Source organism: Sardina pilchardus, chromosome 1, assembly GCF_963854185.1.
Source record: "Sardina pilchardus chromosome 1, fSarPil1.1, whole genome shotgun sequence".
NCBI lineage: Eukaryota > Metazoa > Chordata > Actinopteri > Clupeiformes > Clupeidae > Sardina > Sardina pilchardus.
The window spans coordinates 31,985,802-32,125,696 of NC_084994.1; the positions used below are offsets into that span (position 1 = coordinate 31,985,802).

Sequence of the window (139,895 nt, forward strand, 5' to 3'; positions counted from 1 at the left end):
CTGTGTGCTCACACTGTCTGCACCCACAGACTGTGACGGAGCGCAGCGGAGCGTGCACTCTGATGACCTCACCAACAGGCCCTGGCTCTTGGACGTTGTGGTCAGGCTACAGTTTTGGTTCCCCAGAGACCCGGATTGGAGGCTATAGTTGAGATGACCTTTCTCACCTTTGCTACACATACAATGGCAATTTGTTTCATGCAACCATTTCAATAAAATGCTCAATGTTTTGCAGTCATTGTAAATCACTGTATGTAGTTACACAAGAGACACGGGGTAGGGACAATACAGTATGAGTTGTTTACTTTTTATTATTATCTGTTACACAATATGCGTTGAAAATAACATAATTTGCATTGATTTTTAGTACATCTCTGTGTAGGGACAACACATTTGTTTTAAGAGTGCAGAGCAACACATTCCCTCTACGTGTGCCAGAGTTACTAAAGCGTTCGCCGCTAAAAATACCCTCTGGGGACTCATTCCCAAAATGGGTGGTCAGACAGGGTTTGGCCGCGCATACAGCCAACAAGCCAATAAATAAACAAACAAACAAACAAACAAACAAACAGAAACCGTCTCTCCTTAAGGTATACTGATTACACCGAGTAGTACCACCAAAACCTTCAGCCTCCACTCCCCAGCCCCCCCTCCCTCATGAGTCAACAGTACTGATTATTACACTGAGTACCACCAATGCTTCAGCCTCAGCCTTCAGCCTCCCCTCCCTCATATCTCTCCCATTCCTTTCATGGGTGGACCAAATAAACACATGTCTCCAACAGCACTTCCTGCAATGCGTTCTCATTCATAACCCTACTAATGTGACTCACTCGGAGACTCATTGTCAGCAGCCTCTGGTCCCAACAATTACACAACGTGGTAGCCATGACGACACCACCTTCAAAACATTTCCTGGTATTGTGCCCCTGGGAATGACTCTAATCGGCTTGTTCCCTATTGAAAAATCCCTGCCCTCCAGAAGAGCTCTTTGACAGACATATAGGGCAACAGTGAGGATATCTGAAAGTCCAGTCCAGTCGTATTTGGGCTAGTCATTGTCTTTTAACAAGAGGGTCACACAGATAGCCCTGGATATGCAGACGACAGCACAAAAGACACAAAAGACACTGACGGACACACTGAAGTCTGAAGGACAGGTCACAGCACAGGCCAGCCTCGGGTCACTGCAGTGGTAGCGCGTAGCGGACACAATGGGTGCCTCTCATTTGGGCTTTTATACAACCTCCCTTCCCTCCTCGGGCCTCGATCCTCACTGATCTACATAAAGAACGAATGGGGCGGCACCAATGGCATAGTCTATCCAGTTTTAGTTATAGATCAGTGGGATCGCCCCTCGAGGATCGAGGAGAGATGTTGAGAGGCACCCATTGTGTCAGTGCAGGCAAACCTCTGCCCGAAGGACTAAGTACAGTAGAGTATCTACTGTATATCATAATATATAATACAATATGGAGAAAACAGTGTGATTTTTGAATGTTAAAAGTTGCAGTTGATAGCCAAACTTTTTTGAGAGGTGGATAAACACTATTTCTGTAGGCTAAGTTCAGAAGTGGATAAGCTGTGTTTACTTGCATGTAGCCTCCACCACATCCCCGCATGCAGGGGAGAGAGAGAGTGGAAGAGAGAGAGAAATAAAGAGTCAGAGAGAGAGAGAGAAAATGGAAAGTACAGAGAAATTGACAGTGGTGTAGTCTACTCTACATGATACGGAGGAATACACAGTATACCCACTTTAAAAGCATCGCCTTCTCAGTAGACCCACATGAGATAAGCAAGGATACGTACTAACATTTTAATCACAGTATAACCACTACAGCAAACTGAACTACATCACAGTATACCCACCACAGCTAACTAGACTACACCGCTGGAAATCGGCACAAGAAAAAAGACAACATCCAGTTTAAGTTATTGTCACTGATAGAATAGTCTCTCACCTGCCTCTGTCATCACCAGAAGAGCTAACAGCTGGGCAGTCAGGAAGAGTCCTCCAGAAAGAGTAATGTATCCCATCATCCCGATTTAGTCCACAAAGAGAGAGAGAGAGAGCAAGAGACCACAAAAAGAGACCGCAGAGTGTGAGCGACTGCCTGATCCGACTGTTGCGCTGAGAGTGAGTGAAACTGAGGGAGGCTACTGGTCCAGTTAACATATGAGAGTTTTCAAAACTGAAAGTCCAGAAGGCGGAATCCCCCAATCCGCCCACCATGGGAGTCACTATGGGCTATTACACGTAGCAACCGTTATCAGCACACTTTCTCTCTCTCTCTCTCTCTCTCTCTCTCTCTCTCTCTCTCTCTCTCTTCTCTCTCTCTCTCTCTCTCTCTCTCTCTCTCTCTCTCTCTCTCTCTCACACACACAGACACAGCCACCCCCCTATCTCTCTTTCTCTCACACACACACAGCCACCCCCTATCTCTCTTTCTCTCACACACACAAAGCCCCCTCCCTCCCTTTCTCTCTCTCTCTTTCTCTCTCTCCCTTTCTCTCTCTCTCTCTCACTCTCGAGATTTTTCCTTTGCTCGCCCCCTCTTCCTGTGCTCTCTTCCTCTTCCCTTCCTCTCTCTGCATATCTCTCTCCTTGCCAATGTCAATGTTTGCCAGCACTCACACACATACTCGCATACTTTTAGTGTGAGCTCCTGCTACTTCAGCTAACACACACACACACACACACACACACACACACACACACACACACACACACACACACACACACACACATACAGAGAGAGAAAGAGAGGGACACTTGCCCCTACATACCATCCTAGTATTATTTCTACTACGGTTTATTTTGTGTATTTTGTGCTCACACATGTTTATTCATTGTATGCTGTATCTCTTTTTTTCTTTCCCTTGTGATATTGTATCTGTTGTATTGTCATATGTCCGCTTTGGCAACACTTCATGTCTGAGTCATGCCAATAAAGCTCCTTTGAATTTGAATTTGAATGTCAGAGGGAGGGAGGGCCTCTCTCTACTCAGAGGTGGTCTGGGAAATGTCTGTAAGAGGGGACATTTACAGGAAACGCCCTTATGCAGAGCGGCCAGGACAGTGAAAGTGGAAGGAACAGCAACAGAAAAGGAGTCCACGTGTGAAGAAGCTGTGTGGATACAGTACGTGCTCTCATGCAGACCAACAGCAGCACCCAAAAAAACAACACACTACACTCATAGAAAAAGGGTGCCACAGTATAGAACCAAAAATGGGGCGTTCTTACTGTAGAACATTCTTAGAGCCCTCCTAAGAAGTTCTTAGTACTGAAGAGCTTCTTACTGTAACGAATCTGGGAAACCCGGCCCTTGTCAGTAGCTTTTCCAGGGTCTCCACACATAAAACGAAATTCCTGTAAGAGGGGACATTTACAGGAAACGCCCTTATGCAGAGCGCCCAGGACAGTGAAAGTGAAAGGAACAGCAACAGAAAGGGAGTCCACGTGTGAAGAAGCTGTGTGGATACAGTACGTGCTCTCATGCAGACCAACAGCAGCAGCCATGCTGTAGTGGTGGGGGCAGTCCCAAAAAAAACAACAACAAGTTCTAGTACTTGAGAGCTTCTTAACGAATCTGGGAAACCCGGCCCATGTCCGTAGCTTTTCCAGGGTCTCTCAAAGCACCAGTTGCAATGTACAGCGATCCCGGAGTTTATGATTAAAACTGTTAGGAACGCTTACTAACACTTACTCACTTAAAACTATGAAGGGCTTAATCATAAGTATGATGTGTGACGTGACGTGTGATGTGTGTGTATCTGTGTAATACATGTTTGTGAGTGTGTGATGTGTGTGTAATGTACGTGTCTGTGTGTGTGTGTCTGTGTCTGTGTGTGTGTGTGTGTGTGTGTGTGTGTGTGTGTGTGTGTGTGTGTGTGGTGTGCATATGCATGTATGTGACAATATATGGCAAAACATACAAAGCAGAGAGTCTTTGCTGGCTTCTGGTTGTTCAGTGGCTCTTCCTTCAGGTTGGCACTGGTTCCTGGTTTTGTGATCCACACACCAATGCCAAATAGGATGTCGAAGAGGATGTTCCATGGATATCAGATCTGCTCTCAGTGTGAGAACCGAGAGGGCAAAAGCCAAGGTTCCTCATGTGGTTCTAAACACCCACTGGTATCTGTTCTCAAGAACCACAAATATAGACTCACTTACACCCAAACACACACACACACACACACACACACACACACACTGATTAATGCCATCATAATGCTTCCTCTTTTTTGTTCTTGTTTGTGTTGAAATCTTCATGACACACACCATGAGTAAAGTTGACTTCATCGATCTTGCTTCTCTTTCTGCCTAAAAATATCCTGGTGGGATACATATCTTGATTCTTGACTAGCATGTGACGTTTGAATGACTGCAGTATGTTGCAACGTCACTCTTTTCGCCCGGGAAATGTAAATGTAATGCAATGTAATGAAAGCAGAGAAGCATTACTGGTGAATGAATGAAGCGTGTGCCATGTGGTGCAAAAGTTTGATTTTGATAATGCTATATGTAGCTAGTGGGCTTGCTGCAAGGCCCATCTATTGTTCTTCTTTGCCCGTTTTTTGAGAACGCCTCTTCTCCTAGAGCGTTTGAGCTGTCGACGCGGTTCAAACACTAAAAAGTCAGGCCCGATCCGGTGTAGGTTGCTTGTTAATGTCGGATGGCTGCCCGTTGCCGTTTTTCCGGTATTCCCGTTTTTAGACCCTTGTAGTTCCGCCATGCTCCACCAGAGGCGTTTTCCCATTGAAATGAATGGGGGACCGTTCAGGCGTTTACAAGCCCACTCTTGGAGCTCCTCCACGGAGATGCACATTTCTAGTTTTGGTTGCAGTGCTTCATCTCGCTGGGTATATTGAGGTATTTTGCAGTTTGGGCGTGTGGTTTTGTGAATTGTGTGTGATTTTTTGAGAAAACTAGCCTGGCAAGCCAACCTATACAGAAATGTATAGTCTGGGGTCGGACCATTCACAGTCTCTGAAGCCTGTGTGGGGTGAACAGTTGTCTTTCAAACTGCCTCTGCATGTATTAGGCCAGCATGTGTGACCTGAGCTGCCGTGCAAAATTAAAATTCCCTGGAAGTTCAGGCAGGGTTCACCCCGCCTAGTAGGCAGTGTTACCAAAGCACAAAACAGAACAACATCACAACATTTACAGTAACAATTAGAACTTTGACTACATTGTTCTGTCTCTCTATCTATCTATCTATCTCTGACCTTCATATACTCACTCTCACACACATAAATACACACACACACTCACTCTCACTCTCCCACCAGGTCTCTATTATTAAACATAATACACACACACATGCACACGCACACACACTGCAGTGAGTGGTTGTCTGAAAAACCCCAGGATTTCCCACATCTACTCTCGTATTCTGTACTCCTCTTGGCAATCCCCTTTGCCACACCGGCTTGACGTAGCTAAACACTGACATACACACACACGCACACACACACACACACACCCAGACCCTTGTAATCATTGCCGTGGCATTCTGAAGCACACTCCCCGTGCTCCACTTCCCAGAAACTGGCCCATGACGGGAAGCTCTCATGCTCCATGTGGGAAGGCAGAGGTGCCGGCCAGTGGAAATGAAGGGTCAGGTCAGGAGGAAGGAGAGTGGGAGGGAGTCAGGGGTGTGTGTGTGTGTGTGTGTGTGTGTGTGTGTGTGTGTGTGTTTGCCTGCCTGCCTGCCTGCCTGCCTGTGTGTGTGTGTGTGTGTATTTGTGCGTGCCTGCCTGTGTGTGTGTGTGTGTGTGTGTGTGTGTGTGTGTGTGTGTGTGTGTGTGTGTGAGTGTGTGTGTGTGTGTGTACACACACACGTGGATGCAGAAGTAGCATGGTATGTAGCTTATGTAGTGCCTTAACATTGCCCCCCGCGGTACAAACATTCCGGCTATTTCAGTAAAGACTTTGAGGGAGAGAGAGACGGGGAGGGAGAGAGAGGTGGGGGAAGAGAATGAGAGAGAGGGGGAGAGAAGAATGTAATTCAGATCAAAATTGCAAGTTGCTTGTAATTGACTGTATGAGAGCAGTGTTACCAAAGCCAGTGTAGACAGTGACATACAATCATACATGCCATACCTTCAAAAAGTTCTCTAATTTTCTGTCATAGATAATTAGATGCTGCATCTGCAGTACTTACTTAAAGTACATACAGTATATGTGTAAACAATATCTGTCCATGGTTAACTCACTGCATTTAGTGATACTGATACCAAAGTCTTACAAACCGCACTTTTTGTGGAGAATGTGTTTCATTAACAATGTATTTGCGGCATTTGTCTGTGAATTGAAGCTCAAGGCTTGTGCCATATGGCTTTAGAAATGTGCGTTGTCAGCCAGTAAAGATAAGCTGCAAAAACAGGATTCATATAAAAACACCTGACAGCCTTATCAGAGGACCCATGTGCTTCCCTTTTCCCCTGCTGAGACAGTTGTCACTGCAGAAGAGTTCAAGGATACAGCAAGCACATTGCTTTACTTGTCACTGCAGAAGAGTTCAAGGATACAGCAAGCACATTGCTTTACTTGTCACTGCAGAAAACGCTGCCCCCATGTAGGCCCTTTTTTGGCCGATAGAGTGTCCAAGCTGTACGCTTGGTACTGTGGGGAAACAACAGTTTAGTGCGCTGACATTAGTCCAATGCAACAAAGTGTACGTACATTTTTTCATCCGCAAATGCTCGAGTTACCGTGAAAAGCAGTCTGCTTTACGTGGCTCCTATTTGTATGACTTGTTTCCATACAAACAAATTAATTTAATCAGTTGCAGAAATAGTTATTTTCTCAATTCAAATGAACTCTTTTCGTGCTTGCAGAAGCGTGAAAGTTTGTGATGAATAAATGCCATTAACCTCATTTGTGCCTCAGTACCACCTCGGTCGAGAAACATTTACTCGAAAATCATTACATTATGGAACAAAATGAACGGAAAATGGCGTAAACGGAACTTTACTACTTCTTCCTCATTTCCAGAAATATCTCTCTGGCCCCGCCCCCTCTCCACACACTGTTCACCAGCTACTGGCAGTTGACTGTTTTTTTTGTTTTTTTTCCATTTCGGTCCTTGAATGTCATAACGGCCTTATCTGGCCATTGCCAGTGAACTGCTTAAAAAAAAACAATTTGATGTGAGGGGCTTTTCATGGTGCTATACTGCCCCCTTCCTCTGAAAACACTCACTTAGATACAAGTGGCTTAATTCCCTGTGAGACAGCAGTAGTGGTGGCTACTTTTTTGATTAGAAAGAACAATTTGATAATCAGATGTCCAGTTGTAATGTTTTGGGCAAAAAAAAAAAAAGATTTCTCTACTGTTGTAGAAAGTAAAGCAACTCAGCTCTCAGCTGGCATTCTGTCTAACATGTGCATGTTAAATGCGCTTAAAAATGACTTGACTTTACTTGTCTAACGAAGTGGAATGGACATTTCACAAAGTCATGGACAAGTGACCCCACATTTCTGTGCAATAACAGCAATAACAACAATGTGACAATATTCATTAACACATGAGGGGAAAAAGGCAGTTAACTGCTTTCTAAGAAAATAGGGAGACAGGATGGAGCTGTTAGGACTGCTTTTGACAGACGCACAGGAAAAGAAAAACTCCTGGTGGTTAAAGATATGAGAAGTAAGAGCACGTAAAGGAGGATCACCAGGCTGATGCCATGACCACTTAATGTCCCAACTGTCTGGGAGAATCATAAGGGGAGAGCAGAGAGTGCAAGAAATCACTATCTATACCCATTCATAGGGTAACCCAAAGTAATAAACGACCAACCAGTTTCAGCCATCTAGGCCTTCATCAGGGCGTGGTCAAATACAGGTGCCTGAGTAGCCCAGGTTTTGGGGTCATATGATCAGGTAGCCAGCCTGCTTTGAAGAATTAAAGTGTAACTTCACCCCATAACTCCCATAAAAAGGCTTTCAAAATGGGCGAGACGTTCTGAAATTTGGAAGGTAGTGCAGCACTGCTGCAGCCAATCAACCATGGTGATTTCGTGTCAATCTGGGAATGAGTGCTGCAGACATGGCTTATCACAGGTAGGCTAATCAGGGCAGCAGGTGTTGGGGCGTTTCATTCCTAATTTGTAACGACCCGGTGACGTAGCCTCGGAAGAAAAGTGCAGGACTACGTCAGCATTCCAATAGCATTTTGGACCAAAATGCCATGGCATGTTTCAACCTGTAGAGGGCGCGGAGAGCTATATCTCCAATACAAAATCATACGAAATGTTGCTTTTCTTGGGAAACACGATTTTTGTCAATATTAACCCTGGTAATAGTGTAGGTCACCACTTATGAGTAATTCCAATCATTCAACAGCTCAAAAAACATATTTTAGGGTGCAGTTACACTTTAACAGAAAGAGATAGGCCTACCTACATGGATACATTGTACAAGACATATTGGCAATAGTCAAGTTATGTTCTGAACACATGTACAGTAAATTATACTGCACTTTGCCTTTGTAATAGCACTCTAGTTTTTTGAGGTAGCCTAATACAAAAGCAGTATCTACAATTTTGGGGTCAAAGGTTTGTTTGTTGTTGTTTTTTTTCCCTTTTTTCCCCCTTCCTATAAAGGTATTCATTAGGCACTTCAAAGAAAATTAGAGTACAGCACTCCTAGTCATATGTGTAACTTTTTGCCTTTATTCTTGCCTGTAGAATAAAGAAAAAAAGTTACACATATGACTAGGAGTGCTGTACTCTCGTTTTCTTTGATTTATTCCGTATGGGCACAAGCACCCAGTCAGCTTAATATTTCGTGAGTTGAGCGCGTTCTATGAACTTTATTGATTCATTGGGCACCTCTCACTCATCTTTTTATCTATCCTCCCTTCTATCCTCGGTACTCATTTCCACTGATCTAGATAAAGAATGATGGGGCGGCAACAATGGGATAGTCTATCCAGTGTTCTTTAGATCAGTGGGAACGAGCCGGAGGACTGAGAAAGGAAGGAAGGGGAATGATAAACGCCCATCGTAAGTATCACCACTATTGTACCTGCAACATGCTTGGCTGGCCAGTGAGAAAACTTTGAAGGCATTGTTCTCAGTTTTAATGTTGCCATAGTTACAGCACTTTACCTTTTTAGTGCAGAACAGCCACCACAAAGTGCATTGTTAATTAAAGGAAAGACATAGCCTAAACATCTATGCAACATATTTGCACCCAATACCTCTAAGTTTATGAATACACAGACATACTTCCGCAAGTCAGGTTTTGCTTTATTTGCATTTGTTTTTATTTACACTTACTGTATTTTCATTCATTAGATCATTCTGAGGTCACATATACATTTAAACTCATAACACAAATACTACGAGCCTGTTTTGAAAATTATAATTACACAAATATTTGCGTAGCTATGGCTGCTTTTCAATCAAACTCAGGCATTTATCATTCTACAGCAAACAATGCATGGGAAAATATATACAACCAAATGAGTCCACGCGATGAACAACCATATAAGTAAAAAATTGAAATAAATAATAATAATGTAATAATAATAATGAGATAACTATGTGACATGAATGTATGTGTGCCACTTTGTATACAGAAGCTTTTGGGGGGGGAGGGGAGGGGAGGTTAGTTTAAATGGTTCAATTATGCCATAGTGAATTATTGTAGTAAGAGCTTTTATTTTGAAACATTTGTGGGCAGAGGAAACAGTGGCCGGGAGTCATAGTTGATGACAACTGACAGTTGAAATGGCTGAACAGTTAAACAGTTGAGCAGTTTAAATAGTTAAATCATTTAACGGTGAATTATTGTAGCGCAGACTTTTATTTTCAAACAGTTGCACTGCTACTTAGGACCAAAAATGGTTCTACTGCATGCTTCATATACTCTATGGCACCCCATGAAGGGTTCATCAAAAGAACCCCCCCCCCCTCTTGAAAGCCTGCATAGTTCTATAAAACACCTGAGCCCCTTTTTTAAGTGTGATATAAACTGCACCTACAATAACTAGGAGCAACACCACTCCTACTACTACACCGATTATGATTCCACTCTGGTTGCCTGAGAAAGAGATAGGGAGAGGGAGAGAGAGAGAGAGAGAGAGAGAGAGAGAGAGAGATATGAATGACAATGACAAATCATCACCAGGTTATTATAGGATATTCCAGGGAGAACAACATGATTATCAGATGTCCTGCGGTAAGTTTTCTGTTTTTGTACACTTCTGGTTAACATTTCTAGACACAAACTGCATTTTGTTGTCCTTATACTTGAATTGTAACTCAATCTTTTGAGATTGAACATTGATGGCCTGCTGTATTTCTACTGCACACAAGGCATGATCAATGGGCATAGTTCAAATGACTCTGTACGCTTGAGCAGTTCTTCAACCAATCAGACCAAGAATTTGGGTGCGTCTGGTGGATAAGCCAGCCTGACCTGCAGGGCGAAATCCAACTGCTGGCAGATCGAGCTGGGTTTAGCCAGTCTACTTGCATTCTGCACAATGACAATAAAGTTGAATCTAATCTAATCTGAAATTGTAGAAGCATATTCAGTACAAACAGTATAAAGATTGTAAATCATGACATTAATCGACCTACACAATACTTCCAGTCGGACACTATTGGATCTGGTGTCAGGAATGGGCTCAGCTGTGTTCATATCCAGATGAGCAGCACAGCTGTAGAATGCTCTGTGGTCCTCTCTGGAAGCTGTGATACTCAGAATAGTGCTCACAGTGACGTTCTGAGACTGATCTCCCTCAACAGTGAACTGAGGGCGTCCTGAACGTTGCAGCTCGTCGTCCCCTCTGAACCAGATGACGGTGAGTCTGTTCACTGGAGCCACACTCTGAACCTCACACTGCAGTGAGTACTGCTGCCCCTCCACCAGTGGACCAGCATCGCTTATAAAAAGGGCCACATGCTCTGGCATTTCTGTAGAGAAACACACACACACACACACACACACACACACACACACACACACACACACACAATTTTGAAATTTGATCTATCCTGAGGCAGGAAAACAGTGAAACCGTCAGTGTCTTTAAGATAATCAAAAAAATAAATTTGTCTCTAATATCAATACCATAAAAAGATAACACAGATTTTTTATTTCAATATGTGCTATTTGAGCATCACCCTGGACTTGTCAACAGGAAACAACAGATTCACTTACTATAAATAGTGATGGGTAGAGGAGTCACACATGTTCCGTGACGAGAGTCGGCGAAGCATGATATGCCAGGATCCAGCAGTGACCATGTGACTCTGTCCACACTCAGGTCTATCTGCCGTCCACTTTCACTCTCTATCACGCTTCCCTCCCAGCCCATCATGTCAGTATCGTACGGAACTCGGCAGGTTGCCGTGGCTGGATCTCCGTACTTCACCACCAAAGCAGGAGGGACGATGACTGGCTTCTCTCCATCGCAGTACAGACCTGCTCCCCAGAACACCCAGGAAAAACAGCAAGCAATGAGCAGATAGCGATGCAGCTGAGGAAGCTTCAGGAACCATCTCTGCAAGTTCCTTTTTGGATGAGTTCTCTCTCACATCACCAACTCTGGATTCTAGACCTTCATGTGTGACTGGGTACTTCATGAATAACTTACTGTCATGTGAACATCAAACTTGATCAAACTTTGACATGGACGTCTTAGCACAAGTGTGTGTTACACATTGCATACGAGCAATTAAATGTGCTTTAGATAAACAACAGACTGAAACCGCATAGCGTAATCTGCTGGTTCTAAAATGAAATTGCATAGCATATTCTGTTGGCTCTAAAATGGTTATGGTATTTGGTAGACACCTTTGTCCAGAATGAAAACAATACGATAAAAGCACTCCATGTACTGTATATGTCTATAGAATGAAAATTAAACCACATATAACCTGCTGTGCCATCATGTTTAGTGCCAGTCATGAATATTACCCAGTGATATGAGTGGTCTGGAACTGAAGGTATGTAGGCTACATGCTGATGTCTGAGAGGTGGTTTGGTCCAGTCCCGTTTAGGGATTTGAAAACATGCATCAGTGCTTTATAATTGTTTGATGCTTATAACAAAGGCCTGTGTAAGCATATAAGAATTGACAACACTGAAGGCATACAACTCTGATGGATTGGGCGGGACTTTGAGGGGGCGGGAAATTCATATTGCTGCAACAATGTAAGTGTTGAAACAGAACTTGTATAAGTGTTAAACTTCATTAGTAATTAACTAATAGGCCCATTCATTTTAGGAGCTTACTTTTGTCTCTTTCATTAAAGAGTCAATCAAATTAGACTTTTGGAATTAGGCCTACCGCCATCACAAAAGTTCAATGCTAAAATACACACAAAAACCTTATTTTTCTTGTTGAGGAAGTGAAACCACTAACCACATGCACGCCTACACTAGCGCGCTGCGACCATATACACGCGTACACCAGCTTATTTCTTAACAAGTTAATCAGCAAGTTGATCAGACTTTTGGAATTAGGCTATCACAACAGTTTAGTGCTAAAATACACACACACACACACACACACACACACCACAAACCACTGTGACCTCCAACACTCTACGTCCACATGCACATGTAGCCTACACCAGCATGTGTGTGAGGACTGAGTCAGATAAAGCCGTAATCGTCTGTATTACGCAGTATTCATGTAAACTGGAGCTTTCTTACCTGATACATGGAAGTGGAAAGGACCCAGTGAGATCCAGAGCAGTATTCCGTGGAGGGTAATGATCCATTCCATGCCTGTGTACCGGGAGAGCTGTTGAGGACTGGGTTTGCTTGTGCTTCCAAACAGGCAAGTGCCTCTACCTGTTTCAACACTGTTTCTCAGGCCTCGGGTTTGTTTCCGTTTCAAGGCTGGTTTCGTTTCCGTTTTTGAAGAGCGCGCCGTCTCCAGAAACCACATTTTTACAGTGTATTCAGGGGACCAGACAGCTAGCAGATTGTGAAAAGATGTTTGCTGTATGTGACACAAAATGTTTTAGCTTAGAAACCATGTACAGTATCATCGCTTTGAGAACCACCACATAATGGGCCATTCTGTTTCTATTTTGTTGCTACAGTATTTCACATAAATATGCCCTATAGCCTCTCCTTGCCCCGCTCTCACTCTCTCTTTCTCTCCCACTCTCTCTCTGTTTCTCTCTCTCTCACACACACACACACACACACACACAATGGAGACACCCATTCTAGGCTACTTGAATCAGAATAGTCCAAGATCGTTGCAGCACAGAGTGACAGTTGGGCTCGGTGGTTACTGAACCAGTACATACTGGTTCGGTTGGGCGTTAGAGCCATATCGGCTCAGGCAGGCTACTGTGGTAGCAACAATACATGTGTTGCTGGGCAGGAGCAAAAGGATGATGTCACAAACACGCGCACGCACACACATGCACACATACACACATACACACGCACACGCACACACTCACGCACACACACACACAGCTGAGCGGTCATGCCCCGGTCATGAACCAGGCCCATTGTAGCCCCAGGCCTACTGTAGAGTAATTAAATAATTTAAGGGGCAGGCCAAGTGGCCTCATCCACGTATGATATCATTTTTATATTGATTGGAAGATAAGAATCTCCTATTTACATAATTGGAAAACATTTGGGTAGGATTGGCTAGAAGTAAACAAAGGAGGTGTTGTGGGGACACTTAAAACCCCTCTCCCAAGGGGGGCCTCCTCAGGACGTGCGCACCTTCTCCCCAAGGCCTGGGTCGTGGACATCCCGCTGCAGAGGGCATCCATCATTCGTGACTCCTGCTTGGCAACACTTAGGCTCTGCTTGTTCAGAGTTGTGTCTTGGAGGACTCTGCGAATAAAGGCCACAAGCGGCTACTTCTCATCTTCTGGTTTTTGTTCAGAGTGCTAAGTTAGATTTAAAGTTAAGTTAAAGCAGTGTTTTTTTCCACGACACTACCTTCACCAGGCGTTTTCATCTCTACCTTTGCCCCATTATAGCTGTCCTGATCCCCCTGTCTCCTATACCTATAGCCTTAGTCATCATCAGTAGTGAGAAGTGGTGGCCGCACAGGCTCCATCTTGCCAGCTGTAGTGGGAAATCATCAGCCACTCGGTACGTCGCCTACACTATTGTGTCTAAACTTTAGCTTTTACTTCGTCTACAGATTGGCAGAAGCGTTGCCGGTGTTCACGCTGGCCTCGGGTCGAGTTCCTCAGCCCGTGAGTCTGCTGGTTTGTCTGCCATTGTTGGTTTCATGTGGAGTGCCCTTGTGATTTTGATACTGTCTTCAAGGTGTGCGTGTCTGTGTCTGTTTGTGTGTCTGTTTGTGTGTGTGTGGGTGTCTGTTTGTGTGTGGGTGTGCGAGTGTGTACGAGTGTACCAGTGCAGGCTGGTGTATTGTGGAAATACATGTGTGTATGTTGATGTATGGTGGATGTGCTTGTCTGTGCAGCTGGTGTCTGTGTGTTTGACACCAGCACAGAAAATTGACCTCTCTTCCCAGTGACCCAGGGTGTCCAGCCCTGCACTCACACTCACACACACACACACAGACACACAAACACACACAGACACGCACACCTTGAAGACAGTATCAAAATCAAAATGTCGTGGCATGTTTCAACCTGTAGAGGGCGCGGAGAGCTATATCTCCAATACAAAATCATACGAAACGTTGCTTTTCTTGGGAAACACGATTTTTGTCAATATTAACCCTGGTAATAGTGTAGGTCACCACGTATGAGTAATTTCAATCAATCAACAGCTTAAAAAACATATTTTAGGGTGCAGTTACACTTTAACAGAAAGAGATACCTACATGGATACATTGTACAAGACATATTGGCAATAGTCAAGTTATGTTCTTAACACATCTACAGTAAATTGTAGCTACTGCACTTTGCCTTTGTAATAGCACTCTAGTTTTTTGAGGTAATACAAAGGCAGTATCTACAATTTTGGGGTCAAAGGTCATAACAATGTTTTTTTTTTCTTTTTTTCCCTTCCTATAAAGGTATTCATTGGGCACTTCAAAGAAAACGAGTACAGCACTCCTAGTCATATGTGTAACTTTTTGAAGGCAAGAATAAAGAAAAAAAGTTACACATATGACTATAGGAGTACTGTACTCTCATTTTCTTTCCTCGGTACTCATTTCCACTGATCTAGATAAAGAATGATGGGGTGGCAACAATGGTCTATCCAGTGTTCTTTAGATCAGTGGGAACGAGCCGGACGACTGAGAAAGGAAGGAAGGGAGGATAGATAAAAAGACGAATGAGAAGCGCAAATCGTATGTATCACCACTATTGTACCTGCAACATGCTTGGTTGGCCAGTGTGAAAACTTTGAAGGCATTGTTCTCAGTTTCAATGTTGCCATAGTTACAGCACTTTGCCTTTTTAGTGCAGAACAGCCACCACAAAGTGCATTGTTAATTCAAGGAAAGACAGCCTAAACATCTATGCAACATATTTGCACCCAATACCTATACAGTAAAAAGTGTATGAATACACAGACATCAACTCCTCCGCAAGTCAGATTTTGCTTTATTTGCATTTGTTTTTATTTACACTTACTGTATTTTCATTCATTAGATCATTCTGAGGTCACATATACATTTAAACTCATAACACAAATACTACGAGCCTGTTTTGAAAATTATAATTACACAGATATTTGCGTAGCTATGGCTGCTTTTCAATCAAACTCAGGCATTTATCATTCTACAGCAAACAATGCATGGGAAAATATATACAACCAAATGAGTCCACGCGATGAACAACCATATAAGTAAAAAAATTAAATAAATAATAATAATGTAATAATAATAATGAGATAACTATGTGACATGAATGTATGTGTGCCACTTTGTATACAGAAGCTTTTGGGGGGGGAGGGGAGGTTAGTTTAAATGGTTAAATTATGCCATAGTGAATTATTGTAGTGAGAGCTTTTATTTTGAAACATTTGTGGGCAGAGGCCGGGAGTCATAGTTGATGACAACTGACAGTTGAAATGGCTGAACAGTTAAACAGTTGAGCAGTTTAAATAGTTAAATCATTTAACGGTGAATTATTGTAGCAAAGACTTTTATTTTCAACAGTTGCACTGCTACTTAGGACCAAAAATGGTTCTACTGCATGCTTCCTATATGGCACCCCATGAAGGGTTGAAGGGTTCATCAAAAGAACCCCCCCCCCCCCCCTTGAAAGCCTGCATAGTTCTATATAACACCTGAGCCCCTTTTTTTAAGTGTGATATAAACTGCACTTATAATAATAACTACCAACACCGCCACTAATACTACAGCACCGATTATGACTCCAATCTGGTTGCCTGAGAAAGGGAGAGGGAGAGAGAGATGGCAATAGAACAAATAAGTGGGTTACAAAAAACAGTGCATGTATGAAAATTAAAGAAAGGAAGGCTTCTACATCCTACTCACCCTTCATCTCGACTTTCACGTCCATCTTTGCAGACGATTCTCCTTGGTCGTTCCTGATGATGCACTCATAAACACCCTTGTTGTCCTCAGTAAAAGAGTCGATCAGGTGAACGTTGTTGTTACCCAGTAACTCCACACCGTTGTGCTTCCACTGGAAGGAGGGGCTGGGGTTGGCATCAGCCATGCAGCTCAACTCCAGTTTGTCACCAACACTGATGCTCATGTTCCCAGTGCTGTTCAGTACTCTGGGTTTATCTGCCAAGGGAAGAACAGGGAAACAGAATACAGAATGAGAATGACACATAATCACCAAGTTAATATAAGGATATTGCAGGGAGAACAACATGATTATCAGATGTCCTGCTGTAAGTTTTCTGGGTTTTTTTTACACTTCTGGATAACACTTCTGGACACAAACTGCATTCCGTTGTCCTTGTACTTGTATTGTAACTCAATCTTTTGAGAATGAACACTAGTCTGGGGAGTCTGCTGTATTTCTACTGCACAGGATGCATGATCAATGGGCATAGTTCAAATGACTCTGTACGCTTGAGCAGTTCTTCAACCAATCAGACCAACGCTTTGGGTGCGTCTGGTGGATAAGCCCATCTGTGACTGGACACAGCCAACATGGACAGGAGGCAGGAGAAACGCAGGTTTTCCAGCCTGAGCTGCAGGGCAACATCCAACTGCTGGCAGATCGAGATGGGTTTACCCAGTCTACTTGTATTCTGCACAATGACAATAAAGTTGAATCTAATCTAATCTGAAATTGAAGAAGCATATTCAGTACAAACAGTATAAAGATTGCAAATCATTAATCAACACACAAAAAACTTCCAGCGGGATCCTGTTGGATCTGGTGTCAGGAATGGGCTCAGCTGTGTGCATATCCAGTTGGGCAGCACAGCTGTAGGAGGCTTTGTGGTCCTCTCTGGAGGCTGTGATTTCCATAGTAGCTTTCACAGTGACGTTCTGAGACTGATCGCCCTCAACAGTGAACTCAGGGCGTCCTGAACGTTGCAGCTCGTCGTCCCCTCTGAACCAGATGACGGTGAGTTTGTTCACTGGAGCCACACTCTGAACCTCACACTGCAGTGAGTACTGCTGCCCCTCCACCAGTGGACCAGCATCGCTTATATAAAGGGCCACATGCTCTGGCATTTCTGTAGAGAAACACACACACACACACACACACACGCACACACACACACCAAAACAGATTAACTTCACTTTTGTATTTGTTGTCATGATGATGATGATGTCAATGATGTCAGTATTTATTTTCAGTTCCCATGAAATGTTATAAGTTGGTCTATTCTGAGGCAGTAAATCAGTCAGTGTCATTGAAATGATCAAAAAACACATGTGTGCTCAATATCAATACCATAAACAGAATATACAGAATATTTGTTTTTCTGTATATATATATATATATATATATATACTTTATTTTTCTTTGAATATGTGGTACTCAAGCATCAACCTTGGATTTATTCACAGGAAACAACAGATTAACTTACTATAAATGGTGATGGGTAGAGAAGTCGAACATTGTCCATCTTCAGAGTTGGCGAAGCATGATATGCCTCCATTCAGTGACCAGTCAGTGACGTTGTCCACACTCCACACCAGCTGCCGTACGTCATCTTTGATATCTGCTCCCACGGTTGCCTCCCAGCCCATCATGAGAGCACTGTACTGAACTCGGCAGGTTGCTGTAGCTGGACCTCCGTACTTCACCACCAGAGCAGGAGGGTCAATCACTGGCTCCTTCCCAGAACAGCCCTGACCTGCTCCCCAGAACACCCAGGACAAACAGGAAGCAATGAGAAGGTATAGGACTCAGTCTGACAGTTAAAGAAGTTCAGGAACCATCTCTGCAGGTTCCTTTTGGCATTCTACCCTCACACCAGCAACTCTGGATTCTATGTGTAACTGGGTGCTTCATGAATATCGCACACATGAACATCAAACTTGATCTATCTTTGACGTGGACGTGATGTCAGCTCAAGTGCTAATGTATTACATGTTTATTATTAAACTAGATGTACTAGATGAGTGTGTGTGTGTGTGTGTGTGTGTGTGCCTGCCTATGTGTGCATGTATCTTTGTATGTGTTAATGCATGCGTGTGTGTAGTGTACAATCACTAAATGTACACATATATTCATTTATTGTATGGTCCCCCATGAACCAATGCATACATTCAGAGGGTGTCATAATGATCCTATACATCCTACAAATGTCATGCAGTTTGGAACCTGTCAACCAAAGATACCTGCGATTACAATGCCTCAATGCTATTTCATTTTCGACTACAGTATGTGGCCATCACAGCTAGTCAGAAAAAGATAAACCACGCAGAACTGCATAGTGTATTTTAATTTCACTTTCTGTTTCTCTCAGAACAGAGTCGTTGAAAACATGCTGGCTTTGATTAGAGGAATTGATAGTGCTAATGGATTGACAGACGATTATCAAATGACGATTTCTACCCTTACCGAACTATCTTAACACCTTAACCCCCGTCTAATAATCTTTCACATGCTTGATCAATGATGCAACAATTCAAACGGAAGTGTTGAAACAGAACTTGTAGAAATAGGCTATTTGTTCATACTAGGCTTATTCATTTTAGGAACTTTCTTTTGACTGTTTCATAGCTTTATTAGTCTACCTGATACATGGAAGAAGTCAGAACACAGGAGGGAGATCCAGAGCAGTATCCGGAGAGGGATGATCCATTCCATGCCTGTGTCCCAGGAGAACTGTTGAGAAGTGGGTTACTTGTGCTTGTAAATCTGGTAACATAAAACAAAAAAAGGAAATTGGTCCTAGACCAATGTGAGATAGCTTCGGTGTTTCTTTAAAATCACGGCGCTGGTGATACCACTGCCGCCGCGGAAGAATTTTGCTTGGTTTACGGTGCGTCTGTTCAGTTCGGGTTTTCTTCGGTGAACTATCTGTGTCTTGACTGCAAAGGTATGTTTATGGCTCATTGTGTTCCGGTGTAGTCATATCGCATGATTAGATATTCTAAAGTCCACTCTCACCCTAGGGTTCAGGCTAGGGCAATGTTACTCATTCAGAGCATCATTCATTGGTGCCTTTGCTGCCCTTTCGGTTTGACCAGCGTGGTTAAGTTGGTTTTATATTGGATTTTGGATATTCGACACATTCTAAAAAATCTATTTAGCACTGGCTGTGTCACACAACATACTTTGATGTGTTGGTCTACCTACACAACACAAAGGTTGTTTTGTTGACAAAAAAAATGATTGTAACCATTTCATAATATTGATGTAGCCTTTAAAAAATATAGAGAATCAAAGGGTGCTATGCAGGTTTTTGGCGACGTTTTACGCTTGCAGATTTCTCTGCAGAGCTTCCCCTACAACTTTAGCGTGTACAGTGTTGGGAAGGATACTTTCAAAACGTATTCCGTTACAGAATACAAAATACATGCCCAAAAATGTAATGTGTAAGGTATTCCGTTACGTTACTCAATCTGAGTAACGTATTCTGAATACTTGGATTACTTCCGCATTGAAATGCATTTTATAGGCTAAGTGTAGGAATGCGCCCATCAAATCCAGTTTAGGCCTATTCTGGTGTGTTCTTCTGTTCCAAATGGCTGAATGCGGCCCACATAGGAGAATGTGAATTCAACTAAGCTACCTGATACAACTATAAAATAGCCAGGTGACCAGTAAATCTAAAGCAGGCGTCTTCCTCAGGCTAATTTACTACTTCTTTACTACTACCGCTTTAAGATTCTTCTTCAAGTTGGAACAGGGACTTATAGAAAATATAAGGTGTGCCTGTGAGATTTTAGATCAACCCAATAAAAGTGAGGGGCGCAGATATATGACAGGTAGGATGCAAATTACCTGAAAGTGTAAATAGCCTACTATACTGTATAGCCTATCAGTGCTCTTAAAATGACCGTGATTGCTAAATGACAATCAAAAAACGCACGTTAAATAGGCTATTCTACTCGCAAGAATAATTTGCTGTCATAGGCTGTACCATAATTAATTTTAAAACGTAAATGTAGCCTAGATCTACTTAGAAACAAATAACCCATAAGCTATTTTAAGATGGAATGGGGAAAAAAAACAGAATGCAGTGCCTATAGAGATGGGTTTTATTGTAGGCTAGGTCTAAATCAACACGTGAACTAGGATTTGTTTATTGATTAGCAAAGACTGTGTAACTGATTAGAAATATATTTTGAACAGACATCAAGAACCACGATAATTGAGGAGCAGAAGTTACTAACACTTACTTTGCTCCAAATCTGTTGTCAGTTATTTCAGTGCCTCCGATAGCGCGTCCATAATGCGCGCTGGATGCGTTTTGACGGGTGTAATGGCTAGTACAAGACGACGGGGCTTGGATTTAAACATGGAAACAATTTCATCTAGATTTCTTTCAGGGAAATGCATGGAGTTGCCTTAATTTATTTAGAGAGTGAATAAACTTCGAAAACAGAGAAGTATCGTCATGTAATCCATAGATTTCAACAATGTAACTGTATTCTAAATACCAACTATTTACATTGTAACTGCACCGGAATATAGTTACTCATAATTTGTATTCTGAATACGTAACGCCGTTACATGTATTCTGTTACTCCCCAACACTGAGCGTGTATATTTCACAACACTCCTCTACCGGTCCTCAATCGGTCAGTCTGCCTTTTCATGAGCTTGATCCCGGTGGCACAAACTTGCATGCGTGTTTTTTCCGCTCAGAGGCGCTAGGGGGAAGCGAGACAGCCGTCATTCAACCCGACATAAGTCGAACAGCCATTCCAATGACTCCAATGACGTTTTCACCTACCCATGTCAAAACACATCTGATGAACCCAGCTAACTGTCCCACATAACACTTGATACATACCTCTCACGTTTCAATGCGTGCACTGCACTGGCTCTGGTGCGCGGCGCTACTTTGATAGCACAGGTAGCTAGCCCAGTTCATTCGGATCCAAACAGAGAGAAATGACCAAACATATCCATGTTTTCCCTATTAAAGTATAGTAACAGGAGTAGTCACATGACCAAGTATGGTGAGACAAAATAAAATGTGGTGCATTTCTAAGCGGGTAAGAGGGATGACTATGGTGTGTGGCGGAATAACACTTGGGAGCACTTCGACTCGGCACAGTAATATCAAAGATCGTATTGTTACTAAGATGAATCATAAAGGGGGTTTTCAATGGAATGAAATGGTGCCCACTTGCCACTCATATGAGTACCCTCATATGAGTCGTCTCGCTTTATAAACCGTCTCTGGTAATATCATCACTCTTGCACTTTCAGTTTCACTTTGGAGTGAGGATATTACTGATTACTGACTAGGATAATTTTTGGAAATACGCTCATTTTCCACCTCCCCTCGAGCAAAACAATCGATATTTACCTTGTTCCCGATCATCCAGCCATTCTGTGAGTCTGGCGATACAACTTTTAGCTTCAGCCTAGCATAGATCATTGAATCGGATTAGACCATTAGCTTCTCGCCTGCTAGCTTCATGTTTAAAAGTGACTAAGATTTCAGGTAATTTTCCCATTTAAAACGTGTCTCCTCTCAAGTTAGAAAGTGCAATAAGACCAACTGAAAATGAAACCTGGCGTTTTTCTAGGCTGATTTGACAGCCTAGAAAAACGTACATTTGCAAACGTACCATAGGCGCAGTGATATCGTACGCAGCATCTGAAAATAGTCCCCATAGACAACAAGCAGTAGTAGTGCCAGTAGTTTGCAAGTTGCCTTGATTATTACGCCAGATGAGAGTGTAGTTCCATGTCAAATCAGCCTAGAAAAACGCCAGGTTTCATTTTCAGTTGGTCTTATTGCACTTTCTAACTTGAGAGGAGACACGTTCCCTGTGCGGGCCCGATGCTATATACCACAGACATGTTTTGGGGGGCTACCCAAAATGAGATGGCAGGCCATATCAAATTCAAATGAACTCTTTTTATGCTTGCAGAAGCTTAACAGTTTATGATGAATAAATTACATTAAACCCATTTGTGTGTTAAATTGTTTACACATGCTAATTATGAATTGATCTTCCACCGTAGAAAATGTGGAGAGGCTAGGGAACATATTTGTTAAGATATTAATGCCCTAACATGGCATGTGATGATTTTCAAGCTGTAAAAATGAAACAATTTCAAGGTCTGAAAAAGATATTAAGACAGATGATTTGCACAGAAATATTTCACAGGCCTTGGTTGTAGGACAAAGCTTGAACAAAATCTGAGACGGTGCAGCAACAACCTTATCTGATTTGACACGGATTGACTCAATAGCTTTTCTAAATTTCTAATGATTTTTTCAACTGTTAACCCTTTTCAATCTGGCCATGTTAACCATAAAGTAATCAACACTGACATCTATCAAACTTCATAAACAAATCTTTCATAACTTGAATTAAGATTATGACTAACCTTTTCATTTTAAATAACAGCCACCACAAAGTCAGACTTCAGCACTTATTTTTACTCGGAGATCATTCTGAGGTCACATATACTTTTAAAATCATAACACAAATACTGAGAGTCTGTTTTAATAATTACACAACTATTTGCATAGCTATGACTGCTTTTAAATTAAACTTAAAGGAATAGTTCCGAATGTTGGACATAGGACAGTCAGTGGAAACCGCTTTCAGCACATTTAATCGGGTCCATCTACTTGCAGAGTTTGCCGGTGCTATAGCGCAGGTCAACGGTTTCTTAAGCCTGCCACTAAAAACAGTCTTACACACTCCACAGAACACCTGAGACAACGTGTCAGACTATCAACGTGAACGTACATGTGTAGCGCCCCCTAGCTGTCTGGCTGTTAATTGGAGTGCGCTCCCCGAATTCTTACTTACAAACTGTGAATATAAGGTTTAATCAATACTGTGTGTAACTAGGTAATTAACACTATTTTGAATGTACTAACACAATAATAAAGCTTTTACACTTAATTACACTAATAAAGCATGTACTAGTATTTAAATGTAAGCTAGTATTCAAATAAAGTTAACCAAAAGTAAATCCTGTGTGACTGTACTTAATCTCTTAAACAGACCCTTAGCAATGAGATATGCAATAACCACTTTTTAAAGTCATTGAACCATTAAACTATCAAATATCAACATTAATTATTCACAAGGCAAACACAAATACGTTTCACTATTTACTTTTCAAATGTAGAATGCACACATTCAACTAGCACCGTAAACAATGCATATAAATCAGTAGGCAGAATATAACCAAAACCTATAGCCGGCAAAAGCTAACTAAATATGAATGGGTACCCAACTAGTTTTAGGAGTTCGAGGTGCAGGCCTGTATCGAGGCTTGGGTTCGTAGAAGCCTAAAACAAAATGGCTGCTTCGCGCGTGGCGCAACAAAAATAAAACACAACTCACAGCCAGGGCAAGATGTCCGCTCCCCTTCTTTCACCACGCAGCGTGGGGCTGGTGATACGGATGGGCGACGTCTCTCCTGACGGAGGCTGTAGCTTCAATAAGCGAGGGCGTCCGTGAAAGCCACCAAGACGAGTGGCCGGGCAGGTCTCTCGTTAGCAGTCTCTCAGTCCAGTCGAGCTAAATCTGGCTGACTAGCTCTTTCCACTCGCGGGAATTCCGTGTTGGAATTCACAAGTCTCTCCACGTTAACACGATAATAAGTCCGGTAATAGTAACGTCAAAGAACAATAGTATACACATAAAAGATTCACGGTCTGTTCATCTACCTGCATATACTAATATTCACTTTATACGTCGTGCTTTTCTAATATTTTCTACTGGCAGCTAGACTGCGCAGCTTCTCACACTCGTGTCTTCTTTTCTCCTCACGTTCTCCTCACGTTCTCCTTCCACTCCCCCACTTCCTACTCCAACCTGACCTCTCACCCCGGATGCTGATTGGATTTATATCAAAGGTAAGTAAATTAAACTAACTTATTTATTTATTCTTGCAGGAATACAGAAACCTTATCTTCTTATTTATCACATTTTTAACCTTTTAACAATGACAATAATAACTTTATGAATTAGTATTAATTTTAACATTTGCATTATGAACATTATGAATTCACATTCCATGTAAATAAACAAACATGAAAATAAAACTTATAATCAAAATTCTATAGGGTTACATCCTCCCCTTACTAAACGTCTAGATGTCCTCATCAGACACTAAAACATCTTAACACCTCAACTCTAGATACTGTTTTAAGTATTAAGCCTTTTTACATGCACTAGGAGTTTTTAACTTAACTTAGTTTTTACCTAACTTAATGATAATGCCTCTATGAACTATTGTTATGGGTTGCTCACTGGCTTTACCAGGTTCATCATAAGTAAGTCTCAGAACTGGTTTTACTTGTCTTTTCTCTGTTGTTCTTGGTCTAAGTATTCTTTCTACTCTTGGTTTGGAGCTCAGTCTCTCTTTTGGTGCACAGACAGGGGTTCTCACAACATCCAGGTCTGCTTCAGAGTCAGAGCATTCCGTATCTGTGACTTCATGACTTTCCGCTTCATTTCTGTCTGGTTCACACTCCACGGCTGGAAGATCAGGACTGGGGTCTCTGCCATCTTCATCACCGGAGCTCTCAGGAATTCTATCAGACACTTCTTTTCTTTCCAGAAGGCGGTCCATATACTCTCTGTACGGCCTGTGTGGTCGGTCATACTCCATATCAGATGAATCTGTTGTCTCTTGGACCTCTTCATGTTGTGTTGTCATCTTCGGTCTTGGTTTCCTTCTTGTTGACCGGGTTCTCGGTCTCGCAGGGGCTTCATCACATGCTTGATCCTCTGGCATTCTCACTGCATGTCCAATAGGTAGCAGGTGATCGCGATGGATGGTCCTAACATTTCTGCCTCCCTCAGGCCTCACACGGTAAACAGGCAAGTTTGGCAGTTTTCCCACAACCACATGAGGCAGTGAACTCCAACGGCTCTCAAGCTTGTGCTTCCCTTTTAGTCCTAAGTTTCTCAGCAGAACCCGATCTCCCTCTTGTATGTTCTGGAAACTAACTTTCTTGTCATAGGCTCTCTTGTTGCGTAGGTGGACCTTGTCTGCTGCTTGACTCGCCAGCTGGTAAGCCCTTTGCAGGTCACGCTTCAAGTTTGCCACATACTGAAAGTGGTTGGCGTCCTCATTCCCATCACTTGATGTTCTGAAGCACAGGTCTACTGGGAGTCTTGCCTCTCTGCCGAACATCAACAAATAGGGAGAGTATCCCGTGGCGTCACTCTTGGTACTATTGTACGCATGTACTAAGGATGCTACATGCCGACTCCAGGACCTCTTCTTTTCTTGACCAAGAGTAGCCAGCATCGAGAGCAGGGTCCGGTTGAAACGCTCCGGCTGGGGATCCCCTTGGGGATGATACGGAGTCGTTCGAGATTTCCGTATGCCCAGAATGGTCAGAAGCTCTCTTATCAACCGGGACTCAAAATCTCTGCCCTGATCTGAGTGAATCCTTGTGGGCAGTCCGTAGTGTACAAAATACTTCTCGACCAGGATCTTTGCCACGGTCAAGGCTTTCTGATTCCTGGCGGGGAAAGCCTGAGCGTATCTGGTAAAGTGGTCTGTCACAATCAGTACATTACTTATGCCACTGCTATCTGGTTCCATTGACAAAAAGTCAATGCACACAAGGTCCATTGGACCACTGCTGACAATTTGATGTAGGGGAGCAGCTTTCTTGCACGGTGTTTTGCGGGTAATGCACAGTCCACAATTTCTGACATATTCCTCCACATCATTCGCCATCTTCGGCCAGTAGAATCTAGCTCTTAGGAGGTCAGTGACTCTTTCTACTCCTAAGTGGCCCATGTCATCATGTAAAGAGTGCAACACCAACTCTCTGTATTCCGCAGGCAATACAAGCTGTAGTGCCTCCTCTGCAGCTTTCTTACTCGCTCGATACAAGAGTCCATCTTTCATAACTAGTCTGCCTACCTCCCTCTTCATCAACAGCATCTCAGGATCTAACTTCTTGTTACTAGGCCAAACCCCCTGCTTTACGGCCTCAATCACAAGCCTGATCACAGAATCATTCCCCTGAGCTTCAATCAGATCAGCCTTTGACAGTTGCTCCAGAGAGTTTAAGCGTAGCTGCGATGGAAAGGCATACACATCAGGGATACATGATGGTGATGCTCCTAACTGTTCAACATATCCAGAGAACACATCAACTTGCACCCTTTTGCAAATGGATTTCACAACATTCTGTGACATACTATCCCATTCACCACACTCAGGGACATCAGCTATGTTACGAGACAACAAGTCAGCATCTATGTTGGCTTTTCCGGGCCTGTATTGAACATCAAAATCATATGTGGCCAAAGCAGCAAGCCACCGATGACCGGTCGCATTGAGCTTAGCAGTAGACAACACGTAGGTCAAAGGATTATTATCAGTGCGCACCGTAAACCTGGCTCCGTAAAGATAATCATGAAATTTATCTACCACTGCCCATTTTAGAGCAAGGAACTCTAACTGATGGACAGGATAACGTTGTTCTGGCGAGCTCAATTTCCTACTGGCGAATGCCACAGGTCTTAATCCTTCCGGATATTCCTGGTACAGAACAGCGCCAAGCCCTTTGAAGCTGGCATCGGTGTGCATCACATACGGCTTATTGGCATCCGCGAAGGCCAACACAGGTGCATTGATCAGACACTGGATAATGCGCTTGAAAGCATCGGTACAGGACTGGTCCCATCTTTCATTGAATGGTTCAGATTCTTTCAAGTAGGTCTTTGTCTTGTCCAGGTCTTTCTTCTTTCCACGCTGTGTGGGCGCATAGCCTTTTGTCAGTTCGGTGAGTGGCCTGACTATGGAGGAGTAATTCGCAATGAAGCGTCGGTAATACCCACAGAACCCAAGGAAAGATCTCAATGACTTTAGGTCTGTGGGTCTAGGCCACTTAGCGACTGCCTCTATTTTGTCAGGGTCAGTGGCAACGCCATTGGCAGACACAATGTGCCCCACATATTTGACACGTGGTTGGCAAAATTGACATTTGTCCATTGACAGTTTCAGTCCAACCTCCTCGAGCCTGTCTAACACCCGCAGGAGGCGCTCTTCATGCTCTTCTAACGAACGTCCAAAGACAATGAGATCATCTAAGTACACCAACACCTGAAGGAGATTCATGTCACCCACAGCTTTCTCCATTAGTCTTTGGAACGTCGCAGGTGCTCCAGTAATGCCTTGTGGCATTCTTTCGAATTGGAAAAATCCAAGAGGACAGATGAAGGCGGTTTTCTCCTTGTCTTCATCCGCCATTGCAATCTGGTAATAACCGCTCCGTAAATCTAGAACGGAAAACCACTTACTCCCAGACAAGCAATCTAAGGCGTCATCTATGCGTGGAGTAGTGTATTGGTCGGGAAGAGTACGGCTGTTCAGTGTCCTGTAATCAATACACATCCTAACACGCCCGTTCTTCTTTCTGGCTACTACTATAGGAGATGCATACTGACTACGCGACTCTTTTATGATTCCAGCTTTCAATAACTCTTGCAAATGCTTACGAACGTCGTCAATGTCAGCTGGGGCTAGGCGTCTTGAACGTTCCCTGAATGGCCTCGGATCCGTCAACCGGATGTGATGTTCTACGTCTTGGGCCAGGCCAACATCCCATTCATGCAAAGAGAACACACTAGCTCTCTCACACAGCTTTTGGCGCAAACGCTCTTTCCACTGATGAGGTATAGGCGAGTCGCCAAACTGAATCAACTTGGGATCTAACTTGGTTGGAACATTCACCGACGCTGTGTCTGTCTTTGGGGAGGGCACCACTGGATCAGCATGACATAGCTGCCCTAACACAGTCCCCACTGGGATAACCGTGTCTCTCAGTGACTCATTCTGTATCAGAACGGTTAAGTGGTCAACATCTACAGCTCTGGCGGGTACAACCATAGGCTGTAGCAGTACCCCAGACGGTAAAGGAACAGTGGTGGAGGCCTCTACCATCAGCATGTCTTGATCCAAAGGTGTCTTCAACTCTACTTCGCAGATAGCAAAACACTCGCCACCAGGAGACAAGGTAAGGGAACCCGGACCCATCCATCTCACGCATCCCACTTCATCCTCTTCTTCCCCAGCGGTTGACTGGTTTGCAGGCAAGACGGAGTCCTTTGCTTTTATGCCGAGTGTCTGTGCTATGTCCACTCCTGCAGTCTCTTTGCACAGTTTAGCTAACCTCTGAAACAGATTGGCGTTGGTGCCTAAGATTACAGAAATCTGCTCAGGACTTTGAGGACTTGGACAAATCAAAGCCAAGACAGAAATGGTCTCATTCGTGCCTGTGACTTTCTCTGGAAACTCCATATCCACCACTACATATCCAAGGTAGGGATAACTCGAGTCACTCAACCCCCATATCGCCAACCCGGACACTGGCTGGATCGGGACATCAGGTAAGTAACGCTTGTACCAAGTCTCAAAGATAATGGTGACTTGTGAGCCACTATCAAGAAGCGCGTCACACTGTTGGCCATTTATCTTTACAGGAACGATTGAGGAAGGGCCAATCAACCCCTGTGGAATATCTCTTTTCAGTGTGACCACCTCACTCTTCTTAGCAGCACACACAGTGCTACCGCTTTGTGTTCCCTGAGAAGATGCTTCACCCTGTTTAGCTCTTCTAAGAGACCGTATCAACTTCTGAATAACTTTAGTCTGATTCTCTGTGTTTCTACATTTTGCAGAAAAGTGTCCATTTTCGCCACAGCGATAACAGAAGTTTCCATCTGAGTCGCTTGTTTGTTGTCTGGTTTCACTCTGTGCAGGTCTAGCTGGTTCCACTCTCAACGCTGCAGCAGGGGCATCAGACACTTTTGACTGTTTCGCTGTCATCTGATTTTGCAACTTTTTCAATTGTTTTTTCAATGCAGCTACTTCAGTATCAGCACATGTCTCTGGAGTGGGCACTTTTATCAATGACTCCTTGCTATCGGCAACTGTGTGGCAAGATTGGGTTGCCATTGAAGCAAACATGGACTTAAGTTCTTTCATTTCTGATTTTAAAGCCTGAATATCCAACTGTCTACTATCCATATCAGCGTTTGCATGGACTCGCTGCACAGATGAATTCAGTTTCATTCTGGAAGACTCATATTCTTCTTCATTGCGGATCTCACTCAAAAGCTCAAGAAAGGATGGTGGGCTTTCCTTCCGTTCTCTAAGCTTAAGCTGAACCAACATCATGTCGGAGTGAACGGCACCTCTAAGCAGCTGTTCGACTCGAGCACGATTTGCACGGTCAAGGGGAAGACCTCCACGACGAACCACTTTGGTCAAAGAAAGTTCTAATCGCCTTAAATAATCAGACAGTTTCTCTTTCGGTTGCTGTTGTAGCAGCCGAAAAGCAAAATACAGATCTTCACCTGTCTCCGCAGATCCAAAAGCACTTTCGATGGCCTCTAGACATTGAGCCGGACTAACATCACGGTCAGCGGTCCGTACAGCCTTTACCACCGCTAATGCAGGACCCTTAAGACTCTCCATTATGCGCCGCCTCTTCTCCTTAGAAGAGCAATCACTCTCCTCTACCATAAGGCGTGCATGCTCGAGCCAATGCTCAAACGACTCTTCCCCAGTTGGGGTCGGCAACGTTCCCGAGAAAAGCCGCAAACGACGGTAACTACTATTTTCACCTGACGGTTTCTCCATCTTTACTAGTAAGTCACTCACCGCACGAATAATAGACTCAGCCGAGCTACCATTTCCAGCATTCCCTAACAAATTCTCCAATGGGCTCTGAGGATTCTCATTCAACCCAGAACTCTCAGATAACACAGGACCATCAGACACCATCACAATCTGCCACGTCGCTGTTCCACCACTAGGCAACACTTCAGAGGGAACCTTACCAGGCTCTACCTTCTCTTTGCACTCACATAGAACAGTTATACGGTTCAGCTTTTCGTTGAATGCGCGCCCTCTCACACGCACTCGACCCAACACTTTGACGGTTTCCATGGTTTCTTCAATCTGTGAGATCTCTAGTCCTTCTGGAACAAGCACCATGAGGGTATGAGCCTCATCCAATCCCTCTCCACGGCACCATGCTTGGAGCTCTTTTACTAATGCTGTGTGTCTACTCTGAGCCATGTTCAAATAGGATTGTATTTTACTATTCACGAAGCTGAGTTGCTATTTTCTTTAAGTGACTAATAAAATGTTAAAGAGAAAAACTTAAATTGTCTGCTAATTAGAAATGACTAATTACCTAATTAAGCATTAATTAAACCCATCCCGGACGAGCCCCCATTTTATGTAGCGCCCCCTAGCTGTCTGGCTGTTAATTGGAGTGCGCTCCCCGAATTCTTACTTACAAACTGTGAATATAAGGTTTAATCAATACTGTGTGTAACTAGGTAATTAACACTATTTTGAATGTACTAACACAATAATAAAGCTTTTACACTTAATTACACTAATAAAGCATGTACTAGTATTTAAATGTAAGCTAGTATTCAAATAAAGTTAACCAAAAGTAAATCCTGTGTGACTGTACTTAATCTCTTAAACAGACCCTTAGCAATGAGATATGCAATAACCACTTTTTAAAGTCATTGAACCATTAAACTATCAAATATCAACATTAATTATTCACAAGGCAAACACAAATACGTTTCACTATTTACTTTTCAAATGTAGAATGCACACATTCAACTAGCACCGTAAACAATGCATATAAATCAGTAGGCAGAATATAACCAAAACCTATAGCCGGCAAAAGCTAACTAAATATGAATGGGTACCCAACTAGTTTTAGGAGTTCGAGGTGCAGGCCTGTATCGAGGCTTGGGTTCGTAGAAGCCTAAAACAAAATGGCTGCTTCGCGCGTGGCGCAACAAAAATAAAACACAACTCACAGCCAGGGCAAGATGTCCGCTCCCCTTCTTTCACCACGCAGCGTGGGGCTGGTGATACGGATGGGCGACGTCTCTCCTGACGGAGGCTGTAGCTTCAATAAGCGAGGGCGTCCGTGAAAGCCACCAAGACGAGTGGCCGGGCAGGTCTCTCGTTAGCAGTCTCTCAGTCCAGTCGAGCTAAATCTGGCTGACTAGCTCTTTCCACTCGCGGGAATTCCGTGTTGGAATTCACAAGTCTCTCCACGTTAACACGATAATAAGTCCGGTAATAGTAACGTCAAAGAACAATAGTATACACATAAAAGATTCACGGTCTGTTCATCTACCTGCATATACTAATATTCACTTTATACGTCGTGCTTTTCTAATATTTTCTACTGGCAGCTAGACTGCGCAGCTTCTCACACTCGTGTCTTCTTTTCTCCTCACGTTCTCCTCACGTTCTCCTTCCACTCCCCCACTTCCTACTCCAACCTGACCTCTCACCCCGGATGCTGATTGGATTTATATCAAAGGTAAGTAAATTAAACTAACTTATTTATTTATTCTTGCAGGAATACAGAAACCTTATCTTCTTATTTATCACATTTTTAACCTTTTAACAATGACAATAATAACTTTATGAATTAGTATTAATTTTAACATTTGCATTATGAACATTATGAATTCACATTCCATGTAAATAAACAAACATGAAAATAAAACTTATAATCAAAATTCTATAGGGTTACACATGTCTGTGTTGCTGTTGATAGAATAATGTTATAAATAAAACTAACTTGCATCGCATTGCAATAGTTATACTTGTTGCTAAGAAACTAGTCCCTCAAAATGTAATGTGATCACTGAAATGCAAGGCTAGTTTTATTTCTAACATTATTCTATCAACACAGACATCTACATCAATAGTCTAATGTTATAATTTATTTGTCTCAGGTGTTCTGTGGAGTGGGTAAGACTGTTTTTAGTGGCAAGCTTAAGAAATCGTTGACTTGCACTTGCCTAGCACCGGTGAACTCTACAACTAGATGGACCGGAAGAAATGTGCTGAAAACTATCTCCACTGACCTACTGTACCTATATCACTCTGGCTTCATTGGAAATGAGGTCTTATGTCCACAATTCCGAACTATTCCTTTAAACTACGCAATTCCGTTATATGTAGTTACTCCCCAACCATGTCAATTCAAATGCATTGTTAGTTCAAGAAAGACCCTATACATTGAATATGCACCCAATAGCTTTATAGTAAAACATCCTGACAATATTTAGGAATACGCACGCACGCACACACACACACACACACACACACACACACACACACACACACACACACACACACACACACACACACACACACACACACACACACACACACACACACACACACACACACACACACACACACACACACACACACGTGCTCCCTTATGCTCATGGCTTTTTGAAGAATTTCCACCAGATCAGAACTGCACCTAGAATAACTAGGACCAACACCAGCACTACACCAATTATGACTCCACTCTGGTTGCCTGAGAGACAGAGAGAGAGAGAGAGAGAGAGAGAGAGAGAGAGAGAGAGAGAGATGCCAATAGAATGAATAGGTGGGTTACAAAAAAACAGTACAGGTATGAAAAGAAAAGAAAAGACACTTCTACAGCCGTACTCACCCTTCACCTCGACTTTCACGTCCATCTTTGCAGACACTGCTCCTTGGTCGTTCCTGATGATGCACTCATAAACACCCTTGTTGTCCTCAGTGACAGAGTCGATCAGGAGCGTATCATTGTTGTTACCCGGTAACTCCACACCGTTGTGCTTCCAGTGGAAGGAGGGGCTGGGGTTGGCATCAGCCATGCAGCTCAACTCCAGTTTGTCACCAACACTGATGGTCATGTCCCCAGTGCTGTTTAGCACGCTGGGTTTATCTGGGTTTAAATAAAGAAATAAATAAAAAGATAGATAGATAGATAGATAGATAGATAGATAGATAGATAGATAGATAGATAGATGAATAAATAAAGCTGGTCACAAATCAAAGCTTTTACAGCAATGACAGTCACATTTCCTTTCACAGCTATCTCAGCTACATGTGGCTACTACTAGTGCTGCTAACAGTAGTAGATTTGTTCTTCACATCAGACATTTCTAGTCAAAGACATGCCAAATTATATATATATCCTGTCCTGTCTACACAACCTGTATATACTTTGTTTTTCACTTTGCGCTTTTCTGCACTTCTGGTTAGACGCAAACTGCATTGTGTTGTATTTGTACTTGTACTCTGCAGAATGACAGAGCTGAATCTAGTCTAATCTAATCTAAAATTGTAGAAGCATATTCAGTACAAACAGTATAACAATTCAAAATCATAATATTAATCAACATACAAAACACTTCCAGTCGGATACTACTGGATCTGGTGTCAGGAATGGGCTCAGCTGTGTTCATATCCAGATGAGCTGCACAGCTGTAGAATGCTCTGTGGTCCTCTCTGGAAGCTGTGATACTCAGAATAGTGCTCACAGTGACGTCCTGAGATGGATCTCCCTCAACAGTGAACTGAGTGAAGCTTGACTGTTCCAGCTCGTCGTCCCCTCTGAACCAGATGACGGCGAGTTTGTTCACTGGAGCCACACTCTGAACCTCACACTGCAGTGAGAAGTTCTGTCCCTCCACCAGTGGACCCGTGTGATTTACGAAGCTAAGGGTCACATTCTCTGGAATCTCTGTAGACAGACACAGACACACACACACACACACACACACACACAGAGAGAGAGAGAAATGATCTGCTTTAGCACTGCAAACATATTTGTCATGCTAATAAAGTTGTTTCCCATGAAAAGTTATAAGCTGAGGCAGTAAAACACTGAAACTGTCAGTGTCAGTGATGAAATGATCAAAAAACGAGATGTACCGCATAGCGGTACAAAATATGACCGCCGCTCAGTTCTGCACATTCACTCCTCAAAAATAAATGACACTGCATGACAAATGACAATGCATATATCTCCTTCTCTTGCAGCTCATGTGTATAAATGAGTGTTTGACGAGCACAAACGAACAGGAAAGACAGGGGGACATATTGCAAACATTTTGAGCTTTGTTACTCATCATGCTCATGTAGACAGTATAACTATATATTTCCTATGGAATTACTTTAGCAATATGTTCCCCTGTCCTTCCTGTTCGTTCGTGCTCGTCAGTCGGCTTATCGCGACTTGATTCCAAGGGCACCCAGCGGAGAGATTCTATGAAGGCACTGCTTGTAAACAGTCTTTTTTAATAAACTTCCTGTGCATTTCCAAAGTTCTCAGTATCTTGTTTTAAATGTCAGGACCCTCAGAAGTCTACCAATGCAGTGTGGAGTTACTTGGGACATTTTTAATGGTTTAAAAACAGCGATTTAGCTGCATAGGCTACGTAATGCCCAATCTAATAGATTCAAGCCTACTGCAAACTAGGCTGAAAACGGAGGAGTTCGGAATGCTGGGGGTGAGCGAAGGTGCGTCTTACAACACGTGTGAGTACAGCTTAACATGTTTCGGTACAGTTAAGCTCAATTTCACACCAGAATTCTCCTTTAACCAACAACCCTTTCCTGAATAGCATCATCTACAGGTCGATGGGTGTACAGTCACTAAATGTACACATACATTAATTTATGTTATAGCCCCCCAGGGATGAAATTCCACAAACTTGGCATACTCCCAGAGGATGTCCGGTTAATCATACACATATGATTCATAACATTTCATCTTAAGATAGGGGCGATTAAAGCAATATAATATTGCATTTTAACATTTTTACCATGGAGGTGCAAATCACAAATGACTGGTTATAAGCTAAAGGCTGGCTTACATTGTACGATTTTGGTCTATTTTAACAGTTGGCAACTAAATTTCCAAAATCGTTTAGTGTAAGGTGCCAATCTTAGCGGTTTTAAGTCCATCGGAGTCAGTCTTTTTCTAGTTTTGCCGTTACGACAATATCAAACATGTTTGATATTACCGGAAGTCTTTTCAGTCGTGGCTCATGCAAATAGTGACGTGAACATTAAAAAACAATAGTGACCTCGCTCCAACGCCATTATTTGTTATTTAATTTCTTATCAATTATTAGTCTAATTATTCTACGTGACAGAACAGCTCTATACGTTAGACCGGCACATCCGGGAACTTGACTCGCGACGAACGTTCCCGCCCCTTTTTGGGGGAAACAAACTACGTCTCCCATTAACTCCAATGCAAATTAGGCTCAATAAACGTAATTCGTACTGAAAACGTAGGAGTAAATGATAACAGAAAACACAACGAATCAATAGGACCACTCAATATATTACCACTTTGCCGGTCGTTGACCGTGAAAAATACGTTCAAAAGCTTAATTCAATCAAAGTAAAAACATGTCCCTTCGGTCTCCCGAGTAGCCTGCTAGCAGTAGCAGTGGCCAGTGTCATACCCGGACATACTCTTATCTCATTGAATCTCCAGTTAAATAACTAAATTGTTTTCCTGTATTTTTGGCCTCTTATTTTAATTGTAATGTTGTGTAGTTGACTGACAGGCTTGGATGTAAAGTATGTTCGTTAGATAATTCCAACATATGATAATTTCTGTCATAGCCGATAGCCTAGCTGCTAGTGTTAGCCAAGTGTTAGCCTAGATTTCCGTTTTCGTTGGTCTGATTTATTTTTGGTGTAGCCTAATGTTAGGGGTTCTTAGCTTTGTGGTTGGTACACCCAAACACACAGCAACTTCTCGGCATGTCTGTCTACCGCGAACACTGATCTATAAATAATAAGTTATTCGTTATAGATCAGTGACCGTGAACAACACCCGTTCACTTTGGCTTGTTTCAGGCTTGTTCTGAGGGCTTGTTTCCCCAAAAAAGGGGCGTGGCGCAAACAGGCCTGCTCTGTGTGACGCGGCTCCGGTCGAACGTATATCTGTTAGGGATGTCACACATGAAACAATGCTTCAGAAACGTGATGAGTTCCTGTTGATATGTGGCACGATGGAAATAATTTGAAGGAATCTAGTAGCAGTCTTGTAAATAGTGACCCACAGTCTTTGCAAAATCCTAATCTGAGAATGGCCTGTGACTAGACTGTGACTAGAAACTCGATGAATTGTCTTTAGATGTGAGAGGGTCTGAGACTGTAGTCTTTCAAAAATATTTTCCAAATCTTTGCAAAGTCTGTCAATGTGAGGTAGGCTTAAGTTGATGTGGGCTCTTGAGACCAACATACCATAAACATTTCGTCATCCTTAGTTCAGGTAGTTATTTAGGGGGAAAAAATGTTGGGTTTCGGGGGGGCCCCCGACTAAATTTCTGTAAAAGTCTACTGGGGCTACATGCCCACCAAGTTTAATGTGCCCCAGTATTAAGGTGCCCAGGAATTATTGATCAAAAATTCAGAAGGTGACGGGAGAAAAACTTTTAAAAAAAGTAAAACTTTGACAATCACTATATGACCGCTACGCTAGTGGTGGTCATAATACATGTGTGTTTAATACCAATACTGTAAACAAAATAAAACAACAACAGATTCACTCACTGTATATGGTGATGGGTAGAGAAGTCAGACATTGTCCATGGTCAGAGACAGCGTAGCATGATATGCCTCCATTCAGTGACCAGTCAGTGACGTTGTCCACACTCCAGACCAGCTGCTGTACGTCCTCTTTGGTTACTGCTCCCACTGTTGTCTCCCAGCCCATCATAGCATTGTACTGAACTCGGCAGGTTGCTGTAGCTGGACCTCCGTACTTCACCACCAGAGCAGGAGGATCAATCACTGGCTCCTTCCCAGAACAGTCCTGACCTGCTCCCCAGAACACCCAGGAAAAACAGGAAGCAGTGAGCAGGTAGTGATGCAACTCAGTCTGACAGTTTATCTCTGCAGGTTCCTTTAGGCATGAGTTCTAACCCTAATATCATCAACTCTGGATTCTAGACCTTCATGTGTGACTGGGTACTTCATCTCACTGCCATGTGAACATCAAACTTGATCAAACTTGGACATGGACGTCTCGGAGTGTATTTATATATTACACATTTAATACACAGAGGCAACTAAATGTGCTTTAGATTGACAATATAATTAATTATACTTAATATCAAAGAAAAGCATAAAAAGTCAAATACATTAGTAAATTATAAGTAAATAATAGTTTTAAAGCTTATACTGTAAACGATATAAAACACAGTGTACTGATTAAGTAAACTGTGATGCGATCTGAGAAACCCCATCACATGGTGCAATTTGACCAACTCATGATTCTGATACCACCCTAGCATCATCCAAGATTTTGGGAGGATGGTATCCAGGATGTTGCTAGGGGACAGTGTCAAGAATGTTGCTAGGATGATATCAGAATCTTAAGCTGGTCAAATTTCACCAGGGAGGGTTAAAATGGAGCAAAAATCAAGGATTTTTGACCGTAGCCTACCATATGATGGGTTTTTGTATATTTGATCAATTAGCAGAAAGCATCTAATAACAGCTTGATGTGATGTCTAGATTTGAGAATGGCAACAGTTGGAGCATTTGTTATGTCATTCAGGGGCTGGTTCTAAAATGAAACTGCATACTTTAGCATACTACGCTGCGTCATGTTTAGTTGTGACAAGCACAGCGGGCGTCAGTCACAAATATTTATCCTGTGCTCTGAGAGGTCTGGAAGGTATGTATGGCTGAAATATGTTGATCGGTGGTTTGTTCCTGTCTCGTTTAGTGATTTAAAAAACATGCATCAGTGCTTTGTAGTTGTTTGTTGCGATGGTATGCGAGGTTGCGAGGTATGTGAAAGTCCATAAATTGACAACATGGAGGCATAGGACAATGGATTGAAAAATCGATTCTCGATTCCCACCCCTAACATCTAATGCCTTGACACCTCTGACACATTAACGATTGCACAATGCAACTCTCAGGATGGGAGATTTGTCTTGCTGCGACAAGTGCGGAAATGGAGTGGTGAAACAGAAAATGAAGAAGTGTGACTTGCTCAGATGCCTATTCATTTGAAGAACTTACTTTTGACATGTTTCATAAAAGATGTAGGTCTATTTCTTAACAACTTAATCAACTTTGACTTTTGGAATTGGGCTTACCGCTATCACAACAGTTCAGGGCTAAAATACACACACACACACACATACACACACACACACACACACACACACACACACACACACACACACACACACACACACACACACACACACACCACAAACCACTGTGACCTTCAACACTCTACGTCCACATGCACATGTAGCCTAGACCAGCATGCGGTGAGGACTGAGTCAGATAAAGCCGTAATTGTCTGAATTACGCGGTATCAATGTAAACTGGAGCTTTCTTACCTGATACATGGAAGTGGTCAGGACCCCGTAAGGAGATCCAGAGCAGTATTCCGTGGAGGGTAATGATCCATTCCATGCCTGTGTACCGGGAGAGCTGTTGAGAAGTGGGTTGGCTCTGATGTAAGTTTGGGTAAAAAGGAAACTGTAACAAGAACAAGAGTCCGGCCCTCTTCCTGTGTGCGTGTGCGCATGTGTGTGTGTGTGTTACAGTATGTACTTTTGATGATGTAGTCTGTGATGCTGTAGGTTAGGCTGTCATTTTAATCACTGGTTTGGCTAAGGGCTTTGTTTCCGTGTGCCTCTCTGCCTGTTCCTACACACAGCCCTTTTCTCAGGCCTCCTTGTGAGTTTGTTATAGTTTGTTCCTGTTTCATTGCAGACAGACAGATTTATGTTTCTACATTGTGGTTTTCACCTCTTCAGCTTTCACTTTCTTTTTTTTATTATTTGAGGCAAAGTCCTTATAGGTGTGACAGTGCCGTGGGTGTAAACAGACACAAGGTTCTAAATCCACTTACCCGTTAAAATAACCTGAGCATTTCACCGTTAGGGTCAAACAAGTTGTTCATCTGAAGTAGAGGCATAGGCAGTGTCAGGCAGAATAAATACACATGCGATTCAGTGACTCTAGTACGACTACAGATGGCAACTGAAGTTTCCATACTCAAGTAGAAGTACAGATACATCACTAAAAAAAATGTCTCTGGTAAAGGTATAAGCACTGACTCAACTTCTTTACTCAAGTAAAAGTAACAAAGTACAGACTCTGAAATGTACTTAAAGGTTCAGACGATCATCTCCCTGCAAGGAGATCTAGGTGGCCGTGGCCTTGGCCAGGCTAACAGATTATAGCCTACAGCAACGGTATATTAGCCTAGAAATCTAGACGCCCCTAGCAGCAGCAAATCTAATTCTAATCTAAATCAAATCTAACTTGCTGCCGGGGTAGTCTAGCAACTCTCCGTTGACTTGACAGCTTGCCATTCCTGTTCCAACATAACTGTGCACCAGTGCACAAAGCAAGGTCCATAAAGGCATGGTTTGGTGTGGATGACTGTCCTGACCTCAACCCAGTAATATTTTTGGATGGTCGTGCATCATTCCCTCATATATACTTTTTTGATCCCGTGAGGGAAATTTGTTTCTCTGCATTTAACCCAATTTAACCCAATTTAACCCAATTAGAGAACACATTGAGCACACAGTGAACACACAGTGAGGTGAATCACACACTAACCCAGAGCAGTGAGCTGCCTGCCCAACCAGCGGCGCTCGGGGAGCAGTGAGTGGTTAGGTGCCTTGCTCAAGGGCACTTCAGCCGTGAACTGGTCTGGGATCGAACCGGCAACCCTCCAGTTACAAGCCCCAAGCCCTAACCAGTAGGCCACGGCTGCCACAGGCTAGAATACTCGACCTTTAACAAGTATTAGTATCGATAATTTGTGCGATAATTTGAACGTTAGGCTACTGACCTTCAAGACAATTTCACAAGAGCAGTCCACCCTTGCTCCCCCCCTTGGAAAAATTAGGAAGGAGTGTTTGTAGCCTCACCCCCTCGACAAAGATATATATAGGACTTCCTGCTTTCAATGATGCAAAATGACGATTTTTACATCAATGAAAGGAAGAAAGAGGAAGAACAACATTGAAATCCGTATTTCCCCCGTCTCAGGGAAAACTGAGGAAATGATGCACAGCCATTAAAAAATATGACTGGGTTTCTAACGATACAAAAATAACAATAAAAAGCTTAACGCAAATGGGAGAAGTGTTCCCTTTAAGAACTGTAAAGAATAGATACTTTAAGACTTTTACTTAAGTGGTATGCTTAGAGATTACTTTTACTTTTCTGATCAAATAGCTATACTTTTACGTAAGTGTGGGTGTCGGATACTTTATATAGCACTGCTGGTGCAGGGCGTTGACAGCTACTTATAAAGTAAAGAAAAAAAAGAAAAAAACAGGAAATTGACACAAGAAGATTAGCACGGACTTCTTCCTAGATCTCACACTCACACACACACACACAGAGAGAGAGAGAAACGGTTGATGAAGCGAGATGAGTCATAAGAGGGTAATTTCCTGTATCTTTAAGGAGAAAAAAGATATTCATCTTATTGGTTATTCAGAGAAAAAAATGATGTTTGACGTAATGGACACGCCTATTTAGGAGTCCGGAACTTTGTACCATTTCATTCCATTTGCAAATCTCTTTATGATTCATCATGGTAACTACACTATCTTTGCACTATCTTTGTGTGTGTGTGTGTGTGTGTGTGTGTGTGTGTGTGTGTGTGTGTGTGTGTGTGTGTGTGTATACAGTGCCTATAAGTCAGAAGACTTTTTCTTAAATCACACATTCATAAATAATTGTAATTCATGTGTTATAGGCAAAACAGTTTCTTACTGTAATAAGTAACCTCTGCTGTTGTGTGTGTGTGTGTGTGTGTGTGTGTGTGTGTGTGTGTGTGTGTGTGTGTGTGTGTGTGTGTGTGTGTGTGTGTGTGTGTGTGTGTGTGTGTGTGTGTGTGTGTGTGTGTGTGTGTGTGTGTGTGTGTGTGTACGTGTGTGTGTGTGTGCTGGGGTGAGGGAGCTGTGTGTGTGAGTAAGTGACACTGTAGGTTCAGTTTTGGCTGTCATGTTGTGTACTTCCTCGCTCAGCCCAGTGCTTGGGTTTTCCCTTGTGCTCCTAATCCCAGCCCTCACCTGTTGTGCTCCACTTCCTGCCATTCTTAGTTCCCAGCCTTCTTCCCTCTCCCCCGTTCCTCAGAGCATCTGGAGCGCTCTCTCTCCCTACACCCGGCCTGCTTCTCATTTAGGCATCTGGAGGACTCTTTACATCCTGCCTGCTTCTCATTTAGGCATCTGGAGGACTCTTTACATCGTGCCTGCTTCTCATTTAGGCTCTGTGTACATTTGTTATAATTTGCTCCTGTTTCTTTGAAGCCAGATTTCAGTTTGTGTGTTTTCTTGTTTCTTCCTTTCTTCCTTTCTTTTTTCTTTCTTTCTTTCTTTCTTTCTTTCTTTCTTTCTTTGCTGTGTATTTTGCCTCATGGATTTGTGATATTGCCTGCTTGTCCAGCTTGGGATATTTCCACCTGTCTCAGTGTCTGCTTTCTGGACTTTATGTCTGCGTTTTAATTTAGCAAACGCTTTTATCCAAAGTAACCTACAAAATAGGTTATTCAGAGTGACTTGGACTTCATCGCTACGTCTTTACCAAACTCTTCTTTTATTTTCTTTACATTGATAAAAAACACAGTCATATCTCTACGAAAAAAGGAGGACAAGAGGCACTGCAAGGTTCCTTTAGTGTTAAAAATAAACAGGTGCTCTTTAGTTGTGGGTTCATCAAGAATCAAAAAAGAGAAGGGACTAAGGCACTCCGTTTAAGATTATTTACTGTTGTAGCAAGGCAAACTGACCGACGCATTTCGACACAAAGGTCTTCGTCTGGGACCAAGACGAAGACCTTTGTGACGAAAACGCGTCGGTCATTTTGACTTGCTACTGTACATCAGTAAATAATCTTAAACGGAGTGCCTTAGTCTCTTCTCTTTTTTGACAGTCATATCTCTGTTGCGATCCTCTCCATATTGCCAGCCATTTGTAATAACATTGTGAGCAATCAGTGTTCATAATGTCGCCATTTTGTTTTCTGCTCTTACGTTGGTTCTTCTCTGCTTTATGTTATTTTGCATGAAGTGTTATTGACATGGGACAATCAACAGCGTAATTTGTGAATGATTGGTATCTGTTCTTCAATTATTTGAAGAAAATACGTAAATCTGGCTCCCATAAGGTCTCGATCCAACTGATCCATCTGATCCACCTAGTATGAGCCTGACACCCAGAGGGCCTCTTCTCAAATGGTGGACAAAGTGCAGTGTCTTTCAATAAGCAAAGTGTCCTGCGCTATCATTACAGTGCGGCATGTGGGGACATATTTGCTCATAATGTTTCTCCAGCGCCGTTAAATTAGCAAATTGTTTTTGCATAGTCATTAAATTATATACTGTATGCTGTATATATAAAATTAGGCCCTTAGTCTACAGGCTGTCAGGTCTGGCCTCAGCTGGTGTCCTTCCTCGTGGAGGTGCTTTCTGGTCAGTAGGGATCATCTCTATTGCTGGGCCTCCTCCAGATCAGAATCCCTACTGCCAGGATCACAGCCAGTGCTGAAACAACCACCACACCTATTATGATCCCCCTCGAGTTGCCTTGGAGAGAGAGACAGAGAGAGAGAGAGTGAGAGAGAGAGAGAGAGAAATGGGGGAGAGAGAGAGGGGGATACATCATGAGAGTAAATAAAGAAAAACAAATGCAACTGGTCTCTGCTGGTATTCTGTCTTATAATGGAGTGACCCGGTAGTGTACAGATCAGGGATGTAGTGGTAAAATAAGAGGTAAAATATGAATTCCGTGATCAAGGTAAGGTGGACTGTGCCATGCGGTATCGGATTTTTAAAAAGGCATACAGAACACGTTTGATGATGGTGGCCAATGTTTATAACAATATCAATGGTATTAAATGATTCCTAGACTGTTGATGAGTGTGCATATTGTAGATGTGGATAATAAAATGTGATGGTTTTATGTTGCAATTGGTGAATAAAGTGTTTGGAGAGGTGGACAAACTCTCGAAAATTTCAGAGGTGAATAAACTGCATTTACTTTCGTTTAGCCTCCACTACATCCCTGGTACCGGTAGTACGTTTTTGAACATATGCTAAAGTTGACTGAAAAGAGGAATACAAAATCATCTTTTGGAAATTGATTTTAGTGCCTTAAATGTAAGTAAAATAAAAAATAAAAAATTAGGAAATATCCAACCTTTAAGGACACCAAGTTTCTTTGTGAATGAACCATAAATAAATAAATTAATAAATGTCCTTAACATACATGGTTCACAAGTATTCGTACCCTACAGTATGTAAAATTTCCAAGGCTAGTATTTATTTTTAAAGGCTAGTTATTTCGTGGATCCAGGATACAATGCATCCTGATAAAGTTCCCTTGGCCTTTGGAATTATTAGCCCCACATCATCACATACCCTTCACCATACATATAGAGATTGGCATGTTTTTTTCTAGCTGGTTTGTTCTGCATTGAGCTCAATGAGCATCAAACATTTTTGCTTACTATAACACCTAAAAGAGACAGTGGTGTATAGTATATCATTTTAAACTCCCCACACTGATGATAAGATTGCAACAGATCACTGTGAGTTACTGTAGGTCCAATTTCTGCCTTTAGTAATTAAGTGCATTTAATTAATATGCATTTTTTATATGCAACCCAAAGCATTTCGCATCCTAGTTGAGATGTTTTGAAGAAATACGAAGAGTGCCTTGGATTTCTTCAAAACATCTCAACTAACTTATGTTCAACCAAAGAGCACCTTCGCACTACTAAACAGAACGCCGAAGCCCTCTGACCATCTTCTTTGTCATTTTGCATCCTACTCACCCTTCATCTCGACTTTCACGTCCATCTTTGCAGACACTGCTCCATGTTCGTTCCTGATGATGCACTCATAAACACCCTTGTCATTAACAGTAACAGAGTCGATCAGGAGCGTATCGTTGTTGTTACCCGGTAACTCCACACCGTTGTGCTTCCACTGGAAGGAGGGGCTGGGGTTGGCATCAGCCACGCAGCTCAACTCCAGTTTGTCACCAACGCTGAAGGACATGTTCCCAGTTGAGTTCAGCACTCTGGGTTTATCTGCCAAGGGACACAGAATAAGAATGACTAAATGAGGATTATTGCGGGGAGAACAAATCAGTTATCAGATGACCTGCTGTAAGTGTTTCTGTGCAAAATAATAACAATACCTTTTTAAACTGAAACTTGACATTTGACATCGAAATTCATAGGAGTTACATAAACACAGACTTGAATCCAAAATGCCAAATGTTTTGTTTTGAGAGCAGTGATGAAAGGGGAGCTGAAATACCATAAACTGTAGAACCTTTATTCAGTGCATCAAGCAGCAATAATTCACTTTGAGAGGCTCAACTCATCACAGACCACAACTACCACCACAACTACCAGGATAAATATCAAAGTAGTCATTTATGATATTTAAAAAAAAGGAAAAAAACAAAAACAAAACAGCTAATCAGATCACAAGATGTGTGATTATAAATGTAAAACCAGGCTATCAGGTAAAGTAATTGAAATAGTTACATTACTATTATTACAACTATTACATTTAAATAGGGTAACTAAAACATTGCAAACCATTACAGTACATTTCCAAAGCAACCCCACCAACAATTTCCAAATACCTACCTGATATCAGCCGGATCGATTTTGATCTGATGACAGGAATGGGCTCAGCTGTGTTCATATCCAGATGAGCTGCACAGCTGTAGGAGGCTCTGTGGTCCTCTCTGGAAGCTGTGATACTCAGAATAGTGTTCACAGTGACGTCCTGAGATGGATCGCCCTCAATAGTGAACTGAGTGAAGCTTGACTGTTCCAGCTCGTCGTCCCCTCTGAACCATATGACGGTGAGGTTGTTCACTGGAGCCACACTCTGAACCTCACACTGCAGCGAGTACTGCTGCCCCACAAGCACTCGGCCGGTGTGGTTTACTAAGCGAAGGGTCACAGTCCGAGGAATTTCTGTAGAAAACACACACACGCACACACACGCGCACGCACACACACACACACACACACACACACACACACACACACACACACACACACACACAGTCATGAGTGCAAAGGAAGTAACACACAAGGTACATGGGTAAGGTAACATAAACAGATAAACGAAAAACACAGGTACAGTACATGGACAAAGCGAATGTCCATGTAGCCTGCCAATGAGGGGGGAAGAGCTGGGGAAGTCAATGAACAGTAAAAAGTACTTTTGAAGGGGTGGGTTTTGAGGGCCTGTTTACAGTATGATATGGTGTTTAAATGTTTGATATGATCAGGGAGGGTAAGTGACAAATACATCTCTCCTGGTTAGCACTATATGCAGGACTCAATAGCAGTTGTGGTGACTCAACTGCGCCTCCTGCAGGTACTAGCATGTCAGTGCAAGGGCTCGGTTGAGCTGGGCCTCATTAGGCTAATGCCATTATTGTGTGTGCCACCTGTATGTGAAGGTGGGGCTATAAAAAGGTCTCTCTCTCACACACACACACACACACATTCACTCACTCACTCGCTCTCTCAATCTCTCTCATTCTCACTTACTCTCTCTCTCACACATACTCACTCACTCACTCTCTCTCTCCCTCTCTCTCACACACATACACACACACTCACTCACTCATTCTCTCTCTCACACTCACATTCACTCTATCTTCATTTCATTTTTTTTGCTAAATTTCCAATAAATCACTCACTCACTGTAAATGACAATCGGTAGATAGGTCTGGCACTCTGAGTCTTCTCCGTAGTCATTCGTCATGGTGTACTTGTGCAGGGTTTCATTATCGTGGTTGGTGTAGTTGTACACGGTGCACGGTACACCTGTCCCCACTCCCAGTGTCCAGTCGGTGACCCTGTCCACGCTCCAGGCCAGCTGCTGTGTGTTGTACCTGTTAGAAATTATATATTTAGGGCCCGAGCACCGAGGTGCGGCCGCTGTCCATGGTTGGAGCTCAGATGGTAGCTCAAATAATACTCATAAAATTATTACTATCATACCTCTGGGTGGCTCCCGCGGATGCTTCCCATCTTATCATGGTGGCATTGTACCGAGTGCGGCAGGTTGCGGAGGCTGGATCGCCGTACTTCACCACCAGACTCGGCGGGTCGATCAGCGGTTTCCAACACTCCTGACCTGCTCCAACACACACGCACACACACACACACACGCACACACACACACACACACACACACACACACACACACACACACGAAAAGAGAAAATCAGTCTCATGTCTAAAAGCAAACGCTTTTCCGCTTGTTTTCTGGAGGAGCAATGAACTGACTCTACCAGCGCGTGACAGGAGGATAAGATTATGCCATGATCAATAACCTCTGTCATGTCATGTAACTCTCAGACTTGATCTTTAAATGGTTGCACTGTCACTGCCCAGACTATAACAGGAACAAACTCCAACAAACTGCAACAGTTAGGTCAGTGTGCCCCATCACTGTTGATCTTGTCTCCGTCTTAGACTCAGTCATTTCTCTCCCACCTGGACAGCACACAGCATTTTATTTTTTGTTTTAGTTACACGTCAGCACTAATACCAGACTCTCACAAATAGGAATGCTCTGAACATACAGTATAACTTAAATTGAATTCAAATTGTTTTGATCAAAAAGCACTGGTCCATAGGCCTATCTCAACTTACTGTAAATGCAAGACAGACAGTCACCATATTTGGTCCTCCGACATGATCATCTGAAACTGCAGCACACAGACGCTGGAATTTGCTTTCACTTTGGCTAACCTTGTGTGATAGGGACACACTTCTGCTGTTGCCTAGCAGCTCGTGTTGAGAGTCATGTAGAACCATCAAATTAGCCAACATGGCAAAGGCAGTTACAATGCTAATCATACTGTAAGCTAACATCCACAATGCAAAAAACTCCGGACATGCAAGCCAGGAAGTGAGGTCAGTAAAAGACAGAATAATGTCTCTCTTACATTTATTATATGAGTAAAATATGAAGAGGTCATACCTGAAACATAAAAGTCCCCTGAACATAGGAGGGAGATCCAGAGAAGTTGTTGAAGGAGAGTGAAAAACTCCATGTTTGTTTTCAGATCGGTGAGTGAGTGCTGTGAACAACTGGGAAAGCTGACAAACCGGAAATTTGTTGGCCAAATGAAGGTTGGTCCACACCCCTTCCTCAGATTATATTGATACATCCCTGAATCAGACACACACAAACACACACACACACACACACACACACAGAGAGAGAGAGAGAGAGAGAGACAGACAGACACACACACACACACACACACACACACACTTTTTTCTCTGAAGAGCTTAGACCCACATGCAAAAATCCATTTCAACTTAAAAATGTCCTTTATATTGCCATAAATAATTGCATTTTCTCTCTAGATTCCTATCAAGGAAATATATTATCTGGAAGTCACAGCAGAAATCATAATTAAGCTGTCTGCCCCTCATCCTCTGGGTCACTCCTTTTGAGACATGAGAGTATTACAATCAAAACCTATGCTGTTTCTCCCAGCTGTAATGCATTTAAATATAATAAAATAGAATATAAATATATTTAAATAGTTTATGTCCTGATGTTCTTTATGTTGATAAATATGTGTCCTCACATTTACAGTCGTAATTATAGTCGACTATAATTGCTAGTGCTGCTAGTGCTAAACAATCATTGACTGTCACAGTACGATATGAAGCCTAAAGCAGCTGGACAAAGAAAACCTCAGGCATTGTAAGTGAAATAATATGAAATAATATAGCTAAAATAATGTAATGTAATAAAAAATAGATAACAGATTATACAAGTGTGCTCCCTTTTCAGGATATCAACCTGAAGGGACAGGCTAGACCCAATAAGCAGAAACTAACAAGTTGGGATGAAAAGTGGAAAAGGTTTATTTCACATAGGGCAATAACACACAAAAACAGATGGCAGAGTCCAATAGATTCTATAATAGAACGCCGGTCATTATTGGGAAAATAAGTCCCGACAGCCAGGACAAACAGGACCCCGATGTGCCAGCAGAGAGAAAGAGACACAGAGAGAGAGAGAGATAGAGATTCACTAAATTACATATCCTCTGACACAAACAAATTTCTGTTCACTCTCTATACATATTTCAATAGTAGTAATAGGTTGCAATAAATTAAACAAACATGAACACAGATGTATTAAGGCACATTAACAGAAATGTAGTGTCTGCGTACAGTAATGGTCAGTCATCACTGTGGGTCTTGGGTCTGATATGGGACCTTTGATAAACTCAGCTGAAGCCAGGAGAAGAGTCTATGTCTCATGGAGGGGCTATTATGGAATCACACTCTAAAGTGCTGTATGTGTGCACACTGCACAACTTGAATAATTAGATGTGTAAGTGCAGTTCATGTTTGTAATACTAATGATAGCTTATAGAAATCCTTTTCATGAAAACATTTTTTACAAATAATTTCTACTATCTGAAGTTGTGATATACTGTACACATATTTATTTTATACACAACTTTTGAGTCTGATTTTGATTCCATACTCTCTTGTCACTTCTTGAAGCGCTTCCACCGGATCATTCCCACCAGCGGCGCTCCTATCTTCTGCTGAACAGCCAAATCAGAATCACCATGGCCAGGATCAGGAACAGCACGGCAACCACTACTATGCCAATGAGGGCTCCTATCTGGATGCCAGCTAGAGAGAGAGAGAGAGAGAGAGAGAGAGAGAGAGAGAGAAAGTCAGTGAAGAGAAGATAGAGGATAAAAGCGCCCATAAGTGGTTAGTGCTAAAGGGCACATGTTGGGTTAACGAAATGTTTAATTAATGTTAGTTAATATGTAGACAATTCAGTGAAAATATACACATTTTGAAAAGTATAACTCTAACTGCACGACAACAACATTAACTGCCGTTTCTGTGAAGATCGCTTTTCAAAACACAACTGAGTAATGTCATCATGAAAGGGAAGAAAGTACTATGTAAAAGAGCAATTGTCAGGTTACATTTGTAATTAAGATTAAAGCTAGACTATGCAGGTTTAGGTATTTTTTGGCGAATGTAGAGCTCCTTCTAGAGTTGCAATGTATTTACATGTTACTCTGCTATTGTAAATAGTTAACTTCTTACAATTTATTCCCCCTGTACACAATCCTTTTGTTGTGGAGGTGAAGGATTAACGAAGCTGCATTGCTGGTTTTCTCAGTAGGAACTCGTTATGAGTACATGTACGCTGTATGCTATGCTATGTGAACGATTCGCCTATTACAAGTTAATTTACAGAATTGGCTTTGTAAAGGTGAAAATCTTGTATAGTGTACCTTTAATGCAAAATAGTTATTTGGATGTCCTCTGGCTAAAAACCCTCCATATTCCCATATACTTATTTATGGATCTTTCTTGGCACAACTCCCTATGATGTCATCACAATTGTGTTTTGAAATGCTGACTGTTAATGTAGTGAATAAATGGTTGTAAATGCTGTCGTAGTATTTAGAGTAATAAAAAATATGTATATCTTCACTGATTTATGTACACATTAACTGACATGAATTAAAAATGTTGTTAGTCTGACATTTGCCCTTTAGGCCTTCAACACCTCTACTACAGCATACTGTACCTCAGGTCTTATCATCACCTATTTATTTATCATCATGATTCCTGAAAGCTGTTTCTATAACCTGTAAAAAAAAAATGCTTCAACAGCACTTTCATCTGCTATCTGCACACTGTCACAGTTAGATGTGAAACTGCATTTCGTTATACTGCTCCCCTCCCAAATACAGTCTGAATGAGCAGGAGATGTGTTAAGATATACAGTAGTTTTGGCTATGAAGCCAAAAAAGAAAAGCCCTTAAGCTGTTCTTAATCGTTTATAATGGTTATGCAAAAAAAACCTAATCCTAACCCTATAACCCTAGGAGACGCATAGTCATGGTCCTAAAAAAAAATGATTTGTGAAAATGTATTAAAATGGTGGATATAGCGTTTTGGAAAATAACTCTTCCACATTGTGTCTGCCTCCACACTGCCTGACATAGTGCAGGCTCTCAGGCAGAGATTTTCTTTGGTCACACAACAGATTTTCTGGTCCTCGCTGGTGTAATTAAGCTACAGGAAGTGAGCTATACCGGATGTTTACAAGGGATATGCTTCCGTCTAGTCTGCTCGCAGTGATCGGCAGATGCCATGCTTAGTGACCGAGTAAAGCTTACACTCTGCCTGCGCCGTCGCTGTTTACATAAAAGTAGTATACAGTATATACTCTTTTGATCCTGTGAGGGAAATTCTGCGCCGTCGCTGTTTACATAAAAGTAGTATACAGTATATACTCTTTTGATCCTGTGAAAGAAATTCAGTCTCTGCATACAGTATATCCCAATCTGTGAATTAATGAACACACAGTGAGGGCGAAGGACACACTAACCCGGAGCAGTGAGCTGCCTGCTCAACAGCGGCGCTCGGGGAGCAGTGAGGGGTTAGGTGCCTTGCTCAAGGGCACTTCTTTAGCTGCTGACTGGTCGGAGATCGAACCGGTAACCCTCCGGTTACAGGCTCAAAGTCCTAACCAGTAGGCCACGGCTGCCACATATCACAGAGTTACTCACAGTAAATGGTGATGGGTATTAGTCGAACACTACCCATATTCAGAATTGGCATAGCAGATTATACTGTAGCCTACATAAAACATTACAGAGTTACTCACTGTAAATAGTGATGGGTAGATTAGTCGAACACTGCCCATATTCAGAGTTGGCGTAGCAGATTATTCCACCCTCTAAGTCAGTAATGCTGGACACATTCCACACCAGCCTCTGCGCGTTCTCTTGGCTGGTAGCTCCCACGGGTGCTTCCCAGCCAATTAGATCTGCCTTGTACTCAGTGCGGCAGGTTGCCGTGGCTGGACCTCCATACTTCACCACTAAAGCAGGAGGTTCGATGATTGGCTTCCTCCCAGTACAGTTCTGACCTGTTCAAAAAAAATAAAAAATAGAGACAAAAACATTAAGAAGAGAGGGGAAAAAAGAGTCTTATAGAACCAGACTGTTCATGAAACATTCTCAGAAGGTTAATTTTAGCATCTAACATTAGCTCTACCCTCACATTCCCAACACTAAACTCTATGGTGCAATTGCTCTGTCGCTAGTTTGGAGTTTTCAAACTCCAACTCCCAATTCCAACTCCAGTGTAAAACCGTGTTAAACTCCAAACTAGCGACAGAGCAATTCCTTCTATGTGCTTTTAATGGATCTCTCATTATCAATGGCCTCTTTTGTAACGTAAACATCATCTGTCACCCAGACAGTCTAGTGTCCATGAGGCTTGTTAGACGGACTTACTGGCTCCTCCTGGGAAACACTATTAGCTCTGCAGAATCACTGACCAAATCTTAATCTTCATCATAGTTTTCCGTTCCGTTGTCATAAAGAACAAGTTCATTCATTTGAACAACACTACCTCGGGAGTTACGGTAACCCCGAGATAAAGCTGAAAAATGATCAACTTGACAAATAGGCGGGTATACAGTACAGGGATGCTTTTTTCCCCTGCTTTCATCAGTATTTGATGAGCACAAATACACATGTTGTGTTCAATCATCTGAGATATCACGGGAGAGACTTGCAAGAAACGTTCCTTCTGGAATGTATTATTCGTCAGTAAATCTGTCTTACCTGATACATGAACGTCCACAGAACACAGCAGAGATATCCATACAAGTCCCAGAAGGAGAGGGAACGACTCCATGTGCTCAGTGCAGGTTTGCTTGAACGTCTGTTAAAACTGAAAGGGGAAACTCGTAAATGAAGTTTGGCCCACACCCCTTCCTGAGATTATTATAATGCATCTCATCACACACATACACACACACACGTCCGCGCGCGCACGCACACACACACACACACACACACACACACACACACACACACACTCAAAACACATACACACACGCACACACACATACACACAACACACCTTCACACACACACACACACACACACACACAAACGTGCCTACTTATCTCACTAAACTCACTGCTCATTTGGACATCAAGATTACATCTCCATAGGAATTTTACTCTCTCTCTCCCTCCCTCCCTCTCTCTCTCTCTCTCTCTCTCTCTCACACACACACACACACACACACACACACACACACACACACACGGTCATGTTAACCCAGTGGACTATAGGGGCTGTAGCCTGGGACCACTAGGGGGCTTAACAACATGTCGACCACAGACAAACTAACGTGAAAATGTCCAACTGTAGGAAACGATGGCCAGCATGTAGCCTAGCCTAAGCCTACCCACGAACAAGTGATCCGGTAGTGTACCGGTGGTGTGTGTGTGTGTGTGTGTGTGTGTGTGTGTGTGTGTGTTACTGAGGGCTAAAGGACTGTATGGAAATGAGGATTTGTGTTGCTTGGGTGGCGTCAGTTAAAACACCGGTTGAAGCAGTAGTTTCTTTATTTTCTCTTCCAACAGGTTCCACACAACAGTGTGGATGAACTTATACATATAGGAATGTGTGGTTTTGTTGTCATGGACGCACACAACTTCAACTTAAAGGTAGTAAACTCACTCTGTATTAATCTCTATAAAGCTAACGTCATGACTGCAACTCTCTGGTAACACTACTAACGTCTGATAAAACTAACATGAGACTGCATAGGGGAGCGTCGCTAGGCAACCACACCTCAACAAAATAAGAGTCTTTCATACAGTGTGGGTGTGTTTGTGTGTGTGTGTGTGTGTGTGTGTACAGTATTTACTCTTCATATATTTTTGCTTACTATAATACCTAAAAGAGTAGGCATTTCAAAACTTTTGACCAGTAGTGTCTAACACATCAAAAAGTGTACTGTATACACAGTATATCAAACTCCCCACACAGATAGTAAGATTGCAACAGATCACTGTGATTTGTAGGTCCAATCTCCACCTTTAGTAAATGAGTACATTTTATTTAAATGTTTTTTTATATATATATTTATCCCAAAGTGTTCGTTTCACATACAGACATCAGAACATAAACAAATTAGCCAACAATTACAAAGAAATATACAAAAAAAAAAGATGCTGAACAGAACATCCTGACTCGACAGCATATCCATAACCTAGCACTGACATTATCACATGAACTAACAAATTAGCAAATAACAAAATAAAAATAAAAAGCGAAAACAGTTACTTGGTCAGTCCTACATTAAACAACACAAGGTGTTTTTGAACAGTCCAATCAGCAAAGCTGCAATGTAAGCATTTACATGATATGACAGGCCAATTGAAATGCATTCCATTCAAATAGCTGGGTGGCTATACGACCGCTACAAACTTCCATTTTCAAAGCAATAAAGGCTGCTTATAATAACTTAATATTGTGCATATTATTGTTGATATTGTGCTATTAATGTAGCTCAAACCAACATGGCTGGTAAACAAGGCTGACAAAAGGGCATTATGACCACTACTGTACGCTTTAGAAATGCTTTAAGAGCCTAAAACTGCTCTTAAAGTGACAATGCAAATAGTATTTCTTCAAAAAAGAACAAGAAAACACAATGGTCTATAAATTATAGGCCTTCTAAAAATCTAAAAATCTTACTCACATCTAAAATGCTGAGTAATACACACACATGTGTGCGCGCACACACGCGCGCGCACACACACACACACACACACACACACACACACACACGCTCACACACCCCCTTTATCTCTCCCTCACAGGGATGTGTCTGATGGCCTGTTGCTCTAATCAAACTAACTTTAACAGTCAACACAGTCAACACAGACACTCTTAGAAAAAAAAAGGTACTATAGAACCAAAAACCATAATTCATATATGCCACCCCTAAATGGTTCTTTAAAATAATGTTTAAAAACACAATGGTCTATAAATTATAGGCCTTTGATTTTACTTTAGCAAAGTATCCAGCAAATTAAGTAATTAAGTAATGTCAAGGTAACATTAGGTTGATGCAGATACACACACACACACACACACACACACACACACACACACACACACACACACACACACACACACACACACACACACACACACACACACACATATTTTTTCACTTGAGTAATCATCTGTAACACAGATTGATTTTGTTACGTAGCCACCAGATCAGACCTGCTGTTATAATGACCACTACACCAATTATGACTCCACTAGGGTTGCCTAAGAGAGAGAGAGAGAGGCAATGACGACAATAATGGGTTGCTAAAAACAGTATGAAAAGAAGAAAAGACGGTTTCTACATCCTACTCACCCACCGTGTGGACTGTCACGTTCACGTTCACGTTCACGTCCATCTTTGCAGACACTACTCCTTGGTCGTTCCTGATGATGCACTCATAAACGCCCTCGTCATCAACAGTGACAGAGTTGATCAGGAGCGTTTCGTTGTTGTTACCCGGTAACTCCACACCGTTGTGCTTCCACTGGAAGGAGGAGCCGGGGTTGACATCATCCATGCAGCTCAACCCCAGTTTGTCACCACCGCTGATGGTTATGCTGCTTTGCACGCCGAGTTTATCTGCCAAGGGTCAGGGGAACGAAGAATAAGAATGAACAAGTTATTATAAGGATATTGCGGGGAGAACAAATTAACTATCAGGTGACCTGTAAGCTTCTGCGTATATTTATTACAAATATTTACATTTTCAAATTGAACCTCACACAAAGTCATCATAAACACAGACTTGACTTGACACAGACTTGCAGAACAGTCGCATGAAGGAGGAGCTACAATATCACAAATTGTCACTATATAATTATGCAGTATATAATAGTCTTGACTAGTTATTTCTTGACTAGCATTCATCTACTGTACTGGCTATTTCCAAAGGCTCGTTTAGAACATGCTCGTTAATACTTTGTTAATACCTCCTGTAGGCTTCTGGACCAGTCAGCAATCAAAGCATTTTTACAGCATTGATAGTCACATTTCCTTCCTAGTGCTAACAGTATTGGATATAATTCTCAGTGCTAAATCATTACATATTTAAAAAGCTCTGTGGTCATACCATATGTGAGGAACATTAGCTTTTTTTCTTGTCTGTCATGCCCTCTATAGCTTTTCTCCTTCAATCTTTTTTGTCTTTCTGTCTTTGTTTGTAAGTGAAGTTTGTGCTGTATATGCACAAAATATTGCAATAAAATAGTAACAAAAAGAAACATTAGCTTAGTATTACTATTTGATTTCAGTTTAGAAAGACTTACATCAGACATTTCAGGTCAAAGACATACCTAATCGCAGAAACATTTTCATACAAACTGTATAAAGACTCTAAATCATTATCATTAATCGACCTACACAATACTTCCAGTCGGACACTATTAGATCTGGTGACAGGAATGGGCTCAGCTGTGTTCATATCCAGTTGGGCAGCACAGCTGTAGGAGGTATTGTGGTCCTCTCTGGAAGCTGTGATTTCCATAGTTGTTTTCAGTGACGTCCTGATACTGATCGCCCTCAACAGGGAACTGAATGAGTGCTGAACGTTGCAGCTCGTCGCCCCCTCTGAACCAGATGACGGTGAGTCTGTTCACTGGAGCCACACTCTGAACCTCACACTGCAGTGAGTACCGCTGCCCCTCCACCAGTGGACCAGCATCGCTAAGGACTACATTCTCTGGCAATTCTGTACAGAAACAGACACACACACACACACACACACACACACACACACACACAAAATCAGATGAACTGCATTTTTATATTTGTTTCCTTAAAAAATTATAACAGTATTTTGAGTTCCCATGAAATGTTACAAGTTTGTCTATTCTGAGGCAGTAAAACAATCAAACAGTCAGTTATCAAACAGTCAGTTATTATTTTGTTGATATAGAAATTATCAACAAAATGAAATTAACACAGATTCTTTTAAAAAAAAAAAAAAAATACTTTGAATATGCGATATTTAATCATAATCCTGGACTTCTTAATATGAAACAACAAATTCACTCACTGTATATGGTGATGGGCATATAAGTCTGACATTGTCCATAGTCAGAGACGGCGAAGCATGACATGTCTCCATTCAGTGACCAGTCAGTGACGCTGTCCACACTCCACACCAGCTGCTGTACGTCCTCTTCCTGTTTTGCTCCCACTGGTGTCTCCCAGCCCATCATGAGAGCACTGTACTGAACTCGGCAGGTTGCTGTAGCTGGACTTCCGTATCTCACCACCAGAGCAGGAGGGTCAATCACTGGCTCCTTCCCAGAACAGCCCTCACCTGGTAAAAAAAAAAAACAGGAAAACAACAAGCAATGAGGCAATTAAATATTAAATATGCTTTACATAAACTGCAGAATAAATGAATGGTATATATATTATGATAATAATAATATAATAATAATAACAGAGAGAGAGAGAGAGAGAGATTGTTATGTTGTTCTTCAAGCCACATGAAATGAAATGCTCAACTTCACCAGTAAGGAAGCGAGGTCTGGGAAAGAGAGACACAGAAGTGAAAAACTGTCTGACCTGCTACACCGAAGTCAACAGGACACATAAGGGAGATCCAGAGAAGTCCAAGAAGGAAAGTGAAAGCGTCCATGTTTGTGTTCGGAGGGTGACGAGCCAACATGAGTGCAGGGTTGCTGAAACGACTCAATGAACTGATCAGTCCTGCCCCCTTCCTGGAGTTAGAGCGACACATCTAAAATGCTGAGCACACACGCTCACACACACACACACACACACACACACACACACACACACACACACACACACCCTTTATCTCTCCCTCACAGGGATGTGTCTGATGGCCTGTTGCTCTAATCGAACTTTAACAGTCAACACAGACACTCTTAGAAAAAAAAAGGTGCTATAAACGTAGAACCAAAAACCATGATTCATATATGGCACCCCTAAATGGTTATTTAAACTGTTTTGAAGGGTCCATCAAAGGAACCTCTAAGGGCTCTTTAAAGGGACACTTCACCGATTAGCATTAAGCTTTGTATCTTTAGAAAACCAGTCATGTTTTTCAGTCATGAAATACGTATTTCTCCCATCTCAAGGCAAACTGAGGGAATGATGCACGACCATTCAAAAACATGACTGGTTTTCTAAAGATACAAAGCTTAATGCTAATCGGTGAAGTGTCCCTTTAAAAAGGTACACTTTAAGAATAATAATTTTCATATTTTTTTTTTTAAAACAATTATATATTTTTAAGATTTGTTGCCTCGAGGCAACATTATAGTGTCCCTTTAAAGCCTGAATGGCTCTACAGTATATAGCACCCCTAAGAGTGTACTGTAGCAAAAAAACACAGGCTGTTACAATCTGCTAACATTTAACAGCTAACACTTAACCTCACACACAATTAACTCAGTTCTACAGTATACAGCACCCCTAAGAGTGTACTGTGGAATAAAAACACAGGCTGTTACAAGCTGATAACATTTAACAGCTAACACTTAACCTCACACACAATTAACTCAGTTCTACAGTATAGCATCCCTAGAGTGTACTGTGGCAAAAAAAAAACACAGGCTGTTACAAGCTGCTAACATTTAACAGCTAACACTTAACCTCACACACAATTAACTCAGTGTCACAGTAAACCTCACAAATGACGAATACATTCCTCAAATACTGTATTATGTCAAATATACTTCTCTCTGTATCTCTGTCTTACTATAGCGTGCCCTCAAAGGAACTCGGCATATTTAGTCTTCTCTCTCACCACTAGATGTCAGTAAATCTAACATAGTGAACTTTACTAACACTGGCAGAATATTGACATGATTCAGGTCCAACAACGTGTGTGTACGAGAATAAGACCTCAGGAAACTATTTAGCTTGTAACATCAGACAAACAGAAGACTGACTAATGATTGCCATTCAGACACATTAAAGTGGGGAACTAAATACCAACAAGAGGATTGTAATATCACATCTGTCATTAACTAGTAAACAAGATGACACACATACCTTTGTTTCCAATTAATTTATTGTAGATTGTATACTCCAACTTAATTCTTGCATTTGCTTTTGTCTGAAGAACACAGCTTCAAAATGATCACACAATCTCAAAACAATGCTCAAGATGATCATCAGTGGAAAGAACGTGAAAAAATAGTCAGATTATGGTGGATATTGACATTGGCCGGGTTTCCCAAAATCGTTAAGAAGCTCTTAAGTCCTAAGAACTTCTTAGGAGCGTTCTGAGAACATTCTTACAACGCCCCTAAGAAGTTCTTAGCACTTAAGAGCTTCTTAACAATTTTGGGAAACCCGGCCAATATCTGCCTCAGAACAGGCCAGTCAATGACTATCATAATGGTCGATCATACATGTGTGTCTGTAAACATATTAAAATTGATGTTGCTGCTTGTAATACAAGATGCAAAAGCCTCTAAATCCGTCTGACCACTTTCCTTTTAAATGAGCATTTTGTATCTCCTATAGGGTTTCGCCTACAAATCAATATTTTAGACCAGGAAGAGAATGGTATTTAGTGAGTTTTTAAGCTAAATTATTGAATTAACTTACACTATATGTGAGGAGCATTCACTCACCATCATTATCTCATTTTTGACAAAAGTGGATTTAGAGGCTTTTGCATCTGAACTCTTTATCTCTTATTTTCTCTTATATATCCCGTAGTCTTGCATTCCTCTTATTTTCAATAAATTAAATACTAATGCACACAGAGTGACCAGTAATGGCGAAGATGCTCAAGGAATGCCTCTTGTCCAAACAGAGATAAATGGGCCCTGAGTCTTTTTTTTTTTTTTTTTTATCACATTTCCTATTTTGAAATCAAGATGTCACTCAGTGTGTTTCCGACCATCGCCGGGGTGTCACTAAGGTGTCACTCAGCCTAATAAAAATGAGGAGGTGAAGACGGAGGGAAAGCAGGCCACTGGAAAGTCTCAACTCGTACCTAACCTCATATACACTATGGGACGGGACCCCCCCAATTATCTGGTCACCTGGATTTAATATAGCAAGTCCATACACTTTGTTCATCCTATATTGTGCTTTTAAAATGAAATGTGCTGCGGGGAAGCATTGGGGAAGTCAGTTTCGGTTGCCCTACAGACATACTGCTCTGTGTGCTTTTTCAGGGAGGAAAATGTCTTATGAATATGCGCAGATGTTCTACCCAATCAGTTCCAAAAATGGGTTACATATCAAAGAAAAATACAGAAATACATATTTTCAAAGAGGCATCTTACAGTGGGCCATTTAAATTTCCGCAATATGTTTTTATCTCTCGTGTGACTTATAATTCGCCCCCTTTTATTTATTAATCTAAAAAACCTCCTCCTTGTCCCCCCCAATGCTAACTACGTTCCTACGTGCCTGTTTGCAGGCGTGGTCATACCTGAACCTTAATTAGATTAGATTCAACTTTATTATCATTGTGCAGAGTACAGAGTACAAAAACGACAAAAATACAGTTTGTGTCCAAACCAGAAGAGCAGAAAAGTGCAATGTGATATACAACGTATAGGCAGGTGATGCATAAGATGAAATATATAAGGTTAATGTCACTTCACATTACATATAAGTTAAACGTGATGGCGCGCAGAGTGGCACAGAATGTGAAATGTACATGTAAACCATATTTCATCATTGTCTATACAACTTCATTGTTTTCAGTCATGGTGAACCATGAATGACTGAATCCACGGATAACAAGAAATACTGATTCAGAGGAAGTGGGGGTTCCTCTGTCTGTAGTAGTATGGTCAGCCACAATTGTGGACCATGGGTTCTTGGATCATGGGTTCTTGGGTTGGGTTCCTTTGTGGGCTGTGAGTTGGATGTGCTCTCATCACTTTTTGACGCATTTCCACCAGACCAGAACCACCACAGCTAGGGTCAGAACCAGCACCACAACGGCCACCACCCCTATTGCGACTCCCATCGACTTACCTGCAGGAGAGAGAGAGAGAAAGATTATTTATGGCCGCGCCAAGCAGTGAATCAGGTGGCAAAATGATAATAAAAAAAAAACGCCGGGGGGTGCGCGTGGACCCCTGTTTCCATCTAGACTACTATCCCTCATTCTGATGCTGAGCTTTTGGCCACACCCACCCGCAGAAGGTAACTCTCCGCTGGGTTCCATCACACCGGGATTGGCATCAGCCGTGTAATTCGTCTCCAGAGCGCCCCCTGCTGATGGGCTCACATCCCCACCGGATTCCCCTCTTGCGTATTTGTCTGTGGAAGGGGGGAAAGAAAGGGAGAGAATTCATAAGTGGAGTACAAGACTGTTAGCAATTTTCAAATGCATAAGACTTTGAGACTTCTTTTCTTCATTTGTTTACGTTTTGTTGTATGTTATATTTATATGTATGTATATATATATGTGTGTGTATTTTTCTATTTCTTTAATTATTTCATTTATTTATTTATTTATTTATTATTTATTTGAAAAAGACTGACATAAGTCTTCCAGCAGGATCCTGTTGGATCTGGTGTCAGGAATGGGCTTAGTTGTGTTCAGGTCCAGTTGGGCAGCACAGCTGTAGGAGGCCTCCCGGTCCTCTACGGAAGCCGTGATATTCAGATTAGTTCTCACGGTGACGTTGTCAGGCCGATAGAGCTCAGGGAACTCGCGGCGCCCCAGCTCGGTGTCCCCTCGGAACCAGATGACGGTGAGGTTCTCGACCGGAGCTACGCCCTTGACCTCACACTCCAGCGAGAACTCCAGCCGGTTCTCCGCTTCCTCAAGCACCGGATCAGAGTGGCTTAGCGTCACACTCTCGGGAATTTCTGTACAAATACACATACACCAAAAATTAATTGACTTTTCAAAAAAAAAAAAAAAAACTTCCATGTGTAGGTTTTCTGATCTCTCTGAAGTCATCAGCATCACCAGCAATGCTGGGAAGGATGAGATACATGTTGTCTTAAATCTCTAATTTAATCTACACACAATCTAATCTGTTCCATTGTGATGAAACTCAAAATTCAGTTTGGTAAGCAAAACATTCAGAATGAGCACCCCAACAAATTGACTTGTACTCAAATTTACCCAGAACTTTTTCTACATTCGTTTTTTACAGAATTGGCACTCTTTTGGGTGAGACCGACCGTCCATTAATGCACTTCCTTGCTTTAAACACTGGATGGCTAACTAGGTTAAAATGGGTTGTTGATGAGACTATTTAAAGGAACACTCCACTGTTTTTTTCATTCCCTTAACTAAGACAAGTTGATACATACCTCTCGTGTGTCAATGCATGCACTCACTGGCTCTGGCGCACGGCGCTACTTTGATAGCACCTAGCTATAGCCCAGTTCATTCATTAGGATCCAAACAGATATAAAGTTAGAAGCGACCAAACACCTCCACATATTCCCTAATTATGACCGCCGCTAGCATAGCTAGCGAAGCGGTCATATAGTTGTTGTCAAAGTTTTTTTTTTTTTTTTTTTTTTTTTTTTCCGTCATCGGTTCTGAATTTTTGGTCAACGATTCCCGGGACACCGTAACACCGGGGCACATGAAACTTGGTGGGCATGTAGCCCCAGTAGACTTTTACGGAAAATTTTCGTTTCGTCCCCGGGGGTCACTCCCCCCCCACGCTGGCCCCGCCCGAAGCCCAAAAATTGCAGTTTTTCCTACATAACTACCTGAACCGTGGCACCGAGGATGACAATTTTTTTATGGTATGTTGGTCTCAAGAGCTCGGATCAACTTAGCTTATAACCAGTCATTTGTGAATTGCACCCCCATGGTAAAAATTGAAAATGTAATGTAATATTGCTTTAATTGCCCCTATCTTCAGATGAGATGCTATGAACTGCACCAAATTTCATGTGTATGATTAACCTGACACCCTCTGGGAGTATGCCAAGTTTTGTGGACTTTCATCCATGGGGGGATATAATAAATGTATTTATGTGTGCATTTAGTGAATGGTCCCTCAACGTGGCTGCTCTACACTGAAGCCTAGAATGGCCCCATGGCCCCATGTAGCTGTGTCACTGGCACCCCCGTGGCTACCCTGTGCTTACCAAATGAAACAATTATGTATTTATTACGATTTTATATGAGAACGTCAAAAGCAGAACTAATGCAACCACGTTCAAACACTGCAGCCTGCTGCCACTGGTGTGTGGCGCTGGCGCTGCTCAGTGAATGATAGATCAGACCAGAGAGAAGAAGACAAACGAAGAAGATGGAGTTGTGATTTCTCAGTTCCGAATGGCGGCCATATTGGAATTTTCTTTACTGTCGCTAGTTTCACACTACTTGATTTCTCATGTTGCAGTAAGCTAAACGATTTCATCTCTTACGTGACTTGTTGTTCTTGCACGTAACTGTGTAACCGTCTGACTGATAAAGAAGTTGTTAAATGTCTTTACGTTTAGAAACATAATCAAGCAGACTCATCCAAGCAGATGCGAATAGCCTACAATGTCAGTACTCAAACCACCAGTAGCAGGCTTAGGACTAGGTAAGTAAAACATCTCTTCTCTATATCTCTACTATTTTCATTTTAAAAACTGTATGTAAAGCGTAATTCTAGCCAACACCTGTTTCCAAAATGTATTTATAGAGTCTGTACATGTGGTCCCTAGCTTGGTTTGCCCGAAAATTAAGTGGAAATATCCTTTAGAAGTGTTTACTTTAGGCGCTAGTTAGCATGTAACAGCATCTGAATTAATGAACTGGCATGGTGCATTTATACCTGACGATCTCTTTCAAGTAATTTAAATAAAAAACGGACCTCATGGTTAGTATTTATAGAGTCTGTACATGTGGTCCCTAGCTTGGTTTGTCTGAAAATTAAGTGGAAATATCCTTTAGTAGTGTTTGTACTCTAGGCGCCAGTTAGCATGTAACAGCATGTGAATGAATGAACTGGCCACTAGCATGGTGCATTTATACCTGACGATCTCTTTCAAGTTATTTGAATAAAAAACTGACATCATGGTTAGTATTTATAGAGTCTGTACATGTGGTCCCTTGCTTGGTTTGTCTGAAAATTAAGTGGAAATATCCTTTAGAAGTGTTTGTACTTTAGGCGCTAGTTAGCGTGCCAGGTGTCATACCATTGCAGTAATCATCTCACTAAACACGTCTTTTCATATCCAATCTGTTCAACAGAGTTTGCCAGTCAGACCACTACACCTTTGCCAGCACCACCACCCAGCAAGCTTCATCAACTCCAGCCATGCCGGTAAATACAGTGCCTATTGACAGCCTACACACCCCTGTTCAAATGCCAGTAGCTTTGTCCATTGTTAAATCCCCGTTGTTCTTAAATGTGTTATTGTGTTTCGGAAAGGTATTGCATTACATTACTCTTCACCTTTTGCTTTTGTAGTAGAAAACATGTTGATGGTAGTGAAAAGGTAGTAAATTCAGCTCAATTTTTTTTGTATGAACCCTGCCATTGCAGTAATCATCTCACTAAATACGCCTTTTCATTTCTAATCTGTTCAACAGAGTTTACCAATCAGACCTACACCTCTGTCAAATTCGCTCACAACGCTGCCAGTAACACCCCTGCAAGGTAGAACTGCATTTTCATTAATCTGGCACCAATATCAAGGGAGAAACAAGCCATGAATATCTGTCACAACTTCTTTGCATCTTTACTTTCCTTACATCTGAAGAGTGTGTTACATATATCATTATTAAAAATAATTTTAATAAATTGTTTAAGCATGTACAATAAATAAAGCATGTAAATGAGCATGTAAAATAAATAAACAAAAGCAAGTAAAATAAATAAATAAACAAAATGTATTGAACCTAATACTATGTGTGGTGAGTCTGTGTGATAGTTGCTGAGGATAAATGTTTTTATATTGGATTATTAAATTACAGAATGCATTTATAGGTTTCTCATCAGCAGGCACTGTCTTCACCTTAGTAAATTTGGTAACTTTGGTAAGTCCTGTAAATAATTGTAAATTGTTCTGATTGAGGTTAAATGGAAAGTGTTGTAATGTATTATTGCTATTTTAGTGCATCATTTTCATTATTATGGCCATAAATAAGGCCAATTAGAAGCTGGTGGGTAGTAAGCGGCAAAAGGGTGGCCCTTTATCTGGAGCCGCTTCTGAGCCGCCGCTGGACAGCCAGAGAACTGATGAGCAAAACTCCAGCGGGCCACTGGTGGTTACCGCCGTTGGACCGCCAACTCTGCCGCTGGTTTGTAACAGTAACTTTAGCATTGCCCATTAAATGATTGCAAAATATTTATTGAGGTGAGTTTAACAAGTGTAATTTCATTGGCATATAATTCAGGCCTATAGTAGATGGCTAAATGGCTACAGTAGAAGGATACACGAAAAGCCCAAACTACCAAAATCTTCATATTTTATTACCACAGTTTCTATCTATAGGCCTCTCATTTGGTATACTGACTAGACATTATTGAACAAACATAGGCTATTCATCTGTATTTCAGTATCTCAGTAGGTTAAAGTATTTTTTAGATACCTCCCTGAAATTACTTTTTGCAGGTTGTGATGTCTTCTATACGTTCTGACGTTACTGTTAAAATGGCGTAACTGTTAAATTCCAATATAGTGAGTAGGCTATTGGCAAAACCGATTGGCATTTTTATGTTGAGCCGGCAGGGGGCTCAGTTTAAAAAGTAACTAAGTTCGCACACACACATCAACAGATTCACACGCACAGATAAACACACTTAAACGGATTCCACACACACACACACACACACATGCGCACACATGCACATTCACACACACAGACAGACACACACACATCTTTATACAAGCAAACTCACACATGCACACACTCATATACACATGAGCTGCAAGAGTAGGAGATATACATACAGTATATTGCACAAATCGGAGATAAGGCAGGTTTAGACTTGCTGCAGACAACGCGTTCGTGTTCGTATCATGACTGCCTCGCGTATTTTGCGGTCGTTTGGTGCGTCGGTCGTGCACGTCGTCGCAAGCGAACATGACGCGTCCGCGAGATGCAATACTGATAAGAAAGTAGGGGGCGATCACTACAAAAAAAGGTGACTGCAAGATGCATTATCGACATCGAAGCTGGGGGCAATCATGAGAGTAAACAATGGCACATGGCCACATCCACATCTGATGTTACTATTCTCCCCCTATAGTGAAGACCTCCAGTAGGGTGCGTAATGATGCAGCGAGTCTGTACACCGGACACAGCAGGTCGCACACGGGCGCATATGCTTACGGTTGGTCTAACAGCAAGTATAATCCCAGCCATACAGGAAAGTTGACGAGCGTAATTCGTTTTGGAGAGAATGTGCAGAACTGAGCGGCGGTCATATTGTGTACCGCTATGCGGTGCATCTAGTTAAAATACAGTTACACGAGTAGTCACACAACACAAGTATGGTGAGACAAAATAAAACGTGGTGCATTTCTAAGCGGTTAAGAGGGATAACTATAATGTGTGGTGGAATAATACTTGGGAGCACTTCGATTCGGCGCAGTAATATCCTCACTCCAAAGTGAAACTGAAAGTGCAAGAGTGATGATATTGCTGAAACGCGAGAGGTATGTATCATCTCGTCTTAGTTAAAGGAATAACGTAGTCTAATATGAAAAAAATGGTGGCGTGTTCCTTTAAGCTAGAGCAATACAAACTCTACACCGCATGACACAGTTGTATGAATACTATACCACTGCCAGGATGATAGACTGATTTTTTGGCCTTTTTGCCTTTATTAGTATAGGACAGTGAAGAGGTATACAGGAAACAAGTGGGAGAGAGAGATGGGGCGGGATCGGGACATGACCGCAGGCCGGATTCGAACCTGGGTCCCCGTGGGCACTCGGACCCGTAAATGGTACGGACGCTGTAGCCTGCTGTGCCACAGCGCCCCCATGATAGACTGATTTTAACACTGTTTTGGACCAAATGACAAAGATTCACTCACTGTAAATGGTGATGGACAGCATGGCCACGCATTCCGGATATCCAACATAAACGCTGTAGCATGTTACGCCTCTTGCTAGTGTCCAGTCGGTCAGACTCGACACCCCCCAGACCGCCTGGTGGGGGCCCGCTGCACGTGTGGCCTCCACCGGCGCGTCCCAGCCAATCAAGAAAGCGTTGTGCTGCGTGCGGCAGATGGCGGAGGCCGGGTCTCCGTACTTGACCACCAGACTGGGCGGGTCGATCACCGGCTCCATCTCCACGGTGCAGTGCCGAACTGCGCTCCCCGACAGAGACACAGAAGAGCATAGAAAAGCGGTGAGCAGCTTGAGGTGCAGGCAGCAAAGTCCAGAAGAACCAAACAGTTCATGAACCGTCTCTGCGGGCTCCTTTCAACTCACGACTGACCACTGACAGCAGAGGACAACCGCGGCTTTATAAAGTACAAGTCCTACCAGCCTACCAGGTATTCATTCTGTCTGTGCACTCTCGGCACAGGTGATATTTGGCTCATTAGGATCAGCTAGTTTTCTAGATGGTTAAAATAAAGAGATGGCAGCAGGACTTTTGATTTCAGAACCCTGGATGTCCACCTGGGGGGTAATCTGTAGTAGAATACATTCAAAAAGTGACGTTTCCAAATTCTCCTGCTAGAATGATACAAAGGCCAAAGTAGGCCAACTGTATGTGGCAAGCAGACAAGACTCTACAAGTATCTTCAATATGGCTATAACATAGCCACCAAGCTACATGTGGGTTGAAGATTGGATGTAAATTAGGCATACAGATAATAAAAACTCTCATACCTAGCCTAGCCCACTGTCTACTGACAATAATGTTACTCTTCTAATATGAAAGCACAAATGTGTTGGAGGAAAACACTGCCACCATTTTATTTCTTGTACTTGATTCAGTCCAATTTGAAATTATCTCTTCTTTCGAGAAAATTCTCCATTTCTTGACAACAGCTCTTTAACAAAGTTCTCTTTTGCATTTATATTTGGAAAATAAAGATATCATACCTGATGCATAAAAGTCGACAGAACACAGCAGGGCGAGCCAAAGATGTCGCTGAAGGAGAGAGAAAAAATCCATGTTTGTGTTCAGAGGTTAGAGACATATGCTTGAGAGTCAGAACAAACTGACCAGACTGTGCCTGGCTCCTTTGGCTATAGCATCATATCTCACACACACACACACACACACACACACACACGCAGAGAAACGACACACACTTGCATACACGCACGCACGCACGCACGCACGCACGCACGCACGCACGCACGCACGCACGCACGCACACACACACACACACACACACACACACACACACACACACACACACACACACACACACACACACACACAGAGAGAGAGAGAGAGAGACAGACAGACACATGTATACCCACACACTACACTACACACACACACACACACACACACACACACACACACACACACACACACACACACACACACACACACACACACACACACACACACACACACACACACACACACACAGAGAGAGAGAGAGAGAGACAGACAGACATGTATACCCACACACTTTATCTCTCACCCACAGGGATGTGCTCAGGAACCAACACCACCCATTGTTGATTATTTTTAGTTATAGTATTTGTGGCCGCAAACGAGAATGAAGTGTCTGGGAGGGGGAGTGTTGAGTGGGACGTATCATATTTGCACGTCTAGGAGAGCTGGGGATGCTGTAATCTAGTTTTAGCTTTAAGATGGGGAAGAATACGGGGACACTAATGTTTGCAAAGATTTTTGTGAGCTGGTGAATTTGTACACTATACTCTACATCTTTATTGTCATCTGTCTTTGTCTGTATTTTATTGCTCCACCTACCTCGTGATGGGTGTTTGTTAAAATGTTACCCCCTCATGAAACCTGCAGACGAGCTGCTGACCTACTGCAGGGATTGTGCCGGTGCATCGATAAGGCCAAAGATGCAGCACGATCCCTGCAGTGCTGCTGACTCGTCTGATCACGCAAAGTGAACCTTGTTTTAATCTGCCCTACCACAGGTCTGTATTTGCCTGATGGCGTCAAGTAATTTGATTCAAGAATTCAACTTCAACAAATTATTCACTTGTGTACATCCAAGTGCTGAGGATACTGTTGTACGATAATGTATTTTGAAGTATATTTTGGGGGGCGTTTTGCCTTTATTCAGATAGTGAGCACACTGACAGGAAGTGAGCACACTGACTGGGAGAGAGAGATGGGGTGGGGTCAGGAAATGACCCGCGTCCCGGATGTGGTATGGGCGCTGTAGCCATGATTATTCCATTTTTGTTGTGACACACTGTTCTTCAAGATGACAATTGAGAGCTTTAATTTAACATAGTCCAACAGAGAATATATTTTCAATTGGTTTTACTGTAACATGCAATATACTTTTTGTGTATAATTTTCATACATTTTATATACATTTTCACCTAATCAGGGTTCCCACTCATTTCATTGACTTTTCCATGACTTTTCCTGAAAAAAAAAGACCTATGATGGTACAGTATACTGACCAAAGATTTCAGAGCAGCTACGTACAGTATATAGGGTTCAATAATCCTTTGCTGTTGTAGACCAGGAGATTAATAAATTGGCATACATAAACAAGTATTCACACCAAGAACGATAACCATAAACAAATATCGCTCTTGTTAATGACAACGTTCACACATAAGCTATAACGATAACGACACAAATTAATAAGTATATTTCAAACTGCTATTTCCTGATATTCTGACTTTGATCCAAAAATTACAAAATTCCATGACACCGTATATATTCCATTGTGTAATGCATGACCTATTGTTGTTGCTTGCTCATATGAATCCTCTAGATTCAAATCAATCTGGGTTCAAAAGCGGCCGCTCCAATGAAACAGCTCTGCTGTCTTTAACAAAACACTTAAAGGAGGCCAGGGCGACGGCTCGGTCATCAGTACTCATTCTGCTTGACATTTGCTTTTGATACGGTTAATCACCGCATCCTTCTGTCTTTACTCTCAAACATGGTCATCTCTGGCTCTGCTCTCTCCTGGTTTGAATCCTACCTCACAGGACGCTTGTTTTATGGCTTGGACACCTGTCCACACCTCACTTTTTCTCCACAGGGGTCCCCCAGGGTTCAGTGCTTGGCCCCCTTCTCTTTGCTATCTACATCACCACCTTGGGACGGGATCATCCGTTCGCACCTACCAGGACTGCAAAAAATGTAGGAGTCAGCCACATATTTCTACATCAAGGAATTATCTGCTTGAAAGGATCCAATTAATTCAGGGCTAAAATCATGTTGTAATTCACATAATGTTCAATCATGTTCACGTAATGTTCATTTAGTACATCACATACATATCTATCGGCAAGACTCGGGCCAGACTCGGGCCAGACTCAGGCCATCACTGGCATCCCAGAACCATGTCCAGCTACCAAGCCAAACACTGTGTGAACTAGTGGACTGCAGTTTAAGCAAGAAAAAGTGCATCCTTAATACTATGGGGACGATAATGACAAACTCAAGATAAAGATTAATAAAGCATTTATTTTTCTTCATATTATAACATTTCAACAGAAAAAAAAGCTAAGCATTAACATTTAGTCTCTCTCTCTTCATACACACACACACACACAGGAGATATCATTTTTCAAGTGTCTAATGTAAGAAACCGTGTGGAGTGTTTCTTAATAAGTGTGTTGCAGAATTGAAAACAGCTGTGATTAAGCAGTGTTTAAGGTATGCTACAAGGTGAGCCTTTGGTCAAAGCATTCATATTTACTGTGAAAACAATGGGCAAAAAATGTTTAAACAGTTTAAAAGGGATAATGTACAGCATGACATTTGGATAATGGATCATCTGAAATGGTAATGCAGCAACCAAAAATGCTCTCTGACCCAACTTAAACGGAAATGTCCACAGTTGTGTTTCGTTAAGTTGCTTAATTATGTTTCAACACGTTACTGACAAAAAAATTAAAGTAACCGAGCAGCTGAGTTACATTACATTTTTTTTTTTTTTTTTATTTATCCTTTATTTAACCAGGGGGGTCATATTGAGACATAGTCTCTTTTTCAAATGGTCCCTGGCCAAGAAAGGCAACACTTAAAACACCTAAAATATAGAGAGACCTCACCTCACCTACAGTGGACCAACCATGCACACATAGACAACAATAAACACCAGTTAGTACAAACAAAGAACATACAAAGCAACAAACAGATCACACCACATTACACAACAACAAAACAGCTCTGCACAAGCCACACCACATTAAACATAGCAAAGCACAGCACAACATAAGGACAACAATTAAATAGAACAGCAAACAAAAATATCACATGTAACAATCAAGACACCATACAACAAGCAATATAGAAAGCCACAAACAGAAGAAAAACAGGAGACAAGAACAATAGACCAGACTATATACAACTACAGTTGTAGCTGAGGATCTCTGACACATATGCTTTAAAATCATTGACTGAAATAAAAGTGCTTAACTTCAACTGCTTCTGTAAAACATTCCAGGTTGAAGGGGCATTGTAACGGAAAGCAGTCTTACCAAATTCGGATCGTACGGCAGGTGTAGCAAAAAGAATGCTGTTATTAGACCTAAGATTGTACCTATGATTTTCTATTGGGGATAATACTGATAAATAGGAGGGCAACAATCCTATCACTGCCTTATAAATAAAAATTAGCCAGTGATGCTGTCTACGAATTGAGAGTGGAGACCAACCAGATAAAGTGTATAAACTACAATGATGTGTGGAATACTCAGCCTTCACAACAAAGCGCAAGGCAGAATGGTAAACAGAATCCAGTGAGCGTAATACAGACTTTGATGCATGCATATAAAGAATGTCTCCATAATCCAAAACAGACAAAAAGGTAGCGGCTACAAGTTCCTTCCTTACTTTTATATTAAAACAAGCCTTATTCCTATAATAAAAACCTAACTTAACTCTCAACTTCCTTACTAAGTCTTCTACATGGGATTTAAATGAGAGTTTTTCATCTACCAAAAATCCTAAATATTTATAGCTTTCCACTTTTTCAATTTCTTGGCCATGCAGAGTGACTATATGTGGCAAATCAAGTGCATTACTAGAGTGAGTAAACAGCATATATTTAGTTTTTTTAGAATTTAGCACCAATTTTAATTTGAGAAGGTTTTTTTGTAAAATTGTGAAAGCATCCTGCATTTTCTTTAATGCCTCATATGGAGATCTGGCAGTACTGTATATGACAGTATCATCTGCATAAAGATGTACAGCTGCATCTATATTTGTACAAATATCATTTATGTAGATAGTAAACAACAGAGGCCCTAGTATGGAGCCTTGAGGGACTCCAACTATTAGTTCTGCTTCCCCTGACATAATACCTTCACATGTAACACACTGATATCTGCTAGACAGATAGTTTCTAAACCATTCAATGGTATTAACAGACATCCCACAGTTAGACAGACACTGTAACAAAATAGGGTGATCAACTGTATCGAAAGCTTTTGAGAGATCAACAAATAATGCTGCACAAGATTCTTTAGAGTCAATAGCACTGATAATGTCATCAACTACCTTTGTTGCTGCTGTGATGGTACTATACCTTTTCCTAAAACCTGATTGAAAAGGAGTAAGAATGTTTTTTACTGCTAAGAAATCCTTTAACTGATCACTAACTAATGACTCAAAAATTTTCGCTAGTACTGAAAGTTTTGAGATAGGACGATAATTGTCCATCAGAGTTGGGTCCCCATTTTTAAAAAGTGGGGTCACATGTGCTGTCTTCCAAGATTGTGGTATAATGTTTTGTTCCAAAGATGCATTAAAAATATAAGTCAACGGATCAGCAATAATATTAGCCACAAGTTTTAGAAGGGAAGGGTCAAGCCCATCAGGCCCAGCTGACTTTTTACAATTTATATTTTGCAATGCAAATAAAACCTTCTCCCTTGAAATTGGTTCAAAAGTAAAGAGGTCCGAGCTCCAAGTATTGGGGTGAGACAACCCTGGAGACGAAAGATGTTCTAGCTCCGGCTTAAAAAGGAGTCCGGCAGAGGCAAAGTGGTTATTAAAGGAATCAATAATATCTCTTTTATCAGTAATTTGCACATTATTAACTTTTACAGATTTAGGAAGAGCTGAAAATGTAGAATTCGTTTTCATTGAATTTATAATTTTCCAAAATTTGGCAGGGTTTTGTAGATTTCTTGTTGTCTCATCCAGATAGAACTGTGATTTAGCTTTACGTATTTGTGTGGTGCATTTATTTCTTAAATATCTGAAATTACTCCAATCCTGTTCCTGCCCAGATTTCCTTGCCTTTGCCCAGGTCAAATCCCGTTCATGCAAGAGAGTGGATAACGCATCAGAAAACCAGGGATTGTCTCTCCCCTTCACTTTAAACTTTCTCAGGGGTGCATGCTTATTTACAATACCCATGAAAGAATCCTTAAAATATGACCATGCCAATTCAATATCAGGTATTAAACAGACCTTTTTCCAATCAAAATGAAAAATGTCATGAACAAAAGCTTGCTGATCAAATGATTTAAAGTACCTTTTCTCCACAATACGTGGCACTATCTTTTTAAGTTTGCAATTTCTAATCATACCAACAGCACAGTGGTCACTTATATCATTTGAGAAAATACCTATTTGTGTGCATTTATCTGGATTATTAGTTAAAATCAAATCTATTAATGTGGACTTGTTTGAGTCCTTTGCGTTTGGACGAGTGGGAGAATTTATCACTTGAGTTAAATTAACAGAATCACAGTAATTTTTAAACTCATTTGACACATCTGTCAACCAATTCCAGTTAAGATCTCCCAGAAGAATAATTTCTTTCTGATGTACAATGTCTGCAAGTGCAGTTGAGAGTGTGGACAAGGCTTCCTTAATAGCTGAAGGGGGTCTATAGCAACAGGCAACAGTTAGACTTGTATTTCCTAACTTTAAATCAATGGCCAACATTTCAAAACACTTAGGGACAGTCATGGACTTTATCAAAATGGCATTGAATCTACAATTCACATATATGACGACACCCCCTCCCTTACTCTTCCTATCTACACGAAATATATTATAACCATCAATGGCAATATTGTTATCGGAGACGGTCTTCTTTAACCACGTCTCCGATATGGCAATAACATCTGCTTTTGTAGACACCGCCCATATTCTGATAAAATCCATTTTAGGCAGCAAGCTGCGAACATTCAAATGAACAACTTTCAACCCAGGTCGGCTTGAAAACTCCAACGGGACATACAAACATTCAGGACCGGGGCCTGGGTTTGATTGGACATTTCCTGCCATAAGTAGCATCAATAATATAAGACGACGTTGCCACACACATTTCGGTAATTCATTATCAGACAATAAACATTTCAACGAGTCAAAAGACTTCACATTAAAATGACAAAATTGTTACATTACATTACATTACATGTGGCTGACGCTTTTTAACCAAAGCGACTTACAGTACAACATGATAAAACATTTAAGCTTTTAAGAGCACTTCTAACAACAAATTAAAAACCACAATAAGTGCATCAGTGTGTGTAATAAGTGCATCAATGAGTGCAATACATTACATTAGTATTGCAATACATTACAGTAGAGTTTTAAGGAGAGTCTGCAAACAGCAGGTGTGATGTTCCTATTCCGCTGGCGTACCGTGTACCGTGAGACGATGTGTGATGTCCTATTCCGCCGGCGTACCGTGAGACGATGTGTGATGGCCTATTCCGCTGGCGTACCGTGTGACAATGTGTGATGTTCCTATTCCGCTGGCGTACCGTGTGACGATGTGTGATGTTCCTATTTCGCTCGCGTACCGTGAGACGATGTGTGATGGCCTATTCCGCTCGCGTACCGTGAGACGATGTGTGATGTTCCTATTCCGCTCGCGCACCGTGAGACGATGTGTGATGTTCCTATTCCGCTGGCGTACCGTGTGACGATGTGCGAGGGAGGAGCTTGAGTTTGATGGGCGTCTTGGGCGCGATGAGGCCCTGGTTGTCCAGCTCCACGGGGACCTGCGTTTCCTCGCAGGTGGCCACGGTGAAGTTCTGCAGCATCTCGGCCACGACCAGCTTCATGCTGACGAGAGCGAAGCGCATCCCGATGCAGTTCCTGGGGCCGAGTCCGAACGGCATGAAGGTGTACGGGTCGATGCTCTCCTTGTTCTCCTTACTGAACCTGGCGAACAGAGACAACATGGCAAAATGGGCTCTCGTGTGACTTCAGAGGTTTATTGGGATACAATCAGGAAACCTGGGGTGCAATCTGTTGACCTGACAGGAACATGACAGGAAAACAAAGCTTTGAGACAGAGCTTTTCACTGGTCACACACACACACACACACACACACACACACACACACACACACACTGAGAACCCAGAAATGTTACTCTGGGTATAGTAGTGCCTACTACCTTTCTCACACACACGCTGCACACACGCTGCACACACACACACACACACACACCACACATCACACACTCAGGAAACCAGGGATGCGCTACATGAGTAGAGCGAAGGGAAAATCACAGGAGCTCCTGGGATGTAATGTGCTGTTGGAGCTCCTGGGATATAATGTGCTGTTGGAGCTCCTGGGATATAATGTGCTGTTGGAGCTCCTGGGATATAATGTGCTGTTGGAGCTCCTGGGATATAATGTGCTGTTGGAGCTCCTGGGATGTAATGTGCTGTTGGAGCTCCTGGGATATAATGTGCTGTTGGAGCTCCTGGGATATAATGTGCTGTTGGAGCTCCTGGTATATAATGTGCTGTTGGAGCTCCTGGTATATAATGTGCTGTTGGAGCTCCTGGGATGTAATGTGCTGTTGGAGCTCCTGGGATGTAATGTGCTGTTGGCTGTAATCAATACTCACATGCTGTAATCAAATGGAAGTGGTGTGATCTCCTGCTGCAGTGTATTCCCATTCTTTACACATGTAGTTACGGAATGTTACCTTTCCAGTTACTCTGATCACGCCCTATCTTTCCGGTTACACTGGTCACACACACACACACACACACACACACTGAGAACTGATAAATGTTACTCTGGGTAGTAGTGCCTATCACACACACACACATACACTGATCATAGGGAATGCCTCTGGGTAGTGGTGATTCCTACCTTACACACACACACACACACACACACACACACACACACACACACACACACACACACACACAGATCATAGGGCATGCCTCTGGGTAGTGGTGCCTTCTACCTTTCACATACACACACACACACACACACACACACACACACACACACACACACACACACACACACACACACACACACTGCCCATAGGGCATGCCTCTGGGTGCCTCCTACCTTTCCGGTTTGAAGCTCTCTGGGTCGCTCCAGACGTCCGTGTCTCTGTGGAGCGCGTAGACAGGCACCATGACGACCGTCCCCTTGGGGATGGTGACGCCGTTGATGTCGACGGTCTTCTTGCAGAGCCTCTCCACGCGTGGCACCACGGGGAAGATGCGCAGGGTCTCGTTCAGAACGCTGTCCAGATACTCCATCTGCATCACGCCCTCATAGCTCACTGGAGCCTGGTAAAAATAAAAAAAACAGACCAGACCTGTGTTAACCCAAATCAACACGCAATACTTCAAACAGACCAGACCAGACAAAATCAACACATACAATACAGACCAGACCAGCCCAAGTGTTAGATATCAGGTGTTACTACTAAAAACATTCCTTTAGAAATTAGGCTATGTGGTCAGTCACCTTGTTTGGGAAGACCTGCTTGCCACTTTGGCGCAGGTGTGGCACTCTGCTCAGATGCTGACTGCATTGCATTACATATAAGTATAATAAAAGTATCCATCTATCTATCTATCTATCTATCTATCTATCTGTCTGTCTATCTGTACTTTTCCAGTGACCTACAGGTCGCTGATCTACAGGTGTGGGTAAGTCACCTTGTCTGGGAAGACCTGGTCGACCTCCTGCTGCAGCCTCTCCAAGGCCTCGGGGTTGGTGGCCAGGTTGTAGAAGAGGAAGGACAGGGTGCTGCTGGTGGTCTCATAGCCGGCGAAGATGAAGATCATCGACTGGGACAGAATCTCGTGATCACTCAGCCCTGTGAGGAGGAGGAGGAGGGGGACGCAGAGACATTGAAAACAAGTGAATAAGAAAGTAAAAAGAGAATAATAATCTTTCTTTTTATCTGTTTTATATGCTGGTTTTAGCTTAATTTTATGCTACTTTTATCCTTTATTATCATTTTTTTGTGTGTGTGTGCGTGTCTGTGTGTATGCATTGTAGCACTTTGAGATCATTTATTTGATGTAAAGCGCAATATAAATAAAATGTATTATTATTATTATTATTAGATGTGGAAATTTGCCTTTGGCTTCACGGGTTAGTTAGAAGACACAAATGGACACAACAAATACAGTTCAGTCAGGACAACTTTGTCTCTGTATAGCATTATACTATTATTATTATTTTTTTTTAATTTTTTGGGGCTTTTTATGCCTTTAATCGGACAGGACAGTAGAGAGTATGACAGGAAACGAGCAGGAGAGAGAGTAGGGGTGGGATCCGGAAAGGACCACGGGGCGGGAATTGAACCCGGGTCGCTGGCGTGCGGTGCAGGTGCCCCAGCCAGTCGCGCCACGGCTGGGGCCAGCATTATACTATTGCATGATGATCGATATCCCACTATGACGTCTTTGCGACACGCCTCTTTAAGCAGACAGGAACTGTTCGAATTTTTCTTCCATAGAGATGCATTATGTTGCTCTGTCTTGTCAGTAATTAAGGATCTTTGGTTGCTCTGGGGACTATGGCCCTTGTAATGTAATTGGCATGTAAGTCGCTTTGCATTAAAAGTGTGTGCTGAATGCTAAATGTGCATGGATTGGCGCTCTGTGACCCCTGACCTTTATGTGGTGCTTCCTCTTGCTGTTTGCCCTCAGTCTCCGACCCCTGGGAATCCATCATCAGCTGGAGGAAGTCCACTCGACTCTGCAGAGGTGACCACACACAGAAATGGCACATCAGTCATGGAGACCAGCACCATCCATATAGTACCTGCCACTAAACACCACCCACCTGTTGAGTGCCACTAACTACCACCCATACATGTTGAATGCCACTAAACCACCACCACCACCGCTGTAGTTTGTTGCCTGTTGAGTGCCACTAAACCACCACCCATAAGTACCTGTTGAACGCCACTAAACCACCACCCATACCTGTTGAGTGCCACTAAACCACCACCCATACAGTACCTGTTGAGTGCCACTAAACCACCACCCACACCTGCTGAGTGCCACTAAACCACCACCTATAAGTACCTGTTGAGTGCCACTAAACCACCACCCATACCTGTTGAGTGCTGGCCTCTCTCTCGGCTTTGATCTTCCTCAGCGAGGTGTAGAAGAAGTCCATGACAGCGGCGGGCATCAAAGAGACGTTCATCTTCTCCAGAAGGGGAACGGTAAAAGGGAAGAACACTGCACAGAGATAGTGCAAGGGTTAGATCAGATGGTGTAGGAATTAGATGGTGTAAGAATTAGATCAGATGGTGTACGAGTTTAGGTGCGAGGGAGCTGGTTGGAGCAAGCCAAGCCTTCCAAAAACACACCTATATGAAAATATATGAGGCATTACACATACTAGACAGAAAACTATTAGCAGGAAAGAGTTTTCTTCTCTTTCTTTTTATTTCAGTCTTATGAGAGATACTGCAATATAAACGAAGACCTACAGTATGTGTAGTTTGAAGCAATGTGCATCATTGTTTGCAAACTAACCAAGGGCACCTTGAAAGGTGCTATAGAAATCTTTATTTCTATATCTAGAGAAAATATATAGGAAATATATAACTCTTATTACCGTCATTTGAGACATACATCTAACAAACTGTAAATACATGTAGATGATTAAATAAACATAAAGAGAATAATGTATCTGAGTAAGACCATAGCTCAAATCATACTGTACTGTGTGGGAAAATGTCGTACTTATTAAGATAAGAAAGGGGTTGAAAATGTTGAACTTGAGCATTTTCTTGATGTTGGTGACAAAGGGGTCATTGGGGTTGTTGAGGGAGTCGATGTCCACACTGAAAGCAGTGCTGGTCACCACGTCCATGCTGTATGCACCCAAAAACCTGAGATGGACAGAGAGAGAGAGGGAGAAAGGAGAGAGAGAGAGAGAGAGAGAGAAAGAGGGGGAGAGAGTGTGTGTGTGTGTGTGTGTGTGAGAGAGAGAGAGAGAGGGAGAGAGGAGAGAGAGAGATAGAGAGAGAGGGGAGAGTGTGTGTGTGTGTGTGTGTAAGAGAGAGAGAGAGAGAGAGATAGAGAGAGAAGGGGGAGAAAGTGTGTGTGTGAGTGAGAGAGAGAGAGAGAGAGAGAGAGAGAGAGAGAGAGAGAGAGAGAGTGTGTGGATAGAGTGATGGTGAGCTTAATACCCTCATCAAAGTGTTGCTGAATATCCTGTAAAGATTTAGGCTGTTCCTTCCACTTTCTGACCATATCCCTTGAAAGACCCTTTATACTGTATATTCTGAAGCAGGGGAGTAAAAGTCCAGGTTCAGAAAGTAAGTCCTGCCACATATCTGTGCCAACTATTCACCTGAACCAGCTCATTCTAATTAGCACAACTCTTCAGCCAGGTAGACAAAGGGACCGTTCCCAGGAAGTAAAGTAATGATGACACTTAAGTGCACAGGTAGAACCAATGATTGGACTTTTACTTTCTGAAGCTGGAGTTGTCCACCTCTGTTCTGAAGACATCATCATTACTGTACACATCATTACATCATTATTCTGAAGACATCATCATTACTTCACTTCCTGGGAACGGCCCCTTTGTTGCGAGTTTATAAAATGTTAACTGGTCCACCATTTTCCCCTCTCTCGTACTCAGTCCACTCTAACTTCAGGCCCAGCTGTCCTCCCCATCCATGTCCTCTCCACTCACTCTTTGAGATCCACTGGTCTGCCCTGGACGGCCTCCCGCCTCAGGTTCCTGACTAGCGTCTTGGAGTGCGTCTTCATGATGCCAAACATCTGAGTACAAAACAGGCAGAATGTGAACATCAGTTTATCAATGGTGTTGTTGTGTTGTTAACACACATACACAACATCCTATCTTTTTGGGCGCTTCTTCTCGAGCAAAGCACAAAACATTGATGACTGATTGAGTTATTGGTTTGTAGCCTAGGGCAGTGCAGAACAGTCTTTCCTGGTCTTAATGAAAAACAATTTCTAGAATTTCCAGTCAGCAGCTTTAGTAACATAATTGTTATCATTTACATTTGTGGCACTTACATAATCTTCAAAACAAAACAAAACAAACAAACAAACAAATGAAAAATTAGTCGTCCAAAATCAAGCGCTATCTAACCTCTTTCAGGCGTCCGCTGGTGAAAGACGGAGACAGAACACTCCGGATACGACGCCAGTCATCGTCCTCGACTACAGACACGGCGTCGTTCAGCGGCCCATTGATGCGTAGGTTCTGAAGTGAAAGATGTCATGCTTTTATCAATGTTCTTGATGTTGTACAACAATGTGTGCAATTACCCTGTGTGAGACTGCACACAAACCATGTGATATGTGTAAGACCTTCCGTGACAGCAAGAGAAATAGCAAGCACTCAACAAGTAAATTACAATGAATTTGTTATCTGCCAAGATAAAACAAACATTCTATATTAATGTTTAATAGGCACTGACATAGTAACATTTTGAAGTAACAAGGAGTACAGACGACTTTTAGATGCATTTACTGACATTTTAACAGCTGTAAAACAGCACAGTTAAAACAGTGTACAATTTTAAGTTTTGAATGCCAAAAACTCTTTTGAACACAGCATGTTGCTGACTGATGAGGCGGATGTAGGCTTACCCTTCTGTTGGTGAAGAGTGAATAACATTCTTTCACCATGACTGTTTTGATGATGGTCTTGTCCATGACAGACAGAATAGGCTGTCTCCCATCAAAGATACTAGGACAGGAAAATACAGACACTTTACAAAAACACACAGCCATGAAGACCTCTGTTGGTTATTTTATGTGATTGCCTCCGTCTTATGATTCCAAAGTTGGAGTTTGTGTAGGTAATTTACCCCCATAGTTTTCCATACTTCTTGAAACACTCCATGTCAAACTGAGTGAAGCCCTACAGCATAACAGGAATAGGGGGTTAGCATTTGGAGAGTTAGCTTCAGCCAGTTAGCCAAGTTGACCGCCACCATCTTTGAAAATTGGCAATGTCCAACATGCTCTTTCTTCCGAACATATTTTCACCAAGAAGCCAGTTAGGTGCCACATTACTCTTAGACACAAAAGTATGTTATCTTTGTGGATTGGCAGTTTTCATGTTTTCAAGGAGGATCAGCCAATCCACATGGAAAACATAGTTTGAGTTTTGGTCGAAGTAGCTTAGCATGGGCCATGGGGTTCTAAAGTTTGCCCACAAAAAAGGCTCATAGCTGCCATTTTTTGCCATTGTAGCCTTCCTGGCCGATGTCAGAATAGGCTACATAGGCTTTAAAGATGGCAGCTTTGGGGGCCTACAAGTTTGCCTACAAAAAAGGCTCATAGCTGCCATTTTCTTTTGACACTGTAGCCTTCCTGACTGATGTCAAAATAGGCTAAAAGATGGCAACTTTGGGGGCTTTAAAGATGGCAGCTTTGGGCTTTTTTGAAGGCGATCTTCAGAAGTCTAAATCAATGGGGGTGATACTTCCCCTCTGTCTGAAGTTCCACAAATATCAAAATGCACAGAATAACAATAAAACAATACTGTTATGTAGACAAACAGACAGGCAGAGACTAACCTTTCTATATTCCAGAAGGGTCCCAAGAAAAGGTAATGGTTTAGGGCCTGGGATTCCTAGGTTTTTAAAAAACCTGTAAGGCCAGACCCCATACCTAAGAGAATGCACATTTTGTGCACATTAATGATCAGTTCATGTGACGGGATGCTTTGTAAGCATGTTTAGGAAGCACTACAAAATCTTCCATTCTCTTTATCTTCTGAACTGCAGTGGCAGTCAAGCCCACCTGCCAGGAGCGGGGTGTAATACATTCTGTTTTAAACTATTTTAAAATAGTAATAGATCTGCTATAAAAATAAATAAATAAATAAATAAATAGAACACACAATATCAGAATAATACCACCAAAAATACCAAACACAAACTGAACAGTTTCAAATGATCTTACAATGTCAGCAGGCTCACAAATAGAAAGAGGAGAGTCCATGTCTCAGTGGAGAAAAAAGACAAGTATCCCATCCTTGCAGAGTGCTGTGGCCTCTCTTCTCTCTCAGGATGTGGGATGTCAGACCAACTCAGTTCATGTGTAGACCTTCCCCTCTGCCGCTAATATACAGAGGCTTATGTGACGTCAGCCATGTGACCTAAGCTAATACGAGAAAGTCCCTGAAAGATTACGCAATGTCCTTTGTACCGGTAGCAGTGTAAGTGCATGCTTTTATTGCAGCATATCTCACTTCTGCGTTGTACTGTAGCCTATGCGTCTTCTCACTCACTCGCAAAAAAAGTGCAGTAGCCAACCAGTCAAACTTTTCAATAGATTTAAACAACATGTTGTTATAACAATGTTTCATTTGGGACTTGAGATAGGTTACATTGACAGAAATAGGCTGTTTTTTTGGCGTGTGCTTGCTTGCCTCACAGGTGTGAAAATACGTTGAACAACGAGCTGAGTCACAAGCTACACCCCATACACCTGCAGCGCAGATCATGTGCTCACCTTCACGATAAAACACACTCAGGGTAATTCCGCTAGTGAAGTCATTATTAGGCAAATGGTCCACAAGTAGGTTACAGTTGAATGACTTCAACATCGCTGGTGCACACTCTACACTGGGGCAGAAGCCTTATCCATATAGGTTACTTTAAGGGGCTATAGCTTTACACAGAAATAGCTCATTTCAGAATAGGCTAGGTCTATGCCAACTTGTTGCATTTGGCAAGCCTAGAAATATGAAGTTTCAGACATAAAGACAACAGCAGTAGTCTTCCAGGTTAATGATAATAATATAATAACTTTTACTTACAAATGTTTTCTTATCTTTTTTGTGTGTCTATATCATAAGGTTATGAAAGGCATCAAAGGCCCTTGATGTTCTACAGTCTGGTAAAATGGCCTACACAAGAGTCTTGGTGCCAACGACCTCAATTCTCCTTGAGAGGATGGAACAGTTGAAGCATGGGATCCATCTACGTCACTGTAACCCCGTAGATGGCTTCATCAATGGGGTTAAACAGAGGTTTGGATACATTTTCAAGATGCACGGTTGCTCAAATAGCCTCTGCTGTTCATCCCATGTTCAGACTGATCTACATCCCCCACTGAAAAGAAGGCGTACTACTGTTGCCTGAAAGCTGAAGTACACACCCAGTCTTCATATCACATGCAATAAGTGATGATGGTGATGAAGCAACAGGGGAATTTCCATCTCTGAGATAAACAACATACTGAATGAGTTGGAGAGTCTGAAATCAAACTCGTCAATGCATTTCAAAACCTGCCATTGATGAGGAAGATCTTCCTCAAATACAGCACAGGAGTCCCTTAAGGTCCTGCCTGTGAAAGACTTTTTAAAGTAGAAAAAGACATTTTCAATCACCATAGAAAAATTGCCTTATGATGCGCTAATTTTGGAAAGCTTCTCTTGTGTCAACAGACACCTGTGGTGAGAAAGATGAGGCAGGCGTCCTCTAACAAGACACTCTCTTGGCATCATATAGATGTGCAGTGTAGTATCTGCATGGGTACATTATTTTCCCGGAAGTCAGGCTTGCCAATTTGCTCTGATTTGCTATTGTTCTAAAACTGATTTTGATTGGATATTTAGGTTCCTAAACCAGCTGGTGATACCGTAGTATATGGCCTCTATTGCTGCTCCCACCGAACAATCGTAGTCTACGTAAAAAGTTGAGCTGATTGATTCTGGCACAGACAGTGACTACCTTCTGTACTCTGTAGGCCTATCTGCCAGCTCAAGTTGTTGTCAATTAATGCCTAGGTAGCCTACTTATGTTATTGCCATGTATGGTCAGGCTTCGATCACCAATTGATTTGGGGGTCAAAGGGCATTTCCACAGTCTTGCAGGTGTTACAGTGCAATTTATAGTCATTGTACCAGTCCACAAACCTACTTATGTTATTGCCAATTTATGGTCATTGTACCAGTCCACAAGCCTACTTATGTTATTGCCATGTATGGTCAGGCTTCGATCACCAATTGATTTGGGGGTCAAAGGGCATTTCCACAGTCTTGCAGGTGTTACAGTGCAATGTTATGTTATTGCCAATTTATGGTCATTGTACCAGTCCACAAGCCTACTTATGTTATTGCCATGTATGGTCAGGCTTCGATCACCAATTGATTTGGGAGTCAAAGGGCATTTCCACAGTCTTGCAGGTGTTACAGTGCAATTTATGGTCATTGTACCAGTCCACAAACCTGTCCACAGCATCTCTGTGGATGGATGAGTGGAGATCTTAGTGAGCAGACTAGAATGGCCATTTCACAACATATTGGTTAGGCTCAGAACTAACACAGTAATTTACAGAATAAACAAGAATGGTGCACTGACCTGGAGCATCAGTGTTGCAGACATCCCAAGTCTCCCGGAAGTTCCTGTAGGGATACATCCCTGAAATGACTTTATGCAGGTTGGGATGCCTAGTGTTGCATATTTCTGTATTGGGAGAAGTTAAACTTGAAAAAGTATTAAAGTATTAAATCATATTAAAAGCAGAGTTAAAATCGACGGTGACAGAATGGTGATGTGGATGGAACATGAATCATCCTGTCTAAAATGATAATCACGTTTTTGTTTGAGACCTCTTCAAGGTAGGCTGTACACGTTTTTTCTAACAGAGTTTTCCCACCACCACATTGTATAATGAACTGTCACTGACTTCAGACCAACACGGCTTCGCTACCAGGCAAGCAACAGAGGGGAAACTCATATTACCCAGAGCAAGAACCAATGTGATGCAAAGAACAATGGTATTTAGAGGAATTAGTGAATGGAATGCTTTACCTAGGACCATCAGGCAGGAAAACAGCAAGAGCACATTTAAATTACTGTTAAAAAAACATCTTCTGTCAAGGAATGCAACATAATTGCCTTGCTTTGCCTATGTGTTGTGATAGGTGTGTTGGTTTGAATTTCTACTATGATGAGTTAAATAGTGTAAGATCACTAAATTGTTAAAATGTGTGTCACTAATAGCATATGAGATTATCAGATGAGGTAGTATTATTAACATTATAAAATGTGTACAATGGAACTTAACCTATAGGAGCAAGTCCTGTCTATTTTACTTTTTGTCATAGTCTGGTTGAATTTTTGTCTTGGTTTTCTGTATTTGTCTATATTCTTTTTCTTGTATGTGGTTGTGTGCGTCAAATGTTGTATGGTTTATGTTTCCTATGTAAATTATGATACATGTAAGTAAATGATTTATAGGACCCCAGGAAGAATAGCTGGTCTGACCGAGCTAATGGGGATCCAATTAAAAATCCAAAAAAATCCAAAACCCCATCTCCGTTTATGGCGTGATCTCACGGCTTGGCGTAAAATGATACGCCACTTTTACAGCTAGGCTATTTGGCGTGCCATTTTACGCATTTAAGGCTTTTAGCGTCTTATTGTACGCTCGCATTTAATTATACGCCGAAAGCACGAAATGCGTCAAATAACACGCCAAACGACTTAAGAAACCGGCGTGACATTCTACGCCTCTTGGTGAGATCAGGTTCACGGCTTGGCGTAAAATGATACGCCACTTTTAAAGCTATTTGGCGTGCCATTTTACGCATTTAAGGCTTTTAGCGTCTTATTGTACGCTCGCATTTAATTATACGCCAAAAGCACGAAATGCGTCAAATAACACGCCTAATGACTTAAGAAACCGGCGTGACATTCTACGCCTTTTGGTGAGATCAGGCTGGTTTATGCCAAGGATTCCAAACTTCGCTTAGTTCGATGTGACCGTGCACTCCCTTCCAGCAGGTGGCGAAAAAGCACTAGGCTACAACCCACAGAGGAAGGACTCTGATCAACAGGGGAAGCAGAGATTTATTTACCTGACTTCTTCAAGAATGGTCACTACTTGTATCGTGCCTTGTTGTCGTAAGCGATCCGACAAATGTCCCCTGTTACGTTATTTCAGAATACCAGCGGTAAGGTTAAATGAGGGAGACGTGACAAGAGAACTTACCGACAGAAGAAGGGCTACATGGATAGCAAGGATAAACAGAGCAAACTTCTATCCCACGGCTGCTCACAGAGTATGCTCTCAGCACTTTGTTAAAGGTAAGAACGTCATGTACCTACACCGACATCTTCACCACCACTAATGTGCGCTTCGGATGTAAACACAGGCTAGCTAAATTGGCTCCAGTGAATTGCTGTTCTCTTGACAGATGTTCTGACTGTAATAAGCAGTCGGTAGGCAGCTACCAAGTCCTGTCAATAAGTATCATAAAACGATACGACCATAGAAATGTTTAATTTCTAGTCTTTTCTTTCCAATTTCAGTCTTTCATTTTACATAATGCTCAACTGCGCGTCTCTAATTAGTTTAGGCCAGGGCTATGCACTTTTGAGTAACTTAACCAGCTCAGAGGTAATTTAGAGAAGATGCCATGCATTGTGTTGTACTGATTTCATCATCATAATTGTGAAAGTGGTCCTTTCCTGTAGCCTTGATGATTAGTAGTCTTTTCCAGTGATGTGAACTCTGTTTTGTGCATTTATTAGCCAACCAATTAAACTACTGTAGCTTATCTGCTGATGGGTTTGTCATTGCACTGTTTTTCTTTTTTTTTTTAGATTATTATTTTTAGGGAGGAGGGGGTCAACTCATAATGACGGTTATTCCCTGTATTGTCAGGTGAACCATCTCAGCTCTATGATCGGACAAATCCAGACTGGGCCCCTTCACTGAAGTTGGGAGTGACATTAGAAGCCACCAGTCACACTGACAAGGTATGCCCACTATTTGCCTTACAAAGTAGCCATTGTTGTTGGTCTACTTGATATTGACATGCATGCATTGTTTATGTATCACATTCATTTATTATCTATGCCTATATGAAAGTTTTTGAATGATTTTCCGTCAAGAATAGTTATACTGAAATAACAAACCCCAACGGACAATAATGCATTTCTAGCAGATATAAAGTGGCTGAAACAATGTTGTTCTAACACGGCTATTTACAGGAAGTGGAAGTGGAATCGGGGCCTGCACAGAGTAATCAAGGTGACCATGAACTCCCAAGCAGACATAAGGACAACAAACCAACAGAGGCCAATCTGGTAGGTCAAGAACAGTAAACAGTAAATATTTGCATCCAACTACATGTGAATGCACAACAATCACACACACTCCACACTCTACTATTGTGGATATATGAATATCATCCCTTTTGTTCTTTCAGCTTGATTAGAATAGCCAGCTTCTAAAAATATCTTAGTCTGGTGCAATACCTAAGAAGCTCAGATGATATATCTAATAATATGTTATGCTTTTTTGCAGAAAAGTGTGGATTCACTCTCCCAGTCCCTTGTCTGTGCTTCAGAGTCCAGTTCTGTTGATTCTTTTGGTTCAAACGGCGACGGCACAGAAGAATCTTCAGAGCACGTCCCACAGACAGAAGTACATGTGAGGCTGGTGGACTGCCGTGACCAGCTGGGACCCAATGGCATTTACATCATAAAAGGAGAGGAAGGTGAGTTAAGCAGCATTCACACCAAGAACGATAACGATAACGATAACTATAACCATAACGATAAAAGCGTCCACACTGGCCAACGATAAAAAAAATTCTCTCCTCATGTTAGAGAATGTGATGGCTAGAATATTATGGGTTCTGATTGGCTGTTAGCTTTTTATCGCTCTCAAAATCGCTCTGGAAGTGATCCAATCCATTTTATTTATATAGCACAATTTAAACAAACACAAGGTTTCCAAAGTGCTGTACACCACAAAATGAGGACAACAATAGGATAAAAGAGATAAAACTACTACTAAAAAAGTAAAAGAAATAAAATAAAAGAAGTAGGATAAAAAGAACGTAGGATAAAACTATTCAATTAGCATAAAAATAATAAAATAGAATAAAATCAAATAAGATAAAACAACAAAACAAATAAGATGAAAATAAGTAAAATCGAATAAGAATAAATACATAAATACATAAAGTGCACTGCCCATAACACATTTACCTCGCATCAACCATACTACCTGGTATCAAAAGCCAGTGAAAAAAGATGGGTTTTAAGCAAAGATTTAAAATGAGACAGTGAAGAGGCTTGTCGGATGTAAAGTGGCAATACATTCCACAGCTTTGGGGCTGCCACAGCAAAAGCTCGTTCTCCTCTGGATTTCAGCCTAGTTCTAGGCACTGTCAGGAGCAGCTGGTCAGCTGACCTGAGAGAACGGCTGGGAGTGTAGGGGTGTAACAGCTCGGAGAGGTATGGTGGGGCCAGGCCATTCAAGGCTTTAAAAGGAAACAACAACATTTTAAAATTAATCCTAAAATGAACAGGCAGCCAGTGGAGTGAGGCTAAAATAGGTGAAATGTGGTCATACTTTCTAGTGTTAGTTAAAAGACGAGCAGCAGCATTTTGGACTAGTTGCAGACGGGCAATGGAGGACCCACTAACCCCCATATAAAGTGCATTGCAGTAATCCAACCGGGTGGTCACAAAGGCGTGGATTACTGTTTCAAAGTGCTGTCTCTGAAGGACTGGTTTGATTTTTGCCAGCTGCCTTAGTTGAAAAAAGCTAGACTTCACCACAGCTTTAATCTGAGTGTCAAATTTAAGCTCAGCATCTACCTTTACCCCTAGATTATTAATAATTGGCCTGCGATACTGTGCTAAGTGATCCAGGTCAACCGGGGGGGGGGGGGGGGGGGGGGCACAGAAGTGCCACTAAAAAACATAACTGGGTCATTCCACGCCAAATCAACCAGAGCCCACGCACTTGCGTCTCAAAAAAATCTGAAAAAAAAATACCATGTGTGCCTATGTTACCCAGGAGACACTCTGTAAAATGTTTTTGTGCTAAGATCAATACTTTTCAAGTAACAGCCAGTTTTACAGGGGGAGGGGGTTGTCAAATATGTTCTACCTCTTTTTTTGTCAAAGTTCACAAGCTCATTGCTCAAGAACTAGAATCTGTAGGAGGCTCAAATTTTGCAGGCTGGTGCATAAATAGGAATAGTATGCAGTAAAATCACCACGAGTAGTCTGGATGATCCTGCATGGTCATAGCAGTCCCTCAAAGTTGATCAACATTTTATTGGACTTCTTGGCTGGGCTCTGTTTAGGCTTACAGAAGACATATTTTTACTCAACATAGGCCCTTGATTTATTTTTCTCTTATTGAGATCAGTAGAAACACTCTCCGAAAAAGCAATGAGGAGAAAAGAAAATCCATCAGGGACTGAACAGCAGACCTCACAAGTTTGAAAAATAATTTTGGATCTCATATTCAGAGCACCCTAACACCCTGTGGGAATATACAAAGATTTTTTAAATATTTTTTTCGTTAATCTGCATTACCTCTTCTTTTTAAAAACACCAATTTGACTTGTCTTATGCAAATCTTTCTTTTTCATTTTCCACCCTAAACATGGACAAAATGCACCATTGAGATCAATATGTTTTGTCCCCACCCGGCAATTTCAGTGATTCAGTGATTTTAGTGGCACCTAGTGGTTACTCTATACAAAACAAATCTCTCAATAGATCTCTATGGTGCATTTTGCCCTTGTTCAGGGTGGGAAATGAAAAAGAAAGATTTGCATAAGACAAGTCAAATTGGTGTTTTTAAAAAGAAGAGGTAATGCAGATTATAGAAAAAAATATAAAAAAAATCTTTGTATATTCCCACAAGGTGTTAGGGTGCTCTGAATATGAGATCCAAATTTATTTTTCAAACTTGTGAGGTCTGCTGTTCAGTCCCTGATTGATTTTCTTTTCTCTTCATTGCTTTTTCGGAGAGTGTTTCTACTTATCTCAGTAAGAAAAAAACCCCCAAGAGAGAGATGTTGAGTAAAAATGTGTCTTCTGAAGGCCTATACAGAACACAGCCAAAAACTCCAATAAAATGTTGATCAACTTTGAGGGACTGCTATGACCATGCAGGATCATCCAGACTACTCGTAATGATTTTACTGCATACTATTCCTATTTATGCACCAGCCTGCAAAATTTGAGCCTCCTACGGATTCTAGTTCTTGAGCAATGAGCTTGTGAACTTTGACAAAAAAAAGAGGCAGAACAAATTTGACACCCCCTCCCGCTGTAAAACTGGCTGTTTTTTGAAAAGTATTGATCTTAGCACAAAAACATTTTACAGAGTGTCTCCTGGGTAACATAGGCACACATGGTATTTTTTTCAGATTTTTTTGAGACGCAAGTGGGTAGGCTCTGGTTGATTTGGCGTGGAATGACCCAACTTCTGTCTTTTTTTCATTAGAATTTAAAAAGTTAAGAGACATCCAGGCCTTAATATCGTGCAAACACTCAAGCAATGGCTTCACACAGTAGGAGTCTGACTTTTTAAGAGGGACATAGATCTGGCTGTCATCTGCATAGCAATGAAAAGAGATGCCATGTTTCCTGAGAATTGAGCCAAGTGGGAGTAGATAGATGGAAAATAAAAGGGGGCCAAGCACAGAGCCCTGTGGCACCCCATGTGACAGGGGAGTGGTGGAGGACACAGTCAGCAAGGCTAACACAGAAGGTTCGCTGAGACAGATAGGACCTGAACCAATCTAGTGCTGTGCCACTAATGCCCACCCACTGCTCCAAACGAGCAATCAGGATGTCATGATCCACTGTATCAAAAGCAGCAGTCAAATCTAAAAGTACAAGGACAACACAGTGACCAGAGTCAGTAGCTAAAAATGTCATTAAAAACTCTTAAAAGTGCTGATTCAGTGCTGTGTAATGTTTTAAAACCGGATTGGAAAATCTCAATAATATTTTGTGCTCTGAAAGTGATCAACAACGATATCGTCATTTGCATAATTGTTGGCTTAAAAATACTGTTCCTTTTATCTGCTGTAATGTGCATAGTCGTTTTGGACAACAAATATTGAGCGATGCTCTTAACCCCTGAGTTGCTCCGGGAACAATGTAACAATTGTACTATAGTTGACATGTACAGTATGTAAATCACTTTGGAGAAAGCGTCTGCTAAATGAATAAATGTAAATGTTAATAACAAAAGTGTCTGCTTAGTACACCAGTAGCCATAACCATAGCAATAAGTCAGACACATGCAGTGTAGTAATGATACAGAATGACTCTCTTGACGAGGATATGTACAATTTGGCATTTCCAGGTGATGGCTCCAACTCCCAGATTGGTCCCCGTGGCGATGACCCCGCTGCACCTCAAGAGGGAGCGAGAAACAGACGGAGTCTGAGGAGTTACGAGTGCAGCGCGTGTGGGAAGCTGTTTCTCCGCCTCCGCGTGGCAACGCACGCCGCCGAGAAGCCTCACCGATGCTCGCAGTGCGCCAAGCGATTCACTCCGCCGCCGCCGAACTTCAGGAAGCCCGAGCGCGCGGCGAGCAGTAGGGTGAGACCGCACAGGTGCTCCCAGTGTGATGCGTCCTTCACCCAGCTGTCCAACCTGAAGAGGCACGAGCTCCAGCACACCGGCGAGCTCAGTCACGTCTGCGCCACGTGTGGGAAAGCGTTCGGCCGACAAGACTTGCTCAGAAAACACCGGAGGCTTCACACCAGGGAGAGACCGTACTCTTGCACGCGGTGCCCCAAGTCGTTCTCCTGGGCGTCGTCGCTCAGGCATCATTTGACTACCCATGCAGATCAGACGTCGCGGAACCTGCCGGGTAACTCCTGTTCAGCCGAGAACCACCAAAGCACTCCTGCCGAGGTAAAGCCCTATCAATGCTCGCAGTGCGATAAAACGTTTTGTAGAAAGGCTGACCTTCGGGTGCACCTGAAAAGACACTCGGGAGAGAGGCGGTACTTGTGTCAGTACTGCGGCAAGACGTACAGCGATCCGCAGTCCCTCACCATCCACCAGCGTGCGCACACCGGAGAGAGACCCTTCGAGTGCTCGTGGTGCGGCAAACGCTTCGCCCGCTCTTCGGCGCTGCGAAGCCACGAGACGCAGCACACGGGCAAGCGGCCTCACGTCTGCGAGGCGTGCGGGAGGGCCTTCGCCCGGCGAGACCTACTCCGGAAACACCAGCGAACGCACACAGGGGAGAAACCTTACCACTGCTCCATCTGTGGGAAGCACTTTGGCTACCTGGCGAGTCTGAAGAAACATCAGAAGGACATGCACACAGTGATGGAGAGGGGGGGCCAGCGGTGCTCGCGGTGCGGAAAGAGGTTTGCGACTGCGCAGGACCTGAGGACGCATGGATGCACGACGAAAAAACAGCAACATTCCGTTGAGGACGTCTTCAGTGGGGCGTTACAAGACTTTGCTAAAGAGTTGGTGCTGCCGCTTATATGACTACGGGGATTTTGTGACGTATCAGTATCTTTAAAGTTCTGTCCTACACAGCACCTAGGTCTCAATTTATTGTTTTGATCTGCATGCTGTTCTGTGTAACTGTTACTGCAGTTTGTCAGGTAGCACAACATGCTAACAACATCAAGGCCATGGGCTCAATAGATAATAGAGTACTGATGAAAAAACGTATCTTATTCTGCAAGTCATTTTGGACAGGTCAAGTTCTTCAAGTGAAGTTAATACTGTATGTAGATATTGTTTTTGTGCACTTTTGTTCAAAGAAATGTAATGATTTTGATAAGGAAGGTTTTTCTGAAAGAAATTATGCCTAATGTTATTTATTAAGTTGTAAATTGTGAATGCAAATATATTGTTTCCTTACAATTGGTTAAGAGAAACCACTGTATACCCAGCAAACTGACAACGCTTGCGGAACATTCCCTAAAGGTTCACTGAAGGTCACACGATATATACCTTTACGGTACGTTTTAAGACGTTTTTGTAGTTAACCAACTTGTGTGAACACTAGAGAGGTCACAGACAAGAACATCTGTATCAGTTATCCCATTGCCTATAGATATCCAAATCAGTACCATATTCCTGCACCCAGTGCAAGAGTTTTCACCGTGTGGGTGAACTGAAGACTCAACAACAATGTCCTATGAAAAGCCTTATCTGTGTTTGTAGGAAAATATTCTCAACTAAAGGCAATCTTGCTAAACATAGCAGGAGAGACTCTCAATACACTTTACACAATAGCCTACACTGTCAGTATTGGTGTTTATAATCTCTGCAAAAGACTCTCAAGGGCGCAATGATTGAAGGTGGGTTTGAATCCACAACTTTTCAGGCCCAGCTCCTTAGCCACTGCACAGCCCCATTTCAGCATTACTCTGGACATATCAATAAGGCAACTGTGTTTCATTGAACACCTGTGTTTGATTGAATTAGGCCCACAAAGAAGCTTTAGGAAGCACCTACAGGTGGTAGGAGCAGGTGTGCGGGTTCCTTGTACGAGAGTGCCTCAGCTGTAGATGGTGGGGGAGGGGAAAGCCTGCTATTCCACAGCTGCACCATACAAAATGCCATGTCTTTGGAATATACCTCAATTGTACATTCAATTCTGGGAATTACTGTTGCATGCTATACTACTGATAATAGCCTGGTCCAGTAAATGACATGAATGAATAGTAGGCCTACTTTGACACTTTTGTGCTACACAATAATTGATGAGGACAGTAAGTGGCTTTGCCTCTGTAATAAATATCAATCCCTGAGATATTTTTTCTTACCACAATTTACTTCAGTTATCACTCAGAAAAACACATCAACGAAAACAAAAACATCACAAAAGCTTTGGCATGTCCTTTGATTGTGTGTTGTTTTAATTATCAATTGACAATTGACAAACAAACGCTCACCTAATATAAAACATCGCTATGAAAGCAGAAAGCAGTTTCTATTTAGATGTGTGCTAGGCAGTTCATATGTACTTAGCTATATGGCAGACAAACCTGAAGTATATGTCTTGTCAGCAGCAACTGAGGTCCAGTGGTCATTTTACTTTCTTTGGGTCCAGGAATGTCTCTTTTACCCCGAACCGCATGAGGGCAGTAGAGGTTTGTAAGTGTGGTTTCACAGTGTTTTGATTTCGCGGCTTGCTTTCTGGTGGTGTTTGCATGCTTTCTTACGTTTACAGACGCTTTGTGGTATTATTGGATGTGACGAAGCGGAATCGCATGTGAAAAGTAAGTTGCAAAGGCATAAGAGAAACAGGTTGTTCACATGCATTTGATCATGATGAGTAACGTTACAGTAAGTTGTTTTGTGATGCTGGAGTTATCTGATTCATAGACTTCAGAGTTCGACTGTGTGTGTGGTGTAATAATTCCAAGTGTCATGCTCATGACTGCAAATATTGTGTGGAAGTAATTGTTAGCGTTTGAGTTAGCCTTACAGCAAATTAGTAATATTTGACAGAATTAAGAAACATGCTATGAGTTCGGTTAAATATAAAACATGTAAGCTACGTCAGGTAACTGATGTAGCCTAGTCAAACCCAAATTCTGGGCAGGGCTAAATTCGGGCTGGCTGCCAGGCTAGGTAACGTACGGTGTTTAAGCGCTGGCTTTGTAGGACTATCAGCTCAAACTCACTAACTCATGAAAGCAAGTCTACCCTTCCCACAGCCTCTCACTGTAATAATAATTAAAAAAGTGTGATGTTATTTGATATGTGAGGACGACGAGCCTGACATGGAGGCTCTCGAGTTGAGGCTGCGGGAGAGTGAGGTGGACTCCGAGCGGCTACTGGGGGATCAAGTGGAGGCTAACCGGCTCCTGAGACAACAACTTGACGACCTTCAAACGAGACTGGATGAGAAAGAGAAGCAACTTATTGAAGCAAACGAGGTAGGTTACATTGCAGTCTATGAAATATCCTTTCACCATCAAACACAGAGTGATGGGTTATATTAATTCTACTGTTTAAGTAGACGGTGTGAAGTTTGCAGTATCTTGCACTAGATGCATCTTCTCTATCAGGTTGTGACACCTAAATGAACACCTTAGTTTTGCCTCAGGATCTCCGTATACAGTAGGATATCAAACTGACACGTTTCCCAACAGATCATCAGGGCCCTGAGGGATGAGGTGCAGACACTGCATCAACAGCTGGAGCGTGCAAGCCCTAGTGCCCTGGAGCGTGCTACCGGGCTGACAGATGTAAGTAAGGTTCTCAGAACTCTTCTCATTATCTGAAGAACGTTCTTGTCTATGAAAAGTCTCACCTGACATGAAAGTCATTTCTTTTTCAAGCTTTTTGGTTCATATTGGCAACGTATCATTTAAGGCTGCTCTACAGGTTGGAAATGGTAACTCCCATGACACTGTGGATACAGCAGATGCTGATGTGAGCTTTTTTTTTCTCTTTAAAATTTGCATAGTAGACTTCCCATATGAAGTACTCTCTGTCAGCTACAGATAGTTACTGTACGTACACACCGCTGCCGTGCCGACAAGAAGCTCGGGACGCCCTGCCAAGGATGGCGTGAGAAGCTTTGGCCGCTCTGACGTGGGAGCATTCTATGTTTGATCATGTTTGTTGCCGGTCGTTTGCCGCTGAACCGCGTCATAGCCCATAAAGTTGAGCCAATTTCAACTTTCTGTTTGACGCTCAAGTCGCTCAAGACGCCCAAAACGCGATGCCGACGGATTGTTGACCATGCACTTCACACACATGACTAGAAGATCAGATCTTTCAATCTGACACATTTGACCGCAGTCTCTAGAAGTCTGGCTGACTGTATTTTGGAGAGTGTTGGTCTGAAATAATAATACAAATATGCATCATGTCTTCCACGGGTAATCTAAGTACACCTGGCAGTTTGTTCAGAGATGTTTGAGACCAAAGAATTCCAAAAGAATTAGTTGAAATGACGTGGAATGATCCATGTGGAATCTTTTGAATGTGTGTACACACTGACCAGGAAGCACTCTATAAATATATCTATAAAATGTTCTGTATAAAATGTATTGTTCTGTCTGTTTTTATGTGACACTGTGTCACTGACAGTTTTTTTTCTGCACAGACAGAAGACACAGAGAGGTCACCACAAAGGAAACAAAATAAACAGGGTGTTACATCACAGAGCCCTCAGCTGAGACTTCCATTAGAAACCAACAAGGACCAGGACGTTACATCACAGAGCCCTCAGCTGAGACCTCCATTAGAAACCAACAAGGACCAGGACATTACGTCACAGACCCCACAGACCCCTCAGCTGAGACCTCCATTAGAAACCAACTGTGCCCTCAAGACTTCGGTATGCCTTGGTTCATTTCAATCCATCTCTGCTCCTAGATAGATTCAAACAGTACTCACTAATATTGCTGACACGCTCTATGGATTTGAAATGCAGTACATTTGCTTCAACGAGGAGAGTCTCATGCCAATAAAACGCACCTTTGTTTGTTTGTTTGTTTTATAGGTGTATGTGAGCCCAGTAAACCTCCTCCTCATTTGTACCTCAGAGGACGATCCAGAAGACCGTACAGTCTCTCTTAGTGATGTAGCAGAGAGACCATCCCAACAGGTGCCCTTGCGCATGGTGTCAGTGAATCTTGAAGACTGCCGTGGAATGCTGGGGCCCGATGGAGTTTATAAGATACAAACAGAAAACGAAGACCACAGTGATGAAGGCAGCTCTGACTACGACCAACACGATGGTAACGATGATGACGATGGAGACAGTCTTTATGACCCCACTAGTAAGTACAGATGGTAACGTTTCAGATGGTGAAGTTAGTTGTGTTGAATCGAACAGGCACTCACGCCAACACCTCAGAAGCTGCTACCTATTAGCCTGATTGATTTGCATTGATCTCAATGAGCATCAAACAGGCTAATAGGCTAACTGGAAAAAGCACCATGCCAATCTCTAGCTATGGAGGGGTATGTGATGATGTGGGGCTATGTAAATTCCAAAGGCCAAGGGAACTTTATCAGGATGCATAATATCCTGTATCCATGAAATAGCTGGCCTTTAAAAATAAAAGCATATAAAAAATCCTCCTGCTCCTATGGGAATTCAACATAGGGGCCAAATACTTATGCCCCCTGTATTTAAGGAAGAACATTTATCTAGTTACGATGCATTCTTCAATCACAAAGAAAATTGGTGTCCTGGTTTTATATTCCTCTTTTTAGTCAACTTTAGCATGGGTTCAAATACTTATTCTACCCAGTGTAGTTGGGGCTCAAACAGAAAGAATGATATTCGATTGGATGGTGTCATAGTATATTTTTTGTTTTTGTTTCAGCTGAACTCCTGGACTCCTGTTCTGATGATGGAGACACCGCTTGTGCACCTGAGGAGCAAAGAAGAGATGAACAGACAGAACAGACAGAGTCGGAGCAGAAGCTGCATTCCTGCAGTGAGTGTGACAGGACCTTTCTCAAACTGAACTCCCTGAGGGCTCATCAGAGAAGACACAATGAAAAGACGTCCCCTCCTCAAAGTCCCTGTGAGTCTAAAAAACAAGAACAACGGTTACGCCTTGAGCGCAAAGGCCAGAAAGGCGAGAGAAAAACTGACCGTGTCAAGCTTCATGAGTGCAGGGATTGTGGAAAGGCATTTTCGTTCCCAAGCCAGCTTTCTATTCACCAGAAAGTGCATATCAGAAAAAAGCTGTCCGCTACCGTGTTGGAAAGCACGGTGTCATCCAACAGGCCATCACCTCGCAAGAAAAGTCTCAAGTGTGCCCAGAAATCTTGTGAGTGTAAAGAATGTGGCAAACTGTATTCAAGCGTTTCGAATCTCCATAGTCATCAAAGAATCCACACAGGAGAAAGGCCTTATACATGCACTGTATGTAACAAGGCTTTTACACATTTAGGCAACTTCCGTGCACACCAAAGAAGCCATACACAGGATAGACCATATCAGTGTCCCCATTGCCCAAAGAGGTTTATAACATCATCTACATTAAAAATACACATACGGGTTCACAGTGGGGAAAGACCATACTCGTGCACCGAGTGCACCAAGAGCTTCACCAGCTCGCATGCGCTTAAGTCGCATCAGAAATGTCACAGAGATGATAAGCCTTTTCTGTGTTTGCAGTGCGGTAGAACATTCAAATGGAATTGCAACTTCATCAGTCATAGCAAAAGGCATACAGGAGAAAAACCTCACCTCTGTCAGTATTGTGGCAAGACTTTCTCAAGCAAACCATTGCTGGTCAAACATCAGAGATGTCACACAGGAGAGAAACCATATAAATGCCCAGAGTGTAAGGACAGTTTTTCTCAAATATCAGGTCTCATAAACCATAAACTGCGACACACAGGGGAAAAACATCACCTTTGCTCTGTTTGCGGGAAGGCCTTCGCTCGCCTAGATGTTCTGAAGACGCACCAAAGAGTTCACACTGGAGAGAAACCTTACCAGTGCACCATATGTGAGGCAAAGTTCAGCTACATACAAAGCCTGCAGTCACACCAGAAGAGAGGGCATGCTGTCAGCAAATCTCACAATTGTTCACAATGTGGCGACAGCTTTATAAAGGCACAGGAACTCAAATCACATGAATGCCTTCAGGGTGGAAACAGTTGAGCTGGCTCTTGAGCACGAGAATTTCATTACTTAAAATTCCTTTCCTGGTGAATTCCGTTGACAGTTAACAACTTCAACTTGGATGTCTTTGGGGAAGGAAGTGGACATGACTGTAAACAGCCTCCTTTAGTGAACTCTGAGAGGCTGTAGACCAGCAGTATTTCAAAGGGACATTTGGGTGGCTAGAATAGAATAAAATATATACTTTTTTGATCCCGTGGGAAATTCGTTTCTCTGCATTTAACCCAATTTAACCGAATTAGTGAACACACAGCGAGGTGAATCACACATTAACCCGGAGCAGTGAGCTGCCTGCCCAACCAGCGGCGCTCGGGGAGCAGTGAGCGGTTAGGTGACTTGCTCAAGGGCACTTCAGCCGTGGACTGGTCGGCGATCGAACCGGCAACCCTCCGGTTACAAGCCTGAAGCCCTAACCAGTAGGCCACGGCTGCCCCACGGCTGACGACACAAAAAGACATACTCTGGACGTCGGTGTTACAAGGGGCTGTTGGTCAGTAGTGGTGCGAATCAAAGGGGGGGTTGACCAAATTGTTCCCTCCGCCAGGTGGTAATGTTTGGGTTTGGTTCGTCTTTCTGTTTTTTTTCTGTGTGTCTATGTGCAGTATTACCTCACAACTATTGGCTTGATTTCCACAAAATGTCTTGGAGCCGATCTAGCCACACCCCATATGTTTACTTAGTGGCCATTCTGTAGCCATTGTTGGCTGGTTTGGGGTTTTTTTAGTGTAAAGATTTGTGGATGACGTTCAACAGAAGGTGGTTTAAAGGTACACTATGCAGGTTTAGGTATTTTTTTGGCGAATGTAGAGCTCCTTCTAGAGTTGCAATGTATTTACATGTTACTCTGCTATTGTAAATAAATAGTTAACTTCTCACAATTTATTCCCCCTGTACACAATGCAAATCCTTTTGTTGTGCAGGTGAAGTATTAACGAAGCTGCATTGCTGGTTTTCTCAGTAGGAACTCGCTATGTGTACAGTGTATGCTGTATGCTATGCTATGTGAACGATTCGCCTATTAAAAGTTAATTTACCAAATTGGCTTTGTAAAGGTGAAAATCTTGCATAGTGTACCTTTTTAAGTATTTTTTTTCTAAATGAAATTATTTGACTTGTTGAGTCAGTGTCAGAGATCAGATAACTGATACTAACATCCATTTTGATACCTCAGCCACAGCACGCCTGTTTCTGCAAGGTTCCAGGCCCAGGCTGGAATATGTGCTACACACAACACAAGTTACATCTTTTTTAATTGTGTTTTTTTCCCTGATGGGTGGGTGTGATTAACTTATTACATTTGTATGATGTTAGAGGTTGGAATGGGACCAGGGTAAGTATTTCCATTCATGAGAGCGTAATAAATAAAACTATCGGGCTGATTGAATACCTGCCCAGTCAATTATAATGGCTCCATGATCAACAGCCAGACATTGATCTACCTTTGAAAAGAAGGTACAAGACTACAATTATTACATTATTTCCAGTTTATTATACAGAGGGTATAGGCTACAGACACTGAACAAAAATTTGGAAATTTGGTCTCATCTCTATGCTCGAAAAAGATGTAGAGAAGCTAGATCAGGGGTCACCAAACGTTTTTTCTCCGAGGGCCGGTCGTGACTGTGATGGGGGGCCGGGTTCGGGTCAGGGTCAGCTCATTGTGTAGTAGAGTATCCTGGCACAGACATCGCCGCTATTCACCCTTTGCGCATGATGTCATAATTGTTCGCGCCACAGCAATTACAGTCTCTTTAAAGTTCCGTACTACACAGCACCCAGGTCTCAGTTTGTTTTGATACACACAAAACTCACATCTGTATGCTGTTCTGTGTAACTGTTACTGCAGTTTGTCCCGTAGTACAACATGCTAACAACATCAAGGCCATGTGCTCAATAGACAGAGTACTGATTAAAAAACGTGTTTATTCTGCAAGTGAAGTTAATACTGTACATGTAGATTTTGTGCACTTTTGTATGAAAAGAAATGTAATGAGTTTGAGGATGTATTTTAATAATAAAACAAAAATATTGACCTACCCCAGGTTTTCTGAAAGAAATTATGCCTAATGTTATTTATTACGTTGTGAATGCAAATATATTGTTTCCTTACATTTGGTAAAGGGAAACCACTGCATCCCCAGCAAACAACATTTGCGGAACGTTCCCTAAAGGTTCACTGAAGGTCAAAGCCAGGACAAGATAAACCGTTACGGTACGTTTTAAGACATTTATGTAGTTAACCAACTTGTGTGAACACTAGAGAGGTTATAGACGAGAACATCTGTGTTGCCATTGACTACAGATATCAAAATCAGTCTTAAAAATACATATACGGTCACGCACTGGGGAAATACCCAGACACCACATCAACAGATGGAGCACCAAACTCCAGTGCATGAAGAGTTTTCATCGTGTGGGTGAACTGAAGACTCAACAACAGTAGCTTGTAAGAAAATATTCACAACTAAAGGCAATCTTGCTAAACATAGCAGGAGAGACTCAATACACTTTACACAATAGCCTACACCAGGGCTCTTCAATTAGCGGCCCGCGGGCCGGATCCGGCCCCCGAGATACTTTGTAGTGGCCCTTGAAGTGTTGGCTGATGTTATATATGAGCAAATCCTTATGATCGGTAGAGACGTAAATAGCTGGTGGAAAACACGATAATGGAGGTGCGGTGATAGGCTACACTGCGAATAGCGCCTATAAATAATATTCTGTGTGGTGCGTTGCCGTTGTAGGCTACTTTGTTACTGGATGTTATACAAAGAGGTGCCTTGCTTCGTTTTTACGCAGCGTCACCAACATGTTGACGTGCGCCAAATCCAAGCTGTTTTCCTCAAAGCATGAAGCATTTTTGGTGCATGAAATCTCACCGGTAGTGTGCCTCTCCAGTCCAAGCAGATCCTCGCGAAAACATTCGCCACTCGTAATGTAGCTATTGGAGCAAATAGTAGTCGGTTTAAAAGTTTAACTTTGGTGGCATCAGTTCTGTTGCATGCTCTCACTCGCTCTGAAGTCCTGCAGCCACTGCACCTCAGCCAACTGTACGTAACGTTTTGACCGAGTTGAACATAAGTTCCATCTTAGCTTAGTTTCAACGTAAATTGCCACTACGTTGGAGTATTATAAGCTACTAACATTTTAACGGGTTGCACCACGCAAATAGTTTCAATGTGAAACTAATACACATCCATCGCCTTGATGTCAAGTCCACTGTAAGTAACATTGATTTGTGAACACGTTCATCCAATTTAAATGGTGGGAACGTTAAATGTATGTTGAGATGAGTTACATATGCGACCGATTACGCACATTTAATTCATTTAAACACTGTTTGAAACCTGTTTGTGCCCATTGGAAATTGTATGGACCTAGCAGTTACTGCGCAAAGCTCAGATTCCATTGCTGTTAATGTTATCACAGATTTCATTTTAGCCATAGCAATGCAGATCCAGTGTCACCTTCCCAATGCCTACCACTGTGGTAGTCTGGGCCTGTGGCAGAAATATTCCCAAAACACAAATACAACAAAATAACCACAAAATAATTATGCTTTTACAAAATGCAACATATTAGCAATATAGATCCAGTGTCACCTTCCCAATGTTGGCCTACCACTGTGGTAGTCTGGGCCTGTGGCAGAAATATTCCCAAAACACAAATAACCACCAAAAAACGATATTATCAGAGAATGTCTAATAAGGGACAGGCTCTGATATTATGCATTTACAAAATGCAACATTTGAACACCCATATTGGTGCTGTTGTAGTTTATTGTATCTACATTTGTACGTAATTACTCATATTTCAAGCGGTATTTCTCCGGCCCCTCAGTTGTGATACTTTTCATGAACTGGCCCCTATTACAAACTAATTGAATAGCCCTGGCCTACACTGTCAGTATTGGTGTTTGTAATCTCTGCAAAAGACTCTCAAGGGCGCAATGATTGAAGGTGGGTTTGAATCCACAACTTTTCAGGCCCAGCTCCCCACTGCACAGCCCCATTTCAGTATTTATCTGGGCTTATTAATAAAAGGCAACTTCCAACACCTGTGTTTCATTGAATTAGGCCTCCAAGAAGCTGGCACTTTTGTGCTACACAGTAATTGATGAGGACAGTAAGTGGCTTTGCCTCTGTAATAAATTTCAATCCCTGAGATCTTTTTTGTTACCACAATTTACTTCAATTATCAAAAAAACATCAAAAGCTTTGGCATGTCCATTGATTGTGTGTTGTTTTATACATTATCAATTGACAATTGACAAACAAACGCTCATTCAATATAAAAAAATCGTTTTGAAAGCAGAAAGCAGTTTCTATTTAAATGTGTGCTAGGCAGTTCATATGTACTTAGCTATATAGCATACAAACCTGAAGTATATGTCTTGTTTCAGCAACTGAGGTGGTCATTTTACTTTCTTTGGGTCCAGGAATATCTCTTTAACCCCGAACCGCGTGAGGGCAGTAGAGGTTTGTAAGTGTGGTTTCACAGTGTTTTGATTTCGCGGCTTGCTTTTTGGTGGTGTTTGCATGCTTTCTTAAATTTCTCTGTTTCTTTTCACGTTTACAGACGCTTTGTGGTATTATTGGATGTGACGAAGCGGAATCGCATGTGAAAAGTAAGTTGTAAAGGCATAAGAGAAACAGTGTTCACATGCATTTGATCATGATGAGTAACGTTACAGTAAGTTGTTTTGTGATGCTGGAGTTATCTGATTCATAGACTTCAGAGTTCGACTATTCCAAGTGTCTGCAAATATTGTGTGGAAGTAATTGTTAGCGTTTGAATTAGCCTTACAGCAAATTAGTAATATTTGACAGAATTAAGAAACATGCTATGCGTTCGGTTAAATATAAAACATGTAAGCTACAGTGGGTATAGTAAGTATGCACACCCACCCATGCTAAAGTTGACTAAAAAGAGGAATATAAAATCATCTTTTGAGAATTGATTGTAATGCCTTAATTAAAAAAATGTGTAAAAATCAAACCGCTAAGGACACTAATTTTCTTTGTGACTGAAGAATGTATCGTAAATAGATAAATGTTCTTCCTTAAATACAGGTTGCATAAGTATTTGACCCCTATGTTAAATTCCCATAGGAGCAGGAGGATTTTTTATATGTTTTTTTATTTTTAAAGGCCAGCTATTTCATGGATCCAGGATATTATGCATCCTGATAAAGTTCCCTTGGCCTTTGGAATTAAAATAGCCCCACATCATCACATACCCTTCACCATAGCTAGAGATTGGCATGGTGCTTTTTCCAGTTAGCCTATTAGGCCTGTTTGATGCTCATTGAGAAGGGTATGTGATGATGTGGGGCTATTTTAATTCCAAAGGCCAAGGGAACTTTATCAGGATGCATAATATCCTGGATCCATGAAATAGCTGGCCTTTAAAAATAAAAACATATAAAAAATCCTCCTGCTCCTATGGGAATCTAACATAGGGGTCAAATACTTATGCAACCTGTATTTAAGGAAGAACATTTATCTATTTACGATACATTCTTCAATCACAAAGAATATTAGTGTCGTTAGCGGTTTGATTTTTACTCATTTTTTGAATTAAGGCATTACAATCAATTCTCAAAAGATGATTTTATATTCCTCTTTTTAGTCAACTTTAGCATGGGTGTGCATACCCACTGTACGTCAGGTAACTGATGCAGCCTAGTCAACCCAAATTCTGGGCAGGGTTAAATTCGGGCTGGCTTCCAGGCTAGGTAACTTACGGTGTTTAGCGCTGGCTTTGTCCCAGGTAGCAAGCTGACTTTGGGCCAACGTTGGGATTGGTTGGCTAGGTTGGGTTGACCTATGCAACGTTGGGCCAACGTTGGCAGAGTTGGCCATTTTTTGCTGACCTATGCAACGTAGGCCCAACGTTGGGCCAACGTTGGCAGATTTGGCCATTTTTGCTGACCTATGCAACGTATGCCCCCGTTTCTTTTTTTTTATTAAGGGGGTGGAGGTGAGATGCTCGAACCCTCAAGTTAGATCAGCCAAGAGAAGCAGGCTCGGAAATGAGTCTGTGCAACTGTGTTATTTTTGTCATTGCTCTTTGGCTCAAATGTTTCTTTAGACATGAAAGGGTGTGCTTTGCCTTTCACCTGAAGGTGTTTTATGCTGAGTTTTCAGTGGCTTTTGTATACTCTGAATTCTATGCTGAACCTATACACACATAGAATGGTTGATTTTTGTGAAACACCTTGAGCAAATTGTCCCTGTTTATAGCAGTAGGTTATATAAAATAACTCTGAAATTTAAATGAACCATATCATCATAATACCCTGCCAGCCAAAAACCAACCTATCCACCGTTGGGCCAACGTTGGCCCACCGGACAAAATTACGTTGGCCCAACGTCAGCGCCCAACGTTGGGCCAACACAACTTCTGACGTTGGGCTTGCTACCTGGGGTAGGACTATCAGCTCAAACTCATTAACTCATGAAAGCAAGTCTACCCTTCCCACAGCCTCTGACTGTAATAATAATAATAAAAAAGTGTGATGTTATTTGCTATGTGAGGACGACGAGCCTGACATGGAGGCTCTCGAGTTGAGGCTGCGGGAGAGTGAGGTGGACTCCGAGCGGGTACTGGGGGATCAAGTGGAGGCTACCCGGCTCCTGAGACAACAACTTGACGACCTTCAAACGAGACTGGATGAGAAAGAGAAGCAACTTATTGAAGCAAACGAGGTAGGTTACATTGCAGTCTATGAAATACCTTTTCACCATCAAACACAGAGTGATGGGTTACTGTATATTAATTCTACTGTTTAAGTAGACGATGTGAAGTTTGCAGTATCTTGCACTAGATGCATCTTCTCTATCAGGTTGTGACACCTAAATGAACACCTCAGTTTTGCCTCAGGATTTCCGTATACAGTAGGATATAACTGACACGTTTCCCAACAGATCATCAGGGCCCTGAGGGATGAGGTGCAGACACTGCATCAACAGCTCGTGCACCAGACCCCACATCAACAGCTGGAACAGCAGACTCCACATCAACAGCTGGAACACCAGACCCCACATCAACAGCTGGAACACCAGACCCCACATCAACAACTGGAACACCAGACTCCACATCAACAGCTGGAACAGCAGACTCCACATCAACAGCTGGAACAGCAGACCCCACATCAACAGCTGGAGCAGCAGACCCCACATCAACAGCTGGAACAGCAGACCCCACATCAACAGCTGGAGCAGCAGACCCCACATCAACAGCTAGAACAGCAGACTCCACATCAACAGCTGGAGCAGCAGACTCCACATCAACAGCTGGAACAGCAGAGACGGTAACCACTGAATCCTGTTTTCCCATCATCCAGTTGGATCCATGCAATTATATAAACATTTTATAGACCCTTTCAACAAGAAAAACAAAAAACAATGGTTGAACATTGTATTCTGTTCCCAAACTACTTCCGCTGCTTTAGGATAACATATATGTTAAAACCGAAACCTTTTGGGACTAACTACGATACTGATAATGGAACTCTCTTGAAGCGGTATCAGGCTGTGTTCAAATTCGTAAACATAGCAGGCAAATGTTTGTAATGAGTTTTAGGAGGAAGTTCTCTGCAAACACATGGTTGAAGGGTTAAAGGAATAGTTCGGAATTTTGGACATAGGACCTCATTTCCAACTTTACCGAGGTGATATAGGTCGGTGGAGACCGTTTTTATCGCGTTTAGCCCCTTCCTTCAGTTGCAGTGTCCCCCTTTGCTAACGTTGGTTTTGAGCTAACACATTTCTACGGTAAGATCAGTCTGACATCAACAACAGTCTTACTCACTCCACCGCACACCCGAGACAAGTCAATTAAATCGTCGGACTATCGATATACATGTCCGTGTTGATAGAATAATTTTAGACATAAAACTAACCTTGCAACTCAATGATTTATTACATTTTGAGGGACTAGTTTCTCAATATCAATCCGCCACTGCCATACAGGGAACAAAGTAGGCTATTGCAATGCGATGCAAGGTTCGTTTTATTTCTAACATGGTTCTATCAACACTAGGCATGTGCATCGATAGTCTGACGTTAAAATGTATTTGTTTCGGGTGTTCTGTGGAGTGTTTTCAGTGGCAGGCTGGATGTTACCGTTGACTTGCGTTATCTTGGCACCACATTAGCACGAGATGAACGCTGCAACTCATAGGAAGGGCAGAAATTCACTGAAAATGGTCTTCACCGACCTATATCACCCAGACTGAGTTGGAAATGAGGTCCTATGTCCAAAATTCCGAACTATTGCTTTAACATTACAATTGAAGGTTCACATGACAATGTTCAAAGATCATTATTCAGAGAAAACATAATATTCGCCCTGACCGTACGGCACTGTTGCTGAACTTGAACGCACCTTAGAGATTGTACCCACTATGCCGCTGTTCTCCAGCATCCTCATTTTCTGCCGTTTTTTTTTACAGGCTGAAGCTCACCCATCCAAGCACAGCCGCCCTTTCAGCACCAAGGACGAGAGCGCCACATAGATCTGTGACCTTCAGAGTTTGTCTCCTCCCTGATCCTCATATTAATGTGTCCCGTCAAAAGGGTGCGTTTTACTTGACATTTAATTACTGCAGCTTTTTGTCGCCCTAACAAGACTGTGTTGCGCAAACCACTTCACTGTCAGGATTTTGATTTGCAGTTTGTGTTGTAGGGAAGGTTTTCAGGAAAATCAAGGTGCCGCTGGACTTGTCTGCCAAGGAGTTCCAGGATGTCATCAGAGGTGCTTTCCCCAAACTGGGCAACATCGATTTCCAATTTGCGAAGGTAGAAAGAGGCAGAAGAATTAAAGCACTTCAGGTTTCTCCAGTGACCCCATCTGTGCTGAAAAGCAGCGGAGAGCTCAGGCGCTCAGCCCTGTACATTCTCCCAAAGGTACTGTACATTACATTGGCCATACTGTGCTGTATGTATAGATTAATCTGGACATGGGTTACTATTGCAACAATTACTTATAATGTTTAAACAAAAAAATGCTGGGAAAGGATGTTTGGAAACCAGAAAGAGTCATAAAAAAGAGTCATAAACCTTACATGATTCAGAGGATGTCATGTAAGGTTTACTTTTGTACCATATCTGGCAAGTAGTCTAGCTCATAAAATTATCAATGAGGTTTATTTTTTATGTAAACTATACAGTAGCGTTATATACAAAGCTTAGACCAACATGTTTTAGGCACTCTTGTCAATACCTGTATGCTAGTTAACCTATACCTGTATGCTAGTTTAAAACTGATTCTGTTGTTGTTTCTGGTATTTTGAAGAATCAACGGGAGGTCCGTGCAAGCCCTAGTGCCCTGGAGTGTGCTACCGGGCTGACAGATGTAAGTAAGGTTCTCAGAACTCTTCTCATTATCTGAAGAACGTTGTCTTTCTTGTCTATGACAAGTCTCACCTGACATGAAAGTAATTTCTTTTTCAAGCTTTTTGGTTCATATTGGCAACGTATCATTTAAGGCTGCTTTACAGGTTGGAAATGGTAACTCCCATGACACTGTGGATACAGAAGATGCTGATGTAAGCTTTTTTTTTTTCTCTTTAAAATTTGCATAGTAGACTTCCCATATGAAGTACTCTCTGTGAGCTACCGATGGCCGACGGATTGTTGACCATGCACTTCACACACATGACTAGAAGATGAGGCATTCTGTTTCAATCTGACACATTTGACCGCAGTCACTAGAAGTCTGTTCAGAAATGTTTGAGACCAAAGAATTCCAAAAGAATTAGTTGAAATGACGTGGAATGATCCATGTGGATTCTTTTGAATGTGTGTACACTGACCAGGAAGCACTCAGATTTATAATGTGTTCTGTATAAAATGTATTGTTCTGTCTGTTTTTATGTGACACTGTGTCACTGACAGATTTTGTTTTATTTGTATTTATTTTTCTGCACAGGACCAGACAGAAGACACAGAGAGGTCACCACAAAGGAAACAAAAACAGGATCATACATCACAGAGCCCTCAGCTGAGACTTCCATTAGAAAGCAACAAGAACCAGGACATTACATCACAGAGCCCTCAGCTGAGACTTCCATTAGAAACCAACAAGGACCAGGACATTACATCACAGACCCCACAGACCCCTCAGCTGAGACCTCCATTAGAAACCAACAAGGACCAGGACGTTACATCACAGAGCCCTCAGCTGAGACCTCCATTAGAAACCAACAAGGACCAGGACATTACGTCACAGACCCCACAGACCCCTCAGCTGAGACCTCCATTAGAAACCAACTGTGCCCTCAAGACTTCGGTATGCCTTGGTTAATTTCAATCCATCTCTGCTCCTAGATAGATTCAAACAGTACTCACTAATATTGCTGACACGCTTTATGGATTTGAAATGCAGTACATTTGCTTCAACGAGGAGAGTCTCATGCCAATAAAACGCACCTTTGTTTGTGTTTGTTTATTTGTTTGTTTGTTTGTTTGTTTGTTTGTTTGTTTTATAGGTGTATGTGAGCCCAGTAAACCTCCTCCTCATTTGTACCTCAGAGGACGATCCAGAAGACCGTACAGTCTCTCTTAGTGATGTAGCAGAGAGACCATCCCAACAGGTGCCCTTGCGCATGGTGTCAGTGAATCTTGAAGACTGCTGTGGAATGCTGGGGCCCGATGGAGTTTATAAGATACAAACAGAAAACGAAGACCACAGTGATGAAGGCAGCTCTGACTATGACCAACACGATGGTAACGATGATGACGATGGAGACAGTCTTTTTGACCCCACTAGTAAGTACAGATGGTAACGTTTCAGATGGTGAAGTTAGTTGTGTTGAATCGAACAGGCACTCACGCCAACACCTCAGAAGCTGCTACCTATTAGCCTGATTGATTTGCATTGAGCTCAATGAGCATCAAACAGGCTAATAGGCAAACTGGAAAAAGCACCATGCCAATCTCTAGCTATGGAGGAGTATGTGATGATGTGGGGCTATGTAAATTCCAAAGGCCAAGGGAACTTTATCAGGATGCATAATATCCTGTATCCATGAAATAGCTGGCCTTTAAAAATAAAAACATACAAAAAAATCCTCCTGCTCCTATGGGAATTTAACATAGGGGCCAAATACGTATGCCCCCTGTATTTAAGGAAGAACATTTATCTAGTTACGATACATTCTTCAATTACAAAGAAAATTGGTGTCCTGGTTTTATATTCCTCTTTTTAGTCAACTTTAGCATGGGTTCAAATACTTATTCTACCCAGTGTAGTTTAGAGCTTAGATCGGGCCCAAAAAATCAAGCCCGAACCGGCCCGAGCCCGTGCACGTTGTGTCCGAGCCCGGCCCGGCCCGGCCCGACATATTAACTGTAATTATGAGCCCGAGCCCGATTTAAACCCGACACTTTTTTAAATGCGTGAGCCTTATAACTGACGTTCTCAACTACAATTAGCCTACGAGTTGTTTGAACTACATAAATCTGAATTAGGCCTATCTTAATGAATAATGAAACAAGGACTAAGCATGTAAACTTCGTTGTTTGTTTATTCTGAAATGGATCACAAATGGATCCGAATGAAGAAACGCAAATGACAAAACGAAACGCCAACGCAAATGTTGTCACTGTCCACGACTTGTTCGAAACTCTTCCATACGTCCGACTTTCCTCCAGACTTGCTCAAAGTTAATTCTCCTGATTTAATTTTCTTCTTTATATCGTCCATCTCCATGTTGCGCTTAAGCTAGGCCACACAATGTTCTACAGCAGAGCAGCAGTGTGATGCGTGCCAGTGGAGGAGACCGTGCGCATGATGTGTTGCATTTTGTAACTTGCAACTTTGTACACATTTTGTTACTTAAGCCTACTTTGCTAAAAAATATATTTAATATTTCGGATAATGGCATAGTCTCCCCACCCAGTTAGGCTAATAAAGAAATTATATATTTTTAAAAAAAACACAAATGCTTGATCAAAGGCCCGACCCGGCCCGGCCCGAGGATAGTGGCGGGAAATATCGGCCCGACCCGGCCTGCGGGTCGGGTCGGGCTCGGGTCGGGCTCGGGCTCGGGCAGAGAATCTAACCTCTAGTGTAGTTGGGGCTCAAACAGAAGAATGATATTCGATTGGATGGTGTCATAGTATATTTTTTGTTTTTGTTTCAGCTGAACTCCTGGACTCCTGTTCTGATGATGGAGACACCGCTTGTGCACCTGAGGAGCAAAGAAGAGATGAACAGACAGAACAGACAGAGTCGGAGCAGAAGCTGCATTCCTGCAGTGAGTGTGACAGGACCTTTCTCAAGCTGAACTCCCTGAGGGCTCATCAGAGAAGACATAATGAAAAGACGTCCCCTCCTCAAAGTCCCTGTGAGTCTAAAAAACAAGAACAACGGTTACGCCTTGAGCGCAAAGGCCAGAAAGGCGAGAGAAAAACTGACCGTGTCAAGCTTCATGAGTGCAGGGATTGTGGAAAGGCATTTTTGTTCCCAAGCCAGCTTTCTATTCACCAGAAAGTGCATATCAGAAAAAAGCTGTCCGCTACTACCGTGTTGGAAAGCACGGCGTCATCCAACAGGCCATCGCCTCGCAAGAAAAGTCTCAAGTGTGCCCAGAAATCTTGTGAGTGTAAAGAATGTGGCAAACTGTATTCAAGCGTTTCGAATCTCCATAGTCATCAAAGAATCCACACAGGAGAAAGGCCTTATACATGCACTGTATGTAACAAGGCTTTTACACAGTTAGGCAACTTGCGTACACACCAAAGAAGGCATACACAGGATAGACCATATCAGTGTCCCCATTGCCCAAAGAGGTTTATAACATCATCTAAATTAAAAATACACATACGGGTTCACAGTGGGGAAAGACCATACTCGTGCACCGAGTGCACCAAGAGCTTCACCAGCTCGCATGTGCTTAAGTCGCATCAGAAATGTCACAGAGATGATAAGCCTTTTCTGTGTTTGCAGTGCGGTAGAAGATTCAAATGGAGTTGCAACTTCATCAGTCATAGCAAAAGGCATACAGGAGAAAAACCTCACCTCTGTCAGTATTGTGGCAAGACTTTCTCAAGCAAACCATTGCTGGTCAAACATCAGAGATGTCACACAGGAGAGAAACCATATAAATGCCCAGAGTGTAAGGAAAGTTTTTCTCAAATATCAAGTCTCACAAACCATAAACTGCGACACACAGGGGAAAAACATCACCTTTGCTCTGTTTGCGGGAAGGCTTTCGCTCGCCTAGATGTTCTGAAGACGCACCAAAGAGTTCACACTGGAGAGAAACCTTACCAGTGCACCATATGTGAGGCAAAGTTCAGCTACATACAAAGCCTGCAGTCACACCAGAAGAGAGGGCATGCTGTCAGCAAATCTCACAATTGTTCACAATGTGGCGACAGCTTTAGAACGGCACAGGAACTCGAATCACATGAATGCCTTCAGGGTGGAAACAGTTGAGCTGGCTCTTGAGCACAATAATTTCATTACTTAAAATTCCTTTCCTGGTGAATTCTGTTGACAGATAACAATTTCAACTTGGATGTCTTTAGGGAAGGAAGTGGACATGTAAACAGCCTCCTTTAGTGAACTCTGAGAGGCTGTAGACCAGCAGTATTTCAAGGGGACATTTGGGTGGCTAGAATAGAATAAAATATATACTTTTTTGATCCCGTGAGGGAAATTTGTTTTTCAACATTTAACCGAATTAGTGAACACACACAGTGAGGTGAATCACACATTAACCCAGAGCAGTAAGCTGCCTGCCCAACCAGAGGGGCTCGGGGAGCAGTGAGGGGTTAGGTGCCTTGCTCAAGGGCACTTCAGCCGTGGACTGGTCGGCGATCGAACCGGCAACCCTCCGGTTACAAGCCTGAAGCCCTAACCAGTAGGCCACGGCTGCCCCACGGCTGACGACACAAAAAGACATACTCTGGACGTCGGTGTTACAAGGGGCTGTTGGTCAGTAGTGGTGCGAATCAAAGGGGGGGTTGACCAAATTGTTCCCTCCGCCAGGTGGTAATGTTTGCGTTTTGGTTCGTCTTTCTGTTTTTTTTCTGTGTGTCTATGTGCAGTATTACCTCACAACTATTGGCTTGATTTCCACAAAATGTCTTGGAGCCGATCTAGCCACACCCCATATGTTTACTTAGTGGCCATTCTGTAGCCATTGTTGGCTGGTTTGGGGTTTTTTTAGTGTAAAGATTTGTGGATGACGTTCAACAGAAGGTGGTTTAAAGGTACACTATGCAGGTTTAGGTATTTTTTTGGCGAATGTAGAGCTCCTTCTAGAGTTGCAATGTATTTACATGTTACTCTGCTATTGTAAATAAATAGTTAACTTCTCACAATTTATTCCCCCTGTACACAATGCAAATCCTTTTGTGGTGGAGGTTCAGTATTAACAAAGCTGCATTGCTGGTTTTCTCAGTAGGAACTCGCTATGTGTACAATGTATGCTCTATGCTATGCTATGTGAACGATTCACCTATTAATAGTCAATTTACCAAATTGGCTTTGTAAAGGTGAAAATCTTGCATAGTGTACCATTTAGTATTTTTTTTCTAAATGAAATTATTTGACTTGTTGAGTCAGTGTCAGAGATCAGATAACTGATACTAACATCCATTTTGATACCTCAGCCACAGCACGCCTGTTTCTGCAAGGTTCCAGGCCCAGGCTGGAATATGTTATTTATCTTTTTTAATTGTTTTTTTTCCCTGATGGGTGGGTGTGATTAACTTATTACATTTGTATGATGTTAGAGGTTGGAATGGGACCAGGGTAAGTATTTCCATTCATGAGAGTGTAATAAATAAAACTATCGAGCGGATTGAATACCTGCCCAGTCAATTATAATGGCTCCATGATCAACCGCCAGACATTGATCTACCTTTGAAAAGAAGGTACATGACTACAATTATTACATTATTTCCAGTTTATTATACAGAGGGTATAGGCTACAGACACTGAACAAAAATGTGGAAATTTGGTCTCATCTCTTTGCTCGAAAAATATGTAGAGAAGCTAGATCAGGGGTCACCAAACGTTTTTTCTCCGAGGGCCGGTCGTGACTGTGACGGGGGGCCGGGTTCGGGTCAGCTCATTGTGTAGTAGAGTATCCTGGCACAGCCATCGCCACTATTCACCCTTTGCGTATGATGTCATGATGTCAGTCTCTTTAAAGTTCCGTCCTACACAACTGTTACTGCAGTTTGTCCCGTAGTACAACATGCTAACAACATCAAGGCCATGTGCTCAATAGACAGAGTACTGATTAAAAAACGTGTTTATTCTGAAAGTCATTTTGGACAGGTCAAGTTCTGCATGTGAAGTTAATACTGTACATGTAGATTTTGTGCACTTTTGTATGAAAAGAAATGTAATGAGTTTGAGGATGTATTTTAATAATAAAACAAAAATATTGACCTACCCCAGGTTTTCTGAAAAGAATTATGCCTAATGTTATTTATTACGTTGTGAATGCAAATATTTGTTTCCTGACATTTGGTAAAGGGAAACCACTGCATCCCCAGCAAACTGACAACATTTTCGGAACGTTCCCTAAAGGTTCACTGAAGGTCAAAGCCAGGACAAGATAAACCGTTATGGTATGTTTTAAGACATTTTTGTAGTTAACCAACTTGTGTGAACACTAGAGAGGTCATAGACGAGAACATCTGTGTTGCCATTGACTACAGATATCAAAATCAGTCTTAAAAATACATATACGGTCACGCACTGGGGAAATACCCAGAAACCACATCAACAGATGGAGCACCAAACTCCAGTGCATGAAGAGTTTTCATCGTGTGGGTGAACTGAAGACTCAACAACAGTAGCTTGTAAGAAAATATTCACAACTAAAGGCAATCTTGCTAAACATAGCAGGAGAGACTCTCAATACACTTTACACAATACACTGTCAGTATTGGTGTTTGTAATCTCTGCAAAAGACTCTCAAGGGCGCAATGATTGAAGGTGGGTTTGAATCCACAACTTTTCAGGCCCAGCTCCCCACTGCACAGCCCCATTTCAGTATTTATCTGGGCTTATTAATAAGGCAACTTCCAACACCTGAGTTTCATTGAATTAGGCCTACAAAGAAGCTGACACTTTTGTGCTACACAGTAATTGATGAGGACAGTAAGTGGCTTTGCCTCTGTAGTAAATTTCAATCCCTGAGATCTTTTTTGTTACCACAATTTACTTCAATTATCAAAAACATCAAAAGCTTTGGCATGTCCATTGATTGTGTGTTGTTTTATACATTATCAATTGTCAATTGACAAACAAACGCTCACCTAATATAAGAAATCGTTGAAAGCAGAAAGCAGTTTCTATTAAAATGTGTGCTAGGCAGTTCATATTTACTTAGCTATATTGCATACAAACCTGAAGTATATGTCTTGATGGCAACCTGAGGTCCAGTGGTCATTTTACTTTCTTTGAGTCCAGGAATGTCTCTTTAACCCCGAACCGCATGAGGGCAGTAGAGGTTTGTAAGTGTGGTTTCGCGGCTTGCTTGCTGGTGCTGTTTTGCATGGTGTTTTGTATGCTTTCTTCAATATCTCTGTTTCTTCCATCTGCATGGTCAGCTCTCATACTTTCTCAAACGAACTGGTTTATTTGATAGAATTTAAACTTACATAATTGCCCTTGCCTTTCTCTATCTTTTCTTTCTTTCTTTCTTTCTTTCATTCTTTCCTTTAATATTAAATAAGTTGAACTCCGCATTGATGCTCCACACCCCAAACAGTTGGTGGCGGTAATGCACCAAATTGGTATGCCAGCCGCCAAAACTAAAGAAGAAGATCTCTTTCTTTTCACGTTTACAAACGCTTTGTGATGTTATTGGATGTGACGAAGCGGAATCGCATGTGAAAAGTAAGTTGTAAACAGGTTGTTCACATGCATTTGACCATGGTTAGTAACGTTACAGTGAGTTTTGTGATGCTGGAGTTATCTGATTCATAGACTTCAGAGTTGGACTGTGTGTGGTGTAATAATTCCAAGGGGTCATGACTGCAAATATTGTGTGGAAGTAATCGTTAGCGTTACAGCAAATTAGTATTTGACAGAATTAAGAAGCATGCTATGAGTCCGGTTAAGTATTAAAATGGTAGGCTACGTCAGGTACTGGGCAGGGTTAAATTCGGACTGGCTTCAAGGCTAGGTAACTTATGGTGTTTAGCGCTGGCTTTGTAGGACTATCAGCTCAAACTCACTTACTCGTGAAAGCAAGTCTACCCTCCCCACAGCCTCTGTCTGTAATAATAATAATAGAACAAAGTGTGATGTTATTTGCTATGTGAGGACGACGAGCCTGACATGGAGGCTCTCGAGTTGAGGCTGCGGGAGAGTGAGGTGGACTCCGAGCGGGTACTGGGGGATCAAGTGGAGGCCAACCGGCTCCTGAGACAACAACTTGACGACCTTCAAACGAGACTGGATGAGAAAGAGAAGCAACTTTTTGAAGCAAACGAGGTAGGTTACATTGCAGTCTATGACATATCTTTTTCATAGTGAAAAAAAACGATGGGTTATATTAATTCTAGTTTAAGTAGACGGTGTTAAGTTTGCAGTATCTTGCACTAGATGCATCTTCTCTATCAGACTGTGACACCAGTGAACACCTTAGTTTTGCCTCAAGATCTCCATAATACAGTAGGATATCAAACTGACACGTCTGACTTCCTGTTTTCCCAACAGATCATCAGGGCCCTAAGGGATGAGGTGCAGACACTGCATCAACAGCTGGAGCACCAGACTCCACATCAACAGCTGGAACACCAGACTCCACATCAACAGCTGGAACACCAGACTCCACATCAACAGCTGGAACAGCAGACCCCACACCAACAGCTGGAACACCAGACTCCACATCAACAGCTGGAACACCAGACCCCACACCAACAGCTGGAACACCAGACTCCACATCAACAGCTGGAACACCAGACCCCACACCAACAGCTGGAACACCAGACCCCACATCAACAGCTGGAACAGCAGAGAAGGTACCCACTGAACCCGTTTTCCCATCATCCAGTTGGATCCATGCAATTGCAGTCATGGTTGAAATTGTTGGCACCCCATGCTAAAGTTGACTAAAAAGAGGAATATCATATCATCTTTTGGAAATTGATTTTAATGGCTTAAGTAATACAATTAGGACAAATCCAACCTTTAAGGACACACCAATTTTCTTTGTGAATGAATAATGTATAATAAATAAATAAATGTTCTTCCCAAAATACTGGGGGCAAAAATATTGGCACCCCTATGTAACCCTATGGGAATTTAACACATAGGGTTAGGCTGTTTTTTATTTTTAAAGGCCACTTATTTCATGGATCCAGGATACTATGCATCCTGATAAAATTCCCTTGGTCTTTAGAACTAAAATGTACCCACATCATCACACACCCTTCACCATACCTAGAGGTAGGCATGGTGTTTTGTTCAGTTTTCTTCAGTTAGCCTATTAGCTTGTTTGATTTGCATTGAGTTCAATGAGCATCAAACAGGCTAATAGGCTAACTGAAGAAAACTGAACAAAACACCATGCCTACCTCTAGGTATGGTGAAGGGTGTGTGATGATGTGGGTACATTTTAGTTCTAAAGACCAAGGGAACTTTATCAGGATGCATAGTATCCTAGATCCATGAAATACATGGCCTTTAAAAATAAAAAAAAACTGCCTGCCCCTATGTTAACCCTGTGTGTTAAATTCCCATAGGGTTACATAGGGGTGCCAATATTTTTGCCCCCAGTATTTTGGGAAGAACATTTATTTATTTATGATACATTATTCATTCACAAAGAAAATTGGTATCCTTAAAGGTTGGATTTTTCCTAATTTTATTACTTAAGCCATTAAAATCAATTTCCAAAAGATGATTTGATATTCCTCTTTTTAGTCAACTTTAGCATGAGTGCCAACAATTTCAACCATGACTGTATATAAACGTATTATAGACCCTTCAACAAGAAAAACAAAAACAATGCTTGAACGTTGTATTTTGTTCCCAAAGTACTTTCGCTGCTTTAGGATAACGTATGGAATGTTAAAACAGAAACCTTTTGGGACTAACTACGATACTGATAATGGAACTCTCTTGAAGCGGTATATATCAGACTGTATTCAAATTCGTAAACATAGCAGGCAAATGTTTGTAATGAGTTTTAGGAGGAAGTTCTCTGCAAACATGCACACATGGTTGAAGGGTTACCATTACAATTGAAGGTTCGCACGACATTCTTCAAAGATCATTATTCAGAGAAAACATAATATTTGCCCTGACCGTACGGCACTGTTGCTGAACTTGAACGCACATCAGAGATTGTACCCACTATGCCGCTGTTCCCCAGCATCCTCATTTTCTGCCGTTTTTTTACAGGCTGAAGCTCACCCATCCAAGCACAGCCGCCCTCTCAGCACCAAGGAGGAGAGCGCCACATAGGTCTGTGACCTTCAGAGTTTGTCTCCTCCCTGATCCTCATATTAATGTGTCCCGTCAAAAGGGTACGTTTTACTTGACATTTAATTACTGCGGCTTTTTGTCGCCCTAACAAGACCGTGTTGCGCAAACCACTTCACTGTCAGGATTTTGATTGGCAGTTTGTGTTGTAGGGAAGGTTTTCAGGAAAATCAAGGTGCCGCTGGACTTGTCTGCCAAGGAGTTCCAGGATGTCATCAGAGGTGCTTTCCCCAAACTGGGCAACATCGATTTCCAATTTGCCAAGGTAGATGTCCTCAAAAGAATTAAAGCACTTCAGGTTTCTCCAGTGACCCCATCTGTGCTGAAAACCAGCGGAGAGCTCAGGCGCTCAGCCCTGTACATTCTCCCAAAGGTACTGTACATTACATTGGCCATACTGTGCTGCATATGTTGAGATTAATCTGGACATGGGGGGGGGGGGGGGTTACTATTGCAACAATTACTTATAATGTTTAAACAAAACAATGCTGGGAAAGGATGTTTGGAAACCAAAAAGAGTCATAAACCTTACATGATTCAGAGGAGTCATGTAAGGTTTACTTTTGTACCATATCTGGCAAGTAGTCTAGCTCATAAAATTATCAAAGAGGTTTATTTTTATGTACCGGTATACAGTGGCGTTATATACAAAGCTTAGACCAACATGTTTTAGGCACTCTTGTCAATAAAATGCTAGTTTACCTATACCTATACGCTACTTTAAAATTGCTTCTGTTGGTGGTTGTTTCTGGTATTTTGAAGAATGAACGGGAGGCCTGTACAACCCCTAGTGCCCTGGAGTGTGCTCCCGGGCTGACAGATGTAAGTAAGGTTCTCAAAACTCTTATCATTATCTGAAGAATGTTCTTGTCTATGAAAAGTCTCACCCAACATGAAAGTAATTTCCTTTTTCAAGCTTTTTGGTTCATATTGGCAACGTAATATTGGCCTGTAATTTAAGGCTGCTCTACAGCCTTTGGGGCAGCCGTGGTCTACTGGTTAAGGCTTCTGGCTTGCAACCGGAGGGTTGCCGGTTCGATCCCCGACCAGTCCACGGCGGAAGTGCCCTTGAGCAAGGCACCTAACCCCTCACTGCTCCCCGAGCGCTGCTGGTTGGGCAGGCAGCTTTTTACTCTGGGTTAGTGTGTGATTCACCTCACTGTGTGTTCACTGTGTGCTGTGTGTGTTCACTAATTCGGTTAAATTGGGTTCAAAAAAGTATATATTCTATTCCATTCTATTCTACAGGTTGGAAATGGTAACTCCCATGACACTGTGGATACAGCAGATGCTGATGTAAGCTTTTTTCTCTTTAAAATTTCCATAGTAGACTTCCCATATGAAGTACTCTCTGTCAGTTACAGATAGAGTTACTGTACGTACACACCGCTGCCGTGCCGACAAGAAGCTCGGGACGCCCTGCCAAGAACGCCGTGTGAAGCTTTGGACGCTTTGGCCGCTCTGACGTGGGAGCATTCTATGTTCGATCATGTTTGTTGCCGGTCGTTTGCCGCTGAACTGCGTCATAGCTCATTACCATAAAGTTGAGCCAATTTCAACTTTCTGTTTGACGCTCAAGTCACTCAAGACGCCCAAAACGCGATGCCGACAGATTGTTGACCATGCACTTCACACACATGACTAGAAGATCAGATCTTTCAATCTGACACATTTGACCGCAGTCTCTAGAAGTCTGGCTGACTGTATTTTGGAGAGTGTTGGTCTGAAATAATAATACAAATATGCATCATGTCTTCCACGGGTAATCTAAGTACACCTGGCAGTTTGTTCAGAGATGTTTGAGACCAAAGAATTCCAAAAGAATTAGTTGAAATGACGTGGAATGATCCATGTGGAATCTTTTGAATGTGTGTACACACTGACCAGGAAGCACTCAGATATATCTATAAAATGTTCTGTATAAAATGTATTGTTCTGTCTGTTTTTATGTGACACTGTGTCACTGACAGTTTTTTTTCTGCACAGGACCAGACAGAAGACACAGAGAGGTCACCACAAAGGAAACAAAATAAACAGGATGTTACATCACAGAGCCCTCAGCTGAGACTTCCATTAGAAACCAACAAGGACCAGGACATTACATCACAGACCCTACAGACCCCTCAGCTGAGACCTCCATTAGAAACCAACTGTGCCCTCAAGACTTCGGTATGCCTTGGTTCATTTCAATCCATCTCTGCTCCTAGATAGATTCAAACAGTACTCACTAATATTGCTGACACGCTCTATGGATTTGAAATGCAGTACATTTGCTTCAACGAGGAGAGTCTCATGCCAATAAAACGCACCTTTGTTTGTTTGTTTGTTTTATAGGTGTATGTGAGCCCAGTAAACCTCCTCCTCATTTGTACCTCAGAGGACGATCCAGAAGACCGTACAGTCTCTCTTAGTGATGTAGCAGAGAGACCATCCCAACAGGTGCCCTTGCGCATGGTGTCAGTGAATCTTGAAGACTGCCGTGGAATGCTGGGGCCCGATGGAGTTTATAAGATACAAACAGAAAACGAAGACCACAGTGATGAAGGCAGCTCTGACTACGACCAACACGATGGTAACGATGATGACGATGGAGACAGTCTTTATGACCCCAATAGTAAGTACAGATGGTAACGTTTCAGATGGTGAAGTTAGTTGTGTTGAATCGAACAGGCACTCACGCCAACACCTCAGAAGCTGCTACCTATTAGCCTGATTGATTTGCATTGATCTCAATGAGCATCAAACAGGCTAATAGGCTAACTGGAAAAAGCACCATGCCAATCTCTAGCTATGGAGGGGTATGTGATGATGTGGGGCTATGTAAATTCCAAAGGCCAAGGGAACTTTATCAGGATGCATAATATCCTGTATCCATGAAATAGCTTGCCTTTAAAAATAAAAGCATATAAAAAATCCTCCTGCTCCTATGGGAATTCAACATAGGGGCCAAATACTTATGCCCATTGTATTTAAGGAAGAACATTTATCTAGTTACGATACATTCTTCAATCACAAAGAAAATTGGTGTCCTGGTTTTATATTCCTCTTTTTAGTCAACTTTAGCATGGGTTCAAATACTTATTCTACCCAGTGTAGTTGGGGCTCAAACAGAAAGAATGATATTCGATTGGATGGTGTCATAGTATATTTTTTGTTTTTGTTTCAGCTGAACTCCTGGACTCCTGTTCTGATGATGGAGACACCGCTTGTGCACCTGAGGAGCAAAGAAGAGATGAACAGACAGAACAGACAGAGTCGGAGCAGAAGCTGCATTCCTGCAGTGAGTGTGACAGGACCTTTCTCAAACTGAACTCCCTGAGGGCTCATCAGAGAAGACACAATGAAAAGACGTCCCCTCCTCAAAGTCCCTGTGAGTCTAAAAAACAAGAACAACGGTTACGCCTTGAGCGCAAAGGCCAGAAAGGCGAGAGAAAAACTGACCGTGTCAAGCTTCATGAGTGCAGGGATTGTGGAAAGGCATTTTCGTTCCCAAGCCAGCTTTCTATTCACCAGAAAGTGCATATCAGAAAAAAGCTGTCCGCTACTACCGTGTTGGAAAGCACGGCGTCATCCAACAGGCCATTGCCTCGCAAGAAAAGTCTCAAGTGTGCCCAGAAATCTTGTGAGTGTAAAGAATGTGGCAAACTGTATTCAAGCGTTTCGAATCTCCATACTCATCAAAGAATCCACACAGGAGAAAGGCCTTATACATGCACTGTATGTAACAAGGCTTTTACACATTTAGGCAACTTCCGTGAACACCAAAGAAGGCATACACAGAATAGACCATATAAGTGCCCCCATTGCCCAAAGAGTTTTATAATATCAACTAGATTAAAAATACACATACGGGTTCACAGTGGGGAAAGACCATACTCCTGCACCAAGTGCACCAAGAGCTTCACCAGCTCGATTACGCTTAAGTCGCATCAGAAATGTCACTCAGATGATGAGCCTTTTCTGTGTTTGCAGTGCGGTAGAAGATTCAAATGGAGATGCAACCTCTCCATTCACAAGTTAAAGCATACAGGAGAAAAACCTCACCTCTGTCAGTATTGTGGCAAGACTTTCTCAAGCTCCACTAAACTGGTCGTACATCAGAGATGTCACACAGGAGAGAAACCATATAAATGCCCAGAGTGTAAGGACAGTTTTTCTCAACTATCAGGTCTCATAAATCATAAACTGCGACACACAGGGGAAAAACATCACCTTTGCTCTGTTTGCGGGAAGGCCTTCGCTCGCCTAGATGTTCTGAAGACGCACCAAAGAGTTCACACTGGAGAGAAACCTTACCAGTGCACCATATGTGAGGCAAAGTTCAGCTACATACAAAGCCTGCAGTCACACCAGAAGAGAGGGCATGCTGTCAGCAAATCTCACAATTGTTCACAATGTGGCGACAGCTTTAGAACGGCACAGGAACTCAAATCACATGAATGCCTTCAGGGTGGAAACAGTTGAGCTGGCTCTTGAGCACGAGAATTTCATTACTTAAAATTCCTTTCCTGGTGAATTCCGTTGACAGTTAACAACTTCAACTTGGATGTCTTTGGGGAAGGAAGTGGACATGACTGTAAACAGCCTCCTTTAGTGAACTCTGAGAGGCTGTAAACCAGCAGTATTTCAAAGGGACATTTGGGTGGCTAGAATAGAATAAAATATATACTTTTTTGATCCCGTGGGAAATTCGTTTCTCTGCATTTAACCCAATTTAACCGAATTAGTGAACACACAGCGCACAGTGAACACACAGTGAGGTGAATCACACATTAACCCGGAGCAGTGAGCTGCCTGCCCAACCAGCGGCGCTCGGGGAGCAGTGTGCGGTTAGGTGACTTGCTCAAGGGCACTTCAGCCGTGGACTGGTCGGCGATCGAACCGGCAACCCTCCGGTTACAAGCCTGAAGCCCTAACCAGTAGGCCACGGCTGCCCCACGGCTGACGACACAAAAAGACATACTCTGGACGTCGGTGTTACAAGGGGCTGTTGGTCAGTAGTGGTGCGAATCAAAGGGGGGGTTGACCAAATTGTTCCCTCCGCCAGGTGGTAATGTTTGGGTTTGGTTCGTCTTTCTGTTTTTTTTCTGTGTGTCTATGTGCAGTATTACCTCACAACTATTGGCTTGATTTCCACAAAATGTCTTGGAGCCGATCTAGCCACACCCCATATGTTTACTTAGTGGCCATTCTGTAGCCATTGTTGGCTGGTTTGGGGTTTTTTTAGTGTAAAGATTTGTGGATGACGTTCAACAGAAGGTGGTTTAAAGGTACACTATGCAGGTTTAGGTATTTTTTTGGCGAATGTAGAGCTCCTTCTAGAGTTGCAATGTATTTACATGTTACTCTGCTATTGTAAATAAATAGTTAACTTCTCACAATTTATTCCCCCTGTACACAATGCAAATCCTTTTGTTGTGCAGGTGAAGTATTAACAAAGCTGCATTACTGGTTTTCTCAGTAGGAACTCGCTATGTGTACAGTGTATGCTGTATGCTATGCTATGTGAACGATTCGCCTATTAAAAGTTAATTTACCAAATTGGCTTTGTAAAGGTGAAAATCTTGCATAGTGTACCTTTTTAAGTATTTTTTTTCTAAATGAAATTATTTGACTTGTTGAGTCAGTGTCAGAGATCAGATAACTGATACTAACATCCATTTTGATACCTCAGCCACAGCACGCCTGTTTCTGCAAGGTTCCAGGCCCAGGCTGGAATATGTGCTACACACAACAGAAGTTACATCTTTTTTAATTGTGTTTTTTTCCCTGATGGGTGGGTGTGATTAACTTATTACATTTGTATGATGTTAGAGGTTGGAATGGGACCAGGGTAAGTATTTCCATTCATGAGAGCGTAATAAATGAAACTATCGGGCGGATTGAATACCTGCCCAGTCAATTATAATGGCTCCATGATCAACAGCCAGACATTGATCTACCTTTGAAAAGAAGGTACAAGACTACAATTATTACATTATTTCCAGTTTATTATACAGAGGGTATAGGCTACAGACACTGAACAAAAATTTGGAAATTTGGTCTCATCTCTATGCTCGAAAAAGATGTAGAGAAGCTAGATCAGGGGTCACCAAACGTTTTTTCTCCGAGGGCCGGTCGTGACTGTGATGGGGGGCCGGGTTCGGGTCAGCTCATTGTGTAGTAGAGTATCCTGGCACAGACATCGCCACTATTCACCCTTTGCGCATGATGTCATAATTGTTCGCGCCACAGCAATTACAGTCTCTTTAAAGTTCTGTACTACACAGCACCCAGGTCTCAGTTTGTTTTGATACACACAAAACTCACATCTGTATGCTGTTCTGTGTAACTGTTACTGCAGTTTGTCCCGTAGTACAACATGCTAACAACATCAAGGCCATGTGCTCAATAGACAGAGTACTGATTAAAAAACGTGTTTATTCTGCAAGTGAAGTTAATACTGTACATGTAGATTTTGTGCACTTTTGTATGAAAAGAAATGTAATGAGTTTGAGGATGTATTTTAATAATAAAACAAAAATATTGACCTACCCCAGGTTTTCTGAAAGAAATTATGCCTAATGTTATTTATTACGTTGTGAATGCAAATATATTGTTTCCTTACATTTGGTAAAGGGAAACCACTGCATCCCCAGCAAACAACATTTGCGGAACGTTCCCTAAAGGTTCACTGAAGGTCAAAGCCAGGGCAAGATAAACCGTTACGGTACGTTTTAAGACATGTAAGCCAAAGTTAGATATGGCTCATGTAAACATCAGATACATTTTACAGTCTGGTGTGAAGTATTAGTACGCACTGTAAGCCTGGTATGACCCTTTCAGCCTGTTCCTACTGTAGATGAGTTGAAATGTTCAGGACCAATACAGATGCTTTTGAATAAAATTTCATCAGACTTTAACATAATGCCCTATAAAATTTTACCCCCCCCCCCACCCCCCCCCCCCCCGACACACACACACACACACACACACACACACACACACACACCTGTAGTTGGACGTGCTCCACCTGCTGACATTATCAATTGACAATTGACAAACAAACGCTCATTCAATATAAAAAATCGTTTTGAAAGCAGAAAGCAGTTTCTATTTAAATGTGTGCTAGGCAGTTCATATGTACTTAGCTATATGGCATACATACCTGAAGTATATGTCTTGTTTCAGCAACTGAGGTCCAGTGGTCATTTTACTTTCTTTGGGTCCAGGAATGTCTCTTTAACCCCGAACCGCGTGAGGGCAGTAGAGGTTTGTAAGTGTGGTTTCACAGTGTTTTGATTTCGCGGCTTGCTTTCTGGTGGTGTTTGCATGCTTTCTTAAATTTCTCTGTTTCTTTTCACGTTTACAGACGCTTTGTGGTATTATTGGATGTGACGAAGCGGAATCGCATGTGAAAAGTAAGTTGTAAAGGCATAAGAGAAACAGGTTGTTCACATGCATTTGATCATGATGAGTAACGTTACAGTAAGTTGTTTTGTGATGCTGGAGTTATCTGATTCATAGACTTCAGAGTTCGACTATTCCAAGTGTCATGACTGCAAATATTGTGTGGAAGTAATTGTTAGCGTTTGAATTAGCCTTACAGCAAATTAGTAATATTTGACAGAATTAAGAAACATGCTATGCGTTCGGTTAAATATAAAACATGTAAGCTACGTCAGGTAACTTATGCAGCCTAGTCAACCCAAATTCTGGGCAGGGTTAAATTCGGGCTGGCTTCCAGGCTAGGTAACTTACGGTGTTTAGCGCTGGCCATGGAGAACTGGAGAAAGTGAACAAGTCCCACCCCCATTCATTTCAATGGGAATGCTAGGCTAGTTTAGCCTGACTCTCGCCAGACCCTTGTAGTTCCGCCATGCTCCACCAGAGGCGTTTCGCTGAGCTCCACACAAGGGTCTGGACGCGAGGGCAATCCAAACCCCTGTGCCAGTGATCAAAAAATGAGCAACCAATCAGGAGCGCCGAAGCGAGTGTTTGATTCAAATAACAATGGCGGCACGCAGCGAGGAGTCTTGTGCTGACATTGATTCTGCTATTTCAACCGTTTTGTCGAATCTATCGAGTATTCATTCTTTAAAAGATTAACAGAGAATAGGTTTGAAGACATTTATTGGTGGCAAGGATGTTTTTACTCTTCTTCCGACCGGGTTTGGCAAGAGCTTGAAGAAGCCTAGCACGTCATTCAAGATAACAGGCAAGTGGTTTATCAAATCACATGCGAGGATGTTTTACAAGGACCCGCCTTCAGAAATACATCTCCTATCGAGAAGTCCCAGATCCTTGTGTGAAGCAAACAGCGAACTACAGGATCTGGCGAAAGTCAGGTTAAGGCTAGTGAAAAGTGAAAAAATTGAACGATTTTTTCAGGCTTCAACATGGCGTTTCAAGGGACTTGTTTCCGGTGCCGTTTTACTTAGCCAATAGAGAGCCGAAGTCACGCCCTTCTACTTCCGGTCTATGGGACCTATTTCACGAGTTTTTATGCGTGGGAGTCAATGGAGAGATAACAATTATTTTTTGGTCCCGTTCGAGTTGGACCGTGCATTTCACATATGATGTGTGGGAATTTAAAAGATAATTTTTCACATTAATAAAGTTCTGTTTTTCGTTAGACTTTAAAAGTTATGTAAGTTTTGTGCGAATCCATTCAGTGGACTACATCTGTCGTCTCAACCGATGCACGTCACTAACTAGCAAACGAGAGGCTGGCTAGTTAGCTAGCCATTATGCTAGTTAACGGTTACATCTTGCTGCCAGCTAAGTCACTTAACAGTAGTATTTGTACAGTCTATGAATGAAATACAACTTATCTGAGGTGTTCAATCCTCTGACTCATGATATTTTCATCGGCAAGGGGGAAGCTCAAATAAGACCTGTTGCTGGCGCCCGTGGCTGTGAATTGGTCTAATGTCACTAACGCGACTGATGTGTTTGTAGTCGTTGAAAACACGATCTTTCACAATGTTGTAATTCACTAGTTATGACATACTTTTCAAATGTCTTTACATGAAAAATTTTCATTAAAATTGACAAACATCATATGGGTAATTCAAGGCACAAGACAATCGGGACCAGAAAATAATTTATCTTTCTCCATTGACTGCCATTAAAAAAAAATCCAAAGATAGGTCCCATGGAGGCAAACGGAAGGGGCGGGACTTCGGCTCTCTATTAAGTGGCAGGTTACCGATTGACGTAAGGTACAGAAGGAGAGCTCGTGCCCTCACTAAGCTCGTGCATGAGCTGAGAGTGGAACAGCCACCAATCAGCATGAGGAAAACTATGGGAAAACGGCACCGGACATGATGTATTTCTGGAAAATGGCGACGAGGAAGTGCTTTGCTAATCGGCGAAGCTAATCAGTCAAATCCTGACCCCCTGGCGCTGGCTTTGTCCCAGGTAGCAAGCTGACGTTGGGATTGGTTGGCTAGGTTGGGTTGACCTATGCAACGTTGGGCCAACGTTGGCAGAGTTGGCCATTTTTTGCTGACCTATGCAACGTAGGCCCAACGTTGGGCCAACGTTGGCAGATTTGGCCATTTTTGCTGACCTATGCAACGTATGCCCCCGTTTCTTTTTTTTTATTAAGGGGGTGGAGGTGAGATGCTTGAACCCTCAAGTTAGATCAGCCAAGAGAAGCAGGCTCGGAAATGAGTCTGTGCAAGTGTGTTATTTTTTTCATTGCTCTTTGGCTCAAATGTTTCTTTAGACATGAAAGGGTGTGCTTTGCCTTTCACCTGAAGGTGTTTTATGCTGAGTTTTCAGTGGCTTTTGTATACTCTGAATTCTATGCTGAACCTATACACACATAGAATGGTTGATTTTTGTGAAACACCTTGAGCAAATTGTCCCTGTTTATAGCAGTAGGTTATATAAAATAACTCTGAAATTTAAATGAACCATATCATCATAATACCCTGCCAACCAAAAACCAACCTATCCACCGATGGGCCAACGTTGGCCCACCGGACAAAATTACGTTGGCCCAACGTCAGCACCCAACGTTGGGCCAACACAACTTCTGACGTTGGGCCAACGTTGGCCCAACGTCAGCTTGCTACCTGGGGTAGGACTATCAGCTCAAACTCATTAACTCATGAAAGCAAGTCTACCCTTCCCACAGCCTCTGACTGTAATAATAATAATAAAAAAGTGTGATGTTATTTGCTATGTGAGGACGACAAGCCTGACATGGAGGCTCTCGAGTTGAGGCTGCGGGAGAGTGAGGTGGACTCCGAGCGGGTACTGGGGGATCAAGTGGAGGCTAACCGGCTCCTGAGACAACAACTTGACGACCTTCAAACGAGACTGGATGAGAAAGAGAAGCAACTTATTGAAGCAAACGAGGTAGGTTACATTGCAGTCTATGAAATACCTTTTCACCATCAAACACAGAGTGATGGGTTACTGTATATTAATTCTACTGTTTAAGTAGACGGTGTGAAGTTTGCAGTATCTTGCACTAGATGCATCTTCTCTATCAGGTTGTGACACCTAAATGAACACCTCAGTTTTGCCTCAGGATTTCCGTATACAGTAGGATATAACTGACACGTTTCCCAACAGATCATCAGGGCCCTGAGGGATGAGGTGCAGATACTGCATCAACAGCTCGTGCACCAGACCCCACATCAACAGCTGGAACACCAGACCCCACATCAACAACTGGAACAGCAGACTCCACATCAACAGCTGGAACACCAGACCCCACATCAACAACTGGAACAGCAGACTCCACATCAACAGCTGGAGCAGCAGACCCCACATCAACAGCTCGTGCACCAGACCCCACATCAACAGCTGGAACAGCAGACCCCACATCAACAGCTCGTGCACCAGACCCCACATCAACAGCTGGAACAGCAGACCCCACATCAACAGCTGGAACACCAGACTCCACATCAACAGCTGGAGCACCAGACTCCACATCAACAGCTGGAGCACCAGACCCCACACCAACAGCTGGAACACCAGACCCCACACCAACAGCTGGAACACCAGACCCCACACCAACAGCTGGAACAGCAGAGAAGGTACCCACTGAATCCTGTTTTCCCATCATCCAGTTGGATCCATACAATTATATAAACATATTATAGACCCTTTCAACAAGAAAAACAAAAACAATGCTTGAACGTTGTATTTTGTTCCCAAAGTAGTTTCGCTGCTTTAGGATAACATATGGAATGTTAAAACAGAAACCTTTTGGGACTAACTACGATACTGATAATGGAACTCTCTTGAAGCGGTATATATCAGGCTGTGTTCAAATTCGTAAACATAGCAGGCAAATGTTTGTAATGAGTTTGAGGAGGAAGTTCTCTGCAAACATACACACATGGTTGAAGGGTTACCATTACAATTGAAGGTTCGCACGACATTCTTCAAAGACCATTATTCAGAGAAAACATAATATTCCCCCTGACCGTACGGGACTGTTTGCTGAACTTGAACGCACCTCAGAGATTGTACCCACTATGCGCTGTTCTCCAGCATCCTCATTTTCTGCCGTTTTTTTTTACAGGCTGAAGCTCACCCATCCAAGCACAGCCGCTCTCTCGGCACCAAGGACGAGAGCGCCAAATAGATTTGTGACCTTCAGAGTTTGTCTCCTCCCTGATCCTCATATGCATATGTCCCGTCAAAAGGGTACGTTTTTCTTGACATTTAATTACTGCGGCTTTTTGTCGCCCTAACAAGACCGTGTTGCGCAAACCACTTCACTGTCAGGATTTTGATTTGCAGTTTGTGTTGTAGGGAAGGTTTTCAGGAAAATCAAGGTGCCGCTGGACTTGTCTGCCAAGGAGTTCCAGGATGTCATCAGAGGTGCTTTCCCCAAACTGGGCAACAACAATTTCCAATTTGTGAAGGTAGATGTCCTCAGAAGAATTAAAGCGCTTCAGGTTTCTCCAGTGACCCCATCTGTGCTGAAAAGCAGCGGAGAGCTCAGGCGCTCAGCCCTGTACATTCTCCCAAAGGTACTGTACATTACATTGGCCATACTGTGCTGTATATATTGATCTTATATATATATATAATATTTATATATATATATATATATATATATATATATATATATATTTATTCCACTGCTCGGTTGAGTTCCCCATTGTCCTGCGTTCTATAAGGGTGTGCATTAACTTTAGATATACGCACGGCTATGAAGTAGTTCCATTGTTTTTGACCGTATCACACTTGAATATTAATTCGCCAAACTTGTTGTGAAGTTTAAATGCACTGTCACGTTACATACAAGCTGTAAAATACAGACGTTCAGATCATAGTAACGTTTAGCATATGACAGAGGTGTCATTTAGCTAGTTAGGTGGCAGTAGGCTAAGAAAAATAGCAATCTTTCAAAGTTAACGTTCATCAGAATCTTGGGATATGCCAGCTTGACAACGGGAGATTAGAACTAACGACTGGCTTTTGGCCATAGCAACCATCCATTTAGAATTAGTAACCGCAGTTTGAGAAATTAGTTGAAATGTGTCTGGGAAAAGTAGTTCTACAAACAAAACAGTTCTAGCGATTAAAACATTTAAATTAGCACCGGAAACGAACACAACGCAGTGGCAACAGTGGAATAAGCGGGATAATGGACTTCACGCCGTGCGGTTATTCAAAGTTAATGCACTTTTCTAGACGGAACGTCCCTCCGCTTCGCGTCGGGCCGTATCACCGTCTAGAACGTGCATTAACTTTGAATAACCGCACGGCGTGTCGTCTATTATCCCGTACATATATATATATATTTAATTATATATATTTAATCTGAACATGGGGGGGCGGGAGTGTTAATATTGCAACAATTACTTATAATCTTTAAACAAAACAATGCTGGGAAAGGATGTTTGGAAACCAAAAAGAGTCATAAACCTTACATGATTCAGAGGAGTCATGTAAGGTTTACTTTTGTACCATATCTGGCAAGTAGTCTAGCTCATAAAATTATCAAAGAGGTTTATTTTTATGTATACAGTGGCGTTAGCTTAGACCAACATGTTTTAGGCACTCTTGTCAATAAAATGCTAGTTTACCTATACCTATACGCTACTTTAAAATTGCTTCTGTTGGTGGTTGTTTCTGGTATTTTGAAGAATGAACGGGAGGCCTGTACAACCCCTAGTGCCCTGGAGTGTGCTCCCGGGCTGACAGATGTAAGTAAGGTTCTCAAAACTCTTATCATTATCTGAAGAATGTTCTTGTCTATGAAAAGTCTCACCCAACATGAAAGTAATTTCCTTTTTCAAGCTTTTTGGTTCATATTGCCAACGTGTATTTTAAGGCTGCTCTACAGCCTTTGGGGCAGCCGTGGCCTACTGGTTAGGGCTTCTGGCTTGCAACCGGAGGGTTGCTGGTTCGATCTCCGACCAGTCCACGGCGGAAGTGCCCTTGAGCAAGGCACCTAACCCCTCACTGCTCCCCGAGCGCTGCTGGTTGTGCAGGCAGCTTTTTGCTCTGGGTTAGTGTGTGATTCACCTCACTGTGTGTTCACTAATTTGGTTAAATTGGGTTCAAAAAAGTATATATTCTATTCCATTCTATTCTACAGGTTGGAAATGGTAACTCCCACGACACTGTGGATACAGCAGATGCTGATGTAAGCTTTTTTCTCTTTAAAATGTCCATAGTAGACTTCCCATATGAAGTACTCTCTGTCAGCTACAGATAGTTACTGTACGTACACACCGCTGCCGACAAGAAGCTCGGGACGCCCTGCCAAGGATGGCGTGTGAAGCTTTGGACGCTTTGGCCGCTCTGACGTGGGAGCATTCTATGTTCGATCATGTTTGTTGCCGGTCGTTTGCCGCTGAACTGCGTCATTGCTCATTACCATAAAGTTGAGCCAATTTCAACTTTCTGTTTGACGCTCAAGTCGCTCAAGACGCCCAAAACGCGATGCCGACGGATTGTTGACCATGCACTTCACACATGACTAGAAGATCAGATCTTTCAATCTGACACATTTGACCGCAGTCTCTAGAAGTCTGGCTGACTGTATTTTGGAGAGTGTTGGTCTGAAATAATAATACAAATATGCATCATGTCTTCCACGGGTAATCTACTGTAAGTACAGTTTGTTCAGAAATGTTTGAGACCAAGGAATTCCAGAAGAATTAGTTGAAATGACGTAGAATGATCCATGTGGAATCTTTTGAATGTGTGTACACTGACCAGGAAACACTCAGATATATCTATAAAATGTTCTGTATAAAATGTATTGTTCTGTCTGTTTTTATGTGACACTGTGTCACTGACAGTTTTTTTTAATTTGTATTTATTTTTCTGCACAGGACCAGACAGAAGACACAGAGAAGTCACCACAAAGGAAACAAAAACAGGATCATACATCACAGAGCCCTCAGCTGAGACTTCCATTAGAAACCAACAAGGACCAGGACATTACATCACAGAGCCCTCAGCTGAGACTTCCATTAGAAACCAACAAGGACCAGGACGTTACATCACAGACCCCACAGACCCCTCAGCTGAGACCTCCATTAGAAACCAACTGTGCCCTCAAGACTTCGGTAAGCCTTGGTTCATTTAAATCCATCTCTGCTCCTAGATAGCTTCAAACAGTACTCACTAATATTGCTGACACGCTCTATGGATTTGAAATGCAGTACATTTGCTTCAACGAGGAGAGTCTCATGCCAATAAAGCACACCTTTGTTTGTTTGTTTGTTTGTTTGTTTGTTTGTTTGTTTTATAGGTTTATGTGAGCCCAGTAAACCTCCTCCTCATTTGTACCTCAGAGGACGATCCAGAAGACCGTCCAGTCTCCCTTAGTGATGTAGCAGAGAGACCATCCCAACAGGTGCCCTTGCGCATGGTGTCAGTGAATCTTGAAGACTGCCGTGGAATGCTGGGGCCCGACGGAGTTTTTAAGATACAAACAGAAAACGAGGACCACAGTGATGAAGGCAGCTTTGACTACGACCAACACGATGATAACGATGATGATGATGATGATGATGACGATGGAGACAGTCTTTATGACCCCACTAGTAAGTACAGATGGTAACGTTTCAGATGGTGACGTTAGTTGGGTTGAATTGAACCAGCACTCACGCCAACACCTCAGATCGGAAGTCGAGCAGGCTAGCAATCGGGCTAAAAGCCCAGGCTCTCTTCCCAACGCTGCTCTGATGGCGTCAGGAGGGAGGTTAACTTATTCTTTTAGCAGAAACTTGCATGCAATGGCACACATATACATAAACATATTCATTTGAGTGTTTGCTTTTTTGGATTGGCAAACAGGCTGATAAACCAAGAAGTTTCTTTATTTTTCGTATCAGCAAATTATAACCGACACAACTTTGGAGACACACTGACGCGTCCGACAGGATAACCTGCATGGATGTATCCGCAGAAGTCCACTCGGGCCTTTAGATTAGATAGTCGTTGAGGAAACTGTGTTAAACTGCGAGTCAGAGCAGGTGCCGCTTTCCTGCAGTGAGTGCGACAGGACCTTTCTCAAACTGAACTCCCTGAGGGCTCATCAGAGAAGACACAATGAAAAGACATCCCCTCGTCAAAGTCCCTGTGAGTCTAAAGCACAAGGACCAAAGAAGACTCGGAAATGCAAAGGTCAGACAGGCGAGAGAAAAACTGACCGTGTCAAGCCTTGAGTGCAGGGTTTGTGGAAAGGCATTTTCGTTCCCAAGCCAGCTTTCTATTCACTAGAGAGTGCATACCAGGAAAAAGCCGTCCACCACTGCCGTTTGAAAGTACAGATTTGAAAAAACCTTGTGAGAGAAATCTCAAAAGATCCCAGAAATCTTGTGAGTGTAAAGAGTGTGGCAAGTTGTTTTCAAGCGAATCGAATCTCAAACTTAACCAAAGAATCCACACAGGAGAAAGACCTTACGCATGCACAGAGTGTAACAAGACGTTTGTGCACTTGCGTGACCACCAAAGAAGAAATACTCAGGATAGACCATATCAGTGCTCCATTTGCTCAAAGACATATAGAACAAAATCATTCATAAAAATCCACATACATTCAGATTCTGGAGAAAGACCATATTCTTGCACCCAGTGCATCAAGAGTTTTTCTAGTCCATCTGCCCTAAAAAGTCATCAGCTCTCTCACACAGATGAGAGGCCCTATCTGTGTTTGCTGTGTGGTTGTAGATTTAAAACTACAGATGCCCTTAATAGCCACGAGGCAACACATACAGCAGTCAAATCTCATTGCGACACGACTTTCACAACTGATGCCATTCTGAAAAGGCACCTAAGAACTCACGAAGGAGAGAAACCATATAAATGGCCTGAGTGTTAGAACAGTTTTTCTCGCTTATAAAGTCTCATAAACCATAAACTGCGACACATTATCACTTTTGCTCTGTTTGCGGGAAGGCTTTTCGCATGCCTAGATGTTCTGAAGACGCACCAGAGGATTCACACTGGAGAGAAACCTTACCAGTGCACCAACTGTGGGGCGAAGTTCAGCTACGTACAAAGCCTGCAGTTACACCCAGGGGGTCAGGATTTGACTGATTAGCTTCGCCGATTAGCAAGGCACTTCCTCGTCGCCATTTTCCAGAAATACATCATGTCCGGTGCCGTTTTCTCTGCGTTTTCCTCATGCTGATTGGTGGCTGTTCCACTCTCAGCTCATGCACGAGCTTAGTGTGGGCACGAGCTCTCCTTCTGTATCTTACGTCAATCAGTAACCTAGCACTTAATTGGCTAAGTAAAACGGCACCGGAAACAAGCCCCTTGAAACGCCATGTTGAAGCCTGAAAAAATTGTTCAATTTTGGCAATTTTCACTAGCCTAGCATTCCCATTGAAATGAATGGGGGCGGGACTTGTTCACTTTCTCCAGTTCTTATAATACCTCCATTGTTACACCAGAAGAGGGAGCACACTGTCGGGCAGTCTCACAAGTGTTCACAATGTGGGGACAGAAAAAGCACAGGAACTCAAATCACATGAATGTGTTCAAAGAGTAATTTTACACACTCCGCACATTGATGAAAACAACACATTTACAAGAGGCCGTTGCTCAGTAGTGGACTTATTGTGTAAATGACAGGAGAAAATGTTATCTGGTGGAATTTTTTAGTGGTATCCCTAGCCCACAGTGTTACTTTTATGTGTTAAATTTATGTAGTGGGAATTCTACTACATCTGTAGTCTGTAGCCTTTTAAAAAAAATAATATTACTATTATTATTCAAGATTTGAGTATATTAAACATACATAGTTTTCTTCCATAGTCTTCATACCTGTACTGAAAAAAAATATCTCGGACTTCTCAGTTTCAGAGATTACAGTTAGCATCCAATTTAACCTCCTAGCCTCACTCAAACCTTGTGCTAACAGTAGCCTGTGCGCATGGACCTGGCTGCTCGCAGCCACTTTTACATGCTGCCATGGTAACAACACCTCCCTGTTCCGAACAATCACATAACAGGACATGGGAAACAGCAGCAATGTACAAATGGCTGGCGGCAATTGACCTATGGCTAAGTCCCGCCCCCTCCACTCACTCGGACAAACAGTCAACATTCGGTGACAGGCGCTAGGGCAGCCAACCCAGTAGGAGAAATTTCACAGGAGACAATACAGATACGTTAATGAAGCTATAAGCTCTAAAAGTTAACATTAGTATAACTAGAGCCCTTTGGACAACAGCTAACCGTCATGTACGATTGCCAAAGTACAAAAACTAGCACATAACATGCCAATGAACTCCCAGCAAACAAACCAGCTAGCAAATTAAAACGCTAATTAAAGGCTCTACCAGGTCATATCGAGAATAATGCATGACGGAAATAACTGTGGACTAACTGTGGATAACTTGTAGACCATAAAGGTAAGAGTTAATTGTCTTTACGTTTAGCTATGTTCGCTGTCTAGCTTTTCAATGTGGCTAGCATCAGTTGTAATGTGATCATGTGAAAGCTTGATAGGACAGACGACCATGAGTTCATGCTTTGTTTTATCGCTGGAGGATAGCCTATGACAACTGATTGCATTCCTTGCTAGTCAACGTTAAATGACTGCAAGTTTTGTGGATTTTTGAACATTGTCATGTGTTGTCTCTGCTATTATTAACCCCCCAAACGACGGGTTAATTGCTGTGCTGTAGTGTGAAAGCACCTAGCGACATGTACAACGCACCTAGAAGCTAACGTTTTCGTTAACGTTGCCTAATGTTAGCTAACATTGGCCTAACCTTGGTTAAAGAGGTGTTGAACATAGCGTTCAAACACGTTGTTGACTTGGAAAAACGTATTCATGTTATCCACGTTTATTTGGTGTTGAGGTCTACTGTCTTATCCAGAGCAGACGCTTATCTCGGTTGAAATGTGGCTTAGGAAAGGGTAAAAAATACACACGGTCGCCCAGCTTCTTGGGATACATTGTGTCGGGGTTGCATGTACCCCATGCACACCGTTTTACAATTTAAAACTTAAAATGTCAAGAAAAAACATATAAAAACGAATGAAAACTGACCGACTGCAATGCATTTCAATGGACGTGGAAGCCGAGAATCTCCGAGTGTATTGTACCTATATGCCCACTGTGATTGGCTCGTTGCGTTTGGGGGCGTGGTTTAGCCATAGGTGAATTGCAGACACATACCAGGGGTCCTTCAAGCTAGCAGTTGCAACTTCAGTTTGATTTCCCCATCAATGTCAAACATGACTGATTTAAGCTCTATACACAACAACACAGCTTACTGTAACTGGATCAAACACTGCAAAACAGACAGGGCAAAACAGTGCAAAGCTCAGAAGATCACTAATCAGACTTGATTCCGAAAGGCAAAATATAATCAAAAAACATAAAATCACAAAAACGAGTACAATTGAGGTACAGAAAGGACATGCCACTTGACTAAAAAAGTAATTCAATACTAATATCATGACTGAGCGAGAAAACATTTCCAAATTGAGCAATAGTAACTGACACTACAGCTCAAGGAAGGTGATGCTTCCACCACAGTAATTAGCGTGTTATGACTTAACATGCATTTTCAGTGTCATCCAAGGCACTTCGCCTTTACAGTCACATATAATTGGGGCTCAAACTGAAAAAATGATATTCGATTGGATGGTGTCATAGTTATAGGAGATTGCTTCTTAGGGGTAGATTGTATATAACAAGAGATATTCTGTGCTGAATTCCATCCTGGTTTTGGGAAATAGCTGTGATTTTTTTTTTTGTTTGTTTCAGCTGAACCCCTGGACTCCTGTTCTGATGATGGAGACACCGCTTGTGCACCTGAGAAGCAAAGAAGAGATGAACGGACAGAACAGACAGAGTCGGAGCAGAAGCTGCATTCCTGCAGTGAGTGTGACAGGACCTTTCTCAAGCTGAACTCCCTGAGGGCTCATCAGAGAAGACATAATGAAAAGACGTCCCCTCCTCAAAGTCCCTGTGAGTCTAAAGAACAAGGACAACGGATATGCCTTGAGCGCAAAGGCCAGAAAGGCGAGAGAAAAACTGTCAAGCTTCATGAGTGCAGGGATTGTGGAAAGGCATTTTCGTTCCTAAGCCAGCTTTCTATTCACCAGAAAGTGCATATCAGAAAAAAGCTGTCCACTACTACCGTGTTGGAAAGCACGGTGTCGTCCAACAGGCCATCGCCTCGCAAGAAAAGTTTCAAGCATGCCCAGAAATCTTGTGAGTGTAAAGAGTGTGGCAAACTGCTTTCAAGCCCTTCAAATCTCATTGTTCATCAAAGAATCCACACAGGAGAAATGCCTTATACATGCACTGTATGTAACAAGGCTTTTACACAGTTAGGCAACTTCCGTGAACACCAAAGAAGGCATACACAGGATAGACCATATAAGTGCCCCCATTGCCCAAAGAGTTTTATAATATCAACTAGATTAAAAATACACATACGGGTTCACAGTGGGGAAAGACCATACTCCTGCACCGAGTGCACCAAGAGCTTCACCAGCTTGATTACGCTTAAGTCGCATCAGAAATGTCACTCAGATGATAAGCCTTTTCTGTGTTTGCAGTGCGGTAGAAGATTCAAATGGAGATGCAACCTCGCCATTCACAAGTTAAAGCATACAGGAGAAAAACCTCACCTCTGTCAGTATTGTGGCAAGACTTTCTCAAGCTCCACTAAACTGGTCGTACATCAGAGATGTCACACAGGAGAGAAACCATATAAATGCCCAGAGTGTAAGGACAGTTTTTCTCGCTTATGCCATCTCCAAAACCATAAACTGCGACACACGGGGGAAAAACGTCACCTTTGCTCAATTTGTGGGAAGGCTTTCGCTCGCCTAGATGTTCTGAAGACGCACCAGAGAGTTCACACTGGAGAGAAACCTTACCAGTGCACCATATGTGAGGAGAAATTCAGCTACATACAAAGCCTGCAGTCACACCAGAAGAGAGGGCATGCTGTCAGCAAATCTCACAATTGTTCACAATGTGGCGACAGCTTTAGAAAGGCACAGGAACTCAAATCACATGAATGCCTTCAGGGTGGAAACAGTTGAGCTGGCTCTTGAGCACGAGAATTTCATTACTTAAAATTCCTTTCCTGGTGAATTCCGTTGACAGTTAACAACTTCAACTTCCTTTAGTGAACTCTGAGAGGCTGTAGACCAGCAGTATTTCAAAGGGACATTTGGGTGGCTAGAATAGAATAAAATATATACTTTTTTGATCCTGTGGGAAATTCGTTTCTCTGCATTTAACCCAATTTAACCGAATTAGTGAACACACAGCGCACAGTGAACACACAGTGAGGTGAATCACACATTAACCCGGAGCAGTGAGCTGACCGGGGCACTTCAGCCGTGGACTGGTCGGCGATCGAACCGGCAACCCTCCGGTTACAAGCCTGAAGCCCTAACCAGTAGGCCACGGCTGCCCCACGGCTGACGACACAAAAAGACATACTCTGGACGTCGGTGTTACAAGGGGCTGTTGGTCAGTAGTGGTGCGAATCAAAGGGGGGGTTGACCAAATTGTTCCCTCCGCCAGGTGGTAATGTTTGCGTTTTGGTTCGTCTTTCTGTTTTTTTTCTGTGTGTCTATGTGCAGTATTACCTCACAACTATTGGCTTGATTTCCACAAAATGTCTTGGAGCCGATCTAGCCACACCCCTATATGTTTACTTAGTGGCCATTCTGCAGCCATTGTTGGTTGGTTTGGTGGTTTTTTTAGAGTAAAGATTTATGGATGATGTTCAACAGAAGGTGGTTTAAGTATATATATTTTTCTAAATTAAATCATTTGACTTGTTGAGTCAGTGTCAGAGATCAGATAACTGTTACGAACATCCATTTTGATACCTCAGCCACAGCACGCCTGTTGCTGCAAGGTTCCAGGCCCAGGCTAGAATATGTGCTACACACAACAGAAGTTACATCTTTTTTAATTGTGTTTTTTTCCCTGATGGGTGGGTGTGATTAACTTTTACATTTGTCAAAGTCAAAGTCAAAGTAAACTTTATTATCCCAAAAGGGAAATTCAAATGGTCAAGGTGCATTTGTACAAACATGTCTTAAGACAAGGAAGACAAAACTTGGAGACAAATAAATAGATAAAAGACCAATAAATACAGATAAATACCCCCCCCCCCCCCCCCCCCACACACACACACCTCTGGTTCCTCTCCACACAACTACCAGACAGACACGCACGCACGCACACGCACACACCCACAGCACCACAGTGTCAAGTCCTCTGCTGAGAACTGTGTCTTTCATCATTTACCATTCTGATTGCAGAGGGAACGAATGACCTGCTGAACCTAGTTGTTCTTATTTTTCTTTGTAGCAGTCTCCCATTACCCCGTTGGCTATTTGTATGATGTTAGAGGTTGGAATGGGACCAGGGTAAGTATTTCCATTCATGAGAGCGTAATAAATAAAACTATCGGGCGGATTGAATACCTGCCCAGTCAATTATAATGGCTCCATGATCAACCGCCAGACATTGATCTACCTTTGAAAATAAGGTACAAGACTACAATTATTACATTATTTCCAGTTTATCATACAGAAGGTATAGGCTACAGACACTGAACGTCAATCGAAGTCTCCTAATAGGTCCTCCTCTATTGCAACTCCTCTGAATGAAACAAAACAGACTATTGGTACTGAATTGCATTGTATTTATTCAGGTTGCCATCAAAACATTGGTTTCAAAATACAATACCGGTACCATCCATAGAGGTAAATCATGACACAAAAGGTATTAACATGACGCTCAATGAGTATTAGATTTTTTATTATTTCAGTTGGCACCACAGATGCCATCACATATAGTAAAAATTACATTTCTTCTGCAAAAGGTGTCAATAATTAAATCATGGCATTTCTTAAAACACTCTAAAATGTTGTCTTGTAATAAACTCATTATTAAAATAAATTACAATGCGCAAGTTGACAAATGATCATACACATTCAATA

General features: G+C 42.3%; 14 protein-coding genes across 20 annotated transcripts in view; 6 read left to right on the forward strand and 8 right to left on the reverse strand.

Annotated features, from left to right (window-relative positions):
* LOC134088360 (cell adhesion molecule 3-like) overlaps positions 1-2,249 on the reverse strand; it is a 10,811-nt gene extending 8,562 nt beyond the window's left edge. The window contains exon 1 of the mRNA XM_062542284.1: positions 1,962-2,249. Coding sequence (XP_062398268.1) covers positions 1,962-2,040 — 79 coding nt within the window. The 5' untranslated portion in view covers positions 2,041-2,249. The remainder of the gene's footprint in view (positions 1-1,961) is intronic.
* Positions 2,250-9,252: 7,003 nt separating this feature from the next.
* Positions 9,253-12,790, reverse strand: LOC134075099 (uncharacterized). The gene is made up of 4 exons (XM_062530579.1): positions 12,680-12,790; positions 11,180-11,443; positions 10,597-10,932; positions 9,253-10,054 (listed from the first exon to the last, which is right to left on the reverse strand). The coding sequence occupies exons 1-4, from the start codon at positions 12,750-12,752 to the stop codon at positions 9,906-9,908; spliced, it is 822 nt and encodes a 273-aa protein (XP_062386563.1). The 5' UTR covers positions 12,753-12,790; the 3' UTR covers positions 9,253-9,905.
* A 3,387-nt stretch (positions 12,791-16,177) lies between these two features.
* On the reverse strand, positions 16,178-38,956 carry LOC134088377 (carcinoembryonic antigen-related cell adhesion molecule 5-like). The gene is made up of 5 exons (XM_062542317.1): positions 38,727-38,956; positions 17,957-18,226; positions 17,264-17,599; positions 16,434-16,688; positions 16,178-16,324 (listed from the first exon to the last, which is right to left on the reverse strand). Exons 1-5 carry the CDS (start codon positions 38,800-38,802, stop codon positions 16,212-16,214), a joined length of 1,050 nt encoding a protein of 349 aa, XP_062398301.1. The 5' UTR covers positions 38,803-38,956; the 3' UTR covers positions 16,178-16,211.
* A 3,313-nt stretch (positions 38,957-42,269) lies between these two features.
* LOC134088364 (pregnancy-specific beta-1-glycoprotein 6-like) lies at positions 42,270-47,505 on the reverse strand. Of its 2 annotated transcripts, none has more exons than XM_062542305.1 (6): positions 47,390-47,505; positions 46,402-46,537; positions 46,102-46,292; positions 45,025-45,360; positions 44,197-44,454; positions 42,270-42,922 (listed from the first exon to the last, which is right to left on the reverse strand). In XM_062542305.1, exons 1-6 carry the CDS (start codon positions 47,460-47,462, stop codon positions 42,834-42,836), a joined length of 1,083 nt encoding a protein of 360 aa, XP_062398289.1. In that variant the 5' UTR covers positions 47,463-47,505; the 3' UTR covers positions 42,270-42,833. The 2 variants fall into 2 exon arrangements, with proteins under 2 accessions (XP_062398289.1, XP_062398281.1); XM_062542297.1 differs by having other exon boundaries at positions 42,270-42,946.
* Positions 47,506-48,267: 762 nt separating this feature from the next.
* LOC134088386 (irregular chiasm C-roughest protein-like) lies at positions 48,268-57,227 on the reverse strand. Its single transcript, XM_062542328.1, has 7 exons — positions 56,884-57,227; positions 56,363-56,632; positions 55,708-56,035; positions 54,665-54,927; positions 52,053-52,152; positions 51,086-51,349; positions 48,268-49,077 (listed from the first exon to the last, which is right to left on the reverse strand). Exons 3-7 carry the CDS (start codon positions 55,829-55,831, stop codon positions 48,977-48,979), a joined length of 852 nt encoding a protein of 283 aa, XP_062398312.1. The 5' UTR covers positions 55,832-56,035; positions 56,363-56,632; positions 56,884-57,227; the 3' UTR covers positions 48,268-48,976.
* Positions 57,228-58,655: 1,428 nt separating this feature from the next.
* Positions 58,656-67,432, reverse strand: LOC134075108 (uncharacterized). Its single transcript, XM_062530590.1, has 5 exons — positions 67,300-67,432; positions 66,279-66,554; positions 60,808-61,137; positions 60,457-60,582; positions 58,656-60,294 (listed from the first exon to the last, which is right to left on the reverse strand). The coding sequence occupies exons 1-5, from the start codon at positions 67,370-67,372 to the stop codon at positions 60,194-60,196; spliced, it is 906 nt and encodes a 301-aa protein (XP_062386574.1). The 5' UTR covers positions 67,373-67,432; the 3' UTR covers positions 58,656-60,193.
* Positions 67,433-73,747: 6,315 nt separating this feature from the next.
* LOC134075117 (cytochrome P450 3A27-like) lies at positions 73,748-81,639 on the reverse strand. Of its 2 annotated transcripts, XM_062530603.1 has the most exons (12): positions 81,540-81,639; positions 81,152-81,245; positions 80,438-80,490; positions 80,217-80,316; positions 79,714-79,827; positions 79,288-79,376; positions 78,327-78,475; positions 77,689-77,816; positions 77,241-77,325; positions 76,275-76,435; positions 75,673-75,899; positions 73,748-74,515 (listed from the first exon to the last, which is right to left on the reverse strand). In XM_062530603.1, exons 1-12 carry the CDS (start codon positions 81,608-81,610, stop codon positions 74,251-74,253), a joined length of 1,536 nt encoding a protein of 511 aa, XP_062386587.1. In that variant the 5' UTR covers positions 81,611-81,639; the 3' UTR covers positions 73,748-74,250. The 2 variants fall into 2 exon arrangements, with proteins under 2 accessions (XP_062386587.1, XP_062386596.1); XM_062530612.1 differs by lacking the exons at positions 80,438-80,490; positions 81,540-81,639 and having other exon boundaries at positions 81,152-81,196.
* Positions 81,640-85,419: 3,780 nt separating this feature from the next.
* Positions 85,420-92,170, forward strand: LOC134075126 (zinc finger protein 70-like). The gene is made up of 5 exons (XM_062530626.1): positions 85,420-85,675; positions 86,256-86,350; positions 86,585-86,680; positions 86,901-87,093; positions 90,723-92,170. Exons 1-5 carry the CDS (start codon positions 85,462-85,464, stop codon positions 91,868-91,870), a joined length of 1,746 nt encoding a protein of 581 aa, XP_062386610.1. The 5' UTR covers positions 85,420-85,461; the 3' UTR covers positions 91,871-92,170.
* Positions 92,171-93,527: 1,357 nt separating this feature from the next.
* Positions 93,528-100,040, forward strand: LOC134088396 (zinc finger protein 883-like). The gene is made up of 6 exons (XM_062542339.1): positions 93,528-93,618; positions 94,111-94,281; positions 94,498-94,593; positions 95,460-95,693; positions 95,859-96,138; positions 96,691-100,040. The coding sequence occupies exons 2-6, from the start codon at positions 94,126-94,128 to the stop codon at positions 97,983-97,985; spliced, it is 2,061 nt and encodes a 686-aa protein (XP_062398323.1). The 5' UTR covers positions 93,528-93,618; positions 94,111-94,125; the 3' UTR covers positions 97,986-100,040.
* A 2,482-nt stretch (positions 100,041-102,522) lies between these two features.
* LOC134075134 (putative mediator of RNA polymerase II transcription subunit 26) lies at positions 102,523-107,436 on the forward strand. Of its 2 annotated transcripts, XM_062530638.1 has the most exons (6): positions 102,523-102,633; positions 104,546-104,716; positions 104,936-105,321; positions 106,465-106,589; positions 106,698-106,918; positions 107,307-107,436. In XM_062530638.1, the coding sequence occupies exons 2-6, from the start codon at positions 104,561-104,563 to the stop codon at positions 107,400-107,402; spliced, it is 984 nt and encodes a 327-aa protein (XP_062386622.1). In that variant the 5' UTR covers positions 102,523-102,633; positions 104,546-104,560; the 3' UTR covers positions 107,403-107,436. The 2 variants fall into 2 exon arrangements, with proteins under 2 accessions (XP_062386622.1, XP_062386631.1); XM_062530647.1 differs by lacking the exon at positions 102,523-102,633 and having other exon boundaries at positions 104,497-104,716.
* Positions 107,437-108,172: 736 nt separating this feature from the next.
* LOC134078181 (zinc finger protein 239-like) lies at positions 108,173-111,567 on the forward strand. Its single transcript, XM_062533918.1, has 4 exons — positions 108,173-108,302; positions 108,502-108,781; positions 110,158-111,039; positions 111,548-111,567. Exons 2-4 carry the CDS (start codon positions 108,619-108,621, stop codon positions 111,565-111,567), a joined length of 1,065 nt encoding a protein of 354 aa, XP_062389902.1. The 5' UTR covers positions 108,173-108,302; positions 108,502-108,618.
* Positions 111,568-114,845: 3,278 nt separating this feature from the next.
* Positions 114,846-124,084, forward strand: LOC134088404 (zinc finger and SCAN domain-containing protein 2-like). 3 transcript variants are annotated; one of them, XM_062542360.1, is made up of 10 exons: positions 114,846-114,881; positions 115,311-115,481; positions 115,707-116,011; positions 117,396-117,520; positions 117,629-117,849; positions 118,239-118,298; positions 118,725-118,772; positions 119,463-119,645; positions 119,811-120,090; positions 120,643-124,084. In XM_062542360.1, exons 2-10 carry the CDS (start codon positions 115,326-115,328, stop codon positions 121,938-121,940), a joined length of 2,676 nt encoding a protein of 891 aa, XP_062398344.1. In that variant the 5' UTR covers positions 114,846-114,881; positions 115,311-115,325; the 3' UTR covers positions 121,941-124,084. The 3 variants fall into 3 exon arrangements, with proteins under 3 accessions (XP_062398344.1, XP_062398336.1, XP_062398353.1); XM_062542352.1 differs by having other exon boundaries at positions 114,848-114,881; positions 115,288-115,481; XM_062542369.1 differs by lacking the exons at positions 114,846-114,881; positions 120,643-124,084 and having other exon boundaries at positions 114,956-115,481; positions 119,811-120,559.
* Positions 124,085-124,765: 681 nt separating this feature from the next.
* On the forward strand, positions 124,766-138,830 carry LOC134075146 (zinc finger and SCAN domain-containing protein 2-like). 2 transcript variants are annotated; one of them, XM_062530659.1, is made up of 10 exons: positions 124,766-124,876; positions 127,656-127,826; positions 128,046-128,512; positions 129,004-129,128; positions 129,237-129,457; positions 130,580-130,639; positions 131,035-131,082; positions 131,777-132,013; positions 132,199-132,493; positions 136,681-138,830. In XM_062530659.1, the coding sequence occupies exons 2-10, from the start codon at positions 127,671-127,673 to the stop codon at positions 137,970-137,972; spliced, it is 2,901 nt and encodes a 966-aa protein (XP_062386643.1). In that variant the 5' UTR covers positions 124,766-124,876; positions 127,656-127,670; the 3' UTR covers positions 137,973-138,830. The 2 variants fall into 2 exon arrangements, with proteins under 2 accessions (XP_062386643.1, XP_062386651.1); XM_062530667.1 differs by having other exon boundaries at positions 124,852-124,876; positions 127,633-127,826.
* Positions 138,831-139,582: 752 nt separating this feature from the next.
* eri2 (ERI1 exoribonuclease family member 2) overlaps positions 139,583-139,895 on the reverse strand; it is a 4,834-nt gene continuing 4,521 nt past the window's right edge. The window contains exon 9 of the mRNA XM_062542393.1: positions 139,583-139,895. This exon is cut by the window's right edge and continues 1,789 nt beyond it. The gene's annotated coding sequence lies outside the window, so the exon portion shown is untranslated.

Excerpts from the sequence above, each read along its gene's own strand:
- LOC134075099 (XM_062530579.1), bottom strand. The coding sequence starts at position 12,752 with ATGGAATGGATCATTACCCTCCACGGAATACTGCTCTGGATCTCACTG. Across the intron at positions 11,444-12,679 it reads TTTCCACTTCCATGTATCAG|GTCTGTACTGCGATGGAGAG; the intron begins GTAAGAAAGCTC and ends TCTGGGGAGCAG. Across the intron at positions 10,055-10,596 it reads TGTCCGACTGGAAGTATTGT|GCAACCAGAGTGGAATCATA; the intron begins GTAGGTCGATTA and ends TCTCTTTCTCAG.
- LOC134088377 (XM_062542317.1), bottom strand. The coding sequence starts at position 38,802 with ATGGAATGGATCATTACCCTCCACGGAATACTGCTCTGGATCTCCTTA. Across the intron at positions 17,600-17,956 it reads TCTACCCATCACCATTTATA|AAATGCCAGAGCATGTGGCC; the intron begins GTAAGTTAATCT and ends GTTTCTCTACAG. Across the intron at positions 16,325-16,433 it reads CGTGAAAGTCGAGATGAAGG|GCAACCAGATTGGAGTCATA; the intron begins GTGAGTAGGATG and ends TCCCTTTCTCAG.
- LOC134088364 (XM_062542297.1), bottom strand. The coding sequence starts at position 47,462 with ATGGAGTTTTTCACTCTCCTTCAACAACTTCTCTGGATCTCCCTCCTA. Across the intron at positions 46,538-47,389 it reads AGGGGACTTTTATGTTTCAG|GTCAGGAGTGTTGGAAACCG; the intron begins GTATGACCTCTT and ends GTGTTGGAGCAG. Across the intron at positions 44,455-45,024 it reads ATCGATCCGGCTGATATCAG|ATAAACCCAGAGTGCTGAAC; the intron begins GTAGGTATTTGG and ends GTCCCTTGGCAG.
- LOC134088386 (XM_062542328.1), bottom strand. The coding sequence starts at position 55,831 with ATGGAAATCACAGCTTCCAGAGAGGACCACAATACCTCCTACAGCTGT. Across the intron at positions 54,928-55,707 it reads TGTCCGACTGGAAGTATTGT|ATAAACTCGGCGTGCAAAGC; the intron begins GTAGGTCGATTA and ends GACCCTTGGCAG. Across the intron at positions 52,153-54,664 it reads TGAACGTGACAGTCCACACG|ACGTTCAAGCAAACCTGCAC; the intron begins GTGGGTGAGTAG and ends CAGTTTTAACAG.
- LOC134075108 (XM_062530590.1), bottom strand. The coding sequence starts at position 67,372 with ATGGATTTTTTCTCTCTCCTTCAGCGACATCTTTGGCTCGCCCTGCTG. Across the intron at positions 61,138-66,278 it reads GCTGTCCATCACCATTTACA|AAATTCCCGAGAGTGTGACG; the intron begins GTGAGTGAATCT and ends GTATTTGTACAG. Across the intron at positions 60,295-60,456 it reads CGGAGAGTTACCTTCTGCGG|GTAAGTCGATGGGAGTCGCA; the intron begins GTGGGTGTGGCC and ends TCTCTCCTGCAG.
- LOC134075117 (XM_062530603.1), bottom strand. The coding sequence starts at position 81,610 with ATGGGATACTTGTCTTTTTTCTCCACTGAGACATGGACTCTCCTCTTT. Across the intron at positions 81,246-81,539 it reads TTTGTGAGCCTGCTGACATT|GTATGGGGTCTGGCCTTACA; the intron begins GTAAGATCATTT and ends GCATTCTCTTAG. Across the intron at positions 77,817-78,326 it reads CCCCTTTCTTATCTTAATAA|TGTTCTTCCCTTTTACCGTT; the intron begins GTACGACATTTT and ends ATCTCTGTGCAG.
- LOC134075126 (XM_062530626.1), top strand. The coding sequence starts at position 85,462 with ATGGTCACTACTTGTATCGTGCCTTGTTGTCGTAAGCGATCCGACAAA. Across the intron at positions 86,681-86,900 it reads AACCAACAGAGGCCAATCTG|AAAAGTGTGGATTCACTCTC; the intron begins GTAGGTCAAGAA and ends GCTTTTTTGCAG. Across the intron at positions 87,094-90,722 it reads CATCATAAAAGGAGAGGAAG|GTGATGGCTCCAACTCCCAG; the intron begins GTGAGTTAAGCA and ends TGGCATTTCCAG.
- LOC134088396 (XM_062542339.1), top strand. The coding sequence starts at position 94,126 with ATGGAGGCTCTCGAGTTGAGGCTGCGGGAGAGTGAGGTGGACTCCGAG. Across the intron at positions 95,694-95,858 it reads ACTGTGCCCTCAAGACTTCG|GTGTATGTGAGCCCAGTAAA; the intron begins GTATGCCTTGGT and ends TTTGTTTTATAG. Across the intron at positions 96,139-96,690 it reads CAGTCTTTATGACCCCACTA|CTGAACTCCTGGACTCCTGT; the intron begins GTAAGTACAGAT and ends TTTTTGTTTCAG.
- LOC134075134 (XM_062530638.1), top strand. The coding sequence starts at position 104,561 with ATGGAGGCTCTCGAGTTGAGGCTGCGGGAGAGTGAGGTGGACTCCGAG. Across the intron at positions 105,322-106,464 it reads CAGCTGGAACAGCAGAGACG|GCTGAAGCTCACCCATCCAA; the intron begins GTAACCACTGAA and ends TTTTTTTTACAG. Across the intron at positions 106,919-107,306 it reads CCCTGTACATTCTCCCAAAG|AATCAACGGGAGGTCCGTGC; the intron begins GTACTGTACATT and ends GGTATTTTGAAG.
- LOC134078181 (XM_062533918.1), top strand. The coding sequence starts at position 108,619 with ATGGTGTCAGTGAATCTTGAAGACTGCTGTGGAATGCTGGGGCCCGAT. Across the intron at positions 108,782-110,157 it reads CAGTCTTTTTGACCCCACTA|CTGAACTCCTGGACTCCTGT; the intron begins GTAAGTACAGAT and ends TTTTTGTTTCAG. Across the intron at positions 111,040-111,547 it reads AGGAGAAAAACCTCACCTCT|GGAAGGAAGTGGACATGTAA; the intron begins GTCAGTATTGTG and ends GGATGTCTTTAG.
- LOC134088404 (XM_062542360.1), top strand. The coding sequence starts at position 115,326 with ATGGAGGCTCTCGAGTTGAGGCTGCGGGAGAGTGAGGTGGACTCCGAG. Across the intron at positions 117,850-118,238 it reads CCCTGTACATTCTCCCAAAG|AATGAACGGGAGGCCTGTAC; the intron begins GTACTGTACATT and ends GGTATTTTGAAG. Across the intron at positions 120,091-120,642 it reads CAGTCTTTATGACCCCAATA|CTGAACTCCTGGACTCCTGT; the intron begins GTAAGTACAGAT and ends TTTTTGTTTCAG.
- LOC134075146 (XM_062530659.1), top strand. The coding sequence starts at position 127,671 with ATGGAGGCTCTCGAGTTGAGGCTGCGGGAGAGTGAGGTGGACTCCGAG. Across the intron at positions 130,640-131,034 it reads GTGCTCCCGGGCTGACAGAT|GTTGGAAATGGTAACTCCCA; the intron begins GTAAGTAAGGTT and ends TCTATTCTACAG. Across the intron at positions 131,083-131,776 it reads TGGATACAGCAGATGCTGAT|GACCAGACAGAAGACACAGA; the intron begins GTAAGCTTTTTT and ends TTTTCTGCACAG.